General features: G+C 44.5%; 3 protein-coding genes, 1 non-coding gene and 1 pseudogene across 5 annotated transcripts; 3 read left to right on the top strand and 2 right to left on the bottom strand.

The window, feature by feature from the left end:
* Positions 1-28746: 28746 nt before the first annotated feature.
* On the bottom strand, positions 28747-28853 carry LOC119060034 (U6 spliceosomal RNA). Its single transcript, XR_005084509.2, has one exon. It is a non-coding gene; the product is annotated as a U6 spliceosomal RNA (small nuclear RNA).
* A 16275-nt stretch (positions 28854-45128) lies between these two features.
* On the top strand, positions 45129-45693 carry LOC119053863 (60S ribosomal protein L29-like; annotated as a pseudogene).
* Positions 45694-48202: 2509 nt separating this feature from the next.
* On the top strand, positions 48203-67882 carry SPINK4 (serine peptidase inhibitor Kazal type 4). 2 transcript variants are annotated; one of them, XM_053656292.1, is made up of 4 exons: positions 48203-48413; positions 63769-63809; positions 65001-65113; positions 66387-67882. In XM_053656292.1, the coding sequence occupies exons 1-4, from the start codon at positions 48368-48370 to the stop codon at positions 66430-66432; spliced, it is 246 nt and encodes an 81-aa protein (XP_053512267.1). In that variant the 5' UTR covers positions 48203-48367; the 3' UTR covers positions 66433-67882. The 2 variants fall into 2 exon arrangements, with proteins under 2 accessions (XP_053512267.1, XP_037007554.2); XM_037151659.2 differs by lacking the exon at positions 48203-48413 and adding an exon at positions 58941-59045.
* Positions 67883-70872: 2990 nt separating this feature from the next.
* BAG1 (BAG cochaperone 1) lies at positions 70873-81769 on the bottom strand (the record flags this gene model as incomplete). The annotated part of the gene is made up of 7 exons (XM_037151657.2): positions 70873-71133; positions 71595-71657; positions 72714-72821; positions 75158-75271; positions 77047-77129; positions 79616-79744; positions 81319-81769. Coding segments are annotated over 7 exons (1038 nt in total), but the record flags the coding sequence as incomplete, so codon positions are not given.
* CHMP5 (charged multivesicular body protein 5) lies at positions 81767-95557 on the top strand. The gene is made up of 8 exons (XM_037151601.2): positions 81767-82268; positions 83123-83227; positions 84841-84887; positions 87539-87632; positions 87767-87838; positions 90282-90390; positions 92904-93016; positions 94843-95557. Exons 1-8 carry the CDS (start codon positions 82200-82202, stop codon positions 94891-94893), a joined length of 660 nt encoding a protein of 219 aa, XP_037007496.1. The 5' UTR covers positions 81767-82199; the 3' UTR covers positions 94894-95557.
* The last annotated feature ends 5459 nt before the right edge of the window (positions 95558-101016 follow it).

Below are 101016 nucleotides of genomic sequence, written 5' to 3'. Positions count from 1 at the left end.
GGGGGAGGGCAAGAATAGTATGGGAAATATAGAATCTAAAGAACTTGAGACACGTGTTCATGAACTAAAGGGGGGAATGGTGGAGGAGGGGTGTGCAGGGTGGAGGGGAATGAAGGGGGGAATAGAACAAATGTAATGTCATAATCAATAAAATAATAAAAAAATAATTTACTTGAGCCAAACTGACAACATATGCCCAAGAGCAAGATCTCAAATGCTGCTGAGATCAATAGTTTTGCAGCTTCTTTTATGCACTTGCAATTAAGGAGAGAAAGGAAGATTACATGGAGGTGGGGAAAAAGCAGGGCATACTGGGTTACAGGATGTTAAGATGATGTGCTTTCTTGAGGGTGGTTATGGCTTATTACAAAAGTATTTTCACCTAGATACATAAGAACAATAGACAGGACCTGCTTAAGACAAAGATAAACCTTTTACTAAAAAGTTCTATGTCTGGGGCATGACTACCCACCATGATATGCCCAGTTAGGAATTTATGATCAGATCACTCTACTTTCCATAGAACCCCCTTTTTTACCCATAAAAAGATTACATAATTGTAATAATTTACATAAAAAGTTTTCCAACCCTTGTTATTTAAAAAGCAATCCCAAAATGAGTATCTTAAAACAAATTATTTCTTAAAATTCAGTGTATTAACCAAGTGTTTTTCTGTTTCATGTGGTGTTGTCTTGGGTAATAGGATGTCTGGAAGATACTAGTGTTCTCACTCACATGGCCAAAAGTTGTTGCTGGTTGCTGGTTGGGAGCTTAGCTGGAACAGGTAGCCAAAGGTCTCAGTTCTCCTCTGTGTGGGCCTCTCCACGTGGCTGCTCGGGCTTCCTCAGAGCACAGCAGCTAGATTATAAGAAGGACTACTCAAAATGCATAAGACAGAGTGGAAGATATCTTAAGGTCAAGTCTTGGTCACATTTGCTACTTCTGTTGGTCAGAACAAGTCACAGGGCCAGCCCAGATTCAAGAGGAAGGGAAATAGACTTAACCTGTTGATGAGAGATGTGGTAAATAACTTGTGGACAATTTTAATCTATCACAACACAAATAACAGTCTGTCGGGGTGCTACTCCCATCAACACTTTCTTCTGAGTGCCCAGCTAGACTTCCTTCCATGACCTCAAGTGAGGTTGGCTTCCTCCAGCTTCCTCCTCTTACCTTTTTACCCCAATCTCCACAAAATGCCTGTAATACTGGTGCTAGGCCCCATATAATGACCTTGTTCATTCATTTCTTTCTTTAAAAATTTTTTTTAAAATGTATTGATTTTAGAAAGAGAGGAAAGAAAAGAGAGATAGAGAAACATTGATTTGCTCTTCTACCTATCGATGCATTCATTGGTTGATTCTTGTATGTGCCCTGACTGGGGATTGAACCTGCAACCTTGGCATTTAGGGATGACACTCTAACCACCTTAACAACCCAGCTAGGGCTTTTAAATTTTTTTATTGATGTGTGTGTGTGTGTGTGTGTGTGTGAGACATTCATTTTTAGCAACATCTATTCCCTGGACAGGATATGCCTACAATCTGTTGGAATAAGTTTTTTTGCCTCAAGTGCTACTTTTTCAGATCCTAGAAAGGCCACTCTAGTTATTTAGCAGGCACTTTCCCTCTTAATTATACTATCATCCAACTGATATTTTCCATTTTAATCAACAAGAATATAATGGCAGAGATGGTTAGAAGTCCTTGCTGAAGACCCAATTTGCCAACAAGTGCAGCTCTGTGACCTGTCAGTTTAGGAACCTGTCGAAAAGGAAATTTGTCCTTGTTCTGACTTGCTCTGAGAAATCTCTACTTCCTTTATATCTTGAAAGATCTATTCCTGGATGAGAGTGCAGTTTTCAGAATCAACTCATTCTCCCTGTAATGGACAGGTGGTTACTGGTCGGGAGCTTAGCTGGAACTGGTAGCCAAAGGTCTCAGTTCTTCTCTATGCGGGCCTCGCCATATGGCTTCCTGGCTTCCTGCCCTGTACTCACTTCTTCTTTCAGTAAGAAATGCCTGCCCTGTACTCATTACTTCACCCTGCCCTGTACTCATTACTTCTTTTGGTAAGAGGTGCCCATTCGTCCTCATGGGATTGGGATAGGCTAACCTCACCACGGCTCCTCAATGGACGGGTAACTCACATCTGGTCAGAGCAATGTTTTCCTTTGGCCACAGTGATTGGACATATTGCTTATTGGGGAAAGCTTCGCTCTTCCCCCAGGACTTTTGCTGGAAATATTGAGAAAAGGGCTCTTCCTTACTTCTGGAGTTGCTGAGGGTACTGTAATAGTTTTCTGGGATTCCCATAATGAATTGCTACAGGTGCGGGGGTGCTTAAAAAAACAGAAATGTATTCTCTCACAGTTCTGGAGGCTAAAAGTCTGGAATAAAGGTGTCAGCACAGCCACACACCATCCAAAAGCTCTGGGGAAGAATTCTTCCTTGTCTCTTCTTGTTTCTGATGCTCTCGGCAGTCTCGGTGTTCATTGGCTTGTAGCTGCATCACTCTAACCTGCCTCTGTCTGCACATGGCCTCCTCTTTGTGTATATTTCTCTTCTGTTGATGTTTCTCCTTTTCTTATTAGGAGCCAATCACTGAATTTAGGGCGCACTCTAATCCAGTATGCCCTATCTTGACTTAACTAATTACATCTTCAAAGACCCTATCTCCAGCCCTGGCTGGCATAGCTCAGTGGATTGAGCACAGGCCTGTGAACCACAGGAATGCGGTTTGATTCCCAGTCAGGGCACATGCCTGGGTTGCAGGCCAGTTCCCGGCAGGGGACTCATGAGAGGAAACCATACATTGATATTTCTCTCCCTCTCTCCTTCCTTTCCCCTCTAAAAGATAAATAAATAAAATCTTTAAATTAAAAAAAAAAAGACCCTATCTCCAAATAAGTTCTATTCTGAGATTTGGGGTAGACTTGAATCTGGGTGGTATACTACTCAAGCCTCTATGCTGATCATGCGGAAAGAGCCTACCAAGAAATAAGCCAACAGGGAGGCAAGGGGGATGTACCCTGGGATGGCCACATCTGACGGCCCGTGGAATGATCAGTTATGTAACCTAGAATACCCCCCTCCCTTTTTCCCCTTAAGTCAGTTTTAAGTAACAGAAAGCAACTGACTAACCACCCATCCTTTTGCTAAGTTAGAAAATCAGTTGTAGCCTGGCCAGTGTGGCTCTGTTGGTTGGAGCATTATCCTGTACAACAAAGGGTTGGGTTCATCCTCGGTCAGAGCACATATAGGGGGCAATCAATCAATGTTTCTCTCTCACATCTCTTTCTCTCTCTCTCTGTCTCTCTCCCACCTCTTGTCTTTCTAAAGTCAATAAACATATTTTTAAAAATTGAAACAAAAAGGAAAGAATAATTTGCACATAACTGAAGGGGACCAAAAATTTGCTACCCTGAAGCTACCTTTTGAGATATTGATTTTAAGCTATTTATTAAGAAACAAGCCCTGGCTGGTTTAGCTCAGTGGATTGAGTGCCAGCCTGTGAACCAAAGAGTTGTAAGTTTGATTCCCAGTCAGGGCACATACGTAGGTTGTGAGTTCAATACCAGTCTGGGGGTGTAAGGAAGGCAACCAATCCATGTTTGTATCAATGTTTCTCTCTCTCTAAAAGCAATGAAAAAATGTGCTCAGGTGAGCGTATAAAAAAATAAAAGTAATTGATAAGAAATTTGGCAAAATTGGAAGTTGATTTTTAAGCTCTGATAGGAATATTTTGAAAGTCTCAGACGGTCTTTCTGCTAGGTACTTAGAAATGCAAACACAACCCACAACTATCTGAGGCTGAGAAACCTAAGGGGAAAAGTGGAAAAGGAGCACTTTTAAAACACAGTGTAGAAATAGCTCCTGCCTGAACACCCTCCCATTTCCTTTTCCCAGCCTCCTCAAAAACTGTGAATGACAAATAAGAAAAATTCTTTCATACAACTAGCAGTAATTCGTTTTGATTTGTTTGTGACATGCTTGTGTTTGTTTGTACATTTTATGTATAATATGGTATTTTCTACCTCCAGATGGTATTCCTAATTTGAAATACTTAGTCTTAAAAAGAATTAAATACTTGTATAGATTAATATGTAATAGAAACTAGCCCAAATGCCTTTCATGATCACATGATCTAGGAAAATATTTAATGTTAACTGGTTTAAATTTTGGTTAAATAGACATGTCCTTTAGAGTCATTAATATTAAATTATTTTTGTTTTACCTGCATTTACCAAAATAAGTTCATGTTATCTCTGGTAAAAATTTATCAAGAAAATAGCTTGCTTAATAATTGGTTTTAGTATCTCATAGAGTTAAAAAGCTTAATAATTGGTTTTAGTATCTCATAGAGTTAAAAACTAATAAATTGATATAAGCAAAATAAAAATATTTTTAGATTAAACCTTTTAATAATAATTATATGTTAAACATAGTGTCCCAAATTCTTTGGGTAACTTAAAACTTTAGAGTTTTACTAAGTTAAATGATAAAAATTACTCAATATCTGGATATCTCGAACCATTCAAAATTCTGAAACATTAATTATCATATTACTCTAAATTTTCCTACTTTCAGCTCCTTATTTTAGAGACACTAAAAGACAAATTTGAATCTGTGAATGAATATGTTTTGTACTTTACTAAAAAAAAATGCATGTTTCTAAAAAAATTTGTGAATATATTTGCCAGTGAAAGAGCCTATGTTTCTAAAGGTTGTAAAATGTATTCATAAATTTGCCAACCTGTGGCAGGCAGTTAGACAGACATAAGTAAAGCAAAGATGATGGGCCAGGTATAGAAGGTCACTAGGGTACCTAGCAAGGGGCAAAACTGAGAAAATGAGGACCTCACTGCCAAGGTAACCCTTCCTCCCCTGGCATATCACTGGTCATGCGGTTTGAACCTATCCTTCCCTGGCATGTCACTAGTGATGTGGTAGACCCTCTTGGAGGAGGAATAAGGGGCTGAAGAGTGGCCTCATGCAAGTCCCACGTGGGACCTTGCACGACCACTCCCTTAAGACTTAACCTCTAGGGATAACATCTAGGCCTCACTTGTGTTTCAGCTTCAGGCCCACAAAAGCAGCAAAACCAGACAAGTGATGCCATGGTTGACATCAGGACCAACTGCATTGACTAATGACCCCCTTCCCTGACATTGACCAATCAACAGAGACCACAACCCTAAAAGGACACCTTTGGAAAGCTGATGAATATTTTATTGGGATCCTCCCCTGAGACCTCCAGGTAAAAACCCTCAAGACTGAGGATGCAGTGGTGCTCTCTCTATGGAGCAGGCCCATGCCTTCCCCGCCCCCACCCCGAGGCAGGAACATTTTCTTTGCCTCTCTCTTTCTTATAAGCTCCAATGGCCCTTCCTTTGCCTCTGTATCGTGTTTCCCGAGCCCATTTCTTCTACAGCTCAGTTCTTTTACCTCTGTGACTTTGTAAATAAACTTTGTCTTATAGTTTGAGTCTTGGTCCTAAATTCTTTCTTAGCCAGAACTTAAGTACTGAGGTTGCTGAACCGAGGTCCAGGCCAACTCCACAATCTAACACTTGGTGCCATTGTGCTGCCAACAAATCTAAAGAATGCTGATTACTTACTTTTCAATTGCCATTAGAAATTAAGGTTTCTAAGGGTTAAGAATTCTATAAAGTGAAAAGAAATTATGGTTTTGGTAATAAAAGGTATCAGGTATGGAGGCGCATTTTAAGGGAATTGAAAGAAAATAGTTTGTCCTAAAGTTGGTTATTTCTGAATAAATAAGAAGAGGCAATCTAAGAGGAATGAAGAGAGTTGTAGAAAATCTGTGGAAAAAGAATCCTGAGACAGGACATTTTATATGTGGTTGAGCTGAATATGATTGGAATAAATTTAAGTAAATCAATTGAAATATCAAAAGTAAGCTAATACAGAATTAGAGTTAGTTCTTTTGTGGGGGGGCTTTGTTAAAATGACGAAGTTTTTCCTGTGTTTATTCTGCTCCAGATATTATGAAACATTTTTTTTGCCTAGAAAACAAAGATTCTATATTTTATTACACATTAAACAAGAAATATAAAAAACATTTATGTATTTTATATTGTCTTAATCAGGTCCTTAAGTACTTAAGAAAGCAATCTTCTCAATTCTAAGAACTAAATAAAGTTTTGCTAACAATAGGGAACTTATATTTGTCTTTGATATCTTTTATTGTCACTCTGGATAAGTGAATAATTTAATATTGTTTCACAATGATATATAATAATTTTTCATTGAGGATATTTGACAAACTTTGTAGGGTTTAGGTTTTAAAAGGAGACTTTTTCTTAATCTGGAAATTGCTTTGAGTTATTTCAAGGAGCCTTTGGAATACCTCAAAGATTTGTTCTCTCCTTTTAAAAGAGAAAATTTAAACTAATTAGGCCCATTTGATATAGTAAACATGACCAAAGTTTGAAACTTCTTCCTACTGCACACATCCTCCAAAAGTCTCTGACAGGGGTTGGACAATCTTACTTGGAAATTCTCTTGGTGCCTTGGATTTGCTTCATTTGGCCAGGAAACACATTTATTTGGGGCAGCTAGATAACCTCTTACAGTGTCTTACACCATTATGCTTTTCCTTTAATTTTATTATGGAAAAATTTAAAAATACACAAAAGTAGAAAGAATAGTGTAATGAACCCCCATTTCTCTATCACCCCATATTTGCTTCATCCTACCCCCCACTTACTTCCCCCTCCTACAGGATATTTTTAAACATTTATTTATTTGTAGAGAGGGAAAGGGAGGGAAAAGAGAAGGGGAGAAACATCAACATAAGAGAGAAATGTTGATTGGTTGCCTCTCACATGTGCCCTGACCGGGGACCGAACTCAAAACCCAGGCACATGCCCTGACTGGGAATTGAACTGGCAACATTTGGCTTTGCAGGCTGACATCCATCCAACTGAGCCACACTGGTCAGAGCCCACAGGATTATTTTAAACCAAAACTCAGATACCATATAATTAATTTATCCGCTTCGACCACTATTCTGAGCTTTAAATCCCCTCATTACGGCATTTGTGGAGTTCCGTCCATTGCAAGACAAAGCAAGATACTTCGCATGTAGAAAGTATACAATATTGATATTTGCTGAATAGAGCCACCCCACCCACCTCAGACTTTTTCTTCTACTTAGAGAGATAGGACAAGAACCGCCTCCAGTGCTGACCAAACTTTAATATAAAATCACCCAGGGAGATGTTAAAGTTCAGATGCTGCTTATGTAGGTGAGAGGGGAATTCTGCCGTCCTAACAACGCTGCTGGTCTGTGTACCTCACTTTGAGTAGCCAGGCCCTAAACCCTAGTGCAAAGGAGAAAATGGCAAGGTGCTGTGTAAACTAAAGGTAATGGGCTTAAAAACTGACTTTTGAATAACTTACCACAGTTACTCCAATTAATTTTTAAAATATTCCAGAGACTAACATTGAATCAAGCACTGAAGGATCCACAAAAAAATTTTTACAAACTCAGAGAAGAGAAGGCATCATTCAGGAACTATCAGTTCCAGGAAATTTATATAAGCGTTTAGCCAATTCATAGTGGCTCCTTTTTCTGAAAACTTGACTTTCCTCGGATGGATGGATCATCCATAGTCACTTTTGTATTGCTTGACCCCGCCAACCAGCCACAGCTGTTTGGACCAGAGGTGAACATCTGACCCAAGCTGGCCCAATCAGATGGTCTCTTCTGAGAATTTGGATTTGAGATTCAAGACATTAAGTCAGTCCCTGGGTGTGGCTGTAATTGAAATTATGTAAACGTTCCATCTTCTGCCAAAACACAGAGAAGCAAATGAGCTGAGAGAATGAAACAGACCACAGAGATGGAGCTAGAAGGGAAGAGAGCAGTGCCTGTGGTCCCGCGGCTTCCCGGCCCACTGGCATTCCTCCTGAGGCCTAGCAGCATTGCTGCGTTTGGAGTCTGTGCCTCGGAACCCAAACTCCTCACACTGAGCCCTTCCAGCTGTTGCTTCACCGAGTCTCAGATCTTCCCAACCAATCAGACAGACAAATAGACACAAGTGGTGAGCAACTCAGAGCGGAAGAAGGATCAGGGCTCCTGGGCTAGGAATGCAGGTCAGTGTGGATCCAGATGGCACATGGGTAGGGAAGAGGCCATTCCTGATGGGAATTAAGTTTCAAGAACCAGAAATAAACTCCCTCCCTGCTATCAGAGTGCGTTAAGCCCTGCCTCTGGCTTCCTTTGAGGCCACTAAGTTCATGCTTGCCTACCGGCTGGCCAGTCCTCACCTGAGAATTCCCCCTAGTCTTCCTGCTATGTTAGGGTTGGCCACACCAGAGGGCACCTGGTTCCCACTCGGGGGCCACAGTGCCCCTGCCTTATTGCCACCTGACATTATGGTCGGCCTCTCCCGCGCGTCTAAAAAGAGTGACTGCCAGCTGGTTGTTACCCCACCCATCCTCCTAATCAGCTTGTCACTCAGCGAGGCCCTGTCCTGCAAGGTGTGAGAAGGACAATGACCTGCAGGTGTGTCCTGAAGTCCATGGCACTGACTCGTGCCCAGCCCCTTGGTTACATAGAGGATAATCAGCTTACCCCTGTTTGCCCAGGACTATCCCAGTTTTGAAACTGGAAGTCCCATATCCCAGGAATCCTCTCAGTTCTGAAAAAACTGGGAAAGTTAGTCACCCTAACTGAGCCCAAGGTTCTCAATGGAAACCTGCCTTAGCATTGTGCCTTGAAGGTGTCAGGTCCCCAGGTCTGGGGACTCCAGACCTCCAAAACCTCCTAAGGATTCCAATCCAACTGGAATTTCTAAAACCAAAGCATCTCTCACAGGCCTGTAGGCAAATACGGCAGAGTCAAATTAAAAGCACAGATTCTGAAGCCTCCCATCCACTAACTGGGTGACCTTGGGTGAGGGCTCTAAACTCTCAGTGCCTCACCAGAAAAGTGGAGCCAATATTAGCACAGCTACCTCGCGTCGTATTGTGAGAGAAGTGAGAAGAGTGCCTGATTGTATAAAAGTTGGCAATGATGTTCATGCGTCAACCCTGAACCAGTCACTGTCCCCTCTCACCACCAGGGTGTCCTCTGCACTGGGCACACTGCAAGGTCCCAGTGTGGCACAGAGCCAGGCACAGGGCAGCGGGAGGACCCAGGCTCTCTCCAGAGGCTTCGCCTGGTCCTCCTCTCCCTGGGCTCAGAGCAGGGCCCAGTTTCTCTCATTTCTGGGCAAAGTCCCTCATAGCAAAAGTTTGTGGAGCCCATTAGAAGGGCCTAGCAAAAAGGGGCTGGCAAAAGACCTCAGTGGCTTAGCCAGCCCACTGGTATGAATGGAGGATCCCTGTGTCTCTGGTCCCCTGCCATGTGGTCAGCCCAGTCCCTTGTCCTGCTTTCTTACCTGCCATGCTCTCACACCTGTCAGCCAGAAGTGAGAGATTCCAGGCCAGGAGACATGTCTCCTGAGAACTCTGCAAACAGACGAACACAGAATGCCAGAGGACACTTTGTGCAGAGTGGGGAAAGCTGTGAAGTCCCTGCAGCCAGCTACCCCTGATCACTGACAATGGGTGGTGAGGTCTGTCGGCCCACAAAGGCACCCTGGCCCATGTGGATTTCTTCCTCGCTGTTCACTACAGGAAGTGTATATACCAACACAGGCTTTGTGTGTCACGATGAAAGTGAATCCCGAAGCCTTGGTGCTGGGTTTCAGGCCCTCTGAGGAGAAAACCCCAGGAGTGCGTGGAGGTCTCACCACCTCCCCTTGGGCCAGCCACACCGGGCCAGCTCTCAAAAGCCTCTTGTGACCATCCCTCTCTCTCATCTTTCCCCACTCTGATAAATGTCCAGGGATTAGCCCTTTTGTGTTTATTGGATGAGCAACTTGTGTCTGTCTGAAAAGCTACGTCTGAATAATATTTGGCACGGGCTGAAGAAATGTGATCTGCTGCCTTCCCCTCAGCCAGCTCTCTGGAGCCAGCCCGTCTCCAGCCAACAGGGCTATACAGCTCTGCAGCTGGGCCTGCAGCCTAAACATGTTTGTGGGGTGGGAAGGGGGAGGGGGAGGGGGAGGAGGGGGGAGGTGCTTGCTGTGGGCCAGGAACCCAGAGGGAGAGGGATGCAGCAGCCTTAGCGAACTTACCAATAGTTCTGGAGCTCCTGTAATAATTTAGTTATATCACAGAAGCCCACAGTGGTCACCCAGACCCGGGAAAGGAAAACCAGGGCCCTGTGCAGCTAAGGAGCCCAAGTGGTTACCTGGGCCCAGAGACCCAGGTGTGAACTCAGCAAAGGTGATTCAGGGAGTCCAGTGGGTAACCTTAGGGCCCCAGGTATGGTGGGGACAGGTGGAGGGTAGGTAACTGGTGCTGGGTTTTCACGTTTGTGTGGGGTGGGGTCTAGGCGGTAAGGTATACGGAGGCTGTTTGACTGTTTCCTGGCTCCATCCATATAAGTCCCTAGACTGGGGAGGACAGAGCTTGCAGCTGTGGCAACCCGGCAACTCGGCCACGAGGTGCTGAGGAGCGCAGAGGGGAAGGCAGTTTGGCGAGTGTGGGTGTGTCGGCAACCTCCACCTCCTACCCCGGAAGCCTTCCGCAGTTCTCACGCAGCGGTCCGCGATTTCCTCTTACGGCCCAGATCACTTGTCTCCTGTTACTCAGGTCTCAGACTTGCCTCCATCTCTAGCCCACTCTCCCCAAGTTAGGGATTGGAATGAAGTCAGGACATCATCCCTGTACCCCAAAGAGCAAACACAGAACTGGCCACCGAGGAGGCATCAGTAATATTTTAGTGAGTAAAAGAATGAAAGAGACAGGCTGGGGGCTTAGACCTCAGTGGTCACAGACGCAAAAGAAGTTAGCAAATGACAGGTCAGACAGAGGTAACAACACAGGGAATGGACTGAGGAGTGAGAACATGGCCACAATGACACCATCCTCTGAGTCTCCCCCTGGCAGAGAAACCTGTAGGGAAAGCGGGCTCCTCAGGACAGAGCCCTGGAGGCTCTTTAGGCGCTCGTACGCCCATCCTGCTGAGTGGCGGTGGGGTTCCGTGTGGCTCCATCTATTCAGATCATGTGTTTTGACTCCCCTACCTTGTACCATGCTCCAGAGGATGGTAGATCTGTACCCTCAAATAGGAAAACGGGGGGTGTATCCCTAAAAAGAAAGGAGCAATCTGTGCTCCGAACAGAGCTGTAGAGAGAAGGTTATCAAAGTTTGGGAGGGGTGTTAATTTCACTTGGAAGCATAAGGAAATCTTCATGGGGATGGGAAGCAAGGGCAAGAAAGTCTGCAAATGCATCCCAAGTGCATCGTTTGCTCACACACAAACCCCCAACACACACTCAGTTTGGTGTCCATGGCAGATTTCGCTACCTGACCCCTTCGCTCTTTCATGGGGCCCAGGTGCGTCCACAGAATCCTTATCTGCATAGCAACACAGCCAGATGACCAGAGCAGGCACATAAGAGGTAACGCGCCTTTGCTACACCTTGTGGCAATTGACACTTGCAGGGACAGGAGACAAAAGGAAGGGGGTGAGGAGAGGCACAGTGGTATGAAAACACTGAAGACATGCGACAAAAGGGGGTGGGCTGGTTAGATTTGGGGGTGAGATCTAACCCCAATGTGGCTGAGAAAGTAGGTTGAGGCAGTATCTGGATTAGGATCTTGCCAGGCTAAGGAATGTGCGCTGAAGCCTGTGAGGAAAGGAGCCGTGCTCAGGAAGGCATTCTGGCAGCAGTGGGCAGGGCGGCCCCAGGGTGGGGAGAAGCTGGAGGCGGTAGGCCAGCCAGACAACTGTCCCAGACAACCAGTGACAGAGACTCCTCTGAGCTGCTACAGCATTTGGTAATAACATCTGTTCAACACTCATCCCACTGTCTCTCTTGGAGTTGTCTCTCGACAGCCTGATGGTCCCAAAAGCCTGTGGGTTCCTTGACAGCAGTAATTGTTTGTTGCCTCTCTGGGACCCCAGGCCTGACGTGGTTCTTGGCAGCTGCTCATTGTATATTTGTGAAGTTACTGAATAGGGCAGTGAAAAAAGGACAAGGAGCACACAGAGAAGGGCACATCTTTTTGGGACAACATCCTGTTTAGCAAGTGCAGTTCCTAAGAACCGGCATCGACACAGCTGTCTTTCAGTGTGTGCAGACAGTGCAGGCAGGGGAAGGACCAAAAGAAGCTGGGAATTGCCTTGATTCTGCGTGTGTGTGTGTGTGTGTGTGTGTGTGTGTGTGTATTAGAAAAGGGTTTACAAGGGTTCTTGTCCTTTAAGAGAGAGATAGGCAGCCCTGGCTGGCATGGCTCAGTGGATTGAGCGCCAGCCTGAGTACTGAAAGGTCACCAGTTTGATTCCCAGTCAGGGCACATGCCTGGGTTACTGGCCAGGTCCCCAGGTCCCTAGCTGGGGGCATGTGAGAGGCAACTGACTGATGTTTTTCTCCCTCTCTTTCTCCCTCCCTTCCCCCTCTCTAAAACTAAATAAATAAAATTTTAAAAAGAGCCCTGCCTGATGTCACAGAGTGGATTGAGTGCCAGCCTGCAAACCGAAAGTTTACTGGTTTGAGTCCCAGTCAGGCCACATGCCTGGGTTGCAGGTCAGGTCCCTGGTTGGGGGCATGAGAGGCAACAGATCGATGTATCTCTCGCACATCAATGTTTCTCTCCCTCTGTTTCTCCCTTCATTCCTCTCTCTGTATAAATAAGTTTTTTAAAAAGGAGACAAAGAGAAAGAGATGGACAGACCGACAAGAGACCTCATGATATGTACTGTCCTAAGGTACCTTAGGAGATACATTAAAACTCTCTTTGCTTGCAAGAGAGCTTAGGAAAATGGAACCAAGAGTTCTAACAATGTTAGGCTCCTTCTATCTCTAATGCCCGCTTCTCTCCACAGGCTGGAAACACGGCTGCCAGTAGTCCAGGCTTCACATGAGAGAGTTACTTCAGGTTTCCTTCCTTATTTCCCAACTTCAGAGATCCCAGTGCAGGACTCTGATTGGCTCTGCTGTGTTAGAAGCCTGCCCCTGGTATAAGCCTAAATGCGTAGGCTAAAGAAGCAGAGTCACTTACGAGGGAAAATCTTCCCCCCAAACCTCATAGTTGAAGAAAAGGAGTAGTTCCCAGAGGCAGAGCCTGCAATAGTAATCCAGGATGAATCCTTTGCATAAACCAACTACTCCGCACAACAACCCCAAGAGGTGTTACTATTGTGATTATTATTACCGTGGGAAACCAAGGCACAGAAAGGGTAAGCAATTACCAGAAGTCACATAACTAGTAAATGGCAGAGACAGAGCTGGGATTTAAATCCATTCACTCTAGCTCCAGAACCTGTACCTTCCTATTTTGTTATGTTGCCTATTCACTACAGAAGGAAAGAAAGCAAGGTGCAGGGCTGTGAGGAAGGAGCCTAGACAATTTCTCCCGGGAAGATCCAAGGGCTGAGGAGCCTGTGGGGAGTGACTGGTTCAATGTCATGTGAAACTGGACTAAGAAATGTCACCGCCCATTTTAATCTCACTGGAGATATCCGAAGAGGAACATGTCATTTCAGCCTCTTTTTTTTTTCTATCTTTATTTACTTAAAGTAGAATTTGATATAGCCAAGAAAAGCAAATGAAAGAACAGTAAGGCTCCATATTTGCCTATTAAAAATTAAAGCAGCAGTATAATGGCTATGCTGGCAATGGTGGGGAGAAGGTTTACTTCTAAATGGCTGGTGACAGAATACAGTGGTGCAACCAGTGGAAAACAAGAGCCATAAAAGCCATCTTTACCTTTGACCCAACAATCTTACTCTTTAGAAACAGTTCATGGAATCACAAAGTATAACCCAAAAGTGCCACGTGCAAGAGATACACCTAAAATTGTATTTCTCAGAATGATTGAAAGTAAAAGAGTACAAAGAAATAGACAGCAAAAACAAATGCAAGTACAAGTAACAAGAAAACAAGTGTAATAGTATTGATATCAGACATGCCCGAATTTATAGAAAATCAGAAAACTAAACACGGGAGAAAATATTATAATGATAAAGGCTGAGAGCCACATGAAGATCTGTCATAAATAACTATGCACAAAATGCTTAGCCTCAGGATACATAAAGCAAAAACAATAAGAAATAAATGAAGAAAATTGACAAATACAGAATAGTAGAAAATTTTAATTTACCTCTCTTAGCCCATGACTGATCAGTAAACCATACAATAAATAAGAACATAAAGGACCTAATTTGTTAAATTAGTAAGTCAGATCAAATTTAAAAGTATCAAGCTTCATACCTTGAAAACCTAGAATATACTCTTTGTAAATAGCCATGGATTATTAACATTAATGTCCAGATATAAGGCCACAAAAAAATAAATAAATAAAAATCTCAATCCAGTCCAAAAATAAAATGAGTACAGATAACATTCTATAATCACAATGCACTAAAACTAGGAAGTAGTAACAAAACCAGAAAATGAAAAGCAATAAGAAGGTTGAAAATTAAACAAAGAAAAACAAACCAAAAAAACCCCTATGACTAAGTGGAATATTATTCATCCGTAAAAAGGCAAGGAATTCTGATAGGTGCTACAAGTGAATGAACTTTAATGAAGACATCATACTAAGTGAAATAAGCCAGTTACAAAAAGACAAGTATAAATACAATAAGATTCCATTTACACAAGATATCTAGAGTAGTCAAATTAATAGATACAGAGAGTGGAATCATCATTTTCAAGGGCTGGGAAAAGTGGGAAAGGGGGAGTTGTTGTTTAACAGGTGTCGAGTTTAAATTTGCAAGAAAAAATGTTCCTCTTGCACACTGCACAGCAATACGAATACGTGTATACTAAACACTACTGAAGTGTATGTGTGCAAATGGTTGAGATGATAAACTCTGTGTTATGTGTATTTTTGTGTGTGTTATGTGTATTTTGAGAAGGTTTCTCTCAATTGTCTCAAAGTGTAAAATACAATCTTGTAAATGATTATTTCCAAGGAAATAATTTTCAAGTGTAAAAGGTAAGTGGGCAGGCACCAGCCTGGAAATGGGTCTGCCTCAGGCCAGCCTGTAGTGTGTAGGTTCTTGACTTGGTGTAGGAAAGATTTCACAACATGAGTCCAGGTGATTTGAGGAGTACATTTATTAAGGTTGGAGAGAGCGAAACAAGGAAGAGACTTATAGTAAAAGCAGTAATAGGAGAGAGCCTAGGCAGTGCTTTGCTTTGGCTCATTAGAACTTATATAGGAAAGGAGTGAGCCAAGGTGGGGCCGCCTAGGAAGCCCAAGGTGGGGCTTCCTTCAGCTCACCAGGAAGTCAGAGAAAAACGGGGTCCTGGAGACAGGATCAGAGGGTAAGCTTGGGTCAGACTGCTGCTGGCCACTGCTCGCCTGGCAGCAAGTCTCCTTGGGACCCTTAGAGTTTAGGCGGAAATGAAAAGTTCATGCCGGAGAAGGGGCATGAGCATGCCCCAGAGTGAGCCGCACCGAGTCTTTGTCCCGAGGGCTTTTTATCCTTTTTCTGTGGGTGAGAATCTCAGAGGAGGGTTTCAGCAGAATATGCATCAGTTTCCCAGGTGCATTTTTAACATGCTGATGCGTCAGAATGAGTGTATGGTGGGGGCGGGGATTGGGACTACTCTTTGGTCTGCTAAACTGTTTTACTTTTATCTTGAGTCTATCTGGCTCTCATTGGGGTTTTGTTATTTGTTCCTGATTTCACCTCTCTTTGGGTTTAGCTGGCACTAATGACATTAATTGGGTCTCTTCTCTATCTCCCAGACCAGGGAGATTTAAGCTATGTATTCTTTGGTTGGGGGGAGAGGTATAAACCATTCATTCTCAAGCCTCCTCCATTAGGGGAGATGAGTTCTTCTGAGTCACCATCTGACTGTCAGTTGCTCAAACCATTTGACCTTGATTAATTTTCTTGTCTCAGTTTCCCTATTCCACTCGCCCAGGAATTTTCATAACTTCTTACTATCCTGCTTCTAGATAGATGTGAGATTTATTGGGATGATCACTTAGTAAGTTATGTAGTGTTTAAACACTGGGGTGTACATGTGAAAGAAAATCAAAAGGATTTTTTACTAGGTAATCTCTAAGAAAGTTCTCAGTGCTGACTTATAGGAATCAAAGCCTGCAAATCACTTTAAAGTGTCATAATGCTTTAAAGCATGGCTTCGTTTATGGAGCATATCATTTGGCACAGCTGCAATGCATTTGCTACTCTAAGACCTACTGGATAAGATGTGAACTTTGGGTTCAGCCCTCATAAATTTTTGGAAGTTGGCCAGCAACCGTCCCTTGACAAGGTCGGGACAGTTGAGATGCATCTACAAGGCAGAGGCAACTGTGGCTGGATTTCCTGTCTATCTTCTTACATGTTTGTTTTGGTGATCATAATGTGGTGGGATTGTTAGACACCTGTATTTCAGGTTCATTGATTCGCATAATTCCAATGAACTTGTACAAAATAATTTCTTGACCAGAGAACAAAATTCCCTCTAATGAAATAGCCCCGAATGTCTAAAAGTTGTTGGAGTAACAGCCCCTCCTTTACCTTGAACAGGAATATATGTTAATTAGAAGTACACAGGCAAAGAAACAGGAGAAGCTTGTTAGCTACTAAAACTAAGCACATAGAAACAATTACCAAGGAGTTAGAGTCCATAGTACATAGAGAAACATTTTAGACAGAAAGATAGATAGCTACGTTAGACATCACAAAGGCTTATAATGAATTTCCTAATCTCTGCTTGGTCTAGCGTACCTTTTTGCCCCATGTCAAATTCGAAGACCTTTAATAAACTATAAGACATTCAAACTCTGTACATAGAGCTATTTCAAATTGTCTGATTAATGGCTCTTCTGGTCAAAACAACTTCTGTTTAACATACCTGAAACTATGGAAATTCTTGTACTTTTCTTGGTTACCTCTGTATTTGTTTTTTCACACCATGCACCTGTTCCTTTGACCTGATGCACCTGATCACACCATGCACCTGTTCCTTTAATATTATACAACAATCTCTATAAAAATAAAGGCTAAATCAAACTCTATGAGTTCGGTCAGTCCCACAGAGGCTGGCTGTTGTCTGGCATCCAGTCGGGTATCTGACTCTTCATTCATCACCTGTGCCATCCATCCTTCAGGGACCCTGAACCCTGCTGAGGCCGCACCCTGGCAATAAATTTTATTCCTGATCCCGTTCCCTATCACCTGTGACCACGGGCAGACTGCTAAAACTGTCCATGCCTCATTTTCTTATCTATAAAATTCAAATAATACCAAAAACTATTTCACAACCTGCAATCATTCAAAGAGAAGGTCTAAACTAATAAGAAATGATTTACACTTCCGGCCAAGATGGAGGCATAAGTGGAAATACTGTACCTCCTCGCACAACCAAATTTAAGGACAACAAAGATTTAGAAACAAAAACAAAACTAAAACAGACAGAAAATTGAATTGTACCGAAGTCTGACAACAACGAATAATTCATCCAAACCGGTAAGAGGGGCAGAGTCGGCGACTGGCAGTGAGGGGTCCCGGCAAGAAAAGGTGGTGGTTAGTGGACCAGGTGGGCAGGGACAAAAACCCAGTAAGGTTCGCAAGGCAGCTGGCTGACTGCAGACACACATTCGCATGCAGATAAACCAGGCAGGTTTAAAAACAGTCAGTGAGACAGACTGCGCAACCTAGGGCCCCAGCAACGGGGAATAAAGCCTAAAAGCCCCAACTGGAAAAACTTTTGGGTGTTGAGGTGCTGGGAGAGGCTCCCAGCCTCACAAGAGAGTTTATTGGAGAGATCCACTGGGTCCTAGAATGAACACAAGTCCACCCACCTGGGAACCAGCACCAGAAGGGTCCAATTTATTTGTGGGAAGTGGCAGAGGGGACCGAAATCCAAGAGAGACTGGAACAAATGCCATTGCCCCTCTCTGACCCGACCCCCAGTCACAACCCAGCGACTGGGTTGACCTGCCCTGGTGAACACGTAAGCCTCTGCCCCTCATATGTAACAGGCGAGACCAGACCAAAACATTATGGCTCAAGCAGAAGAACAGCTCAAAGGCCCAGCGCCAATACTTCTAAGCGACCAAGAGATAGCCTACCTGTCGGATGCACAGTTCAAAAGACTGATAATCAGGATGCTCACAGACCTGGTTGATTTTAGTCACAAATTAGATGAAAAAATGAAGGCTACACTAAGTGAAATGAAGCAAAATGCACAGGGAACCAACAATGATGAAAACAAAACTGGGACTAAAATCAGTGGAGTGGACCAGAAGGAAGAAAGAAACAACTGAAAAGAATGAAGAAACAAGAATTCAAAAAAATGAGGAGAGGCTTAGGAACCTCCAGGGCATCTTTAAATGTTTCAACATCTGACTCATAGGGGTACCAGAAAGAGAAGAGGAAGAGCAACAATTGGAAAAGTTATTTGAACAAATAATAAAGGAGAACTTCCTCAATCTGGCAAAGGAAATAGACTTCCAGGAAATCCAGGAAGCTCAGAGAGTCCCAAAGGAGGTGGACCCAAGGAGGAACACACCAAGGCACATCATAATTACATTACCGAAGATCATGGGTTAAAATGAAGGAGATAATTCTAGAAGCAGCAAGAGATAAGGGGACAGTCACCTACAAAGGAGTTCCCATCAGACTGTCAGTGGATTTCTCAAAAGAGACCTTACAGGCAAGAAGGGGCTGGAAAGAAGTATTCCAAGTCATGAAATTCAAAGACCTACAACCAAGATTGCTCTATCCAGCAAAGCTTTCATTTAGAATGGAAGGGCAGATAAAGTGCTGCTCAGATAAGGTCAAGTTCAAGGAGTTCATCATTACCAAGCCCTATTACAGGAAATGTTAAAGGGACTTATCTAAGAAAAAGAAGATAAAAAATATGAACAGTGAAAGGACAGCAAACTCACAGTTATTAACAACCACACCTAAAACAAAAGCAAACTTAACAGACACCTAAAACAGGAGTGGAGCCACAGAAATGGAGATTACATGAAGGGTTAGCAACAGGGGAGTGGGAGGAGGAGAGGGGGGGAGAAGGTACAGAGAATAATTAGCATAGACGGTGGAGAGAAAATAGACAGGGGGAAGGCAAGAGTAGTGGGAAATATAGAAGCTCAAGAACTTACGACACATGGACATGAACTAAAGGGGGGAATGTGGGGGGAGGGGAATGAAGGGGGGGAATGGGACAACTATAATGGCATAATCAATAAAATATATTAAAAAAAGAAATGATCTACAAATTGTAGCTCTTTTTATAAAAAAATACCATGTGTAAGTGGGTGTATGCAGTTCAAATTCTTGCTGTTCAAGTCAACTGTAATGGCATGTTTCCCAGAGGTGAAGAAAAGTATAAGCTTTCAAGTTGAGGTGGCCCACTGAGCACCAAGAAGAATAGACAAGAAAAAAATACAGCAAGACTAATTATGACAAACTTTCAGAATACAGAGTATAAAGGAAATAGCATGCAATATTTTTCATCTCCTTACATTTAAAAGTGCATTTTTCTAGGAAGAAGTTCTAAAACAAGTAAGTATTCAGCTCTTAAAAGAATGACCAAAAAGGAAGTCTAAGACCCCCTCTATGAAGACAACTTCTCCAAACAGGGGGCCCGGTAGGAGGCACCTGAAACCCATGCAAAGACAGAAGGACACAGGGGGAAGGCCATGTGAAGACGTGCAGAGATTAGAGAAATGCATCCGCAAGCCAAGGAACACCACGGTTGGCAACTATCATGGGAGAATAGGAAAGAGGCAGGGAAGAGATTCTCCCTCAGAGTCCTCAGAGGGAACCCACCCCTCCGACACTTGATTTCAGACTTATAGCCTCCAGAACTTGAGAGAATAAGTCTCTGTTGTTTTAAGCCACCCAGTTTGTGATATGCTGTTATGGCAAAATTAGGATATGAATACACCCCCCTAAGTGGAACTTGATTTTACATCAAGTATGAGTTTCTGATTTTTAGCATGAGTCACTGGGGCTCCCTGCCTAAGTCCTGCAGAGGTAGGACGAAGGCCAGGCATGGAAGCTGCCCCAAATTGCAGGAGGCAGTCACTCTGAGGTCCTTGTGAGTGCTGATCCTGGGAGTGGGCGCCTCCTCTAAGAACCAGGCATGGGTGGCTCTGCTGCCGTGTGTGGCAGCCATCCTTCCTGAACACTTTATCTAAAATCTTTGAGTGGTGCTTTGAAAGTGATTATAAAGTATAGTTTCCAGCCACTTTAACCCAGGACAAAGAAAACCTATTGGACATCATCTCAGAACACTTTCACTTTTCTTAAGGTGGAGGCTGAGGGGTAGCAGAATATGTCAGCCCAAAATATGACTGCAGGAGTTTAAGACAGGCCACCCCAAAATATGCCACTTTAGTGTACTGATTATTCTGAGCTGAAGGCACTTGAAAAACAGCAAATGTAGGGAGAGGCTTTCTCTGAACTCTTTTATTTGCCAAAGACAGACCCTCCAGAAGGAACTCAGTTGCCATAGATCCTCTTCCAGGGAGTTTTATTAACTGAGGACGAGGGATCCTATATCCCAAAGACCTCATGCCTACCTACTATGAGTTGATAATGAAGTGAATGAGTTTATCAATTAATCTATCTTTAGAAGGCCTACTCACAAAGTTGGCCCTTGGCTAACACCTGGGAACTTGGATTTCAGGTGTGTTCCCTTGTTCCCAAACCTAACCAGCAGTGGTGATTGATGTGTCTAGATTGTGCAAACAGTGTGGTCTATGCTATCAGCTTGCTTTGCTTCTGGGAGTCTGAAATTTTAGCACAGAGGACACCTACAATCAATCCCCAGTAAAAATCCTGGACTAGTCTCTTATGAGCTTTGCTGACAGACAACATTGTATATGGGTTATCACAATCTGATGCTGGAAGAATTGAGTATGTTTTGTGTGACTACATGGGGACAGGACTCCGAAATTTTCTCCACACTTTGTCCCTTGCCAATGCCCTTTTCCCTTTGCTAATTTTGCTTTCTATCCCTTTACTGTAATAAATCTTAGCCATAAGTATGACGATTAAAAATTAAACATTATAATAAATAAAAAGAACACTGGCTGATGTGGCTCAGTGGATTGAGCATTGGCCTGAAAATAAAAGGTCACTGGTTTGATTCCCAGTCAGAGCATATGCCTGGGTTGTGGACCAGGTCCGTAGTAGAGGGGTGCATGAGAGGAAACCACACATTGACGTTTCTCTCCCTCCCTTCCCCTCTCTATAAATAAATAAATAAATAAATAAATAACTTTTAGAAAAATAAATAAATAAAAAGAAGGAAAAGAAAAAGATTAATTACCATGAAGTATGATAAGTGCTGTGAGAGAGAATTTCAAGGGCCTATGAGAGTACAATTGATGGTACATCACTTGTACCAAGGACATGGGGTGAGAAGGTGGTACCTACACCGCCTCTTTAAGAATAAATAATTGTTAATTAGATGAGAAGAAGAAACGAGGAGGGTGGAGGGGTAACAGACTGGATGAAAGGAAAAGAAAGTCAGGAATGATACCCAGGTAGCTCAGAAATGCGCAGTGTGTCCCCAGTCACTAAGACAGGTCAGACCAGAAAAGGAACAGATGTAAAGGAGAAGAGATTGATCCAGCCTTGGACATGCAGAATCTTATGTATCTGTTCAATACAGGGAAAGATGACCAATACAGCATCTCCAAATTTCCAGGAACCCAAATTTCAGGAGACGTTAATATTCCAGGAAAAAAGGGAAGGGGAATCTATTGAAAGTTGTACTAGCCCAGGTTCCCTAGAACACAGAGCCTGAGGCAAGGATTATGTGCTGATTCTTTTTATGGAGGTGCAAACCCAAAGCCTTAAGAGTGATGTAGAAAGCAAGGAGGGATGGGAAACAATGGAAGATGCAGGGAGAAGCAGCTGGTTGGCTGCTGAACAAACAGTTGAGGAATTTGAGAAACATTAGGTAGCGATTAAAGCCTAGAGAATGGAGGAGATTATTTAAGAAGAGTCTATAGAATGATCCTAAACCCTGGAGTAAACCAATATTAAAGGACAAGCACAAGAAGAAGATCTCTTAGGACAGACAAGGAAGAAACAGTCACAGAATTAGGAGACTCAGAAGCCATTTTTAGGTAGTTAAAGCAGAAAGGAATTTATGACCAGGTATAGGTGAGCAGAGGATACCACAGGACGGAGCCATCAAAAATCCACCCTAGCCCTGGCTGGTGTGGCTCAGTGGATTGAGTGCCGCCCTGTGAACCAAAGGGTCACCAGTTCAATTCCTAGTTGGGGTACATGCCTGGGTTGCAGGCCAAGTGTCCAGTATGAGGCACATGAGAGGCAACCACACATTGATGTTTCTCTCCCTCTCTTTCTCCCTCCCTTCCCCTCTCTGTAAAAATAAATAAATAAAATATTTTTAAAAAATCCACCCTAACCGTCAGACATTACCCCGTAGGTTGTTAGGAATGCAGAATCTGAGGTCACACTCCATATTTACTGAATCAGAATGTACCCTTTAGCCTGATCTTCAGGCCCTCCATCTGAACATTAAAGTTGGAGAAACAGGTATTCCTACAACATTGCTGGAAAGGCCGGCAGAGCAGACCTAAAATGGAGCTTCCGGAGATCACTGTAAGCCCTCACAATTGTCATACCTTTTCCATCATGATCAGGAAAGAGGCCACCACTGCTACTGCTACTGAACCAGAAAGCTGGTGACCATGGAAGCAGTCTGCCACGACCCACACCAGCAGAACTGATGCCTCACTTATTGCCTCTTACCACTTAGTTCCACGTTCATGTCTCATTGACATGAGTTCACTGAATTGACAATTCCTAAAGAACACTTGAAATGCCAGCTGCAAGGGAGTCTAGAAAGTGTGGCTTCCCAGTTATAATGTACTAGAAGGAAGTGGAAAGGGATGTTGTGTGAACCAGTCTACATACCCACCTTTGGTGGCTTCATGGAAACTCTGCAGGTCCTGATAACTGTCCCCCAGTATCTATTCTCTCCTTCATCCGTGGTAATAGAAGTTTCAGGTGGGCATATGACTGCCCAGGATAGAGATGTTTACCAACCTCGCTGTAGACAGATATGTCCATGTGACTAAGTTTGGACCAATGGTATAAAAGTGGAAATGTCACACTTTCCAAGCAGCTCCCAGGAATCTTTGAGAGACAGCAGAAGCATGACCTTTATATCCTCTGTCCCTCCCTCCAACATGCTGCTTGGAGCATGAGATGCCAGCACCTTGGACTGCAAAGTTGAGGGCTGCACTCTGGGGATGGCGGGCAGAGATAAAAGAAGCTGAGCCCTTGGGTACTTCATAGGTCAGAGCCACCATTCTGCTCTGATGACCTACTAGTGTCTACACAAAAGACAAGTCGACTGTTGTTATCTTAGATCTTTCCCATTACATTCTAATCCTAGCCAATAGAGATTTCAAGGGCACTGGTTCCTAACATTTTGGCAGACTGCTTGAAGAATACAATGAATTTCCTAGAAAAATGCACATTCGTACAACATCTTGTGCAACAATTTCAGAGAGTGCCTGAAGACAGTCTGAGAACTCATGATTTCCTTCTAAAGAACCCCTAGGGTTGATATTTATGAAAAGGATTCAAGTCACCAGGTAAATGGCTCAGAGGAAAGGAAAAAACTGAGAAGTGTCCCCTGGATTTGGCTCTCGACTTGATGCCATGGGTAGGAGCCGTTTCAGTGAGGTGAGGTAGGGCAGAAGCCAGTCTGTAGAGCGTCGGGAGAATGGGAATGAAGAAAGTGGAGGCAGCAAGTGTTGTCACCAATTTGGAGCAGCACAGCACAGAAGACAGTGGTGGCCAGGAAACAGTGAAGGCCATGGGCTCCAGAGAGGGTTTTCCTGGCTTTCCTTTGCTTCTAGAACTAAACCAGCCAGAGTGGGAGTGATCTGAGATATCCAGTACCCTTCAGTATTGTAACCCATCTGGTGGACTTGGCCTTCCCGGGCCTGGAAATGCTGATGCTGTCTCGGAAATGAGGGGAGTGGGAGCCTGGGAATAGGAAGTGTCTCAGAAGAAATAAATGAAGGCTGGAAGATGGTTCTGGCTCAGCCAGGTTCGATAAGGCTAAGTCTTTTCTCCTTCAGACACTCCACGCTAGGGTGCCTCTGGGCACTACCCTGTCCCTCCCCACCTCTGAGGTTGCTGCTTTAGCTGAGTCCCAGACCCGAAACTGCTGTGTCCCAAGCCTCAGCATATCTGTGAAGCTAACATCAAAACAGACTGCAGTTTGTCCTCTGGAGAGGAAAGGGAACACACTACGTGTGTTGGATTTATCTTCTCATCAAAAAGCTCTTTTATGCTTTTCTGCAATCAGGCTTCTGACAGTCGTTCCTGAAGTGCCTCCATGATTCTCTCCGCCTGCACCTCCTCTACCCTGCTCTGCTACCCCAGGTGTATCCCTTCCTTGTCACCCTGAGCGCCTTCTTTTTATCATCCCCTGGACACCTTAGTCACTTGCATCTTCTCTTTCTTTAACGTCGATCATCCCTTCAAATGATCAAACCACCTTCCCAATCAAAGGTTTATTGTGCAGGGAACCCTCCCCAGCTCCCACGGTGCTGAAATTAGATTAAGGCTAGTCACAGGTAGGAAACCGGAGAAGGAAATGGCTCAGCTTTATGGCAGAGCCCCAGGGAGCAGCTCAGCGGTGGGAGCCTATCCCAGAGGCACTGCCCTGAGGGGCTGACCCTTTGTGGGAACACAAAGTACCCATTTATCTCCCGCCTCGGAGGAAGTGAGGATCCTCACTGGGGCCTGACATTTACCCATCTGTGGATTTGTGGGCCAAACTACTGTCTTAAGTTTCAGTGGTCCCTTAAAGATCTCTGGCCTCTAGGGAAAAGTGAGGGTCCCAGATCAGAGCCAGAGCAGGGTTTGCTCTCACCTCTGCAGCTCCTGCCTCCCAGGACATGCTCCCGACCCTGGATTATAGCAACCTTCAGAAAGAGACTGGGCTTGCAAAGTGGAAATTGTCCAACAAAACTTGTAAACATCCCACCGGGACCCCTCCCACTTCCCATTCTCAGTCCCCAGAGTTTGAAAACAAGGCTTAGCAGCCCTAGAAAGCCTTCAGTATAGATAAGAGCTGGGCCCAACAGACTCAAATACCGGCGGGCCTGGTTCCCTAGGGTGGTCTTATCCTCCTCCCCTGACCAGCATTTCCTGGGCGAGGCAGAACAATTCAGCAAAAAGAGTAAGTTCACCTAGAATTTTAGCAGGGTGCCCAGAAAATAAAGGGGTTCTGGCCTTTGAAAAACCCGGGTCCCAATCCTATCCCTGCCACTGACCTACTGTGTGACTTTGGGTACATCCCTTAACTTCTCTGAGCTTCCACTTACTTTCTCAACTGTAAAATAAGGATTATAATTCCTTATATAAGGTTGTAAGAATTCAATGCAATAATGTATGCACAGTTCCTGGCTTTTATTAATTACTAACCGGCTTGGAACTAGAGTCTCTAAGTAATGTCTTATTTCCGTTTTCAGAAATTCTTTCCTCTCTGCTCTCAGCTTACCTTTCTCCTCTCTCATTATTTCTTCCCCCAGCACCTGGAAAGATTTCATAGGTTCCTGCCAGTCAAATGTCCAAGATAAGTGGCATCACCTGAGAGCTTGTTAGAGCATGTCAGGCCCCACCCGAGACCCTCTGAGTCTGAATCTGCATTTTAATAAAATTCCCCATGATTTTCCTCTGTGTGTATAAAAGTTTGAGAAGCACTTGCACTAGGTCGCCCCTTGTTTCTTTTACTTACAACATCAAATACCACTGGGTTTCAATAATTCACACCCCTGTGAAAGCTGACATAATTGGAGCCATTTTAAAGTTGAGCCAAGCAGCCATTCCAGAACAACTGCCTTACATGTCCTGCTCCTTGAACCTTTGTTTGAACTGTTTGAACTGAGCCAGACCTTTGGGCTGAGCCAAACCAGCATTGTCTTTCAAACAACTTTGTGAAGCTGACAGGAAAGCAGACATCCTGACAACAAAGACTAAAGATTATGGACTCTCTTTCTGAAGATAGAATCAGTAACCAGCTATGTATAGCTAAAGACTAGCTCAGCTTGTTAGCATCCATAGGAATTTCTTTCTTCTATTTGTGTAATTATTCCCTGCCTTTTCTCATAAAAACCCCCTGTCCTTACCCTGTAATCGAGATACTATTTGGGTGTCTGCCTGAATCAATGCTTCCAGAAATGCAATTCTTTGATTCCCAAATAAACGCTCGTTGCCTCTCATTTTGGCTTTTTATTTTTAAGTGAGCACAACTTAACAGGAGGTTCCCTCCCTTGAATTGCATACTACATACTAAAAACTACTTAACAGTGACACTTATGTAACAACAAGCCACAATATTAACAAAATTAATAAGAACACAATCTAACACATGTTCGGTGTTTACAACATCCTTTTATACACAGTTTCATCTGGTTCTAGAATGCAGTCATACACTGCATAATGACATTTCGGTCAACAGTGGATCACATATACGAAGGTGGTCCCATAAGATTGGAGTGGAACTGAGGAACGCCTGGGGCCTGATGGTGTTGCAGCCACCATCACATCATAAGCAATGCATTGCTCACATATTTGTGGCGGTGCTGGGGTAGATAAACCTACTGCACTGCCTGTCGTATAAAAGCATAGCACCTACAATTATGTACAGTACATAATACTTGATAATGATAATGCATGGCTGCTACTCATTTATGTATTTTCTATTACATATTGTTATACAGATAATATACTTTATATCTGTATTAAAAAAGATTGCTGTAAAACCATGCCATGTTAAGCAGACAGCTGCCTCATGCTTTTCATGTTCACCGTGTCTTTGGATTGCATCATTTTCTCCTGTGCTTGATTTAATCCCTGGTTGTCCGGTAACAGATTGGGGAGGCTTGGAGCCTAGGGCAATAGGCTAGGTGTATAGTAGGCTACACCATCTGGGTTTGTATAAGTGCACTTTCTGATATTCTCACAATGATAAAAATGACTAATAATACATTGCTCGTAACACATGTTGCCTCACCGTCTTTGAAATGTTCATGCTTATGTGAATTCCTTGTGCACATATATTAAAACTTGATTTTCTCCTGTTAATCTGTCTCTGTTAATTTGATTATTAGCCCAGCCAGAAGAATTTAGAAGGTGAGAAGAAAAGTGTTATTACTTTTAGCCCCCATAAACAGCTTTCTCAAAACGCCACCCGCTCACTTCCTCTGCCTTCTCATTAGCCATTGCCTTCTGCAAAGAAGGCAAGGAATGTGATTTTATTAGGCAGGCACGTTGTTCCCCCCACCCCCCTGCCCTATAGGAGTAAAGAAGGTGGGGATAGCGGGCTATTAGGATGAAAGCCAGCATTCTCTGCCAACAGGGGTCCGAATGAAAGGGAAGAATCTGCTACAGCCTTCAGAGTAGCAGTAGGGAGCAGTATTCCTTCCTACGTTGAGGAATACAGCCAGGGAGGGAGGCAGAAATGAAAACCCCCAAACTTCCTTACCCCCCTCGCTCCATCTCCTGCCAGGGCTCTCATTAGCCAAACATAATAGGAAACCAGAGGGCAGGGGTATGGTTGGGGGGCCATGCTCCGAGGGCCAAAAGCAGGGTGGAGAAGGGAGGCTGGATCTTGAGGGGCAAAAAAAAAAAAAAGGATGGGGGAGAGAGCAGCACACCATGTCAATCAAGGGAAGATTGGACTGTTGTTCTATTTGGAACTTAAGCAGGAGAGCTCACCACTGCAGAAAATCATAGCTGAATGGCAATAGTATTGGTGGCCAATTATACAACACATCTGTATCAGTCTATATTCCTAGTTGCGTATCTACGGCACAAGCATATGATTGCTTCATCATGTCGTCTAGTGGGAGTCTGTCCATGCATTTCCATATTGAAATGTATATAAGCATGTATTTATTATGTATAATACATAAGTCTGTATATGTGTATATTATATACATATAATAATATATATAAAAGTCTGTCCAGAAAGTATCAAGCCATCGATGAAAAATAGAGATGTTTATTGAAGATACAAGAAACATTGTACATAGGACAATGAAGCCTCCGTCCCCTTCAAAGTAGGCATCTTGGTACTTCACGCAGTTCTCCCAGCATCTCTTCCACTGATCAAAATACTCTGCAAAATCCTTTGTTAGAATTGCCATCAGCCGCTCTGTCATATTTTCCTGAATCTTATTGATGGTTTAAAATCTCTTCCCTTTCAAAGGTGATTTTAGTTTTGGGGAAAGCCAGAAGTTACAGAGCATCGAATCTGGGCTGTAGCTAGGGGGCTGAGTCACCTGGGTGATTTGATGTTTGGCCAAAGAACTCTGAACGAGATGTGATGCATGTGTGGGTGTGTTGTCAAGATGAAGCTGCCAGTCACCACAGCTGCAGCCTTCGGAATCACCCGAATAATTTCCAGAGAATGTTCAAGCTTAAGGCAAAATATGCTGCAGATTTGTTTCTCTATTCACTCAGTCATTTTGAATGCAACTACCACACAGTGCACATGCTCACCCAATGGCATCTACCGCCCCCACCGAACTAGTGCAGTGAAGTCGTCATTGTTCACACAGGTGCATTCCGGGCCACTCTCCCTGGCTGCCAGGTTACATCCATGTGGTCCAAACCATTCTCATTATATTAATGATGACTGGACTCTTTCGGGACAGAATATGTATTTATATATTTAAATGTAGAATGATTTATGAATTTACATGTTATCCTTGTGCAGGGGCCATACTAGTCTTCTCGTTATCATTCCAGTTTTAGTACACGTGCTGTTCAAGGGGGCACGAAATATACTTTTTTGTATTATAAATTTATTTTATTTGCCCCTTTACATTATGGCATTTTATGGTCTACTATTACCAAACTGTGATGTAGTTTGGTTGTATGATCTATGAAAGCTAAAGGTTGTGTTGAAAAGTATTTATTATCAGGGGCACTGAGTTCCATAAACTTGAGAACTATAAAGTGACTCCTAATGCCAGTACATTAAGTGCTCAATAAATGGCACCTATCGTTATTAAGGCTGCTAACCCTTTGTCTCCTCTAGGCACAATTTAGTTGAAGACTCTGGAAACTGTGAGTCAGCAGTGCCAATAGCCTAGGGCCCCATTGCCCTCCGGGAGGTGGTGCTGAGTGCTCCGAGTTAGGCTTCTGGGTAACCACGGCTCTGACACCGCCCTGCCTGTCTCCGTAACGAGATGTCCCCGGAGGAAGAGACTTTCTCTTGAGCCCTGGAAGCCCCCCCACCCCTCCCCCGCCGCGACGCCCAGGCCCGGTAACACCGCTGCTAGCTCGGTACACTTGTGTGGATTCCAGAGAGCACGCCAACAGCCAGGGATTGCCCTTAAAGCCGGGAGGGCTGGGCCAGACCTGGCTCCAGGCTGCAAACCAGACACGCCCCGCGGAGCAAACTAACGTCAGCGGGTCGGCAGGAAGGGAGGGGTGGGGTCGATCTAAAAGCCTGAGCGGTTCTTTCTCAGGGGAAGGGAGGAGATGAGATGAGGGAGGGGGAAGAGGGAGGAGGAAGGCCAGCGGGAATTGAACTCTCAGAAGTCTGACGCAGGGCAGTCGGGAAACTGTAGGGAGGGGACACGGAACACTGAGCTACCTCCCAGCGCGAAACTTGGCATTCGAACAAGGAACAGACTGATAAAGAGGGGAAGAGGGTGGGTGGGACTGCTTGGAAGAAAGTGAAGAGATTAGACAAAGTATATGCACGACCCGTGGATATAAACAATAGTGTGGGCATTGACTGTGGAAAGGGGGAGAATTGGGACAACTGTACTAGCATAAACAGTTTTTAAAAAAAGAAAGAAAGACATCTGGCATTCGAAACCTTTGCCTACATCTTCATTCTCACTTCAAGACATTCCCTACTATGCATGGGACCCTCCCACTTACATCCCTTCATAAAGCGGGCTAATCCGGCGGCCCTGTGTGTTTCGGGTAGACAATTAATTCTCTTTCTGAATTGACTTTCCCTAGCTCATCTAGCTGCAGGCTTCCATGAAAACATCACTTTCTCTTGAGGCATTCTCCAACTGAGACATAATTTCTCTGGTCTGTGTGCTAAAAATCTATAGGTGTTTCAGGTAAACTAAAATGGTCATTTAACAATTTAGTACCATATTGTCAAATGTTAGTGTGCCCCAGAACCCCCCAGGAAGCTTGTTAAAACTTGAATTTCTGCCCTCGACAGTGTGGCTCAGTTGGTTGGCGTGTGGACCTACTTGTACACCAAAAAGTCACAGGTTTGATCTCTGCTCAGGGCACATACCCAGGTTGTGGGTTCAATCACTGGTTGGGGCACATATGGGAAGCAACCAGTCAATGTTTCTCTGTCACACTGATGTTTCTCTCCCTCTCTTTGCCCCTCTCTAAAAGCAATGAAAAAATGTCCTTGGGTGAGAGAAAAACATTTTTCTTTTAAGCCCTTCTATTACTGGGCTCCCTTCTAATTCTGATTCTAATTCTGGTCAGGGGTAGAGTCAAGAACTTTCACTTCTACCCTGGCTGGTGTGGCTCAGTGGATTGAGCACTGGTCTGTGAACAGAAAGGTTGCAGGTTTGGTTCTCAGTCAGAGCACATCCCCAAGGTTGTGGGCCAGGTTCCCCGGTTCGGGGTGTGTGAGAGGCAACCAATCAGTGTATCTCTTGCACATTGCTGTTTCTCTCCTTCTCTTCCCCTATCTCTAAAAATAAATAAATAAATTAAGTGGGTTTTTAAAAAAGAATTTTTCACTTCCAACAAGTTGCCGGGTGTTCTTGATGCTACTGGTCCAAGTTTCACACTTTCAGTGCCACTGGTTTAGTGCAAAAAATTATCATTTTTAGGTATGATCAGTGCTTTTTTGTTGATTCATTCAATGAGTGTCCACTGCATACCAGATATGAATAACAGTTCAGTTTTCAATATAAGCAAAGCAAGCATACTGCGGTAGGCAGTAAGACAGGTATGAGCAGAACAAGAATGATGGGCCAGGTACAAAAGGTCACCAGGACAGAAAGCCCAGGGTACCTAGCAACAGGTAAAACTGGTAAAGCAAGGACCTGGGCCCCAGGGTGACCTTTCCCCCCCTAGCATAAACCGGGTCATGTGGTTTAAACGCCCTGACCTTTCATATTGCTGGTCATGTGGCTTGGACTCTCCCCTGAACTTTCCTTCTCTGTCAAATTGCTAGTCATGTGGTTTTAGACCTCCTTAGAGGAGGAACGAGGGGCTGGAGAATAGCCTCATGTAACTCCCATATAAGCCCTTGCATGACTACGCTCAAGTATTCGGCCCTCAGAACAATGAAGTTCTAATCTGCATCAGATGATTTTAAGAACAAAGCCTCTTGTCTACTGACCACAGAGACAGAGTTTTTGTCAAACTAGAGATTACATTTAGGCCTCAGTTGTGTTTCAGCTCCAGGCCCAGAAAAGCAGCAAAACCAGAGTGAGCAAACCATGGCTGACATCAGAAACGGATGCAAAAACTAAGGACCCTCTCCCCTGGCACCAACCAATCAGTGGAAACCACAACCCTGAAAAGACACACCTGGAAAACTGATGAATATTCTATTGAGATCCTCCCCTGAGACCTTCTGGAGCATGCTGACACCTTTCTTCCTGCTTTCTCATGTGTGTATCTCCATTCTCTTTCTCCTAAGCTCCAGGGGTCCCATCAAGACTTTCAACCAGGGAAGCAGTGGGCAGCTCTTGGGCTAACCCCCTGAATCTGTCTCCAAGGCCCCTTTCTTTCTGATTTTTCAGCAAGCTAATGCAGCACTGCCTTGGCTCACTTCTGTCACTATGACTTACTTCTCAGTGAGTCCACATCCCTGCATGGCTTGCTTCTTTCCTATACCATTTCTAGACAGCCAAAGCAGAGTACTGCCTAAGATCTCTCCTGTTGCTTCTTCTACCCTAAGCTCTTCCTTTGTTTCACTGTCCCTGCTTTACTGAATGTACTCTCAAAATCACCTGGACTCATATTATGAAATATTTCCTGCACCAAGTCAAGAACCTGCACACTACAGGCCAGCTCAAGGCAGACCCACTCAGGCCCAGTTCCTTTTCAGTGACAATAGGACCTACCCTCATGGAGCTTCCAGTCAATGGCAATAGCAAATAAATATACTATTAAGTATAAAATAACAAATTGTGATAAATACTCTAAAGAAAAAGAAAAAGAATAATAATAACCTGTTTCAGATTGGACAGTCAGGCAAGGCCTTTAGATGGAAGGGGCCATTTATACAAGAATATTTTATTTTACTTTATATTTAATTTTTTTAGTTTTAGAGAGGGGGGCAGGGGGGGAAGAGAGGAAGAGAAACATTGATGTGTGAAATACATCCATCTGTTGCCTCTCTCACGTCCCTAACTGGGGACTTTGGCCCACAACCCAGGCAAGTGCCCTGACTGGGAATTAAACCAGTGACCCTTCAATTCACAGGCTGGCACACAATCCACTGAGCCAGGGCTTTTAAAAAAAGTTCTAATGTTCTAGTTGTTTACTTAGTTTTTATTTTGTTTTTGTTTTGGGGGGATTCGGTTGTTGGTAGTTGTGAGCTTGTTGTCATCTTACTGTTCATAGCTTTTTTTAAAAGAGATTTTATTTATTTCTTTTTAGAGACAATGGAAGGGAAGGAGAAAAAGGGAGAGAAATGTCAATGTATGGTTGCCTCTAGCATACTACCCATGGGGGACCTGGCCCACAAACCAGGCATGTGCCCTGATTGGGAAGCAAACCGGCTATACTTTGTTTCACAGGCCTGTGCTCAAACCACCGAGTGACACCAGCCAGGGGTACTGTTCATTTGATCCTCTTCTTTTTCTTGGATAAGTCCCTTTAACATTTTATAAAACAGGGCTTGGTGATGATGAACTAAATCCTTAAACTTGACCTTATCTGAGAAGCACTTTATATCTGCCCTTCCATTCTAAATGAAAGCTTTGCTGGATAGAGTCATCTTAGATGTAGGTCCTTGTCTTTCATGATTTGGAATACTTCTTTCCAGCCCCTTCTTGCCTGTAAGGTTTCTTTTGAGAAATCAGCTGACAGTCTGATGGGAACTCCTTTGTAGGTGACTGTCCCCTTATCTCTTGCTGCTTCTAGGATTCTCTCCTTCATTTTAATCTTGGCTAATGTAATGATGATGTGCCTTGGTGTGTTTCTTCTTGGGTCCAACTTGTTTGAGACTCTCTGAGCTTCCTGGATTTCCTGAAAGTCTGTTTCCTTTGCCAGATTGGGGAAATTCTCCTTTATTATTTGTTCAAATAAGTTTTCCATTGGTGGCCTGTTCCTTTCCCCCTTCTGGTACCCCTATAATTTGGATGTTGGAGTGTTTAAAGATGTCCTGGAGGTTTCTAAGTCTCTTCTCATTTTTTTTGAATTCTTGTTTCTTCATATTTTCCTGTTTGGCCATTATTTTCTTCCTTCTGGTTCACTCCCTTGATTTGAGTCCCAGCTTCCTCTTCATCACTATTGGTTTCCTGTGCAATTCCCTTCATTTCAATTAGTTTAGCCTTCATATGTTCATCTAATTTGTGACTAAAATCAACCAGTTCTGTGAGCATCCTGATCACCAGTGTTTTGAACTGTGCATCTGAAAGTTTTGCTATTTCTTTGTCACTTAGATTTATGGGCTCTGGGGCTTTGAGATCTTGAGCTTAGGTGTTTACCAGGGCAGGGCCGCTGAGGTGGCTGAGTTGTGACGCTGTATGTGGGGGTGGGGTCAGAGCGGGAAATGGCTGCCCCTTCTGTTGCCTCTCACAGCTGGGGCCTGCTCAGTCCCGTCTCACTGCCCATTCCCTCGCTGGTCTATCTGCACACGAATGCGGGACCACAGTTAACCCGCCGCCCTGCCCCCTCACTGGGTACGCCAGTCGCTCACTGGGTCGCTCACTGGGTCCGCCCTTTGCAACCCCACACCTGGGATCCACGCGCCTGAGTCTGTCTGACTGAGTTTTCCTGTGCAATCCCGCTCCGCCAGCTGCTGGCTTTGCCCCTCTTACCAGTCAGGCTGAAGAATTTGTTGTTATCAGACTTCTGAAAAGTTCAATTTTCTGTGTTCTGGCTGTGTTTTCTGTTGCTAATATTTTGTTGTCTCTAAACTTGGTTGTGTGAGAAAGCACGGCGTCTCCACCTATGCCTCCATCTTGGCAGAAGTCTTTTGTTTTTAAACTTGTTGGTATCCTTCTTTTGGTTGTGTGAGGAGGTACAGTGTATCTACCTACGCCTCCATCTTGTCCAGAAGTCGTACTACAACTCTTTACTACAAGAACTCAGCTCTTTGATTTTCTTTGGAACACCCTGGGTATTGCTTAGTTGTGTTTCTGGTTCGTGAACCAAAAATCCTTGAGTAAATCTTTATAATTTATTTTCAGCCAAAGCCTAGAGTTTGTTTGACAGAGGTAATTGGCCAGCCAATAAGAAGTAAAAACAACTCTAAAGAATAGAGGGATAGCAGCTATAAGCAGCAGTTGCTCCCACTAAGGCTTAGACAAAACATTCACAACAGAGCTCCCCAACACCTACCCCTGTGACTGAGAACCAGACTTTGTTGGGAGAGTATGGCTGTGGTTCACTGGAAGGTAGAGAAATCCCTATTGTGCTGCACTGGTGGAATCTGCTGGAAATCCACCCACTACAGTGCTTGGGATGTGTTCACTGGAGTTACTCCTCTACAAAACCCCCTGTAGTTAGGATGACAGGAGAAGCTGCTGGCCTTTGGATGATGCAGGCCACCATGCATTATAGGAGCTGGATGCTAAAGTCGCTTGCATTGCAGGAGATGAATACTGGAAAAGTCCCAGCTGGGTTCCACACACTACAAGGGGCCTACTGAGCAGAGCACATCAAAATTAGGAAGGAAAATCCCTCCTACATTATCTCTCCAGCATCCTCTACTGACGAAGTTTATCAGCTGGCAAAGGAAAAATTTTTAGATGGTCCACTACATTTTTGCAGAGCAGACAATGCAGCTCCAACTTGGAGCTGAGAGGCGATTGATTGATACTAGCATGGTGTCAAGTCCATATGCCCAAAGAAGGGATGATGGTTGGTCTAGTGCCACCCTGGGATTGGTCAGTCACCTGTACTAAGAATGGAACTGCATTAATAAAAAGGGAAGCAGTGAGCGTGGAAAAGCAGGTGCAAGAAAGCAAACTGGTTACCAAGCAGCCTCTGCTGTCCAGGGGAGAGAAACAAGCATTTGACTCACTAGAGAAAATTGTGTCTTCTACAGATCAGACACATTTCATCAAGCCTCACCATGGTTTGAAAAAGTAGTCCTCAAGACTACTATTTTCTTTTATTTAAACAATCAGTTCACCAAACAGCTGTCTGATTTGTCTTCCCATCTACCCCAACACCAGCTGGAAAAAAGACCTTGGACAGTGGATTCATGTAGTCTGCTGTTTGGAAAGGAATGCCACCCACCATGTTCCAATGAATTCTCTTTGATGGCTACATTAGGCTTGGGTGGGCCTAGTGAGAGTAAGTCTGTCACCAAGACTTACCAGGTGCACTAAGAAAAGCCAGATTTTCTAAGAAGCTGAGAACCAGGTTTTGGACCCAAGGGACTCAGTCAGGGTGCTCTCCTGAAGGAGATGTAGCCTGCACCCTTGACAACATCACGGCCAGTACACTCCCCAAGGAAGAACTCTGTAGAACATATAACTAGGCATGGATAAATAGTATTCTGTAAGTGTCCAGTGAAGAACCATTCTCTAGTTGCTGGATTTTTAGGCTATTTCCAGTCTTTCACTATTACATATAACACAGGGATGAACATCTTTGTGATTAGTGTTTTTTTTGCTGTTGTTGCTTTGTTTTTGTATTTCAAGTGCTTTCCTCAGGACAGATGATCAAAACTGAGAATAAATTGATTATCAAACCATATCTTCCTCTTTTGGAGGCAGGAAGAACATGAACATCTTAAAGATACTTTGAGACTACTGCTCAATGATTTCAGAGATGTAGTACTAATTATAGTCCCACTCAAGACCATTTCAGAACATCTTGACGCACGCGGAGTATTATATTTTAAGATACATATTAGTTTAAAATTTCTGTTGTGCATACATATGAAATCTTGCTTTCTTTAGCTACTATTGGGGATAGATACTCATGCCCACAGTCGGTAATCTCTTGCCCTCTTTTGGGAGTCATCTATTGAAGTCCTTCACTATTGGAAAGTATTTTATTTCAATCTCTGGGGAATTTTGTGTCCTAGATTCTTCATTATGCCCTCTCTTTTTTTGGAAGAAAGGGACTCTTTTCCTGCCTTTAAATTGTTTGGAAATTCCTTTTTGAATTCACGTGCCTTTGGCATAGGAGGACTGGGCTTGGGTGGGTAAGAGTTTCAGGGAGACAGAAACAAGGGCATGGCAGTCTGAAGCACGCAAAGCTGGTTGATCTTTCATCCTGGGGTAGAGAGTCTTCAAAGGGAAGGAACTGGTCTGTATGTAGTTTTCTTATCACTTTTCACTTTTAAACACCCTAGAGGGACCCTGGGTGTTTTTCTTCTTATTATTTGATTCAAATTGAGTCTCTAAATAAACTGTGCTCCTCTTTGGAGCCTAAGACACACATTTAGAGGAAATGTGTCATTTAAAGTGCTCTTTTGAAGTCATATAGTATCTTCTCACCACCTTCTGAGCACTGTGCCTTTTTTGGCTCAGGGGTAGAGAAAAACTTTCTCTTCTTTCTTCCCCCACAACTTTTCCCTTCTAAGACTGACGCAGAGAGCATGGCTTACCCTGTAAGACTTGCACACATGTGGTTAGTGGCTGGCAAGCGTAAGGCGGTGTATGTGTTGAAGTAAGTGTGGCATGTGTAAGGAGTGCAGGTGACAGCAATTCATTCATGTGGGAAGTAGAGATTAGCAATGGTAATGAGGAGAGCTTTGGGGAGAAGGGGTCATGGATGATCACCTTAAATGATGGACAGGACTTGCTAATATAATAAAAGAGTCAGCTAAGTTTCTATGAGTTCCCACTCTTGCCTCACCATGAGTCCTGGTTCTCTGTGTTGCTGCCGGACACAGTCACCCATGCATCTACCATCATCCTTCCATCTACCAATGTACGCATGCATACATTCATCTGACATTCCATTCATTCATTTGTTCATTCTTACAATGATTCTCCCATCTTTCCATGCATATTTTTTCATCCATTCTTATACTATCTACCAAGGCCCTACTCTGTGAAGCATGCTGAAGATGCAAATATTGAGAAGACAAGATTCTAGCTTTTAAGGAGCACATAGACTAGTGCTTAGGTGGACAATTAAAAAAACAGATAATAATACAGTGCAATAATAATATTACAGATAATAATATGTGCACCTTATAGAAGTTTGTTTAAAATATGCTTGTATAGACTTCCAGCCAAGATGGAGGTGTAGGTAGATACGCTTCACTTCCTCACACAACCAAAAGAATGTTAACAACTGATTAAAAAAAAAAACAGAACTGTCAGAAAATCAAACTGTATGTAAGTCGAACAACCAACAAGTTAAAGAAGAAACATTCATCCAGGCTGGTAGAAGGGGCAAAGAGGATGTGTGGCAAGGTGGTGGCTGGCAGACCAGGTTGTCCATATTTGAGTGCAGATGAACCAGGAGGAATAACTGGGGAGTGAGACAGACCACAGAACCCAGGGTTCCAGTGCCAGGTAGTAAAGTCTCAAAACCTCGGGTGGTAAAAAACCTGTGGGGGTTATGGTGGCAGTAGAAACTGCCAGTCTCACAGGAAAGTCTGTAGAAGGGACCCACAGGATCCTAGAGGTACATACCCACCCGGGAATCAGCACCAGGGCAACACCTAGAAGGGTGCAATTAGCTTGTTGGAAGTGAGGGAAATGACTGAAAGTGGGGTAAGAGCCGAGCAGGGAGCATTGTTCCCTCTCAGACCCCTCCCCCACATACAGTATCACAATGCAGTGCTGTGGGTTGCCCTGCCCAGGTGAACACCTAAGGCTCCACTCCTCACCATGTAACAGGTGTGTCAAAACAAACAAACAAACAAAAAGGCCCAAATAAAAGAACAGATCAAAGCTCCAGAAAAAATACAACTAAGCAATGAAGAGATAGCCAATCTATCAGATGTGCAGTTCAAAACACTGGTAATCAGAATGCTTACAGAATTGGTTGAATATCGTCATAAATTAGATGAAAAAATGAAGGCTATGCTAAGTGAAATAAAGGAAAATGTACAAGGAACCAGCAGTGACAGGAAGGAAACCGGGATTTAAATCAATGGTGTGGACCCAAAGGAAGAAATGAACCAGAACAGAATAAAGAAACAAAAATTCAAAAAAATGAGGAGAGGCTTAGGAACCTCCAGGACATCTTTAAATGTTCCAGCATTGGACTCATAGGGGTACCAGAAAGAGAAGAGGAAGAGCAACAATTGGAAAAGTTATTTGAACAATGAAGGAGAACTACCCCAATCTCACAAAGGAAATAGACCTCCAGGAAGTCTAGGAAGCTCAGAGAGTCCCAAAGAAGTTGGACCCAAGGAGGAACACACCAAGGCACATCATAATTACATTAGCCAAGATTAAAATGAAGGAGAGAATCCTAGAAGCAGCAAGAGAAAAGGAGACAGTTACCTACAAAGGAGTGCCCATAAGACTGTCAGCTGATTTCTCAAAAGAGACCTTGCAGGCAAGAAGGGGCTGGAAAGAAGTATTCCAAGTCATGAAAGACAAGGACCTACATCTAAGATGACTCTATCCAGCAAAGCTTTCATTTAGAATGGAAGGGCAGATATAAAGTGCTGCTCAGATAAGGTCAAGTTCAAGGAGTTCATCATCACCAAGCCCTTGTTTTATAAAATGTTAAAGGGATTTATCTAAGAAAAAGAAGATAAAAAATATGAACAGTAAAATGACAACAGTTAATAACTCACAGTTATTAACAACCACACCTAAAACAAAAATAAAAACAAACTGAGCAAACCACTAGAACGGAAACAGAATCACAGAAATGGAGATCACGTGGAGGGTTACCAACAGGGGAATGGGAGTGGGAGAGGGGGAAAAGGTACAGCGAACAAGTAGCATAAATAGTAGGTAGAAAATAGACAGGGAGAGGGTAAGAATAGTATGGGAAATGTAGAAGCTAAAGGATTTATAAGTATGACACATGGACATGTACTGAATTGGGGGAGGTGTAAGGGAGGGGGTGTGCAGGGTGGAGGGGAATAAGGGGGGGGGAATGGAACAACTGTAATAGCATGATCAATAAAATATATATTTTTTAAAAGTTGTAGTAAAAAGGACATTCTTGAGGAGAATCAGTTTTACATTCTTAGCGGCTGGATTAGCCTGAGATGGTAATCCTCTAGATAACAGCGGATGGTCTGATAATGAATGTCAGGCTGTCTGGGTACAAGAACATTCTTCTCCCAGTCCTTCAGAGGTTATCAGAGGGTTATCTGGTTTTCATATCCAGATATTAACACAGGATTTGGAAGTTCAGAAGTTTTAGTTCCTAGGCTAGTTACAACAAGGAAAGAATCATTTCCGCATGCCTCAATCTGATTTTAGTCATTTAGCAGCTTGATAATAGTGACTTTCTTTTATTTCATCACTCTGTTCCTCAACTGACAAGTACAAAAAGTAAGGCATGAGCTTATCATCATTTTGACCTCTATTATGTCGAATATGTACATATATATATGAACAGAAAAGAAAGAGAACTTGGGAGGAATTCACCAAATGTGCAAACATGTTGTCTTCAGGTGGTCAGATTAGGGTGGTATTTATTTTTTTGCAGATATTTTTTTTCCAAATGAGTTTGAATTATTTTTGCAGCCAGAATTTTGTTTGTTTATGTAAAGAGAACACATACCTTGTGGTCTGACCACTGTATTGGGAGCAAACTAGACTGACCCTAGCAAGTCCCCGCCAGGGAACGCACCTCCAGATAGGCCTGGTCTTGGTCAGTGTCAGGAACCTGCACAAACGACTCTTCAAGTTAACTCCTTCCTCAGAAAAGAATAGGAGGTGGTGAGGCAAGGACCCTTTTCGTGGGGGCTTCCTGTAGGAGTGGGGTTGCGACAGGGGTGCCCGTTGTCCTGAGCACCTAATGTGGAGCTACAGGGAGCTCTTAGTTGTTCGGTCAGAGGTAGGCTGGGCCACCTGTTGTAGGATGCTGGGATCCGAGTTGAGTCAGCATTATTCCTGTCCTTGGGAAACAAATATGGGACTCTGGCACCGGTGACATGCACTGAGTGGTGATCTTGGAGAGTGGAAAACACAGTAGGGCCAGCTTAACCATGACTGGATGGAGACATGTAGGTTGATGTCCCTCTTCCCACCCACATGAGAGTGGTCCTGCCTTTTGGCCTTTGCTTGGGCCTTTACTGCCACTTAAAATGCCTTCTCTCTTTCCTATCTCTGTCTACCTAATTCCTGCCTGACCTACTTTTGGAGTATTTAGCTGGAATAGCAAGAAGTCTTCACCTTGGTGGATTCAGGCATTGGGTGGTCACCGGTCTGGCCTCCTCTCTCCTGGCCTCTGGAGGGCACAGGCGGGCCCCCGCTGCTGGGGGGTGCACCCCACCAGTTCTGGGGTCGGGGGGAAAAGATAAGGTGAAAGGCAGTGTTGTTGCTTCATATTTTGTTTTGTTTTGCTGTTGAAATTTTCTTTCTAGTCTTTTGAGTTCTTTAGCTGAGACCCCTGTAATAAAAGACAGATTGACTGGAGAAAAACAAGCAGAAGTTTTTTTCAACTTGTACACTGTTTGTATGTATGGGAAATACCCAGGGGAAAACAAGTAACTCCCTGAGGTGGCTTAGAATTCAGGATTCAATACCATTTTAATAAGTAAAGGGGAGGATGATGCAGGCCTCTTGGGGGAGAGGACATGATTTTGGGGAAAGGATCAACGGGCCCTGAGAAGAGTGGATAGGCCGCGTGACGGTGTGTGAAAAAGTTTATCTTCTGTGTGTGATGTCAACTTCTAGTCTTCTCTCCGGCGATCAGAGCTCATCTTCCCTGGTTGACGATACCTCTGGGGAGGGGACCTATGACAAATGAGTTCCTTTTGGAGGATCTATCTTTACACAAATGAGGACAGTTCAGAGAAAGCCTCTCCCTGCATTTGCTGTTTTTCAAGTGCCTTCAGTTCAACATAATCAACACGCTAGACCCCTTTATCTGCGGGGGCACATTCCAGGGATGCCTGAAACTGAGAATAGTACCAAACCCTGTATATATACACTGTACATAAATACCATGATAAAGTTCAATTTATAAATTAGGCCCCCCCTAAGAAAGTAACAACAATATCTAATGATAAAGCAGAACAATTATAAGGATATTCTGTAACAAAACTTATGTGAATGTGGTCTCTCTCTCTCTCTCTCAAAATATCTCTTTGTACTGTACTCACCTTTTCACTTATTTAAGGAAGCACTTTATGGCTTCTCTTCAACCTTTGACATACATGAACGATCAGCATCACTATCTTGTGCTCTGGGGCTATTATTAAGTAAAATACCAGTGTGTGAACACAAACACTGAGACCCTGACAATTGATCTGGTAACCAAGATGGCTACAAAGTGGCTAATGGGTGGGGAGCATGTATACTGTGGTTATGCTGGACGAAGAGATGTCACACTCTGGCGGGGCAGAGCGGGACAGTGTGAGATTTCATCATGCTATTCAGAATGGCGCACAATTTAAAATTTATGAATTGTTTATTTCCGAATTCTTCATTTAATATTTTCAGATGTCAGTTGACCATGAGAAACTGAAACCATGGAAGACAAAACCGCAGAAAAGGGGGGCTGCTGTATAAAAGCAGCATGTTTGGGGCAGCGCGTTCTGCTGCTCTGCATTGTGGTGATTGATGTCGTGGCTTCCTTCCCCCAGTGCCCCACACCTGGCCATGTCCATGGGAAGAGCTTTTCCCTGGGTCCTCACCAAGGCCCTCGCCCATGCCCAGCCTACCTGCAGTCTCACTGTAGCCTGCAAAACTCACCCCACCAGTGCCCGGGGCACGACCTGTCGGAAAGGGAAGAGATTGCATAACTAGACCATCTGTTCAGCCTCTAGGTACACTCACCCCAAACGCCTTTGCTTCCCAATGGGTGTGGCTGCCCTGAACCCTCCCTCTATGCTCTAGCTTGACCATTGTTGAAGGTCAAGGGAAAGGAACTAAAAGCTCTCCATACAGAGCCCTGGCTCTGTGCCCAGTCTGAAGCAGAGATGGAGCATCCTCCTTGCCTGATCCAGAGCAGAATATCCCTCTCCTCTCTAAACCCTGCAAATTCCCTTTTCCCCAGTCATACCCTACCCAGTTGTGGCAGACATCTAGGTGGGAAGGATCACAGGTCTGGCCTCATTACCTGTCCTTGACACACTGATGACATACCTACAGGCTTACCTGGCAAACCAGTCATTGCTAAGTGAGGACTCAGAGAGGAAAGAAGGCATTTGTTGCCTCTGCATCTTCCCTCCCCACTTTTTCTGCCGGCAACACCACACGGAAATGCATTTTCCTTCTGCCTACATTCTTGTCAGAAAGCATGCTCATTTTAAGGCTGTGCTTCTCAAATAGTAATGCACATAAATGTCACCTTGGGGTCTTGTTAAAACATGGGTTCCTCCTTGGTAGTTCCAAGGTGGAGCCTGAGATTTTTCCTTTGTAACAAGCTCCTGATATTGCGATGATGTAAGGGCCCCAGTCTCATATTCCAGGCTTAGTGAAGTGCTGCCTAATCTGTGAAGATGATCAGAACTCCAGTGTCCGAATTAATCACTGGGTCCCATGTTTCCTTAACACCTGACTGAGATTGTGCCATACCTGCTGACTCACCCACCTGCCTGCTAGCCCGGGGGCGGCTGGGACAAACAATTTTTTAGCCCTGATACCTAGCCTGATAGATGCTCCACATTAAAAAAAAAAAAAAAGAATAAACATTTTAATGGCTTTTGAAGGCAATTTACAAAAGATGCAGGTTGTTAATGGCTAAGACAACATTTCCCAAGCTGTGTCCCTTGGGATACTGGTTCTGGGGGGTGTTAATAGATATTCAGTAAATAATTCAGGGGAAGGTGGGAAGATTCTGTAATCACTTAATCTGGGAAATACTGGGTTAAAAATAGATATCCAAAGAGTTTCTCAAAGGCTTTAATAAATGAATGATCATTGCCAATGTCCAAGAGAGAAATCCAAAAGGCATCATGGCCCTCACTGGTTTTATGGAGAACCTTCCTGAGAAGCAGCTTACAGTGCTAGTACGCCGAGCAATATCAGGACAGCCGTCACCCTGGGTGTTTATCCAGGGACTGTAGATAAAAAATGAACTCACACAGGAGACCTAGAGGGAAAACAACTACCTGGTGAGGAGAAAGAATGTGAGAACTGAAAAGAGAAATCCCCTTTTCTGTTCCCCCTTCGGACCAAATCATCAGACTTTTAATATTTTATTAACCACTGTGGGGCTAATAGATGTCTGGATTTCTCGGCGGGGGGGGGGGGGGACACAAGGTGAATTCTGACTCCCTCTCATTACTCTGACACACTCTAGTGACTGAGAGAGGGAGGCCAGGAAACCCAGGGAGGAGAGAACCTGGAGGATTGCTCGGTGCTCAGTCTACTGCAAGGAGGCTATGATCTTGAAGTAAGATCTGAGATGGGGAAGGAAGAGCTTTATTCCCGCTAGAAAGCAAGGTGGTTGAGGTGCAGGGGGTGTGAAAAGGACCACAAAATGCAAGTGCAAGTCTAGCTGAGATTAGGGTTGAAATAAACTGACAAAAAGAAAGGAAGAGTCTAAAGAAAGGCCCCAAGCGAATCTCAGAGTTCAGTTACCTTAAAACAGTGGCTCTCATTCAGAAGCCATTTTGTCCCCTCTATGAGACATTTGACCATATCTGGAGACAGGTTTGGTTGCCACAACTGGGGAGAGGAATGCTACTACTGGCATCTAGTGTGTAATAGTCAGGGATGCCCTTTTTTTTTTTTTTAAAGATTTTATTTATTTTTAGAGAGAGGAGAAGTGAGGGGGAAGAGAGGGAGAGAAACATTGATGTGTAAGAGATACATCAATTGGTTGCCTCTTGCACGCCCCTGACTAGGAGCACCAACCCAGGTGTGTGCCCAGACAGGGAATCAAACCAGGGATCTTTCATTTCACAGGCTAGAACTCAATCCACTAAGCCACACCAGCCAGGGCTATTTCTTCTCATTTAAAACTTTCAGATATTGCTTTGATTCAGCTGTTTTAGCACAAGGAATTGGGGAGGAATTTATTAAGTAGAAGGATTTTTTAAAGTACAAATAAATAAATATGAGTAGAGGTGGGAAGGATCCCAATCCTGGCTATATAACTAGAGAAATTTTGCATAGACCCACAGAGAGACATATAAGAAGGTATTTTAGCCCTGGCTGCTATGGGTCAGTGGATCTCCTGCTGGCCTGCAAACCAAGGGGCCACCAGTTCAATTCCCAGTCAGAGCACATGCCTGGGTTGTGGGCCAGGCCCCCAATAAGGGGCGTGCAGGAGGCAACTACACATTGATGTTTCTCTCCCTCTTTTTCTCCCTCCCTTCCCATTTCTCTAAAAATAAATAAATAAAATCTTTGGGAAAAAAGGAGGTATTTTATCTACAGTTATTTGTGATGGTTGGAGAGCTAGACCCATTGAGTCACTTACTAATCACTGGAATATTCCATGACAGTAATGAGCAATGAACTAGATATCCACCTATCAGTGTAAATAGATTTTTAAAACACAACATTGAATCAGGGGTAGAGGGAGAGTAAGGAACAGAAAGAGACCTCCAGCATAATGCAATTGATTGAAATTAAAAATACATGCACACAGAATAATGCCTCAAGCTTTCAAGAACACTTAAGAATCTTAGTCATTGCAAACTTTACGGTCTCTTGGGCATTAGGTGGTACTGCCACCTAGTGGTAGTAATATAAAATTGAGGTGTTACTCAGTTTTTTAAAGGGGATGTAATCTGTTGTACATACTGTGGAATGTACACGTTTAGTTTATTTTGCATTCTCAGGTGCTTCAAGAGCCACGAGCTTGGGTGCAGAGATGGCCAAGTCCAAGAACCACACCATGCACAACCAGCCCCCAAAATGGCACAGAAATGGCGTCAAGAAACCCCGATCATAAAGATACGACTCTCTCAAGTCCGTAGACCCCAAGCTCCTGAGTTTCATGCGCTTTGCCAAGAAACACCACAAGAAGGGCCTGAAGAAGATGCAGGCCAACAATGCCAAGGCCATTAGCACACGTGCTGAGGCTATCAAGGCCCTGGTCAAGTCCAAGGAGGTCAAGCCCAAGATCCCAAATGGCAGCAGCCACAAGCTCAGTCAACTTGCTTACATTGCTCACTCCAAGCTGGGGAAAGTGCTCATGCCCGCATCACCAAGGGTCTCCGGCTCTGCCAGCCAAAGGCCAAGGCCAAGGCCCAAACCAAGACCCAGGCTGTAGATGCAGCGCGGCTCAGGCTGCAGCTCAGGCTCAGTCTCAGGCTCCACGCGGTGCCCAGGCCCCTGCGAAGGCTCCACAGTGGAGGCCTCTGTGTGAGGACACGAGGACAGAAGGACTGGTGGGCCCGGGGGCTGAGGTCCTCCTGTGGTGTTTGTGCAAATAAACCTGAAGCAGGGTCTGTCCATCAAAAAAAGAAAAGAAAAGAAAAAGAAAACAAGAAAGAAAGAAATGTACACATTCAAAAGTTTAATTTCATGAATTTTGACAATTGTATTATGCATCAGTGTAATCATCACTCTGAACTATATATGGAACATTTCCACCACCTCTGAAAGTTCCTTCCTTCCCTTTCCGGGAAAACCTCCCCTCACACTGCCCTAGATGCAACCACTCATTTGTTTACATCACTAAAAATAAGCTTTGCCTGCTGTAGAACTTCACATACACAGAATTGTACAGTATGTACTCTTTGTGCTCGTCTTCTTTTGAAAATAACAATGTTTTCGAGATGCATCTGTGGAGCACACATCAATAATTAATGCATTTTTATTGCTGAATGGTGTTCCATTCTGTGGATGTTTCACAGTTCATCTATTTGTTCACCAGCTGATGGACGTTTGAATTACTTCCACTTTTTGACTATTACAAATAAAGCGTCTATGAACACTTATTTTTAAGCTTTTGTATGGACACGTTTTTTTTTATCTTGGGTAGGATTGCTGGGTGGATAAATAAGTAGTTTTTTAAGAACCTGCCAAAACAATTTTCCAAAGCAATTGTATGATGCTACACATTTGCCAGCAGTGCATTTATATCAACAGTGAAAGATGAACAACCAAATTTATTTAAATGGGCAAAAAGACTAGAACAGACTCTTGAAGGTACACAAATAACCAAAATGCACATGAAAAAAATGTCTAGCATCATTAGTTTTTAGGAAATTGCCAATTTAAATCAAAATGAAATACCACTTTACGCTCCCTGAAACACGAGGCAAAATGCTGAGTGAGGGTGCGGAGGAACCGAGGCCGTCACACAGACGCACGTGCACGATGGTGAACCACCACGGCTCTCTCGGGCCACAGGCTCCGTTCCTGGACAAAACAAGGATTCAGCGTATGATCTGCACAGTTCCACAGACCATGGTTGTTCAGGAAAACTGAGACGTCAGAAGACAAACTGATGCTCTCTGTCAGTCGGGTGGGACCATTGATGGTGCCAGGAACTATGGGCAGTTACTGGGGGCCCTTGTAACTCTTTCTTAACTCATGCTACAGACTGAATTTGTGTCCCCCCCCAACTTCATATGTTGAAACCTAATCCCCCGTGTGATGGTATATGGCAGTGGGGCCTTCGATTATGTCATGAGAATGGATTCCTCATGAATGGAATTAGTACCCTCGTAAAAGAGGCCCAAGAGAGCTCCCTTTGGGCCTGTGAGGACACAGCAAAGAGATGGACCATCTATTATCGAGGAAGTAGGCTTTCACCAGATACTGGATCTTGGACTTCCCAGTCTCCAGAACTATGAGAAACAAATGTTTTATTTTGTTTTGTTTTTAAAGATTTTATTTACTTTTAGAGAGGGGAAGGGAGAGAGAAAGAGAAAAATATCAATGTGTGGTTGTCTCTCAAGCACCCCCTACGGAGGACCTGGCCCACAACAGAGGCATGTGCCCTGACAGGGAATAGAACTGGCAGCCCTTTGGTTTGCAAGCCAGTATTCAATCCACGGAGCCACGCCAGCAAGGGCTAAGAAACAAATGCTTGTTGTTTGTAAGCCCTCCAGCCTGTGGTAGTTTTGTTATAGAAGCCTGAATGGACCAAGACACCTCAGTTTCGCATGCAGGAAGCAAAGCTTTCAGAAGGGCATATTAGCAGGGACTGCCCCTTGACCCTTCTAAGGTGGATAAGAGCATCCGGAAGTCAAAACAAATTAAAGCTGGGTGGCGGGTCCAGGAGGGATGTGGGCAGTGTTTTCTGGACCCACGTGCTGCCAGGAGCGGCCCAGAATGCGGGTCTGCTGTGGCTTTGCCATCCAGCTCCCCTCCTCTCCCTGCTTCTCTTCTCTCTCTTCCTCCTTTTCATAACAGCATTTATTAAGTTTTATCATGAACCAAGCTTTTATCAGGTTCTTTTTCTAATACAACAACACGGCAAGGTAGGCTTTCTTAGTCCATTTCCCAGAGGAGGAAATGGAGGTTTCCAGGGTTGAGGAACTTGCTCAAGATCATGTAGCTAGTAGATCGGTTCCCTATGGCTTCTGTAACAAATGACCACACATTCAGAGGCTTAAAATGATGCAGATTTATTATCTTGCAGTTCTGGAGGTCTGAAGGCTGAAAGGGGCAGTGGAGCTGTGTTCTTTCTGGAGGCTCCAGGGAAAAGAGAATCTGTCCCTTGTACTTTCGCAGCGTCTAGGGGCTTCCTGCATTCCCTGCTTCACTCTGACGTCTGCTTCCGGTACGTCTCTCTCTCTGATTCTGGCTCTCCTGCCTCCCCTTATAATGACACCTGTGACTCCATTCAGCCCACCCCGATAATACATGATAATATAATATCCCCATCTCAAGACTCTAACTTAATCTGCAAAGTCCTTTTTGTCCTGCAAGGGAACATATTCACAGGGTTTGAGGATTCCAAGGTATTGAATGTCTTTGGAGCGGGGCATTACTCTGCCTACCATAGCTAGTGTGTGGCCATGCCACGATTCAAACACAGTTCTGCCTTAGTCCTAAATCAGTGCTCTTTCTCTAAACCACACTGACTCTTCAGTTCCTCCTTTCTGCGGAGCGGCCCTGGATCCTTCACGGACAAAGCGTCCCGGAGAGAAGGGTATGGCAGAAGACCCTAGAGCTGGACACATAGGAGGAGGAGCTTCTGGTGAGTACCCAAGGACACCTCTCCAAAGCTGGGAAGGAAGAGTGAGACAGGAGACTCCACGGCCAGGGTATGCTCACTCAGAGAAAGGGCAGCAAGGGGAGGGGTGGCCTGCAGGTCCAGGCAGGGAAAATTCACTGGAAATGGGGCAGCACAACCCCTGAGGCCTCAGTTGTCAATACACCAAAGCACAGAGCACTAGAAGCAGCTCATTTCTTTCTGCCTGTGCTTGGGCAAATCCCCACAGGCTGCTGCGGCTCCGAGGCCTCTGGAGACAGGCCCCCCGCCTCCAGTCTCAGCTGTGTGACCGGAATCAAGGTACTCACCACTCAGGACCTCAATTGCCTCAACCATAAAACCTATTTCATAGGGTTTTTATAAAAATTAAATGAGTTAATATATGGAAAGGGCATAGAACAGTGCCTGGCACATCACAAGTATTATGTAAATACTGGGGAGCCGGTGCAGGTTGCAAGGGGGAAGGGCAGTCTCGTGGGACCTCAGTATCTAAACTTAGCCTGGTGCAGCAGGTGGTTATTTCTAGGAAAATATCAACAGGGGTCACGTGGCTCATGCATGCTGAACCCGGCCATGCTGCAGAACATGTGGGGCGGTGCCTCCCACCCTCTGTCTAGACCCCTGGATTGATCGCCTCCTGGAACAGCCCTGTTTGCAGGGACCTCTGGACCTCAGCAAGGCTCAGCTGCAAGAAGGTTCCCTCCACTTGTGCTCCACACCCAGCAATTTCGAGGACTTTCTTCCAGAAGACTCACTTGAAACTGTGTATTTCCTTCTGTCCATGCTGCTTTAGTTTACTGGGCCAAGGATGAGCTGCTGGACGTATACATTGGAAACCAGAATCTCAGGTGGCCAGGGTAGAAAAATCTGGTAAAATTATGAGATTTACAGTCAGAGAGATTGAAGCCAGCTCTGCCACTTACAAGCCTTGGGACTTTGGACACGCCACTGCATCTTCCTGAACCTTAGTTTATCATCTGTGAAATGAATATAATGATAGGGCTCACCTCATAGGGTTTGGGGAGCATTAGTTAATACATGTAAAGTTCTTAGCATGTGCTTGGAGTAGATAGTAGTGAACTCCCAACACATAAGGACCATTTTTTCTGGCCTGCCTAAGTGGGCAAACTGCACAGTTTTCCCATACCAGACCCAGTGACAGGGACTGACAAGCTGTTAGAGTCATCCGTTCAGCTCCTCAGGGGAAGGAAAGGCCCTGTGGGAGGCCAGTGGTGTCTGCTCCGTGACAGGCCTGGTCTGAGGAGGCCAGGAGTTAGGGCAGGGCTGAAAAGATATCTCAGCTCCCAGATCTGGGAGACTCAACAGGCAGTGAGAGAGTAAGAAAAGGATACAAAGCCCCAGTGGACCTTTGAATGTATCTGATGGCCCAAGGGTTTGGCCCCAGAGGATGGTGGAAACCTCTGGCATGATGAAAGCGAAAGCGAGAAGCTCCCTGCCACCTGGGGATGTGTCTCAGGCTTTGCAGAAGGTGGCACTGCAGGGGGGCGGGAACCTCTGAAGGTTCCCTCCTCCACCAAACCAGTCCACAAGACCATGACAGCCACCAGAGCTCACACTGAAAAAGCCGGTGTTCGTGCTGCCTGACTCTACCAGGATCGATTAATAGAGACAAAGATGGAATCTTTGGGGGTGCTATTTTCTGATGGCTGGAGATCCGAGAAGATGGCAGGTTACGTACCCTCGAAAACCATCTTAATATCTCATCTCAAGCAGACCTTTTTATAAGGAGAAGAAAGGGTGGGTGAGGGGTTTGGGGAATAGGTTAATTGGTTGAGAGTTGCAGTCCAGGGGAGATTTTCCTGGCACCTCTTTGTTGATCAACACTTCTTTATCTGCATCACCGGAGTTCCCTCCTTGGAACACAATGGCTCAGATGCCTTCTCCTCGGCTTGCAGAGCCCTGGAGCACAAAGGCTGCTTGTCGACCTCCTGGAGTCAGGCATCCCAGTTCTTGGAATAATAGCTTTCCACATCCATTAATCACTTAAACCTATCAACTGAGGTTAAAATCTTTAACTCTTGAAATCCCCTGTCATAGACACCTGTGAGGAAGTGCTCCCTGTGTGCCAGAAGCTTGGTTATAGCACTTAAGAAAAATTATCCCCTTAATTCTGTCAGGTAGTTATTGTTTGTTATCCTGCTTTATAAAAGAGGCAAGTAGCCCTCAGAGAGATTTAGGATCGCCCAAGGTCACACAGCTGGTAAGTTGCAGAGCCTGAATAAAAACAGGGGCAGGCCTGCTCCAGAACCCTGCTTTTTCTATCTTGCTGGTGTCTCTCTTCAGCCTTGCCCCTCCTCAGAGGGACCCTAAATCTTTGTAGGGCCTTGGAATTCCAGAGAGGAAGGGGAAAAAAGGAAAGGCTGAACAGCATTGAGAGGATGCTGCCCCAGTGAGGGTCCAAGGACTCCTTCTCCAAGCTGGGAAGGAAGAGGCAGGCAGGATTGGCCCAGGCCACACCCCCCACAGAGGGAGGGCAGCGGGGCTCTTTGGGTAGCTTGCAGAGCTGGGCAGAGACAATCACCAGGGAGGGACAGATAGAAGCTTAGGCCTCACCTGTCAACACTGAAGCATAGCAAATATTTATCAAGTGTGTTTGAGCCTAAGAACTGGACCCTCCCTCACTTGTCTGGACCAATAATACCCACAGGCTGCTGACAGCTCCTGGCTGGGAGTGAGCACAACTGTCTCCAGAAGGTGTGAACACCACGAGGGGCACACTGGACACAGAGAGGAGGGAAGAATTTTGAGGACTCCCACGACCTGCACTGAAGCCTTCAGCCTTTGGGGTTCTTAGGTCCTGCCTTTTGCCAGGCCACACAGTCACCGACTGTGTTATCCTGCTGCTTTGGCCCCAGCCCGGCCAGTCATTGAAGTGCAAGCCCCTGGCCATATTGATTGATCCAAGAGATGAGCACATGACTTATCAGTGCAATCAGAGCCTCCCCTTGGGTCTTTTGTATATCGAAGAGGGCTGTGGAGAAGCTCCCTTAGGTTTTTTGGTCCACAGAGTTGGGGTGATGCAAGCTTGCTGCAATCTGACTGAGGGTAGTAAGCCTGTTTGTAGCAGGAGACGATAGGAATACATCTGGGAATGAATGCGACCTCAGGAGAGTGTGACAGCAGCCCCCAAAGAGACACACGGGGGTGGGAGTTTGGGAACAAAGCTCTAGATCCTGTGAGCACGTTGCATGGCCCGTGGAGGTTGCTGCTAAGGATGCTGGATACCTTACTTGCCACCACTCCAATTCACTGGACACTACAGTGTCAATTATGTATGACATGCACTGCATCCCCTGGAGATGAGCACATTGCACACAACCACCTGCGATGGCCCTGTCACTGACGAGGAACTGAGAGGCTCAGAGGTGAAATTACTTAACCAAGTGTCACCGCAAAGGGACTGGGCCAGGAGTGGTTCAACGCCTCTGGCTCACCAGTAGTGCGTGGGTTCTTGACCATGCAGGGAATATTTCACAACTTGCGTCCAGGGGATTCTGAGAGTACATTTGTAAAAGCTCTGGACAGTGAAGCAAAGGAAGGGTGTTAGGGTAGAAGTAGCAACAGGGGATGCCTAGGTAGGGTTGTTTTGGCTCCTTAGAAATGTTATAAAAACAGCCCAGGCAGGGCTGCTCTTAGCTCACTGAAAAGTCAGAAAAAAGGGGGCCTTGGAAATAAAAACAAAAACAAGAAAATGGGAGCCTTGGAGACAGGTTCAGAGGGTTAGCCCAGGACGAGCCACTGCTGCCCATTGCTCCCCTGGTTGCTCACAGGGACCCTTAAAGTTTAATACAGAGAAGAGCAAATCCAAGCCTGAGAGGGAACAAGGTTGTAGGTATGCTCCTGAGAAAGCCTGCACTGGGTCTTTTTGTTGAGGGTCCTTATCTGTTTTCTAAAGACGGGAATTTTAGGGAAGGTCCTAGGGGAAGATCTTAAAATATTCATCAGCTTTATGCTGATGTGCCCAAATGAGATTTATTCCCCTGATGTCATTTGTCCTTGGGTATGGTTGGCGCAAATGGCATTAACTGGATTTCTGTTACCTATTTCCCTGAGTAGGGTGATATTTACTCTCTGGTTGGGGAGGAAAAGTGTAAATTATTTACTCTTAAGTATCCTTGGTTAGAGAAGATAGGATTTTGAGGTTTACTAGGTGGCTGTAAACAGCTTGGCCGTTTAACTGTCTGTCTTGGTTTCCTTAGTCCACTTGATCTGGTTTACTAATCTGTCTCACGAGGTCTCACAGTCAGGGTCTGCAGGCTCCAGAGCCCAGGATCTGATGGTACCACGCTCTCCCCACTGACCTCTAAGGCACTGCTCAAGCCAGAGGGCAGCCAGCATTCTGCACACCAACTGGCCCACGTGAGCCTGGGCACTGTTACTCTGAGCAGCGCTCCAAGCAAGTTCATGGGTCCCTAATTGGCCCAGCCTAGGAAACCCTGAGCTCCTGTAAGTGAATCCATCCTAGAGGTAAGGGATTAGTTTATAGGGAAGATTTTGTGATATTTGTGGCTTTTGTAGGACCAGAAACATTGACCCTTCTTATGGTAACAGTGTGCTTTGAAGACCTACTTTTCCCCGTGGAATACAATCTTTGTGGGCCTGTCCATGAAAATGTATTATCTTCCCTACTCAGGAAGTAGACACATGACTCTTGCTATGCTTTGGAGGCCCAATTCCTTCTTGGGCCTAGTTCTTCAGGTTTTCATTTAACTTTTTGTGCAGCTCTGGCAGCAGGCCCTGTTAGTGCCCCACCCACATCTCCCTGACATTCACCTTTCCTGTGCATACCTGCACTTCCAACAACAACCCCTGAAGTCCTTTGGCTGGCAGCTTTCTCTAGATAACCAGGGACTCCAGCGAGACAGGCCATTAGTGCTGGGAGCTAAGGACCTCCCTCCAGCAGCTCTACGAGTGAGCGAGGGGAGTTGGTGGCTGTACACCCCAGCTCCCTCACCCCTCGGTGGGGATAGCTGAGATGCATTCCACACAGTGTCCCAGCCATCCCCGGTAGGACTGCGGCCAGGATTCCCACAATGGTAACCTCAGAAATGCAAAATATGATTCTCTTCCCTTCCCTGACTTACTTATTCTCACTTCCCTACCTCTGCTTCCTGGGAGCACCTCCCAGAAAATTACTTGGGATCTAATATATCAGGGTCTGCTCCTGAATGCGTCAACCTAAGACAACTACAGACTCTTCTGGAAAATTCCTATTCTGCGTAAATTGGCAAGACTCTGTTTCTGTTGCTGGCAACCCGTGAACTCTATCAGAGTTAGCAGTAGTCTGGGCTGGTATCACATTGCACCTGGCCATAATGACCTATTGTCATTTTTCTAGACCATCAGAGCTCTGGGAGGGGAGAAAGACTATCTCGTGAGCCTTTGTTCTATTTCTTTCACATGTAAGTAAGCCCAGAGGACTTGAGCTCTGAGCTATGCCTGTGAATGGAACTGCTTGGACGACACATGGCCCCAGAATACTAGATCTCTTGTGATCCCAGGTCACTCCTAGGGTGAAGAATGGCCTAAGAATTCCTTCTAGTTGATGATGATCAAGCCAGGACTCTATGTACTGGGATAGAAGTTAGGTCCTAAATCTGATGTCTTTGAGCCCTATATATGGGCTCAGGATGGCTTTGGACCGAAGCATCACATCTAGATCTTGGAGAAGATGCTGGATTCTTGGCGTCCCAACCAGATGGGCCAAAAACTAGAAAAATGTGGTCCTTGGAATAGAGTGCCACCTCTGTACTTATATGGACAGAGCATACATAAACTGAGCAGTGATTGGACCTACCGAGCCAGCCGAAGCTCAGCGTGGTCCTCAAGTCCAGCTGACCGAGAATCTGGAGTTGGGCTTCTTCCTGTCCTGCAGTGGTATTCAGCACAGGATGTATTCGTATAGTCAGCACATGCGGGCTGGGGTTGCACTCTCCTTTGCAGGGTGAATCCGATGTCCTCTTGCTCTCTCTCTCTAAGGAAGTATGGGAGATATTCACATAAGCAAGAAAAAGCCACAGAGCATTACAGGTGCAGGTAGGATAGATGTCTGTATAGATGAGGGGCCCAAAATGGGGAGGGCTCGGGTTCCGGGAAAAGAACCCACCAGAGGTGACAGAGGGGCGTGCCAGGCAGAGGGTGCAGCATGAGCAAAGGCTGGGAGGCATGAAGGCCTGGTGCGTGGTTCCGTCTGATAGAGTGAAGGGTTAAGTGGCCAGAGATGAGATCCGAGAGGCCAGCAAAGACAGGGTCATAGAGGAATGTGTAGGCCATGCCAAGGAATTTGGTTTTCGTCCTTGAGTCAACAGAGATTGAAGAATTTAAATGAAATTGACCAATAATATAATAATTGAATAATATTAAGCGGAGGGAGCATCAGTTATTTTTGCATTTCAGAAAGATTGCTCTGGAAGTGGAATAGAGAGTGGATTTGAGGTGGTGAGACCTTAGATGGGGAGACATTCTGAGTAAGGAGTGAGAGAGCAATGCAGGAGATGATGGATATGAGAATGGAGAAGAGGTGAAATCAGCATGGCTTGATTCCCTGAACGAAGAAATATAAGAGAAGTTCAGGTTGATGCCCAGGATACGCGGGTGATAGTGGCACTGTCCACCCAGATCAGGGAACTGGGAGGTAGGGCATCTTTGGGTGGGTGAGTTGACTTTGGGACATATTGAGTAAGCATCTGTGAGTGTCCATAAGTATCTCTATCACAATTTCTATCACTGCTCTAACCACAGCATTTTATAAATACCCGTTCAAGTGTCTATGTGTCCATGCCTCCTCCCCACCACTGTGAACTGCAAGCTCCTTGCGCACAGGGATCTGTTTCTCACTCATCTCTATGGCCCCCAGAACCTGGCACACTGACTGGTACCCAACAGTAGGAGCTCAGTAAGTGTCCATTGAATGACAGAGTGGGTATCCCCGTGGAAGAATGACTTCAGTCTTCTCCATCCCTGAGTCCTCCTTGTAGTCAGATCCCAAACAAATAGATGATATCAGATTAGAGGGGTGCCCCTTTCTCTCACTGCCATCACGGGGTCCTGCAGCCTTGGACCAGGCAGAATGGGAAGTGTCCAGAACTGTGACATGGAGTGGGGTGGCTGAGGAGCCCAGAACAGTACAGGCTGTGGGACTGGCTGTGCCCAGACCAGGCCTCCCCAGAGTGGGTGCCCACACCTGGGCTGCTCACAGCAGGTATATGGGTGGGTGGGGACACTTATGGCTGGAGGAAGGGTGGAGTAGAATGTGGGCTGAGGGGCCAGGCACAGTCCAGGGTCAAGTTGACCATGTTGTCTCTGCCATATGGCAGACCCAGGCCTGCTTGAGCCAAAAAAAAAAAGTCCACTGTTTCTTCCTCCTATCAGCAGGGCCTGTGACTCAGACCTAATAGATTCTGCATCATCCTTATCAAGGAGAAGCTGTACTTCTTGGAAGAGCTGGGCACCAGTCCGAGTCTTAGCAGGCAGCGTGAAGGCTACCGGGTGAGGCTGGGGAGTGTTGGCTTTGCCAGCTCACATGTCCCACCCTTTGCTCTGACGTGGAGCCAGAGATGGAGGAATCACCAGCTCCCCTGCTCCAGCCCAATTTTAGGGCGTCTCTATTCTTACTGTATTGATCCTGGCACTCTGCCTACTTCTAGGAAGAATTGGGGAATCCAGACACTTTCTTGGCGTCACAGTAGCTGCGCACATCTCACCTCACACCCTCCTTCCCCAAGCCCTCACGGCTGCCCCGGGACTCAGGCTGGTGTTGGTGTGTAGCAGTGTGCCCGCTTCTCGGATGGGAGCACATGGGCAGGCCCAGAGAGGGAAACGAGGCACCCAGATCACCCAAGTTGGGGGTGGGGCTGGGACCTGAGCATGAGCCGGCCCTCGCCTGCTACTCAATTCCTTGTTCACTCTAATCTAGACACAATGGACTCTTTGATATTTGCTTCCTGAGCATGCCAGGCTTGTTCCTATCTCAGGGCCTTTGCACTTGCAGTTCCTTGGCTAAGCAAGGCTCTTCCCCCAGGTCTCTGCAGGACTCGCTCCTTCCTGCTTGTGGGTCACTGTCTAAAATAGCTGCTTCCTCCCCTTTTGCTACTTTCTCCCCTTCTACCACTTAATTTCTCTTTTACACAATATACTATGTGTTTATCTTATTTTTTCTAAATATTTTTTAAAGTTTTTACTTATTCATTTTTAGAGAGAGGAAGGGAGGGGAAAAAAAGAGAAACATGGATGTGTGAGAGATACACACCCCCAACTGGGGACCTGGCCTGCAACCCAGGCATGTGCCCTGACTGGGAATTGAACCAGTCACCTTTTGGTTCACAGGCAGGCACTCAGTCCACTGAGCCACAGCAGCCAGGGCTCCTGTGTTTACTTCATATTTATTTGTGGTCTGTCACTAGAATATAAGCTCCCTAAAGGCAGGGACTTATTCACAGCTGAATCCCTTGTGGCTAGAACAGTTCACAGAATAAAGTAGACTCAATAATATTTGTTGAAGCAACGAACGACCCCTGATCACCTCACTTCCTGTCAAGAACTTTCTCCTTGTATTTCACTCCACCCCAGAGATGCCAGAGCAGGGAGATAATAAGGCAGGCTCGAAGGAGGCAGCCGTGCCCCTTTGCCAGAGACACGCCAGGCACTCTGACCCAGGCCTGCCACTGGGGCCCGGCATGTATCAGGGGGCTCTCTCGGGCTCTCACAGCATCCCAGAAGCATGGAGTCTCAGGGAAGCCAGCCTCTTGTGTGAGGAAGGATTCTGTTCAAAGCTATTGAACAGTGCAACTGGTAGGTAGGGAGCTCCTCATGGCTGGAGGGTGAGTGACTTCCTGGTGGAGCTGCTAGAGGAAGAACTGAGTAGAAGACCGGAAACAGGACCTTGATGACCTTTAAGATTCCCCTCTGTTTATCAGATAATGTTCTTGCTCTAGGACAGGAAATTATCATTAAATATTTGCTATGCCTGACTAAGTAATGGGAGGATAGCTGCCACCTGCCTCCGAGGCATCTGATGGCGTGTGGGTTCCTGAGGGGCAGGAGGATCTGGAAGCTGAGTCATGGACCTCGGGCTGGGCTGGGCTGCAGACCTGGGCCTTCAGTTGGTCTGCAGGGGTGACTGGCTGGCTGCCGGGGGTCCCCCGAAGCAGGTATTCTTGAATAAGAATCCTTTCCACTGGCTCATTTAACTATTTTCACAACTTATCTGTAAGCTTGAAATCTTCCTAAATAAGAAGGCTTTATTTTATTTTTTTAATTATTGACTTTAGAAAGAGAGAGGAAGGAGGGAGAGACAGAGGGAAAGGGAGAGAGAGAGACATAGATTTGTTGTTCCACTTCTTCACGCATTCTCTGGTTGATTCTTGTATGCGTCCTGATGACGGATTTAACTCACAACCTTGGCATATTAGGACGATGCTCTAACCTACTGAACTACCTGTCCAGAGCTAATAAAAAGATTTTTTAAAAAATACTGAAATTTGTATTCAAATATTTTTTAGGGAAACCCTGCTTCTGTAGTTCTAAACTCTTCCCTGGGAAGTGTAATCTGCAAATGGAACTGATAGTCACTGATCTGAATGAATTAGAGAAACACACATGTCAATCTAATTCTGTTACTCTTTTAACAAATCAGAAATTCTTTGAAAGCAGACAACCAAATAGCTCACTCACATATATTACATAAATATGGTAGTTTTAGATATTGATTTTTCTCGAAAAGAATCTTCTCGGCATTTAATCTATTAAAGTGCAAATGGACAAACAATATGCGCAAATCATGAGGCTTCTTCTTTATAATGTATTTTATTTTGCCCTTTTCCCCTCCATCAGTTGTACCTTCCTCGTGATGAAAAAAGAGCAAAAAGCAAAAAGAAATAAAAGAAAACATTTCTGTTTACCTTTATCCCTCATTTCATACTCTGCAAAATATTTCCCCATCTGCTATCCCCACTCTCGTCCGCCCAGCAGCACCACGAGGCAGACAGAGCCAGAATTGTCGCCCCCATTTTCTGCCTGGATACCCTGAGGCCCAGTTTAAAAAGTAGCTTTTCTGAGGTCACGAAATTGGTTGGTAGAAGCACAAGGAAAGGACTCCATGACTGGAGCCCCTTTCCTCTGCCTCCTGCCACCTTCCAGTTGCTGCTTTTTTTTTTTCTTTCTTTCTGATCTGCCTTTTTTCTCTCTTTGTCTTCTGACTCGGTTTCTCTGTTTTTCTTTTTCTACTTCAATTTCCCTCTCCCTCTTGCTCCAGCCCTCAGGCTGGTGTTAGTTTTGCAAGTTGTGCAAACATCTCCTTACTTTGAAAATCTGCCAGCTCTGTAGTCCCAAGTCCCACCCCACCACAGCGCAGCATCTCTGCCCAGAGAAAGCTCTCTCCAGATGCCAGGTTGCAGAGATTACCTCTGGGCGGCACTCCTGGCCTCTCCCTCTGGCCCCAGATAAGATAAAGGTAGAGATCAGCACTATAAATAGGCTCCCATTTCCCCCCTGGCCCAGGCTGCAGCTAGCTGAGCCCACGCCAGCCCAGGAGCAGCATGGCCATCCGTCTGTGTGTGGTCGCCCTAGCCTTGGCTGCCCTTCTCATTGTGGACAGGGGTGAGTTGGCAGAGCTTGGATTCTGTGGCTTGGCCTTGGTAGGTGAGCTGGGAGTAGGGGCAGAGGCTGGGCTTAGGGCACCCTGAGTCCTCAGTTTTCTGCATATGACTTTTTTTTCTGCACCCCTCCACCATGTGGGGGGAAAATCCTGGATTAGGAGAAAGAAAATCAAGGTTCAATTCCTGACTCTGGCCAAGAATTGCAAAAATCCTTTCCCCTCTTGGGCCTACGTTTTTCTAGCTGTAAAGTAGGAGATTGTTCTAGTTCAAGGCTGCACTGAGCAACTACTGGGTTGGAGATCAGGGAGGCAGAAAGGAGCAGGCCTATCATCTCCAAGATGATAGGAAAGTCTGCTGGCTGCAGGCTGGTGGGTCCTGAAAGAAGCCTGGCCTAGGTCCTCTGAGCTTTCAGCTATTCTGGCAGGCTAGTGCTGTGGGACTGACAGCAGCCATGTGAGCGCATGGGAGCCCTCTTTCTGGGGGTATTTGCCCTGGATTGAACATGTGCAGCTGGAGTGGGGCCTCCTCAGGGCCTGGGTCACCTCGGCAGTCCCACACGTGCTGAGTATAAGGCATTGTTCTGGGCCTTTAAGACATATCGGTGAGCAAAACGAAGAATGAACTTCCATGATGGAGCTTAAATCCAGTGGGGTGATGGTGGGGGGAATAGACAATAAACAAGATAGGTGTAATATATGTTAAATAGTATATCAGCGATGATACAGGCTAATGGAAAAAACGTGGAGCAGGGCGATGGAGACTGGGAAGGGGTTGTAATGATAAATCAGCAGAGTTTTCCCTCAGATGCTGTTTGGACAAAATTTGAAGGAGGTGAGGGAGTGAGCCGTGTGAATATCTGGAAGAAGGAGGTTCAGGCAGAGGAAACAGGAGTGCAAAGGCCCTGAGGTAGCATGCCTGGAGTGTTTGAGGTCCGGCAAGGAAGCCAGTTGCTGGGGAGTGAGAGGCAGGGTTTAGTGTGATGGGAGGGGAGTAATAGAGGCAACCGGCAATTAGAGAGGGTACAGCCTTGAAGGCCAATGTGAATTGGCTTTTCCTCTGAGTGAAATGGGAGGCACTGAAGAGTTTTGGGCGGAGTTATGTGGTGAAAAGATCATTCTGGTTACTACTGAGAACAGACTGAAGGGGGAATCAGGGAGACTACTCGAGACCCACCTGGACAAAGCTATGATGTTACAGGACAAGGCCTGGCAGGACCTCAAGGCCCAGTATTGACCTGATGGCCAGTCCCAATACCATTTCCCAGCTAGGACACAGACTCAGAGGCTGGGCCCTCAAGAGAATGGGTCTGGGCCTCTGGCCCGGCAAGGCCTGCTTACTCCCAGCCTGGCTTCCTTTCCCTGAGAATTTCTTCTGCAGGGAACACTGAGGAGGCCTGCCCTGAAGACCATTTCAGATTCCTGCCATGGCTGAGTGAGGAGGGGATACCTTGGGCCAAGGTCAAGGGCAGCCTGGGGGTAAATACAACTCCTCCCCACATCCTCCAGGAAGAAACTCTTGACACCACAGTGTTCTGAACTCTCCCCCACAATGTACTCAACATTGCCATGTGGGGGCATTGCCACATGGAGGCGAAGACAAGGGAGCCCCAAGGAGCTCAGGCCTATAGGATGGCAGGAGTGACCCACTGGAACAGCATGTGGTGGCGTGGAAGAAGCTGATATGGTCTGAATGTTTGTGCCCTCACCTCAAACTCATATGCTGAAGTGCTAACCCCCAAGGTGATGGTATTAGAAGGTACGTCCTGCGGTCGGAGCCCTCCTGAATCAGATTAGCAGCCTTATAAAATGAGAGACCCAGAGGGCTCCCTAGACCATCCCACCGCTGAGAACACAGTCAAAAGGCACAGGCTATGAGCCAGGGAGAGGGCCCTTACCAGACACCAGGTCTGCTGGTGCCATGATCTTGAACTTCCTGCCTCCAGCACTGTGAGAAATGTTTGCTTTTTTATTGTTAATTAAAAAAAAAAATTGTTGATGAGTGTATTTGAGCCAAACTGACCACATAAGCTGGGGAGCAAGGTCTCAAATGCTCCCCAGTGTTTGTTTTTTATAAGTCACCTAGTATGTGGTGTTTTTTGTCAGAGCAGAGCAAACAAACTAAACAGACGCCTGAATCCAGGCCTGCTCAGGAAATCCTGGGGGACATGAGGGAAGGCTTCTCTGGAACGTGCATCTGAGCCTTGAAAAAGGCTATGAGTCAATAGGAAGAGAAGGGGAACAAGGACATTTTGGGCAGAGGGAACAGCAGGAGCCAACGTAGGGCCTGTCTCAGGACAAGCAGGCTGAGAGGAACAGCTGGGGTGCAGGGACAGGGAGAGGGGGACTGCAAAGTGAGCCCGGGAGGAAGGTGGCAGCAGCTCGTACAGGGCCCTGAGCATGAAACGAAGGAGCTTAGTGACCATGACAGTCAGCCATGGGAGGACTTCATAGTTTTTAATGCATTTTTTTGGCCCCCTAACAGTTACTATGAAATGCACAATTCTTACCTTCAATGAATTTTACTCGATGATTTTTTTCCTTTTTTTTTTTTTTTCTGAGTCCAACCATAAGAAGTTTGCTTTTCTGACAGTGGCTCTGAGGAAGGTCTGCGAGGCAGTGCCAGACTTGTTCAAGAAGCAGAATCAAGAAAGACAGGTGCCTTCGAAGGGCATGTCTTCCTGTGAGCTCCGACTCTGTTCCTCACCCATGTCTGTCGGACCCACTCCCTCTGAGCTCTAGCACGGAGACAGCAGCTTGAAAGGCACCAGTGACATACTGGGAGGAACTGAAGTGTCTGGCATCAAGGCGAGCAGAGGCCACTGTCCCTTCTCTGAGCCCTCCCCCTAGAGAACCATAGAACTGTCAGGGGTAGGCTGGTGCCACATCTGAGACTCTCAACCCAGCTAACACAATCTGTCCTGCCCTGGAGATTATCATTCAATGATTTTTGACACTGCATGTAACTCTGTGACCCAGACCCCTATCAATATATAGAAAATTTCTATCTTTCTGTCAAAAAAAAAAGGAGAGGGAAATTTCCACATCAGTCAGTCCTCACCCCCACCCCATCCCCAGAGGCAACAGCCACTGCTCTTTATTCTACCATAGATTATTCTAGAATGTCACAGAGAAAGTTTCCTTTACCCCCAAGGCTGCCCTTGACCTTGGCCCAAGGTGCCCCATCCATACAGTATGTAGTCTTTTGTATCTGGCTTCTTTGGCTCAGCATATTTTGGGGATTCAGCCATGTTGTTGTATTATCAGTTGTTTGCTCAGTTTTATTGCTAAGTTGTATCCAACTGTATGTGTGTATCATAGTTTATCCACTCTCCTGTTGAAGGACATTTGATCATTTCCAGTTTGGGCAATTACGACCTGGAAGGGTTTGGGGGCAGAGTGAGGACAAGGCTAGATTTGCATTTAGATGCCCCAATATTGCAGGCTTAGAGAGCGCACCACAGGTCACTCAGTCTTAGCTCCCTTTCCCCTCTCCACCTTGGAAATCTCTTCTAATAGCATTCCCAAGAGAAGGTAAAACCACAGTGCCTTGCACACCTCTAGTGATGGAGAACCCTCCACTTCGCGATGGCCCCCTTCACTGAAGCATAGCTGCCATTGAGAGAACATTCTGGAACCCAACCTGCCTCCCTGAGGCCTCCTTGTATGGATGGGCTCTTCCCTAGGAGGTTGAGAAGCACTCATCTCTCCCTTGGCCTCAAGACAGTCCCTAGAAATTTGAGGAAGCATGCTGCCCTTCTCCAATTCACATAAACACCTTTCCTCCCACCTGTGGGGGTTACGACATGGCTCCTGTCCCCTCATCGCCCATCATACTGGCCAGTCACGGCAGGATTTGCTCAGGTCCTTTAAGCTATTCATTCAGAACTTGAGGGGCCATGGGGCACACCTGTGTGTGTGGGAAGAGAGCCAGGTTGGGGAGTAACAGCCCCGTGTGCAAATCCCAGCTCTGCGCCTTAACAAAACTGCATTGCTTTACCTCCAAGCCTCCTTTATACGTTCATTGAACTCCCCAGGAAATGGACTCAGATCTGCATGCAGTTTATGGAGGAGTGTGCATGGGGGTGACGCCCATGAGGGAAGAGGGAAGTTGACTGCCATGCAGTGGCAGAGGCCTCCAACATCCTGCAGGGAGCTTTGAAGCTGGGGAGGCTCTCCAGCATTGTTCTAAACAGAGATGAGGGGTTCGGGCATTGTACCTGGGCAGGGGACGTGACCTTGAGTGAGGAAGCTCCATTTCCTGAGGGTAATTCCTAGGGAGGGACTCCCTGTGAGCGACCAATGCTCTTGGCAGCTGAGGAAGCGATTGCCTCAGCCCTGCGGGCGGGATCTAAGTAGCAGACCACAGCGCCCACTGCCGGCTCCTTTTCTCCCTGTTGCATACCAGTGAGAGGTGTGAAGAGCAGTAAGGTCATGTATTCTCTGTGCTTGACACATGCTAACGAACTGTTATTTTTATTATTACATGGGCTGTAATTCCACTGGAATTTAACCAAGGAACAGGCTAGACTTTTCCTAATTCTGGACTTGCTGTCTCTGTTCATGTAACCCAAGGTCATGTCAGCTTTCTGGGAGCCTCATTGTCTGGTTACTTGCTACCTTTCCTTGAAGAATTTGAGATTGGATAGTGGCTGGAACAGGTCCTCAGATGCTTAGACCTGGGGCCTAGAGTTGATATCACCTAATTCTTGCTGTTTTGCCTTTCAGAAGTGCCAGTGTCGGCAGAAGAGCCTATCTTCTTCAGAATGGTAAGGCAGCTGCTTGCAGTTCTGGCCCTTCCTCTGCAGAGGGGAGCCCTCCCATCCACGCTGGAAAGCTAGCAGTTTTTTCCTTTATACTCTGCTCAGATAACCCCCATGGGCTCCATGGTGGCCAGGGTGGTCTCCTGAACCTGTATGTTCCCCAGTCAGCCCTTCCGGGCTGAGCAGGTCCAGCCCCTTTGCCAAAGTCCCAAACCAGGCATCAGAGCCCTCAAGAGACCTGCCCCAATCTGATCTCCAAGGCCTCTGCCAGCAGTGAGACCCCCCCTGCCCAGGTGAAGCAGGATCAGGTGCACTCTCTGCTTTGTGTGGTGCAGACGGATAGGCCACAGGGTTCAGGCCAAAAAGGTGACCCTGGCACACTGAATGGCCCTGTAGAGATGCCAGCCTCCCCCAACCACACCCCACCATCCATCCCTTTGCTCTGATGTGTAGACACCAAGTTGTCCTTGAACCCTGATTCCACCTTGGCCGTGGGCCTGATGTCCCCAGTGATCCCAAGGCAGTGGTGTTGGCCTCCTTGAGACCCTCAACCCTCCCTTCACATAGATAATGAGAGGCTCAAAGCCACCTTCCCATCCAGCAGCCTCGGTATCTTCACTGTCACCCATAAGAATCCAGCTCCACTTGCTCTATGTCTGAAACCCTTTCAGACTGAGCCTCGGTTAAGTCCCAAACCCTGTCTTTTTCTCCAGCCTTCCCACACCAGGGACCAGATAGGTCTTGCAGTCTAAGGTGAGCTCAGGAGCCCCAGGGGAAGAGAAGCCTCCTGGGAATGATGTGTGATTCTATCTCCTGGGGTCCTCAATGGGGCCAGCAGCAGAGGTTCCAGTGAGATCCTCTGAGGATTATACGAACACATCCCCAGGAGCTTGACAACACATACTCCACACACATAAATACAGGCACATGCTTGGATGTCTGTATAGTTGGGCTCAGCAGACACAGGTACACACTAATGTACACATAGCCACAGCCACACATGATAAAGGATTAACACAAACAAGCAATCATGCCAAGGGGCCCTGAGTGGTTGGTTTCATGCTCACTGGATCCACACTGGGGCCTTCTTGAATCTGACTCCTCCTAGAGGACCCTCTGGCTCCAAAACAGAGCCCCTGGGTTCCTGCTCACTGCCTCTGAATCCCCGTGCCCTCCCTCCCATCTTCTTTTTCACAGCCCATCTGTGATCATATGAGGGAATTACCAAAATGTCCCCAGACATTCAACCTGGTCTGCGGCACTGACGGGATCACATATGAGAGTGAATGCCAGCTTTGCTTAACCCGGTTGTAAGTCCACTCCCCACTTTCCCTGTGCTTGCTTGTGTGGGTCCCATCTCTGGGACCTACACGTCTGATAGGAACAAGAGTTGAACTGCTTCCTCCTTCATATGCTCTTGACCTGAGTAGAATCCTCCAGTATTTATCCTTAAGAGAATGGGCACAAGTGTAGTCCATGCACATGGTTTAAAGCAGAAGGCTTAGCTTGTGGGGGGTTGTGAAAGCAGGAACCCTGGGTTCTTTTCCTTGTTCTGACCCAACTGACTAGGTGATCTCTTTTGTTCATTTATTCATCCAGCTAGCAATTATTTATTGAGCACCTACTATGTGCTAGGCACTGGGGATACATAATAAGCTCAACGGCATGACTGGCCTCCTGAGGCATATAGTCACTCTAAGGGGGGGAGCCAAGGTGATGGTTAGCCAACTGCAGCCTAGAGTGCTGCAGTATCAGATGGGCATGCACAGGGTTTGTGGGTACAGGGCAAGGGCAGGGAACACTTCCCAGCTCTGATGGAGAAGAATCAGCTAGGAAAATGAAGGAACAAGGGAAGGTAATTCCAAGTGGAGAAATGAGTGTGAAAAGTTCTAGAAGAGAAAGTTTACATATGAGAAAATACAAGTTGGATATGCTAGAGTATACAGTTTAAAGGATAATAGGGGAAAAGCAAGGAATGAGTGTAGAGAGGTAGGCAGGGCCAAAACATGACCTTGATATGTCTGCTCATCCTTTTGCTCTCATGTCTTCAGTAAATATGATGCTTGAACAGCCCAGGGCTAAGTGAGATCACGGAAGAGAAGAAAGCCTTTGGGAGCTACAATGCTCTAGACAGACATGCAGGAGAGCAGCAGGACAGGCCTACTTAGAAAATGCTGGTTTCTAACTTGTGGGCTGGGCTGGTTGGTGGTGCCATATGTCAGGATGAGGGGGGTATAGCAGGTCGTGGGATGGTGATGTCTGTGGATAGTTGAGCCTCTGGGACATCCCAGTGGAGATGTGGCTGGAGTTTAGGACAGAAGTCTGGGCCAGAAATAGATCTGCAGCCATCAGCACACAGTGGTGGTTGAAACCCTAGCAAGCTGAAATCTCCCAGGGGAGGGTGTGTAAGAGGGAAAAGCTGTAAAAAGATGTGCCTAGGCACCCCCAGGGTCCGCCTTGCACCATACACTGAGTGGGTGGGTAAGGCTCAGCAGGGTGTTTGGATGGACTGTGCCAAGGTCCCTGAAGGGTACATTACAGTTCCTGAGGAGGTGGCCTCATTCCTGTCTCCTGTGATTCTAGAAAAACCAAACAGGACATCCAGATCGTGAAGGATGGCGAATGCTGATCCCACAGGAACCTAAGCCATGAGCTTCAGGCTGGAGAACAGTGGTGGGAGTGAAAAGGATGTGACATGAAATAAAAGATCCAGCCCAACCCCATCAAGTGGGCCAGTATGTCTGGGGCCTCAGGGGAGGTGGCTGTGGAGGCGGTATGGTGGAACTGGCCCCATCCTCCTCACTCTGAATTAATATCCTCTCCATCGCTCCAGCGCTCCACTCTGTCACACGTCCCCCTAGAGATCCCAGGTATTTGTTTCCCTCTCTGAGGTCAGGGTTCTAAGAGGCCAGCCCCTGGCCTTAGGACTCTCTCTGCCCAGTGCTCTTGTGTGACTCAGGTCCAGAACCTGGGTGAGACCTACACCTTCTGCCACTGCCAGGGTGCTTGGCCCAGCTTCAGAAGCCTTTGTGAGGGTCCCACAACCCCTCATGGCTTTTCTCTCTGGCACCCCAAGTTCTCTCTCTCACACATACACACACAACCACAGCTGATATCCAAGTAATGCACACAGTACAACAGAAGTGCTCATTAAAATACTGAAATGGGTAATAGTTGAAACAGATGCTGCCCCAAGCCCTTGATGTCCCCCGCACCCTACCCACCCACAGCAGGATGACTTGACTCGACTTTCTTTTGGTCAACATCCACTCTGACTGGCTGTTAAATATGTTGACATTAGACACAGCCCCATGCACACACAGCACACGTGCACTCACGCAACGGCCCGCAGAGGCCCTGGCCTACGGTATATGCCAAGTGCCCACTCTCTAGGTCAAAGCCTACAGGATGAACCTCTTGATAATGCTGGTGGGGGAAGAGTGTGGAGGGGCCTGGCCAAGTGGAAGCATTTTCACGTGGGAAAACGCGTGCCATGGTCCAAAAGGAAAAGTTGGAGCAAGGAAGGCAGGAACCAATATTCCCTGAACCACAGAAATGGGAACCTAAGCACGAACTGCTGCTTATAGATTCACAACTATTATGGGAGGTCATCGACAGGCCCTTCCATTGCTACAGACAAGAGAATCTCACTTCCCACCTGCGAATGAATAATGTAAGATTAATTTTGGCTGTCAGAGACTGAAAAGCTGAAATAACTGCGGCTTCGACAGAAGTTCATTTCCTTCACGTAGACCTATCTAGTAAGCCAACTCCATGCTCCTTCTATGTTTACTCTGCCCTCAACAGTTTCTACTTCAAGGTCCAAGGCAGCTGCTCCAAATCCAGCCATCATGTCTACATCCAGCCCTCAGGAAGGAAGGGCAAATTAATGCCTCTGGAAATGCTTCCGATAAGATGTACACATTAGTCCTGGCTGCGTGTCTCGGTTGGTTGGAGCATCATCTCATACACCAAAGGTCGCAGGTTCAATCTCCAGCCTGGGCACATGTGGGAGGTAACCAATCAATGTTTCTCACATCCATGTTTCTGCTTCTCGCTCTCCCTTCCTCTAAAATCAATAAACATATCCTTTGGTGAAGATTAAAAAAATGTAGTCATCTCTTATCCATGCTAGGGCACGGACACTGGGAAATAGTTTTGAGCTGTTTGTCCATGTGCTAAGCTGAAAATTAGGCGTTCACTTATAGAAAGAGTAGATATTTGTGACATCTAAGAGTCTCTGCTCTACGTGGGACGCCTGTCTTACACACAGGTGGCATAGCTCAGCCACACTTCTCAGTGGCCATTCTCTCCCAGGCTTCCACTCACACAACGAGGAGTCACAGATTCTGCTTGAGCAATGTGTCACAGTGGAAAAAATACCTAATTCCCTACTTTACAGATGGGGAAACTGTGGCCCTGCCTCTGGGAACCACCCTGAAATCCAAGTGTGGGCCCTTAAAGGCCCTATCTGTAACGTAACTCTGCTGCTCCAGGCATGGCTGATTCGGCCAAAAGATTCCTCAGGATTTTTCAAATTGGAAACAAGAAAACAGAGCCAGTTCCTTTCTGGCAGTGAAGCTGTAAGATGTATAAAGTAGGGACTGCTGGCAGCTGTTTCCTACTTCATGGAAGCAGGACTGAGAGAATGATGCTGACAAATGAAGAAAGGTACAGAGCGATTCCAGGCAGTGTTTGAATTCCTGGAGCCCAGTTGTCTTTGAACTTCCCAAAGTTACATGGGGTAACTTGAAATTCTGACAAACTTTCCATTTTGACAATGTCCTTGAAATTAAGTTTCAGGTTCTTTCAACGAAGAGGCCTAACTACTAGATGAAGAAGGGTTTCTCACAGGAGGTAATCTTTAATTATGCCTGAGGATAATGAGAAATCGTTGACTAAATATAAATAGTCCATTTGTGGAAGACATCTTCTGGTTCTGTGAGGCTGAAGAAAGTTTTTGGGATCACAGGGCTCCATGTACTCCCCTGCAGTAGGGCTTATCACGTCCCAGGAAAGTGGGCAACTGAGAAGCAATGTTCTCTTGCTGTTCACAGGCAAAGCCACCCTGTGGATGGGTGAGCTGTGTGACCAGGCCCCAGGTACCATCCTGCACATCTGCCAGGTAGCCCATGCCTTAGGGCCTCTTTTCTCAACCTTTAAATAAAACAATGGTTGTTGCTGCTGTAAATTTCAGGGCTGACAGAGCTTCAGTGGCTGAGTGCAGCTGTGGGAATTTCACTGTTGGGATGTGTGTTCAATGTTCATTCATTCATTCTCCAAATATTTATTGAGCATCTACTATAAACCAGACAACGTGTTTGAAATACAGTGTTAACAAGACAGAGAAGCTCCTTAACCCAAGGAACTTACAGTCAAGTATAAAAGGCAAATATTAAATTAAACAATCCCATAAATAAATCATCACGGACTATGATACATGCTGTGAAAGAAAAGTTACGGCAAGCTATGACGGGGCCTTGATATGTTCTCAGTCCATGAAAAAGGCATTGAGTTCAGTTTTGAAAGATAAATAGGAGTTACCTAGGAAAGGGACGGCAGTGGTGGAAGGGTGACGTGGAGCTGTCCCAACAGGGGAAGAGTGTATGCAAAGACCCCAGGGCAGCAGAGGGTACAGAGCATATGAGGACCTGGGTGAAGACCAGAGTGGCCAACCACAGGCAGCAAATAGGAGGGTGGTCTGAGATGAAATAGGAGAGGGCAGAGAGTAAGGACTTTGACCTCTATTTTCAAAGAAATGGGAAGCCATTGGAGGTTTTTAAGCAGGGGACCAACACGATAGGATTTGTACTTTATAATTATTCACAGTGCTCTGTGGAGAATGAATTGGAGAGGACCAGAGAGGAAGTGGAAAAACCAACATGGGAGATAAGGAGGGTGAGGAAGAGAAAATGAGGACATGCACCCCTGTCGATGGGGAGGTGGCACAGTAGAGATTAAGAGCATGTGCTCTGAATCAAACTGCCCGCCTTGGTGTCCTGGCTTTGTCAGTTACTCTATGACTTCAGCAAATTACCTAAATTCTCTCAGCCTCCTCACCTCTAACATGGGTTAGTATCTGTCTACCCCTAGGTTGTCTGAGGATTAAACGACTAATACATCTAAAGTACTTAAAATAGTATCTGGCATACAGTAACTTTTCATTCAATTTGTGACCCAAGGCAACACAGCTACTACATAAAAACACCTAAGTACTGAATTGTTCTGACTGCAGTTGGTGGTGGGCTGGGCCGGGCCCTGAGCCTCATCCACTTGGCCACCCCATCATCACCTTGTCTTAGTCCCACCCATACAGTCCTAAATTCCTGGGGCTTCACTGATGTCCTCTCTGCCAAATAAGGTTGGCTTCCGAGTTGTCCATCAAGAGCCCATCTGTTTCCTGGGGTGACAGCAGCTGACCAGTTTAAGGGTTCTAGCATGCACGGCCACTCTTGATTTTATTAAAGTTACGACTAGAACCACAGGGCCTTTTGCCTCTTATACTTCATTAAAAAAAAAAAAAGCTTAAACACTCTTCTGCTTGCTGATGTGTATACAAACTATTATTTAAAAACAGTGGGTGGAGGGGTAGAGAAGGCCACCAGACACACAGGAACAGCTTTGAAGGAAACACAGATCTCGGGACAGTACAGGTAATGGAAATGCCTTGGAAGGAGCTCCTGAGAAGCTTATGGTTGTCTTCCCCATCTGCTTGCTGTACTCATTCTGCTCCCCACTCTGACCTTCCTAAGCTGTGATTCTGACTTGGTTTCAAGCAGAGACTCCATCAGCACTGCGTTCTAACCTTCTACAGATTTGTTTGGGGACATCAGCCCCCCGAGACCTACTGCCTGTGGCTTTGCAGGGACACTTGGGAGGATCACAAGGGCAAAAAGTCCTCATGTATCTGAAGACCAAGGTGGCCTATAAAAACCCAAACTACCCCAGGACAAATGAAAGCACCCAAAGGTCAAAAGACCTGGAAGACTTGGGCCCTCCCCAGACAAGGTGAGCTGGTGGCCAGCACAGCCACACAGAGACAAAATGGGAAAACAGACAAGAGCTCTACTTAGGATTGTAAAGACAATACTTGTTCTTTGAGAACAGATGTAGGAGAAGGAAAACTGGCAACTGGCAAATGGACCCCAGCAACCCTGGAGAAATCAGGTAATTTCTGTTCCAGACGGGGCAGAGCTGGTGAAACTGTCTTCAAGGTAGAACGGCCTCTCTCTGCCTCACCTCACTTGGCCAGGGCCAAGTTTGTGGATTGCAGCCGCTCCGTCTCCTGGCAGATGTTCTGCTCCACTGTGTCACACTCAGCTAGGAATGCCTGAAAGATCCACGCATGACAGTGAGGGTCCACCCAGAGCTAGCCAACCCCAAGGCTCTGCTCAACCATTCTGGGAAACCTACGGGTGACTGACTCATGATAAAACAGGCTGTGCAGGGACGGCCTGGGCTCCAAAGTAAGGACAGGAGGAGGAGGGATGCATAGGACCAGGGTTTCTGACCAAGGCCCATAACCCCCAAAAGGGTGGTGACAACAGAAGTCTTGATGCTGCAACTATACCATTTCAGGAGGCACTGTACATATGAATGTGTCCACCCCATCTGCTTTCCAGTGATCTTCCTTCCCAATTAGTTTAAATTCTAATATTCTGGGTTTGTGTTGAAGGCTGAGTAACAACAACAACAACAAAAAAAGCCGCACACACTTCTATACCCTTCTTTGAACAGATCAACACAGTCACCAACATTTTACCCTTTGTAATGCTCTACCACAGAACTCACCTGAACCCTTTTCACCAAACCCTTCCTTTTCAGTCTACTGTCTTTGAAATTTTCTGGCAGAATCTATGGAAGAATAAGTTGACACATAAATAATTATCTTTGAAAATGACATAAGAACACACCAGAAATACCCAGAGTACACCAAATACAATAGGTCATAGGTCACCAGTGTGAATGAGACACACATTCTCAGGAATCATTTCTCTGAGCCTATATCCTCCACCACCCTTCCATGGCTCTTGGCCTTATAAAAGCTCCCTTTGTTCTCAGCGCCTGGGCCATAGAAACTGATCTTTAACATAGACTTTGCTCTTTCACTGTTTCCTATGTATGGATACAATGTTGTGGCCATACCATGAGTTCACTGTGGCAGGGAAAAGCACCTTCTGCATCTTCTTTACAACCTTCCTCAACCCCCATACCGAATCCCAAGCAGAATAGCTCACCCTCAAGAATGAGGCATCAGCCCTGGCTGGTGTGACTCAATGGATTGAGCACCAGCCTGCAAACCAAAGGGTCACCAGTTTGATGCCCAGTCAGGACACATGCCTGGGTTGTGGGCCAGGTCCCCAGTAGGGGGCACATGAGAGGCAACTACACATCAATGTTTCTTTCCCTCTCTTTTTCTACTCCCTTCCCCTCTGTCTAAAAAAAAAAAAAAAAAAAAAAGAATGAGGAATCAGGCCAGAAATATCATTATCATCAGTATCTGTAAAAGGGAACATGGCATCAATGATTCCCAACAGCCTCCCAAGAACTGGGTCTGATTGAATTCTGTACAGGTAATGAGCTAAGTGGAGTATCAGTAATGTATCAGAAAGTGAAGCCTGTGTTTCTCTGACCAAGAGACCATGGACCATTTGGAGCCCGGCTTCACGAGGACTGGGTGCTACTAGCACACATTAATAAAAATGACAAAAGCCCTGTGTTGGTGGGATGTAGGTGCCTAGAAATCAGGAACTGTCTTATCCTTCTATGCGTTCACCCCGAACCTAGCTGTGTCTGGCACATAGCAGGAGCTCCATATCCTCAGACAGTAAGGCTGTGTTACCAAAAGAGTAAAACTGACTAAAACATAGTCAAAGGAAACTCGTTTTTCTCAGGTAAATATTTACTCACCAGTGTGTCAATCTCCTCCAAGATCTTCATAAACTGCTCGATTGTGGCTTTTACTCTCTTATTGAGTTTGCAGAGAGCTTCAGCTTGCAAATCCGTGGCCAGAAAGCCCTGTGGAGAAATAATGTACTCTTGCAAGGGTTCCTTGAGGCCAATGGAAAACTCCAAGCTGAGGCACTGATGGAGCAGCCGCACCCTGAATCCACGTTCCCCACAACAGGCTGGGCCAGACCTCAGACCTACAACTTCATCTCTTGAGAAAAACTGGCCCTGGGTCCCCCCAAGCACTGTAATAGGCCCCTCTGTAATAACCTGTGAATGTCTCCTGAGCCCCAGCTCTGGTGAAGCCAGAAGAGTATACATACCTACAGGAGGCAGACATGGTAAGAGCACAGGGTTTAGAGTTTGATAGCCCTGGACTTGAATTCTGCTGCCATTTATTGGGTTGTGACCTTCAGTAAGTTACTTAACCTATTTGTGCCTCAGTATCCTCATTTTGAAAATGAAGATTATGATAGCCACACCCCATAGGGTTACTGTGGGGACTAAGGGGAATATACGCAGACCCTTAATATAATTCCTGACACAGACATGTGCTAACAAACGGCAGCACTTACATTATTTTTATTAAATGGTCTGGCTGTTTATTCACATTACTTGGTCAAATGACCAGTTAGCTAGTGACAGCAGGGATCTCTGGGGGTGTTTATCAAAGCTGACAGTTACGGATGCAAATATGACAACATGTAGTACACATTAGCCAGAAATGCCAACTCAAAGAATTTATTCTACAAAAAAAAAATCAGAAATAGTCAAAAAAGATCTATATCTAAGGATTTCAAAGAAGCATTACCCCAAATGGTAAAAGAACATTAAGTGATGAACAACAGAGAATTGGTTAGGTAATAAACCATGCTACATTCACATGTAATGAATGTTATGCAAGTTTTGAAAAGTATGATTATTTTTAATGAACAATTTACAAAGTGTGCGTAACAGCATACCAATTTTTTTTAAAGACAGAAAAATAGATTCCAGGTTTTAATATTGGCTGTCTTTGAGCTGGGGCACTACAGGTAATTTTTATTTTCTGTATTAATGCCCATATACTTACTTAAGCATTACATACAATCAGCATGTATAACTTTTGTAATTAAAACACAAGCATGCATCCATTAAAGTTATAAAATGATGCCAAAGACAAATGGTTTGGGACTGTTTCTAATCCTTACTGGTTTCAGTACTCCATCTCTAATATAAGAAATTGGCCCTGGCTGGTGTGGCTCAGTGGATTGAGAGCAAGCCTGGGAACCAAAGTGTTGCTAGTTCAATTCCCTGTCAGAGCACATGACTGGGTTGTGGGCCAGGTCCTCAGTAGGGGGGGTGTGAGAGGCAACCACACATTGATGTTTCTCTCCCTCTCTTTCTCCTTCCCTTCCCCCCTCTAAAAGTAAATAAATAATTTTTTTTAAAAGAAAAATTGAATTGGATGACTACTCCTCTAAGATCCAGTCAAGTTGGACCTTCTATGAAGGTCCAAAATGTTCTTTGCTTTGCTAAACATACTATATCAGCCTAGACCAGCAATTTTCAACCTTTTTTACATCATGGCACACATAAACTAATCACTATAATTCTGGCCCTGACCGGTGTGGCTCAGTTGGTTGGGCATTGTCCTGCAAAGCAAAGAGCCACCGGTGCAATCCCTGGTTGGGACACATGCCTAGGTTTTGGGTTTGGTCCCTGGTCAGGCATGTGAGAGGGGCAACCAATCAATATTTCTCTCCCCCTCTTTCTTCCTCCCTTCCCTGCTGTTAAATAAATAAATAAATGAAGATGAAAAACAAAATGAAATTCTGTAGTATACACCAAGAAATTTATTTTTTGTTAATCTGACCAAAAAATACGTATAATGTTGATTTATTCACACCTGACAGCTATTGTTGTGTTAGCTGTTGCCATTTTTTATTGGATAAGCTAAGGAAAAAGATGTCAGTGCCCCTGACTAAACAGTCAGACATTGCATGTTTTAAAAATTCTTGTGGCACACTGGTTGAAAACTGCTGGACTACTTGGAGAGAAGTTACCTATTCTATTTCATACAACACGTGATCCTGGCACAGCGGGTGCTCTCCCAGACGCACAAATGGATGCTGGCTGGGGTTTGGAAAGAACAGTGATAACACTTACAAAGCACTTAGCATGTCTCAGGCTCAAACTACATTATTTAATCATCACGACAACCCTAAAAGGGAGGAATCAACTTCTTTCCTTTTTATAGATGAGGAACTTGAGTCAAAGGTAGAGTTGCCCACACAGTGAGAGAAAGGGTAGAGCCAGGATCTGAACCCAAAGAGTCTGACTACAGAGCCTGCCCTTGTAACATACATTTGTATCTCCACAAATTTCTTAGAGAAGATAAATAGTCAAAGTCCACCAAGAGTTACCTGCTGGATTCCACTAAGCTCTTTATTCAACTCTTCCAGTTGGTTAGCTATCTTCTCCACAGACTTCTCCAAATCTTTCAACTTCTTTAGTTCAACTTCTTCCTCTGGACTGTTCTAAAATGTTTAAGAATAAAACAAACAAACAAATAAAACACAGCCCTGTCCAGTGTAGCTCAGTTTGTTGGGCATCATCCTACAAGGTAAAAGGTTGCTGGTTGGATTCCTGGTCAAGGCACATGCCTGGGTTGTGAGTTCGGTTCCCAATTAGGGACCTGAAAGAGGCAACTGTTTGATGTTCCTCTCACATATCAATGTTTCTTTCCTCCCTCTTTCCTCTCTCCCTCCCCCTCTCTCTAAAAATAAATTTAAAAAATCTTTTTAAAAAACAGAATGTTTAAGAAGAGTATCCTCTGTCAGGAAAAAAAAAAAACGTCTGGCCACAAACGGGCTAAACCACTCACCAAAACAAAAGTCTTAACTCTGTTGCTTCCTGGAAAACAAGTGATGGGATACATATTAGGTTTTCTATCTACAAAGACTAGACTAGAGAGAGGGTATGTACAAAGACTCCAGACTAGAGAATAGGTATTAGGTAAGTTTTTGGGCAAGACCCTGACAACTTGGATTCAGAGAATGGAGCCAGGCTCAACCTCAGCCTGGGGTTGATCATCAACAGCCAGTCTGATCCCTGGAGGGTGAATAACACCTGACCTGTGAAGAGTCCAGAATGGCTAGGTAGATGGAATTCTACTATTCCTTTACATAGAATTCCAAAATGCCATCCACCAACATGACAATAATGAATACTTTTACTGAGCATTCCCTCTATGCCAGGCACTATCCTGAGCACTTTACCAGTGTTACTGTTTTAAGCCTTACCAAAACCCAATGAGGTAGGTAGGTGCTTTGATGGTGAAATTGAGGTTATTATAACCTAAGGTCATAGAGCCAAAAAGAAACAGAGCTGAGACTGGAGTCAGATTTGGCTCTACATACGCCAGGACAGCTCCTAACAGGGGTCCTACAGCTTCTTCAACCTCAACATTTGGGTTCCACCATTGCCCATCACTATTCTCTCTGACCCTTGAGCAAGAAATCTAGACTATTTACCCTTCTCTTACCTAAACAATTGATAGTCAGGGCCAGCATCTTCCTGCTTTTTACTATTCCAAATTATTCGCATTCTTTTTTGTGGCTAAATTCAGAGAGCCAATCTCCTAGAAGTTCCAAGTCCGGACTACATTTTCTTTGCCTCTACTTTGCTAATCTCACCCTCTTCCCACTCTGGGTCAGCCACCTCACTCAAAGTAAGGGGACTTCATGTAACCAACAATTCCATTGGGTCACAATGCAGGACTGGCCAGGCCCTCTCTCATCACCCACGAGGCTATTGTCCTCACCTGTCACCAATTGGCTCTTTTTCTCCCTTAATTCTTTAGTCTAAACCTTTCTTTCCAGCCAGAGAGTTTTTTTCCCTTGTGGGAAACTTTAGAAAAAAGGTGGTTAAAGGGAGAGAGCCTAAAACCTATATTTACTTTTTAAATCTACAGATTAATTTTAACAAAATGTTCTCTTGCAAATCCCCTCCAAATGAGTAAGGCCTGTCTTAGGCACCTTTTAACCACACTGAGACTCCACCACCAACGCAAAAACTGTGCTACTGAGGCACAACTGTGCCTAACTGCAGAGCAAGAGCCCACACCGACAGAAGCCAGAGGGCATAAGAACAACAAAACTGGTGGCCCCACCAAACCAGTGGAGACTACATTTGTTCAGAGTGCTTCTCCAATGCAGAATCTGGGTCCCCAATTTTGCCTTCTACACAGAAATATGCAGAAAAGACCTCGGTCATTTGATTCGGTTGTATTCTGGTGGAAAAAGCAATTTACCTTTTTCCCAATTAACATGACCCGGCAACCATTTTGTAGTCCAAGTGCAGACAAAGGTGTCTCCATTTCCTTCAGAGATTTTCCTGAAGAGAAGAAAGTTATGCCAAGTTGTAACAATTGTACAACACTGAAAACAGATTTCAGGAAAGAGACAGACAAGTGTTTTCACTAATGAGAAGATGATAACTTGGTGTAAGGCTTTTAGAAGGGTCTTGACTCAGTAATTTCACTTCAGCTATTCTCCTAAACAAATAGCAGAACATGTGCCTGCAAAATAACTGTTATATATAATAATTTTCTTTGTTTAAAAAAATATTTGTTTACTTATTTTCAGAAAGGGGGGAAGGGAGGGGGAAAGAGAGGGAGAGAAACATCAATGTGTGAGAGAAATAAGAGACATACCCATCTGTTGCTCCCTACAGGCCACCAACTGGGGACCCGGCCTGCAACCCAGGCCCATGGCCTGACAGGGAACTGAACTGGTGACCTTCCAATCTGCAGACCAGCGCTCAATCTACGAGCCATACTGGCCAGTGCAAACACATAATTTTCAGTGTGACCTTATTCATTACAATAACAAACTGGAAAGAGCCAAAAATTCAGGAGTAGGGGCCTGATAAATTATACTTCAGAACAACAGAAGACTTTGTAGGCATTAAAGTTCATTTTTTCAGCAAACTTCAAGGCTACTCTAAACATTGATGACCCACTGTTTACTGGAAAAAAGGTTATAAAAACTGTATAATCAATATGACCGTAGTTTTGTCAACTAAAAACAAATTAAACGACAACAACACAACCCCAGAAACCACTGCCCTAGCTGGTGTGGCTCAGTCAGTTCTAGTGTCATCCTGTAACCAAAAGGTTGCAGGTTTGACTCCCACTCAGGGCACATACCTATGTTGTGGGTTCAATCCCCAGTCGGGGTGCCAATCCCCAGTTTGGGCGTGTATAGGAGACAACCAACTGATGCTTCTCTCTTGCATTGTTGTTTCTCTCTTTCCCTCTCTCCCTTCCTCTCTAAAAGAACTGAAAAAAAAAAAAAAGTCCTCACATGAGGATTAAAAAAACAACAACAAAAGCCCACAAACAAGAAGCTGCACTTCCAGATGCCAGAACAAACTAAAAAGCTGAACAGAAATACACTGAAATGTTATGAGGGGTTTTATCCAGGAGAACATTTTCTTTTTGTGTTTTCTCTATTTTGAAATGTGCTTTTATAATTTTAAATAAAACCTTTTTAAAATAAAAAAAAAGCACAACCCCCCACCCCCACCCAAAACAAGGAGTTACACTGTGAAGTATAAATAAAAATGCTTTCCATCACTAATTTTTTTTTTAATTTTATTTATCTTTAGAGGGGAAGGGAAGGAGAGAGGGAGAGAAGCATCAATGTATGGTTGCCTTTCGTGCGTCCCCTGCTGGGAACTGGCCTGCAGGGAACCGGCTTGCAACCCTAGTATGTGCCCTGACTGGGAATTGAACCGCGACTGTCTGGTTCGCAGGCCCGCACTCAATCCACTGAGCTACACCAGCCAGGCCATCACTAAGTACTTTATGATGGGCACTAAATGAGACAAATCTGGCCCCACCAGATACCAAAATAATGGGTTCCCATGGAATGGAAAGACAAACATGGGAGTATGGAGGGGACAGGTCCTGGCAGAAACTGGCATCACCCAGTGGGCCTTCACAGCTAGGCTCCTGGTAAGTTTGTTCATCCATCACCCTCTATGTCAGCACTATACGAAGCACTGGACACACAGTAGTATCTCTACCCACACAGAGTTTGTTATTCTAACAGAAAAATCAGATACTGAGCAACTCTGAAAACAATTATTTTAATAGTAATTTCAATATAAGTTATGCCAAAGTGGTAGTGAATGTACAATGGGAAGAGGATCTAACTCAGCCAGGGTAGACTGTGCTTCATCACAAATGTAAGATTTCTGCTCTATGAAGTCTTCTATTGTTCTAATGTACAGTTTATCTGGCCCCATTCCTTAATTTTTGGCTCTTCCCAGTTTCTTACTATTATGAATAAGGTTGCACTGAAAATTACTGTGTTTGCCCTGGCCAGTGTGCCTCAGTGAATTGAGCACTTGCCTGCGAACTGAAAGGTCGCTGGTTTGATTCCCTTTCCAGGCACCTGCCTGAGTTGCAGGCCAGGTCTCAAACTGGGGGCATATGAGAGGCAATTGATTGATTGTGATTGACTGTCTCTCTCACACATTGATATTTCTTAACCTCTCTTTCTCCCTTCCTTCCCCTCTCTAAAAATAAATAAAATCTTAAGAAAAGATTGAACACCTTTCCCCTAAAATTAAGAACGAGACAAGGGTATTTGCTTTAAGAAAAAAAAAAGGTAAGATTCTGCCACCCTCTTGTGGATTCAACTCTAATACCTGCCCAAATGTTTGACAGTATCCAGTACACAGTAAGTCCTCAATAAATATTTGCTGAAGAAATAAATAAATGAACAGCAAACAAGAATTATCCAATTTTGAGAACTGAGAGTTACTCAGTTCCTTTAGTCATAAGGGCTTAAAGCTGGAAGAGAAATGCCTACCCTTAAAGATGAGTTTCTGAAAAGGCAGTGGGACCCCAGTGGCCTCTTCAACAACCTGGGCCAGGTCTTGGACAGTTGGTTCACTACAGCCTTGCTGCGGGGTAACATGTAGGTCATACTTCTCATTGCCTGGGGAGAGAGAAAAGCATTTAACTAAGAAAACTCTTCCACATAAACCAATGTAAGCTGACACTTTATTATATATAAGTACAGAGCCTTCAGCCCTCAAGGTCCAGTTCTTATGCAACCTACTCCAAACAGCCCCTGACCCCATTTGCCCAGCTTAAGGATTTTTGTTTCCTCTATTATAATTAACAACATCAGTAATATCAGCTAACATTTAAGCACTTAACATGCACAAGAGGCTAACCAGGCTCATTTTATGCATTACCTTATTTAATTGTCAGAACAACTCTATGAAGTAGGTTCTATCTATTATTGCCCATTTCACAGATAAGCAAACTGTGAGTTCAGTCAAGACCTGTCTGTGGAGACCCAACTGTGGAGTCATAACTTGACCACGGATCTGATTCTAAAGTCCACCCTTTTTTTCCCAAAGATTTTATTTATTTATCTTTAGAGGGGAAGGGAGGGAGAGAGGAAAAGAAACATCAATGCACGGTTGCCACTTGCGTGTCCCCTGCTGGGAATTGGCCTGCAACCCAGGCATGTACCCTGACTGGGAATTGTACAGCGATCCTCTGGTTTGCAGGCCTGCGCTCAATCCACTGAGCTACACCAGCCAGGTCTAAAGTCCACCCTTTTAATCACAAGCCATCTGCCTCTGTGGCCTGACTGCCCTCTATTCTGTACTGTACTGACCTTTGTATCCTTTGCTATAATGGGCAAAGGACTGTTTTTTCCCTCCAGGTCTCTCCCACTGGGCACATCTGGGCACATACACAGTTGGTGATCGGTAAATAGGCAAACGAGTGAATAAACTCAAAAGAGCAAAAAATTTCTTTTTTGGAGCAGAGGTGCCAATTCTTTTCCAGGTGGGTAGTAAGGAGGTAGCCTGTTTACCATGTATTAGGTGAAGTCTTGAGCCTGCTCAACAGCCGTGAGGTTAATGGGACAGATGTTAACAACTCTAATTGACAGAGAACAAACCAGATGCCTACCAAGGAGACATCCCAAGGTCACTTAAAATTGCAGGATCTAAAATCTCCAGATTCTGAGGCCCTGGGGTTTCCCACTATTGGTCCTGAGGAAACCTCATGGGCTCAGCCCTCCGTTGAATTGCCATCATTTTGGTCTGTGTGAACTCCTACAGCAGGCAGAGCCAAAGTGTGCCCAGGGTGCATGCTTGGACCCACAGCTCACTCAAACAGTGTACATGGGTTCTGACTCGACATCCACATAGATGTCCGGACACACAGCAGTCATACGCATGGGCCAATACAAGCCTGACACAAAGACCCACAGTAACTGTGCAGGCACAGGTTTACATACACAACCAGGACTACGACGTGAAGTACGACATCGAAGAGCAAATAAATGACCTGAAACAAAATACTGCAGCCACAGAGAAAGGTGTGCTGACAGAGACCCACAAAAAACCCGTTCCGCGGACACGAACAAGAACCCACACTTCCGGACGCCAGGACAAACACTTGGACAAGCGCTTCCAGAGAACACGTGCCAAACCGCTAGACCCTGCCAGACTTTCGCGGCACGGAACCAACCCGGACACCCGTGCTCACTGTGGGTGACGGTCATGCTGAGTCCAGCTGTCGCCATTTCCTCACTCTGGGCCACCTCTTTGCTCTCGGTCACCTCTTCGCTCCCGACCACCTCTTCGCTTGGGGCCACCTCTTCGCTCTGGACCACCTCTTCGCTCCGGACTACCTCTTCGCTCCCGACTACCTCTTCGCTTCCGGCCGCCTCTTCGCTCTGGGCCGGGTGAAGTCGCACTTTTTTCTTCACCCGCGGCCTGCGAGCGCCGGCGGCGGCGCCCCTGGTGGATCTGACATGCCCCCTGGCCGCACTCCGGACGGAAGGCCGCTGAAAGGGAGGCGGACCGCGCTCGGCCGGGGGCACCGACTGACGCGACTCTCGGCCCTGCCGAGGGCCGCGCCGCCGGGGGCCCAGCCGCTCCCGGTCGCCTCTCGGTCTCCGCGCGCCTCCACGCTCCGCCAGACCCGCACTTGTTGCTCACCCAGCGGTGGGAGCTGAGTACCCTTCCCGGCAAACCCGCGGCGTTACTTCCCGGTCTCCCCCTGCTCCGGCCTACCGGCCACGCCCCTCGGATTCCACCCCGGCTTCTACCCCGCCCAATACCGGGGAAGCCGCCCCCGGGTCCCACCCACTCAGATGAGGCCCCGCCTTGCTGATTTGAAGCCACGCCTCCCTACCAACGAGCGTGGCCACACCCCACGCTGACTCTCTATCTAACACCACCAACCTCCTGGAGCTTTCCTTCCCTGGACAGCCGTGTTGAAAACCCGGAGAAAGGATCGGGAAACTCCAGTAAGCACAGTGCGTTTGCGCACTGGGAGCCGGAAGTCAAGGCGGAGGTGGAGGTTCTCTACTTCCGTTTGTGGTCTTCGCTCCAGTGTTTGGATTTTCTTCGCGGCCGGTCAAGATGAACCGAATCTTCGGGAAAGCGAAACCCAAGGCTCCGCCGCCCAGCCTGACTGACTGCATTGGCACGGTGCGCGCTTAACCACTTATTTAGGCTAGGAGCCTCTGAAACTCCTCATCCCACCTACTACCCCAGCTCCCGGCTCCTACTCCTCTACTCTATTCCTGGTCCTGGGCCCGGGCCCATTACACCCCGGTCCTTTTCACTCCACCTTCGTTCCTGCTACTCAGGTCATTCCTGACGCCACAAACCGGAGACCCCTGACCCATCACTGCCTTCCCTAACTGGCCCCCGACCCCTTCTGATGTCCACTGCCGCGCCCACTTGCTCTTTCCTTATCCCTTTAAACTAGCTAGCCGTAGGCCCATACATTGTTTCCACTTCGCCCAGCCCGACCCCTTACCCCTCTTTCATCCCTCCTCCTTCTCTCACTTTAGGACCCATATCCTAGGGTCCTAAATTAATTTAGGCTTGATATCCTAGGCTTGATATCCTAGGCTAACAAATCTGTGTCCGGACCCTGAATCTCAGTAACAGAATTCACAACCCTGGTGCTCCACATTAAGCCACCAGCATTAGATCTACAGCCCTACCCAGGGTCCACTGGACACTTACTCGTTTCACATACCTCCTGGTTGCGTCCCCAGCCTGACAGGTTTCTGATTCCAGAGAAATTGCAGCTTAGCCTAGTGAGTCTCAAATTATTTTTCTGCCCAAAAGTACTTGAAGGAGATCCTGGAATATCAGAATCGGGGGGGGGGTCCCCCAATGTTTCTGTAGGAATCCCACCCGCCTTGGGAATCACAGTTTTCTACCCTTCACCATGTAATCCTTTTCATTTTTCTTCCTCCATATTTTTCCCTTTGCTGCCCCTTATGTAAGTATATAGCTACAACTGCTTTTGATTCCCCCCCCCCCACCAGGTGGACAGCAGAGCAGAATCCATTGACAAGAAGATTTCTCGACTGGATGCTGAACTAGTGAAGTACAAGGATCAGATCAAGAAGATGAGAGAGGGTCCTGCAAAGGTAAGTAGTCAGCAGCTGCTGTGACAGCCTGACTTCAGCACCTGTGGGAGTAGGGGCTGGTATAGAAGGCAGCACTGTCTGGTAAGGAGAAAACCTACATGAGGGTGTATCCTTCAGGGAAGAGAGTTTGCAGCCAGATAAGAGAAGGAGACTGTGGTTTGACCTTTTAGAGAGAAGACACTGATCACATGTCCAAAAGCATGTATGTGGGAATTAGCATATTTTATTGAGAAAGTGGCAATCTGGAGAGAAGGGCAATGTTCAGGAATAATGAGTTGCCAGGCTGGTCATGTTAGTAGATAGGTGTAATAGCCTGATCAAGGAGTGGCATACTGGGAAAAAGAGTGCTAAATTAGGCATCTGGAGACCAGTGTTCTATATATTTATTTATAATTAATTAAAAAAAATTTTTTAGAAAGGGGAAGAAAGAGAAACATCAATTTGTTGTTCTATTTATTTATTTATTCATTCATTAGTTGATGTTTGTATGTACCCTGACCAAGGACTGAACCCACAACCTTGGTGTTTTGGGATGACACCCTAACCAACTGAACTGTACCTAGCTAGGGCCTGGAGACCAGTGTTCTATTAACACCTTCACTACCTACTAGCTATGCCTTGATAAAGTCACTTAGTTTCTTATTGTCCCTTTCTGTTGGGTAGAAACATAAGAGTACTGTATTAAAGTGCATGGACTGTGGATATGTACCTTCTTTGCTTCCATCTTTATAATTTATTAACTATTTGAGCTAGGGAAGTTACTTAGCATCACTGAACCTCAATTTTGCCATCTAAATGGGAATAAATCTACATTACAGTGTGAGGATTAAATGAGATAATTCATGTAATCTACAGAGTACTGTGTCTAGTACATAGAAACATTCAGTAAATGTTTGATATTATTATTGACTGTGAAGTAATATCTGCTTTAACTTCTTCAGTGAAGGAGACAAATAAAATGATTTATGGAGCAGTATAGAAAGGAAAGTGACAAGGGGCTTTTCTCGGCCATCTTAGTTGATGACTTGGAATGAAGAGTGACCAGAGGCAGAAAAGCTCATTTAGATTTGAGATGAAAGCCTGAACCATGGGGTAACCATGAAAATGACATGAATCAATATGAAAGTGAGTTCTGAAAATCAGTAACAAGATGACTGGTGAAGAGACAACAGAGAGAGGAAAGGAAAGGAGGATGTAAAGGTTCTCGACCTAGAAAAGTGAGAGATGGATAGGACTGTTGATAGTAATCTCTAAGGAGAGGGAAGGTTGAGGAGTTTGTGCATGTTGAGTTTGAGTGGTTAGCAGGATGTCCGAGTTGGGAATCTCCTAAGGGAAATGGATATAAAAAAATCAACACTGTTGGAGCTGGGGTGGAACTAATATGCTCCAGGAAAAAGGCAGGCAGTTCATACACTGAGATGTGGGATGCAAAGGTGGAGATGAGCTGAGGCTTAAAGACTGGGCTGGGGAGGTGAAGAACAATCCAGGAGCTACTATATCTGCTGCCTTGAAAAAGAGAGGACATAGATATGTACATTTTGGGATTTGGGAGATTTCTTTCACTATATGTATGTTTTCTAATTCTTTTCATTAAAATCTCTTTTTCTCCTCAGAATATGGTCAAGCAAAAAGCCTTGCGGGTATTAAAGCAAAAGCGGATGTAAGTTATAGGCATAATCTTTCTTTCACAGGTTTGACCAAAAGAGAAATGATCTTCCATTCTTCAGGTTTTTATACGATTTTATAAGCATTCTTCACTTAATTACAAGTTTTGTTTACATACATAGTGAGATGGGCTCCCCCCAAACCACCCCGTGCATTCAGCAACATCTGTTTAAGCAGAACTTTTGCTATGTTAGTGATGTTTGTACTTACGCAGTCCAGTTCAGTAGCTCTTATCCGTGGGTGGCTGTTGAGCACTGGAATTGTGGCTAGTATGACTAGGAATTGGAGCTTTAATTTTATTTAGTTTTAACAATTTAAGTTTAACCATATGTCGCTGGTGGCTTGTGTATTGGACTGCCCAGATCTATAGGGTTTGGTTTTACCATTATTTATTTTAATCAGAGTGTACCTTTTTAATTTTTGTTTGTAAAATTGGGAATCTTGAATATTTGTTTCCTCCCACCAGGAGATTTAAGGGTCCTTAATTTGTTTTAGGTGACCATATCTCAGTGTTAGAGCAGAAGCCAAATATTATGTTTGTTGCTTACCTTTGTGAGCTTCCAGCTGAAGGGACTTCTGCAGGGCTGTAGAGTTCAGATGTGATCAATTTCTAAGGAACCAGAAAGAATGTTGATACTGTCTCTTTCTCTATTTACGAAGTGACTTTTATAAGACATCAGATGCCATCTTACTCCTAGATTAGACAAAATTGGAAACAGAAATGGTAATGCCTCACGTGGTGGTAGTGTGGTCAAACTGTCGCCTCCTTAATCGGTAATATTGCAAGTTTTAGTAATTTTTTTTTTTTTTTTAAGAAAAGAATACAGCCCTGACCAGCATGGCTCAGTTGGTTGAGCAAAGTGAAAGATCACCAGTTTGTTTCCCAGTCAGGGACATGCCTGGGTTGAGACCCAGTCCTGAGTTGGGGCATGTGCAAGAGGCAACCAATTGATGTTTCTTTCACACATTGATGTTTTTTCCCTCTCTCCTTCCCTTCCTTCTCTCGAAAATAAACAAAATCTTTAAAATAAATAAATAAACACATGTTCATTGTGGAAACTTGGAAAATATATTAACATGAGTAGAAGAAAAGAAAACTTATCTAGATTCTTACTGTTGGGAATAACCACCTTTAAAACAATGAGTTCTTAACAGTGTCTTTTCTGTGCTTGAGCACGTGATGTATATGCACATGATTTTTATTTTTATGCACATGATTTTTAAGAAGGAAATAAATGGTGTGTGTGTACAGGTATCCTTTTCCACTTAACGTTATATCATGAGCATTTCTTTGCTCTTTTAAATATTCTTTGGAAACTATACTTTTTAATATTCCACCACCATTTGCCTGCACCATGATTGACCATTTTTCTCCTGGTTGGATAGTTAGATGGTTTCCAAATACTGTGTAAAGAATATAATGACGTCCCTGGCCTGGGTGGCTGACTTGGTTGGAACATCATCCGTGTTAACCAAAAGGTTGTTGTCAGGGCATTTACCTAGGTTGTGGGTTCAATCCTGGGTCTGGGTGTGTGGGGGAGGCAACCAGTTGATGTTGCTCTCACATTGATGTTTCTCTCCCTTCCTCTCTCTAAAAAGCAATGAAAAAATGTCCTTGGGTGAGTATAGAAAAAATAAAAGATTATTAATTAGTAAGTCTTTGAGATAGTGTTATACTTTGATATAAAACTTTATTTTATTAAAACATATTTTAAGTTCCAGACATCATATTAGATCAGATTAGTTACCTAATTATGGATACAAGATTAATAAAATATATGTCCTCAAGGAGTTCAGTCTCCTGAAAAAATAGTTTCACTTTATACATGAAGAACCTCTGCCCCAGAATTTAGTATAGGAAATAATGTAAAACATTATAAAGATACAAACACTGAGACTTTGTAGCAGTAAGTGTTATAATGTCAAATGGAAAATAGTGTTGTAACCAAAATATATACAAAAGAAAAAAACTGAAGGGCTACATCAAATGGTATTCGGTTAGAGCAGTGACTTCTGCCAGTGTGCCACAGAATTTCTTTTATCCTCATCCAAGGACATGCTTATTGATTTTAGCGAAAGGGGAAAGAAGGAAAGAAACATCAATGTGAGAGAGAAACATCTATTGGTTGCCTCTCTTACCCATCCAGACCAGGGCCTGAACCTGCAACCCATGCATGTGCTCCAACCGGGAATGGAACCTGTGACCTTTTGGTTTACAGGATAATATTCTAATCAACCAAGCCACACCAGCCAAGGCAGGAATTTTTTAAAACATGCAATACCTGTTTATTTAGTCAGTGCACTGACCTCTTTTCCCTTAGATTGTCAGATTAAAAAAAAGATAACAGCCAACACAATAGCTATCTGGTAAGAATGAAATAAAATTGTATCTTTTTTTTTGTCAGATCAGCAAAAATTGTATTTTTTGTTGTGCTGCAGAATATTAGTGATTAGTTTATTTGTGCCATGAGACAAAAAAAGGTTGAAAATTACTAGCTTAGTGATTGTTTTGGCCAGTTTTCCTGTATTTAATTTTAAAACTTTTTTTTTTTTTAAAGAAAATTCTCTTATTTAGTATTAGAGATACTTTCTTCTTGAGGATCTCAGTCTGGCTCACATTTGCCATTCTCGATTGACTCTCAAAAGGTACGAGCAGCAGCGGGACAATCTCGCCCAACAGTCATTTAACATGGAGCAAGCCAATTACACCATCCAGTCACTGAAGGACACCAAGACCACGGTACTTGCATAGCACCTCTTTGCATGATTTTATTTTACTTTTGTGTTCTTGTGCTCTTTCCCATGGTTTTTAAAAAGACAGTTTGACCAGCATGGTGCCTTCAGACATTGTGTTTTCTCTTAACCGTTTTTTAGGTTGATGCTATGAAACTGGGAGTAAAGGAGATGAAGAAAGCATACAAGCAAGTGAAAATTGACCAGATTGAGGTGAGACGTGTAATGGTTTCTGCAAGAGTGCACTGGTTTCTCAAAGAATCCAAATGAATGTGTATGTGAGCGGAAGGGCAGAGAAGAGGAATGGAATCTTGGGCACACCGTTTACTGATAAGTAACTTTGGGACACGGTACCAGAGGTATTGCTTTCCATGTTGCAGGGCTCCTAATACCACATATGGTTGTTAGGAAGATGGAATAAATGAGCTGGTGTATCTACACGCTCAATGCCTGGCACATAATTAACGCTGATAAATAAGCACCCGGTTTCCTGTTACTCCTAACTCAGTGACTTTGGAGTCTGTTTCCTCAATTGTAAGTAGTGACGTTGCTGCTTTTATCCTAGGATTGTCATGTTAAGTGAGCATATATATGTAGAGCACTTAAAACAGTTCCTGGTGTGAGGTTGGTCTTCTCTTCTAGTAATTCTCTAGATTTGTAATAATGTCATTAGGTCCTTAAAATTAGCATCTCTTTTAAGATTGCATTTTGACTGGGAGGTGAGCCCTAAGAGCACGGCTCTTCTCACCTCTCATGTGTCCAGCCCAGGTGGCAAGCAGAGGTACAGGGGAGGGAGTGATAACTGGTCAGACTTGAAGAGACTTTTCTGAAAATACAGTGGTGCCCTTTATGTCTACCACTTGAGTGGAACGTCTCTTTTTATATGAGTGCAGGAACTTGATTTTGTTCCCTATTGTATCCCCAGTGCCTTGAACAGTGCCTGGCCACAGAAAGAATGTGATGGTTCATGAACAAATGAGTGAGGGGCTATTAAAGGACATAAAGTAGTTCCATGCAATTCAAGAAGTATTGGTTGGGTACTTACTACATACCCAACATTTTACTGTCTCTGCAGAGGTATTCTCTGGCAGTGTCAGTCCTTCAGTCTTTTGTAAGAGTGAGGAGTGACAGCATTCTTCCTTCTTGCTGCTTTTCAGCATTCCTTCTTAACTGCCTGTGGCCATCCAGCTAATTCTTCACCAGTCTCTGCTTCCAAGGAATTAAGCTTAATGATATCTTCCAGGAGATTTTTCTGAGAAAAATGTTATCTGTGTGCTTATTTTATTTGTCTACTACTACTTGATAATAAAATATAATGAAATTGAATTTTATTTTTTGCTTTTAGGGTTCCTTGTCTTTTAATTGGAGCTATGTAACAAAATAGAAACTTTGGTTTTTCTGGGGGGGGTTTTGTGTATGTCTCTCCATCCTTCTCCTATGGTTGTCTGTTTCCCTGCCTAATTATCCTTTACTTGTCCTGTAATACGTCCACATGACAGGTGGAGAGCTTCTTTCTCTAACTCTTTTGGGGTTGTTTCTGCTACTGCTTCCTTTCTTACAAATGTAGGCAGTCTTTGGCTAACTCAAGAAGAGTCATTTACTTGTCTCAATTACTTCTCTTTCTCCATTAACTAGAAAAATGTTGATAATGTGACTGTTGCTTGATACAATGTTTCAGGTAAACTTTCTGTAATGACAGGGAGATAATGGGCATTTATTCTTGCAATAAGACTTTGGATTTCCATGAAGCACCTTAAATTCGAATACAAAATCACCAGTTTTGTCCCTCTTTATTTTTAAGTTTATATTTTTACCACCAAAAACAGGAGGAGAATTACATAGGTTGGTGACATTTATAGTTATTGTTAGGGAAATTTTTCAGACATGATTTTTAAATAATTCTTTAAGCTCACTTTCTTGTGCTTTTAAGTAGAAGGGACATGTAGGAGTTCCCTGAACTTGTCCATTGGAGGAGCCCCTATTCAGCTATTGACTAAAAATAGTCACTAGCCAAAGACTGGGGTAAAAGAGGGAACTAACAGTTGTTGAGAATTTACTATGGTTCTGCTTTTTTTTTTTTTTTTTTTAGATTTTATTTATTTATCTTTAGAGGGGAAGGGGGGAAGGAGAGAGGGAGAGAAACATCAATGTATGGTTGCCTTTCGTGCGTCTCCTGCTGAGAACTGGCCTGCTGGGAACCAGCCTGCAACCCAGGCATGTGCCCTGACTGGGAATCGAACCGCAGTCGTGTGGTTCACAGGCATGTGCTCAATCCACTGAGCTACACCAGCCAGGGCTGTTCTGTATTTTTTAAAAAGATTTTAGTTATTTATTTTCAGAGAGAGGTGAAAGGAGGGAGGAAGAGAGGGAGAGAAACATCAGTGTGAAAGAGAAGCATCAGTTGACTGCCTCTTGCACACCCCCAACCAGGGACCTGGTCCTCAACCCAGGCATGTGCCCTGACTGGGAATCGAACGGCGACCTTTCAGTTCACAGGCCAGTACTCAATCCACTAAGCCACACCAGCCAGGGCTGCATTTTTTTGTACATTATCTTTTTAAGAATTACTCCTTTCTAAGATTCAGAGGAAAGTAGGGACAAATGGTAGAGAACAGTGGTAAGAAATGAATAAAAATTTTATAATATATTTCTATAGGATTTACAAGACCAGCTAGAGGATATGATGGAAGATGCAAATGAAATCCAAGAAGCGCTGAGTCGTAGTTATGGCACCCCAGAGTTAGATGAAGATGACCTGGAAGCAGGTAAGTTATGGGGAAAACAATGGATATCTAGCTTTAGAGTCTGAAAGGAGCAGCTGCCTGGGACCTTTTTCCCAATTGGTAGAGAAAATTCCTGTGGGGGTTCCTTGAAAGAGAGTTTATGATGGTACAGTCTTTGGGAAGAAAGCTTGTGAGGCAGCCAAATTGAATTTACATATTCCACCAGTAATTCTGGGAGGGACAAGTTCTGAAGGAAGGTCTTTGCAACGGCCTCTGCAGACCCAGTGCTTGGTGTCTAAAAGCTGCCTTTACCTGCTCTTTTCCTTTTGATTTTATTCCCCATTTTGCCACTGGGAGTCCTCTACCTCAGAACAGCAGTGCAGTTCAAGAAATAGTAGTTGGCAAATACTTGCTGTGCATGTGCTATATGCCAGACACTGTTAGGTGCTGGGGATTCAGCACTGGAAAAAACATATATAACCCCTTCATTAATGAAGCTTCTAGAGCAAGGTAAGTAACTGCTTCTTTCAAGTAGTTAATTACAAGAGCACAAATGGTTGGAGAAGTATGGGGTACTATGAAGCACATAATTAGGGAATCTTAACATACAAGGTCTGTGTGGAAAAAGTCCAGCCATTGTTACTATAATGAGAACAGTTTGTGTGACATCTGTGTAACCTGGCAGCCGAGGAGAGTGGCCTGGAATGCACATGCGTGAACAATGACGACTTCACTGTATTAGTCAGTGAGGGTGGTAGATGCCATTGAGTAAGCATGTGGCTGATGCATTCAAAATGAGTGAGTAGATGGGGTTAGGCTGGGATGGGAGTAAAAGACAGAAAACTGTACTTGAAAAATAATTAAGTAAAAATTAAATAAAATAAATTTAAAAAAATGAGTGAGTAGAGCAATGAAGCTGCATCAGAGTTTTGCATGAAGCTTGAACATTCCTCTGCGGAAACTATTCAGGTGAATCAGAAGGCTGCAGCTATGGGCAGTGGGTGATTGGGCAACTTTATCACAACAACACGCCCATTTGTGCATCATGTCTTATGCAGAGTTGGCAAACCATCAAATCACCCAGGTGACTTGTCCCCCTACAGCCCAGATTTGGCGTCCTGTGACTTCTAATTAAAATCACCTTTGAAAGGGAAGAGATTTCGGACCATCAGTGAGATTCAGGAAAATAGGATGGGACAGCTGATGACAACTGGGAGGACCGTGTGAGGTCCCCAGGTGCCTACTTTGAAAGCTACTGAGGCACCATGGTCCTATATACAGTGTTTTTGTATCTTGTATCTTCAATAAGTGTTTTTATTTTTCACTTTACATGACTGGATACCTTCTGGACAGACCTAGTATTTGGGAGTGGGGGGCAGGCATGGGACTCAAAGGATGATTAGGAGTTAGGAAAAAAATGAGAAGGGTTGTTGGGTTGCCTCAGTGAGAGTTGTTTAGAAAATATTCATGCAAAAGAGATGATGGTGTCTGAGACTAAGGTTGTGGTAGCAGAAACAGAGATAAGTGAACAGATTGAAGACATTTTGCCCTGGCTGATGTGGCTCAGTTGGTTGGATTGTCATCCTGTAAACTGAAAGGTCTCAGGTTCAATTCCCAGTTATGGCACATGGCTGGGTTGTGGGTTTTTTCCCCAGTTGGGGTGTGAACAAGAGGCAATTATCAATGTTCCTCTCCCTGTCTCTCTCCCTCCCTCCCTTTCCCACTCTCTAAAATCAATAAGCATGTCCTAGGGTGAGGATTAAAAAAAAAAAAGATGAAGACATTTTAGGAGGTTGAGTGGACAGACTTAGTAATTGATTGGATATGGAGGGAGAGGGAGGTATCAGGGATGTCTTGTCAGTTTCTAGCATGAGTAACTGGGTAGATGGCAGAACCACTACACTGGATGTTCTGTCCCATGATACCCTTGTAACATTACTGTTGCTCCATTTCTCTCTCTATTTTCTGTTTTTGTCTAGAACCTCCTTCCCACTCATTTCTTTATTTATTTTCCATCTAGAATTTCTCCTAATAAGTCTCTGCCTGCTATTGTCTTTCCTCCTGATCACTTTCTACTCATTTTACCTTGGAATTTTTTTTAGAGGCCTGACTTCGTGTATTGGTCACTCTGTGTACCACAATTTCTGCCTACTTTCATTGTCTTCTTTCAAGTTCATCAATAAATGAGAGAGAATTTTTTACATTCATTGTCAGGATTTTCTAATTTGAATTGGCCAGCTGATAACTCCAGAGTTGTCTTGTGAAGACTGGGGCCTTATAAATCCATAGGGAATAATTTGTTTGTTTGTTTGTTTTATTTTGACTTTGATTTTTCATAGATTTTACCACATTAGTTCCCTTGAAAATTGCTTATAATGCTAATCTTTTATTTTGTTTTTTGGTTTTTTTTTAATCTTTTATTTTGAAAATAGAAATTAATAATCCCTTACCCTTTGTTTTCAAACATTCATATTGTAAGTAATTGGGCTTTCTTAACATGAGCTGCTAGTTTTTTTGTTTACATATTTTTGAAATGTTGACTATTTCAATTTCAGAGTTGGATGCATTGGGTGATGAGCTTCTGGCTGATGAAGACAGTTCTTACTTGGATGAAGCAGCATCTGCACCTGCAATTCCAGAAGGTGTTCCCACTGACACAAAGAATAAGGTGAAAGCTTTTTCTGTTTATATTTCCTATGCAAATTATAAAGGTTTATGCTTGACCACCAGTCTAGGAATCTAAATGGTACTCCTAAGGTAGAACAAGGAAAGACTGCCTTAGTCATTATTTGGGGTACCCTTGAAAGCCCAGTTTTCCTGCATCAGAGTATGAACAGGCTGTGTAAATAGTGTCATGGATATGCAGGAATGTTTTTATACAATGACAGTTTGTATAATATTACAAATTAACCTTGTTGTGAACTTGCACTGAGTGCCAGTTATAGGTTTTAGACATTTCCAGGGAAACCATCAGCAACACATGCAGGAACCGTGATTGGCAGCGGTATAAAAGGTTCTACTCTTCAGCCACACCGGTTAATTGTAGGGTGGATGTTATAAATTAGGGATTAACAATTTTAAGTATAAAACTTCATGTAGAAAGATTCTAATTCAATACAGTAAAAGGAGCAGGACACCTGGGTTTAAGTCTCTGCAGTTGACTGCGAAACCTTGGCAAACCACTTAGCTTTTTTTGACTTTTGTGTTTCTTGCATCTGTAAAATACAGGTATGATCTCACATAATTGTTGTGTAGATCAAATTAGATCCTGTATAAAAAAGGTCTTTGCGAACTTAAAAGCCCTGTCCAAAGTGACATGATTATCATTATTATAAGTAGATAAAATTTTGTTGCATATGAAATTGTTTTCACTCCATCTTAGTTGCTGATACAGTGTGTCATTTTTTTTTGTTGCCACTGGACATTTACGGTCTTGGTGTTTGCCTTATCTCCCAACACACACATTGAGTGTGCATAATGTAGTTGACAGAGTTTGGGTGGGAGCCAGTCTTAGCTCTGCCTTTATTCACTATGTGACTTTGAGCAAGTTAGCAATTCATGTCTTCTCTCTGAATCTCATCAGTGTTTTTTCCTATAAAATGGGGCAGCAAAAAGTGATAAGTAGGTAATTTCTCAGGTCCTTTATAGCTGATTTTTAAAAATATTTATTTATTTTTAGAGATGGAAAGGGGAGGGAGAAAGAGAGGGAGAGAGACATCATTGTGGTTACTTCTTGCTTACCTTATACTGGAGACCTGGCCCACAACCCAGGCATGTGCCCTGACTGGGAATCGAACCGCCAACCCTTTGGTTCATAGGCTGGCACTCAGTCCACTGAGCCACACCAGCCAGGGCTATAGCTAATTTCTGTGAACGTTTATCCTCCCCTACTATACCCTTCCTGTCTGCCCTACACCTCTGGCCATTTCAAGGTTCTAGATGCATAGGGTACATTTTCTCAGCACATGTGAAATTTTTATTAATAGTACCATAGCCCACATTTTTAATTCCCTGGAGCATGTATGTTATGTCCACATTTAGAAGGTCACAAGTTCCTGACTTAAAGTGCTCTTGGGATACAATTTCTTAATTGATAGTGGTATGACTGCCTATAAGTTGGGGCACTGCTCCTTCAAGGATTTGGGAGGCTATAAAAGTTCACTTTCGAGAGCAGAGTGAAAATGGAAATCTGTAGGCAAGGACTACCACTCCCAGCCTCATTTTCCTCTTCCTAGATTTACACTAAAGTTTCTCTTTCTCTCTTACTCTTCATTTACCCTGCAATGATCACCCCTTTTGATCTCTTCCAGTTCTTTTCCAGGTTCATCACTTCCATCTTTATCTTTCATAAAAAAATCTCATTCTCATCTCCTGAGTGGGATTTTGATTTTCATTGATTAAACACTTGGAGATGAGTTTTAACTACTAAGTATTTGTAATCATTTTTTTATCAGTTGAAAAACATTGGCACTAAACATTGCTCCCTTTTTACAGGATGGAGTCCTGGTGGATGAATTCGGATTGCCACAGATCCCTGCTTCATAGACTTGCATCATTCAAGTACATGGTGTAAAATAAATTACTTATTCTGGGACTAGGAAATATTTATCTTTCCAAATTTGCCATAACAGATTAAGGTTTCTTTCCTTTCTTTAAAGGAAAAGTTAATTACAGTGATCTTTTTTTCCCATTAAGAGACTCAGTGTTTGGGGGATGCTTTCTTTATAATAAATTTTTATTCCTTTTCTCTTATGAAAGGCTAACTTACGCAAAAGTATTAGTAGGTGTATATGATTTTATTCCTTACTAATATTTTGAAATAAAATCAAGGAAATGGGAATCTTTAGATTTTATGATAGTATAACTCCACAATCTCAAATTGACCTGATAAATTGATAAGGCAGATGAGCTTACTGGGACTGTTCATATTATGATTCAAAATCGTTTTCTGTTGTGATATTATAGGTTGGCAAAGTGATGGTCTTTTTTGATGAGTTTTGTTGTGTCTTGTGAGTAATCATTACTGTGTCCAGTATGAAAATGGCATTATCACTATGTCCTGATATCATGAGTGGGTGTTTTAAGTCCGTGGTTCCCTCAGTATTACAGCCTGATCTGTAATCAGTACTGAATATTTCTTGATATTTAATGTATAAGACATTTATTTATATTCAATAAATATTTTTCAAAAGGATATAATTTTAATATCACTTCAGCCTAAAACCCCACTTCAGAAACCAAATTTAATATAATTTTAATGTTGATTCAGTCTAAAAACTTCACTAAAGAAAGAAATTTACCTGGTGGCTTTGTGGTATAGAAGAGCAAGAAACAATCCAGGCCTTGGCCCTGGGTCTGTCATTTAATAACTACTAAGTAGTCTCCTCACTTCTCTAAATTTCTGTTTCCTTATTGGCAAAATTGTGCAAGGGCTTCAGTCTTTTCTTGGGAGTACTACCACAAGTCCAAATTCCTGCCTGATTTTCAGGGTCTTTACATCCTCCTCTCCTCACTCAACCTCACAATGGCACATGCACCAGCCTTTCATGAGTCAGATCAATCAGTAAACATGTATTGAACACCAGCTCTGTAGAGTCTCTATTAACCCAGGGGATATCAAAAGCCAGCAGTTTCTCTCTTTAAAACTTCACTGTTATAGGTGGGAGTGAGACACATGTAACTTTCTCCTACCCCTACTAACCTCACTCTCCCAAGAAGCTGTCCAGTGGGAGCGAACATTATATTATTCATTATTACCTTCTTGAAGCCTTCCTTGACTTTCCTACAAGTTCTCACTCAGCCCTTTAAATATTTCTTCTATCGTAGATCCAGTCTTGGTATTTTTCACCCTTCATGCTCTCGAGATATCTCACACCCATGATTTTAACCATTACCGATGCAACAATGATTCAAAATAATTCAATAACCTAGACCTCTTATTATTTTCAATTCTGGTCATTCCCAATTAAATGTCTCACTATTACCTAAAATATAACATCTGTCAGCAAACACTCCTTTATTTTTATCTTGCCCAATGTTATCAGTGACCCATATGTTGCCCATTTTAATAGGTGCTAGTCCTTCAGCTAGACCTCTTTCATGGATTGGATGCTGTTACCAGCATTGGGGTTCTTGGGTTCCCCAAGATAGGAGAGGAAATCCCAGAGAAATTTCCATATGGACTTGGTTAAGCTTATGTTGCAGCTCAGGGGAGGCATACAGAGGAAAGGAAGTTCCTCTGAACTGGTTTCAGGGCTGCTTCTGCCTTCATAAAGCTGAGGATAAAGCTGGTGGGCTTTCTGAAAAAGGCTGGCTTGAAGAATTTTCCATTTCAGGGTCAGGTGACTTCTTTTCCCAGCCTTGGTGCCTGAACTATGTTCATGCCTACACTGCAGGGGCAATATGGTGAACTGCTCATTACCACCATCCTAGGAAGATCGCAGAGCAGTCAGACCTTGGTCAAATGTGCATGTGAGTCAGTAGTTTAAGCAGGCAGTTAGAGGGAAGATAAAATCAGCTACGTCTGTTTTTCCAGTAGGAGTAGTGACATTTTTGCAGTTGATTTACTCTGTTTTCCTTATGACCACCTGGTTTGGACTTGGCCTCCTAGCCACCCAGTATTTTAGTATTTTCTATTGGGTCCAGGTCCCTATGCTGTCTCAATCACTCTACCACAATATCCATTCTTTTGGCGTCGGTGGTTCTACTGTTCTCTAACTATTCCCTTTAAGACTCCTTTCTGAAATCTGCATCTCTCCAACCCTATAATGTTACTCTTCCTCAGGTTTGTAACCTTTATCCACCATACTTCTCTCTGCTCACTTACATTTAGTGATGTCAGCTATTTTCGTGTCTTTTACCTATTGACCTCTAAGTTGATACTTTTATCCCTGATCTTGTCCCTGAGTTTCAGAATCCTAGTTATATCCAGCTGTTTGCCTAACAAATATACGGATGTTCCAGAAACCCACAGACATTCTCCACTCAAATGGCCAAGACAACCATTACCTTCCCCTCAGACCTGAATCTCCTGTTTTCCCTGTCTCAGCTAATGGAACCATTGTCCTCCACCCTTCAAAACAGAAAGCTTATGAGGTGTCTGATCCTACATTTAGCCTCACCCTACACATTCAATTAATCCTTAACCCTGCTTTTAATTCCTTAGTGTTTCTCAACTCCAACCCCTCCTTTCCTCTTCTCATCTGTCTTTGACCTAGACCTCATTCACATAATCTTTTGGAATAAATTATTTGCTTTCTCCTCTTGCGTGGTTTCACTCCCTTGAGTTCATTCATCACATGCAGCTATACTTACCTTTCTACAATATCAGTCTGACTATGTTATTCAATAGGGCATACAAAGCTCTCTATGACTTGGTTCCTGCCTGTAAGTAATGGTTTATTGCTTAGTCTTTTCCGAACAGAATTCTCTTTTAGAGAACTGGTGACTTCCCCCATTTTCACTGTGATTGTTGGAAAAATACCAATTAGAGTAGCCCTGCCCTTACTCTTCTGAGCTATGGGAGTGGGCTTGTGACTAGGCTGTGCCCATTGAAGTTTAACTCTCAAGTTTTCTAACTGGAACTAGGGGAAATGCTTTTTTCTTTTAACAAAAAAAATTGCCAGTACAAGAACCCTAAGATAATGAGACCGGAGAGGAGCCAAGGTAAGAGGCAGAATGAAAGAATCCTCGTGGCACTTACTGCTGACTGCTAATCCTTGATATTCCCCGAGTGCTCCAAGTCTCTACAACTTTTCTTTTAATTCTGTGAGCTATCGGAGAATTCTGCCAATAAATCCCTCTTTTTGTTTAAACTAGTTGAAGTTAGGCTCCTGTCATAAGAGTCCTGGAAAGTTTCTCTGCAGCCTCTCTCCATGGCATGTCCCATTTTTCAATTTTATGCTCTAAGAATTGCCTCTAGTTCCCTCGCATCCATCCCACAGTCATGATTCCTGGCCTGTGCTCATGTAGTTTCCCCTCCCTGGAATTTCTTAACACCTTTGGCATCCTGCTAATTCTTTCTACACTGAAAAAAGACCAAAAGCCAAGCTCTGGGATGTGAATCCCAGTGAGATTAAGGAAAATAGGGAGGATGACTCCTGTGGTGGAGAGCCCCAGGCACCACATAACCTCTGATGATCACTCCTGTAGCTTCCACCAGACAGCATCTCTGGTCAGTGTCTCACCCATTAACCATTAGAGAGAAGCAGAACTGAGTGCAGCTAGTCTCCTTAGATTGTCATTTACCAGCCCTGGGAGTTTAGCAAGGATAGAGGGGACTGATGATCCAGTTAAAAGAAGTTTGGCACTTACACATCTATTATCTATACCCCGCCGCTTTCCTTTCATATTTTCTCATATCATCTAGAAAACTGTGTGTGTGTGTGTGTGTGTGTGTGTGTGTGCGCGCGCGTGTGTGTGTTTACTGCGGGAATCTACCCCCATACAGTGTGGACTCTTGAATTTTTAAAAGCTCCCCAGGTAGATCTTACATGTAGCCAAAGTTACATTCTGACAGGTGTGAGGTGATATCTCACTGTGGTTTTAATTTGCATTTCTTTTCATGATGATTAGTGGCATTGAGCATCTTTTCCTATGTCTATTGGCCATCTGTATGCTTTGGGGAAGTGCCTGTTCAGGTCCTTTGCCCATTTTCTAATGGGATCGTTTGGGGGGGTTTGGTGTTGAGTTTTATAAGTTCTTTTTATAAATTTTGTATATTAACTCCTTATTAGATGTATTGGTGAATATGTTCTCCCAGTCTGTGGGTTGTCTTAATTTTGGTGACAGTCTTCTTTGCTGTGCAAACACTTTCTAGTTTGATGTAGTCCCATTTGTTTATTTTTTTTCTTTTGTTTCCTGGACTGGCTTCTTTCACTTAGTAATATGTGTCTAAGTTTCCTCCATGTATGTTTCATGGCTTGATAGCTAATTTCTTTTTAGCACTGAATAATGCTCCATTGTCTGAGCTTCTTTTTAATGTAATTATTTACAGCTGTAAATTTCTATCTGAGCACTACTTTCATTGCTTGTCACAAATTTTGGTGTATGGTGGGAAGTACTATTTGTATTAGAAAGGCAGGATAAATGCTTGGTTCCACTTATTTTACAAGTTCTGAAAATAATTAGTAGGTTCCCTAGTGTACCAGTAATAAATTACTGCCCTTCGGTTCCAGATTTACCCTTTTAGCCTGCTCTGGGAAATGGATTTGGGCAGTTTATTTCTCCTTCGCCAGCTCACAGGTATTAAACTTTGTCAGTAGAGGGCACCAGAGAGATATCGAAGGAAAAAGGGGTGTTGCTTCCTGTTTCTAGTGTCCTGGTTAGGCTGGCTTCCATGCCCTGAGCAGCTTCTCCAGTTTCTGGCTCCTGCAACACACACGGTTTCATCAGCAGCTGGCTTTTTCAGTGTATGGTGGCCAGCAAGCAGCCAGAGACTTCTGGCATTCCCCCTCAGGTGGTTTGCAGTAGAATGCCTCTTGTGAGACACCTCTGTAAATGACTTTCCCCAGCAACCTTCAGGGTGATTTTTGGCAATTTCTGCCACTGCAGCACCACAGTGGCTTCCCTGACATCTAGTGAGCCACAGGCACATCCTCTCTAACAAGATCTTTATTGGACACTTTATCTCAAATCAGCCTTATAGATAGTGGCTATTATATTGCTAATCCTGTATTCTTTTAGAATTATCTTTTGATTCTTTACTAGCTAATCTTTATTACTCCAATCCCCTGTTATAGTTAATAAGACTTTTTTAAAGTATATTTTATTGATTATGCTATTACAGTTGTCCCATTTTTTCCCTCCACTTTATTCCCCTCTACCCTGCATGGCCCCTCCCACCAGCATTCCCCCCACTCCCTTAGTTCATGTCCATGGGTCATATAAGTTCTTTGGCTTCTCCATTTCCTATTCTTAAATTCCCCCTGTCTATTTTTACCTACCATTTATGTTTCTTATTCCCTGTACCTTTTACCCCATTCTCCCCCATCCCCTTCCCTGCTGATAACCCTCCATGTAATCTCTATTTCTGTGATTCTGGTCCTGTTCTAGTTGATTGTTTAGTTTAGTCTAGTTTAGTTTGTTTTTGTTTTTGAATTTTTTAGGCTCATTTGTTGATAGTTATGAGTTTGTTGTCATTTTACTGTTCACATTTTTTATCATCTTTTCCTTAGATAAGCCCCTTGAGCATTTCATATAATAAGGGCTTGGTGATGATGAACTCCTCTAAGTTGACCTTATGTGGAAAACACTTCATCTGCCCTTCCATTCTAAATGATAGTTTTGCTGGAGAGAGTAATCTTGGATGTAGGTCCTTGCCTTTCATGACTTTGAATACTTCTTTCCAGCCCCTTCTTTTTTGTTGTTGTTGGATATTTCTTGCACATTTTTTTCTTTTTTAAAATAATATATTTTATTGATTATGCCATTATAGTTGTCCCATTCCCCCCCCTTCATTCCACCCTGCACACTGCCTTCCACCTACATTCTCCCTCTTTAGTTCATGTCCATGTGTCATAAGTTCTTGAGCTTCTACATTTCCCACTACTCTTGCCCTCCCCCTGTCTATTTTCTCTCCACTGTCTATGCTACTTATTCTCTGTACCTTCTCCCCCCCTCTCCTCCTCCTACTCCCCTGTTGCTAACCCTTCATGTAATCTCCATTTC

Source organism: Artibeus jamaicensis, unplaced genomic scaffold (genome assembly GCF_021234435.1).
Source record: "Artibeus jamaicensis isolate MK-2021 breed Jamaican fruit bat unplaced genomic scaffold, CSHL_Jam_final scaffold_1964, whole genome shotgun sequence".
NCBI classification, from domain to species: domain Eukaryota; kingdom Metazoa; phylum Chordata; class Mammalia; order Chiroptera; family Phyllostomidae; genus Artibeus; species Artibeus jamaicensis.
The sequence above is the reverse complement of the archived record's forward strand: the minus strand, read 5'-3'. Positions and strand labels throughout refer to the sequence as shown.

Bases quoted from the DNA above. Each gene is read 5' to 3' on its own strand.
- SPINK4 (XM_037151659.2), top strand. From the start codon at position 58,985: ATGGCCATCCGTCTGTGTGTGGTCGCCCTAGCCTTGGCTGCCCTTCTC. The intron at 59,046-63,768 runs GTGAGTTGGCAG...TTTGCCTTTCAG, and splicing joins CCTTCTCATTGTGGACAGGG to AAGTGCCAGTGTCGGCAGAA. The intron at 65,114-66,386 runs GTAAGTCCACTC...CTGTGATTCTAG, and splicing joins CAGCTTTGCTTAACCCGGTT to AAAAACCAAACAGGACATCC.
- CHMP5 (XM_037151601.2), top strand. From the start codon at position 82,200: ATGAACCGAATCTTCGGGAAAGCGAAACCCAAGGCTCCGCCGCCCAGC. The intron at 83,228-84,840 runs GTAAGTAGTCAG...TTTTCTCCTCAG, and splicing joins TGAGAGAGGGTCCTGCAAAG to AATATGGTCAAGCAAAAAGC. The intron at 87,633-87,766 runs GTACTTGCATAG...ACCGTTTTTTAG, and splicing joins TGAAGGACACCAAGACCACG to GTTGATGCTATGAAACTGGG.